General features: G+C 37.3%; 13 protein-coding genes across 13 annotated transcripts in view; 9 read left to right on the top strand and 4 right to left on the bottom strand.

Annotated features, from left to right (window-relative positions):
• Positions 1-2752: 2752 nt before the first annotated feature.
• LOC106548690 (olfactory receptor 5V1-like) lies at positions 2753-4831 on the bottom strand. Its single transcript, XM_014066117.2, has 2 exons — positions 4822-4831; positions 2753-3681 (listed from the first exon to the last, which is right to left on the bottom strand). The coding sequence occupies exon 2, from the start codon at positions 3677-3679 to the stop codon at positions 2753-2755; it is 927 nt and encodes a 308-aa protein (XP_013921592.2). The 5' UTR covers positions 3680-3681; positions 4822-4831.
• A 5387-nt stretch (positions 4832-10218) lies between these two features.
• On the top strand, positions 10219-11169 carry LOC106548691 (olfactory receptor 11L1-like). Its single transcript, XM_014066118.2, has one exon. It carries the CDS (start codon positions 10231-10233, stop codon positions 11167-11169), a length of 939 nt encoding a protein of 312 aa, XP_013921593.2. The 5' UTR covers positions 10219-10230.
• Positions 11170-26774: 15605 nt separating this feature from the next.
• LOC106548692 (olfactory receptor 6M1-like) lies at positions 26775-27728 on the top strand. The gene has a single exon (XM_014066120.2). It carries the CDS (start codon positions 26775-26777, stop codon positions 27726-27728), a length of 954 nt encoding a protein of 317 aa, XP_013921595.2.
• Positions 27729-49481: 21753 nt separating this feature from the next.
• Positions 49482-50456, top strand: LOC106548694 (olfactory receptor 6M1-like). Its single transcript, XM_014066122.2, has one exon. It carries the CDS (start codon positions 49482-49484, stop codon positions 50454-50456), a length of 975 nt encoding a protein of 324 aa, XP_013921597.2.
• Positions 50457-57588: 7132 nt separating this feature from the next.
• LOC106548695 (olfactory receptor 4D1-like) lies at positions 57589-58539 on the top strand. Its single transcript, XM_014066123.2, has one exon. It carries the CDS (start codon positions 57589-57591, stop codon positions 58537-58539), a length of 951 nt encoding a protein of 316 aa, XP_013921598.2.
• Positions 58540-64914: 6375 nt separating this feature from the next.
• Positions 64915-65841, top strand: LOC106548696 (olfactory receptor 4D1-like). The gene has a single exon (XM_014066124.2). It carries the CDS (start codon positions 64915-64917, stop codon positions 65839-65841), a length of 927 nt encoding a protein of 308 aa, XP_013921599.2.
• A 4945-nt stretch (positions 65842-70786) lies between these two features.
• LOC106553067 (olfactory receptor 6M1-like) lies at positions 70787-71767 on the top strand. Its single transcript, XM_014071494.2, has one exon. The coding sequence runs from the start codon at positions 70787-70789 to the stop codon at positions 71765-71767; it is 981 nt and encodes a 326-aa protein (XP_013926969.2).
• Positions 71768-79232: 7465 nt separating this feature from the next.
• Positions 79233-81987, top strand: LOC106553066 (olfactory receptor 14C36-like). The gene is made up of 2 exons (XM_087714536.1): positions 79233-80137; positions 81948-81987. The coding sequence occupies exons 1-2, from the start codon at positions 79233-79235 to the stop codon at positions 81985-81987; spliced, it is 945 nt and encodes a 314-aa protein (XP_087570662.1).
• Positions 81988-86259: 4272 nt separating this feature from the next.
• Positions 86260-87210, top strand: LOC148046128 (olfactory receptor 14A16-like). The gene has a single exon (XM_087714537.1). It carries the CDS (start codon positions 86272-86274, stop codon positions 87208-87210), a length of 939 nt encoding a protein of 312 aa, XP_087570663.1. The 5' UTR covers positions 86260-86271.
• Positions 87211-91712: 4502 nt separating this feature from the next.
• LOC148046129 (olfactory receptor 14A16-like) lies at positions 91713-92639 on the bottom strand. The gene has a single exon (XM_087711906.1). It carries the CDS (start codon positions 92628-92630, stop codon positions 91713-91715), a length of 918 nt encoding a protein of 305 aa, XP_087568032.1. The 5' UTR covers positions 92631-92639.
• Positions 92640-99764: 7125 nt separating this feature from the next.
• Positions 99765-100682, bottom strand: LOC148046130 (olfactory receptor 14A16-like). The gene has a single exon (XM_087711907.1). The coding sequence runs from the start codon at positions 100680-100682 to the stop codon at positions 99765-99767; it is 918 nt and encodes a 305-aa protein (XP_087568033.1).
• Positions 100683-121635: 20953 nt separating this feature from the next.
• LOC148046131 (olfactory receptor 14A16-like) lies at positions 121636-122553 on the bottom strand. The gene has a single exon (XM_087711908.1). The coding sequence runs from the start codon at positions 122551-122553 to the stop codon at positions 121636-121638; it is 918 nt and encodes a 305-aa protein (XP_087568034.1).
• Positions 122554-144113: 21560 nt separating this feature from the next.
• Positions 144114-144179, top strand: part of LOC106545706 (olfactory receptor 14A16-like) — a 1650-nt gene continuing 1584 nt past the window's right edge. Inside the window, exon 1 of the mRNA XM_014062348.2 lies at positions 144114-144179. This exon is cut by the window's right edge and continues 860 nt beyond it. Coding sequence (XP_013917823.2) covers positions 144114-144179 — 66 coding nt within the window.

Below are 144179 nucleotides of genomic sequence, written 5' to 3' on the forward strand. Positions count from 1 at the left end.
ACTACTATGAAGAAATTTCTTATGAAATATTTCCACCATTTATTTATACTCCAAATGTTAGTTTGTATCTAATATTTATTAAACAGGTTTATATAGTAATCAAATACACAAATGTGACTCTAGGCAGCTTACAATTTTTTTTTTTAAATCTACCATATAACAACCCACCCCCCCACAAAAAAAACCCTTAACATTCGCTACGGCAGTAATAACACAATCAAGTTAGCCACTTAATTGGTTCAATCTCCATTCATAGTCATCTAGTTCACTGACAAAATCACATTTTAGGACCTTCAAAAGGTGTTTTTTTTTTTTTTTTGCAAAACTGTTCAAGCCACTATATTCTGAAACTTCAAAGACAGCCCTATTCAGAACTGATTACAACAGTCTAAGTAGGAGGTACTGTAATGAGGGTATGAGTTGGTCAGGAATGCATGTAACTGGCATACAACCAACCAACCAACCAACTAATCAATCAATCAATCTTTATTATAGTCACAGAGCAGCAAGCTGGCATACAATATGAAGTTGTACATCTGCTACTTATTCCTCAAGCCTAGGAGAATTCCCATATTATGCAATGGGTAGGACTGGGGCAATGCAACCCTATCCATGACCAATGATGAAATTTTTCCAAGGTCTTACCAAGGTTTAGTTTTAGCTCATTCTTCACCATCCAGACCTCAATAGCCTTCAGACAACAAGAGAAGATGGCCACAGTATCATTTAGCTCACCATGGGCAGAGATTTATAGCCTAATATCATGAGCATATTGATGATATCTCATTCCATATTGACAGATGGCATCTCCAATGGTTTTATATAGATATTAAATGGGAGCAGAGAAAGTACCGACCCCATAAAACAGGGGCAGGGATCAGAGAGTTCCATCCAGCTGACTTATCACCATTTTCTTAAATAAAAATCATGTCTGATTTTTGGAGATTACCTGGATAAGCCCATGTAGTTTCCTGGTATTTCTGAAGTGAATTGCTATTTCCTCTGTTTTAAGTCTGAAAGAAATTGACTATCCCAAGGTGATGCAGTTGGTTTTGTGTCCAAGCCTAGACTACAAATCAGAACTCCACATTTCAAGTCTGATGCCTTAACTGCTACACCAAACTTTAAACCATTAACCATCTATTAATCTTGAATTCCTATTCAAGTGATTAAATGGATACATGAATCTCCAATTTGTAATTAGATAGTTATCAAATATCAAGAATAGATAGGATGGTAAAGAAGAAGTAAAGTTTTTGAACTTTTGATCAAGCAAGACTTTAATAATGGTAAAAATATTCCATAGCTATGAAAAGATATATGATTAAGCACTTTTCAAAAACTAATTCAGGATATGGATTTATTCCACACCTGAAAAGCATAGAATAATTAATTCAGTCAACACTATCTATTTTTACAATTCTATGTCTAAACTGTATGATAAAATTACAATATAATAAATGATTCATGCTTAAATGTTACAGATTTTCTTTCCTTTTTGTGAGTAAAAATTGTAGAATTTGCACAATTCTTTTTTTTTCCTCAGCCAAAATCATATATATATTTCTCTAAGCAGCTTTTTAAAAACATATTATGGGTCTTTATATCTTCTTCACATATTTTGGGAATTAGTATTAATTGCATTATTTCATAAAAAAAGTGTACATGGATGAAGCATGGCATTTTTATGTTAAGTTCTCCCAATGATGTCCAGTTCCAAGTAAATCATACAATTGTACAGTTTGATGACAAACACAAAATGTAAGATTCCCAACAGACACTGATCTCTTTATGGCTGAATACATTAAACAAGAGAAGATCCAAGGAAAACATTTTGTTCTCTACATTTTCTAAATATCCGTCTCTCAGTGCTATAATTCACTTTACTGCTGGTTGTCCTCTTTTTCTTTTTCCTTCCTCATTTCCATCATTATTGCCTTCTTTAAAAAGTTAGGTATTCACTCACTAGGGGACCCAATTTATAGAATTTTCTTTTTAATACATTTTGCCAGCATTAATAACTGACACATAATAGCAGTCAAATCATTGATTTACTTTTCTTTCAGAGGAGTGATAACTATCTGAGATTAATGGTTACCTTTTATTAGGTATACACCAACCTTACCTTGAAAGTTAGATACCTAATACAGTAAAGTATTAGGTAGTAAATCTATCTGACTTTGCCTGAGTCTGAAAAACTTATCAGGGGCTGTTAGCTCTTGGGTAGAAAGACAATAGAATGGAAGTTTACCAAATGTTAGAAAAAAGAAAAGGGCATGTTAATGTTGTATGTACAGGCCATTATCACGAGACAAGGTTCACTCATGGGAGTGGATATATATTTATCTCCTTGTACTCTATTTTCTCTTCCACCTTGTTTTTAATAGAAGAAATAGGTGTAAACTCTGCTTCAGCAGATTAAAACAGATTAAAATCTACCAGGCTTAATTTCAAAACAACAACAACAGCAAAGGCCAGTCTATTTAAAGCATCCTTAATTTATCTATTTCTTTTTTACCTAGTATCAGAGTACTCTGGACTATTTATTAATTTCATTAAAGATACATAAGTAAAAATACATGAGAAATTCCATGGAATTCGAATCATATCATTATAATATGATGAGCTCATATTATCACCTTTAAAATATGTATAAAGCCCTTCCTAGCTTAAGATCACATTGCCTGGAAGGGAGGGGGAAATAGGGGGAAACCTTTTTTTCCTATATGCTTCTATCTGAATGTTACAATATTTAAATCTTTCCCATTATACTTCTCCAAGCATTCTTTACATCTTTGTTACGCAAAGTATATATAACGGGGTTTAGTAATGGAGTCAAGATGCTGTACATTAGTGGGATCAATTTGGTATTAGCAGAAGACTGGGAAGGAACAGGTCTCAAGTAGGTGAAAATGCAACTGCCATAATAAAGTAGAACTACTGTAAGATGAGAGGAGCAGGTAGAAAAAGCTTTTTGTCTTCCTTCTGCAGAATGCATCTTCAGGATTGTGGAGATGATGTATGCATATGAGAGAAGGATGCAAAAAAGAGGTGTCCATGCAATGAGTAATCCAATAGATAGCAAGAGCTTTTGGTTGAGGGAGATGTCTCCACATGACAACTTTAGCAGTGGAGGAATATCACAGTAAAATGCATCTAGGTGATTGTCTCCACAAAAAGGTAACTTAAAGGCAAAATAAGTATGTATTGCAGAGTTAAGAAAACCTCCAACCCAGCAAGCTATAGCTAATTGGAAGCAGACCCATCTTCTCATAAACAATGAGTAGTGCAAAGGATTGCAAATAGCAACATAGCGATCCAAAGCCATTACTGCCAGAAGAAGGCATTCGGTCCCTACAAAGGAGAAGAAAAAGTACAATTGGAGAACACAGGCTGTATAAGAAATGCTGCTTTTGTCTTTGAGAATAAGATCCAGTATCTGTGGAATTGTGGTGCTAGTGTAGCAGATGTCAAGAAAAGACAGGTTCCCCAGAAAAAAATACATGGGGGTTCTGAGTTTCTGATCCAAAATTGCAATAGTGATAATGGAGATATTCCACAGCATTGTGAATAAATAGATAGTCAGGAATACACTGAAGAGGAAGTACTGTAGTTCCTGCAGGTTTTGAAAGCCAATGATGATGAACTCTGAAAGCATAGTTTGGTTTTGTATTTTCATGCCTTATCCCAAATAAGTTACTTCTTGTTATGGTGGTTGTAAAGCAGCTTAAAAGGGGAAAAAATCAAAGTAAATTATATGCAAATTGTGAATATTTGAATGAAGCCAAAAGATAAAGAAATCTATTCTATATAAGATCCAGCACCTATGCCTTTCAGCAATGAGATTCTTTTCCAGCCATTAATGTCCAAATATATTTATGTGGAATTCAAACAAATCAAAACAAAAACATTTCTTAAACATTTATGTAACTTTTTTGTGTTCTCTAAATTGCATAGTTTGGAAATTTGTTTTTATGGATTTAGGGTTAATTGTTGTTTAAAGAGAGTAACATTATCACCTATGTTTCAAATGTTGAATTCTGAACCTATCCATTTGATTTCAAGATGAGCTTGAATTCTTTAACTTCTCAGTCATAGCCATGACATTTCCTTGAAAGCATCATGGAATTTACCAGTGTTTCCCTTCCTTCCTTCCTTCCTTCCTTCCTTCCTTCCTTCCTTCCTTCCTTCCTTCCTCCCTCCCTCCCTCCCTCCCTCCCTCCCTCCCTCCCTCCCTCCTTCGCTCCCACTCTAGTTCATATGCAATCCTCTTTGGTTTTGAAAACATACATTTCAAACTTAGGTTTAATATTATTTATCTCTGTTTTAATATACTTAGCCAAACTGGTTTCCATGAGAACAATAGTGCTTAGAACTCAACTTGGAATACTTAAAAGATTTTAAAATTTTCACTTGTACTTGCAATTGTTATTGTAGTCCAAATTGGAGCTATAAATAACATGCCAGATGCATTTTTTGCATTAAAAATGGGTTGCTGTGGGTCTAAACATCCTTCCTTTGAATAAAAATATTAAAGTAAGATTGCATAGTTTTTTTTTATTTTGGAACTATCACCTTGTAATGCTATTGCCAGAACAGAACATGCATAAGCAAAATGCCAGATAACTAAAATTCTTGATCCTGAATTTTTCAACTATATTTTTTAAAAACACTTTTCTCAAAAATGTGAATTTTAGTTTATTTCTAATTGACTTTTAAGCCCAGTATAGTTTGTGAGAGCAAAATTTTCTGCATATAGCAAAGCACAATTTTTCCTTTAGGTGAATGATGAACAGTAATCATCAACCTGAAACAATATACTTTCCAAATCATTGATACAGATGCTGTAAACTGTAAAAGGTAAATATAAAAACAATTGTAGCTTCATTTTTCCCATTCCCAACTTTTGAAAGAAGGGGACAAAATGCAGACATAACAGACCCTTTAGAGGGCATTTACCTGTAAAGAATCATAGCAATAAATGTTTAATCTACTAAATATTTGAACTCTTTGAACTATTGCCCAAAGCCACTTTTAAAGCAAACCAAAAGAGATGAGGAAAGTATAGAATAGAAAAATTCACATTGTCTAGAAAAGACATTCTAGAAACTATAATTAATTAATGCTGAATGCATATTAATGTTAGATGAATGTTAATCTTAACTAAAAAAATCAAAAAGATTAAAGTTTAAAAACTGAGAATTTTACCATTCTCTGACTACTTCCATTTTGGGGGTAGAAGTCTTGTTGGGATGGCTGATTTCTTTTTCAAAGCAGGACACATAGGTGATGTTTGAGATTCTTCGTTTTTCTTTGTTTTGTTTTTAATTTGCAAACCAAAAAATATGCTTTGAGTGGTCCCAAATGTAGAAGGGGATACAAGGTAGGAGTATCAAATCATTTTTAAACCCCTTTGAAATGATTCAAAGGCATTTAGTTTTATTTAATAGTTGCCCTGAATTTAAATCAGCCTTGAGGAATCTCAATCAGATTTTATGTACAACAAACTCAATTATATTACATTACAAATTCATTTAAGTTTTAAATAATTCCTGGTTTATTTACATTACATTGAAGGGAGTTTTATTATGTGAACTAAACTATTCCTTCAATATAAGCTTTCAATGTGGGTATAGAAATATGCTTATCTACCCCTAAAATGATCTCTTTGTTACCTGCAAAAGAACCATTGTTGTTTCATTCTTTTCCTCTCAACTGCTTCATGCTGTTTTGCATTCAATTTTGAAGCTTCAAATTTCTATCCTAAGAGTCTCTAAGCCAGAAGTATGGAGTTATTCCCTGATGTATAGTAAAGTGTTTAGCTAATCAACAGCACCATTATAAATTGAAAGTCTCTATGTGTTTGAGTAAATTAAGACATAAATAATCTCATTTAGCAACTGTATTTTAAAAAATATGCATTATTTGATTACATCTATATCTGCCTATCCATCCATCCATCCATCCATCCATCCATCCATCCATCCATCATCTTCAAGCTAGCTAGCAAATTTATATAGCTTTAAAAAATAAAATCCATTATACTAAATTAAATTAAATTAAGCTTTGCAGGAATTTACGAAATTAATTCAGGAAGCGTGAATCAGAGAATTTATTCAAAGAATTTTTTCCCCAAATTATGTTACTTACTAATATGTCTTGCTGTACTGTTCTGGAAACATACCATGAATTGGAAATACCATAGTAGTAATGGGAAACTTTAAATACCCTAATATCAACAGGGAGACAACTCTGCAGCAAGTCTGAAATCAAATAGATTCTTAATCAACCTAGCTGACAACTTTGTCATCGAAAAGGTAGAGGAGGAAACTAGAGGAAAAGCTATACTGGACTTAATTTTTACAATTAATTCTTCTTATTAATTCTTACTACTTCTTCTAATAGAGAAGAAGTGATAGACGGAGTTAAAGTTCTTGGAACTTTGGGCTACAACATCTTATTGGAATTCAATATAATGCAAACACAAGCAATAGAACATAATCCAGCCAGTGTTTTAAACTTTAAAATAACTGATTTTAACAATTCAGACAGACCCTAAGAAAAATTCCATGGATGAAAATCCTAAAGTGGAAAACAAATCAAGAAGCATGAGAAACTTTGAGAAATATGATCATAAAATCGCAATACCACTGGGTAAAAACACTCCAAAAATTGAAGAAAAAACCGGCATGATTGCACAAAGATGTCTCTGATAAACTGAAAGACAAAAGGGACAAGTACTAAAAATGGAAAGAGGGACATATAACTAAGGCAGAGTATTAGCAGATAGCCAGAATCTGCAAAAATTAAGTCAGGAAAGTAAAAAATTATAATGAATAAAGACTTCCAATGAAAGAGAAAGGAAGTAATAGGTAGCAGAGACCAAGCAGAAGTGCTTAACCGTGCTTTCATGCAAAAAGAAACTATAGCCCAAACTGCCAAAAACCTAACTGTAAAAGACAGACTAGAAATAAAAATTAAAATAATCAAGAAAATGGTTAGAGAACACTTGTCTGATCTTGATGAATATAAATCACGGTAACCTGATAGATTATATCCAAGAGTTCTGAAGGAACTGGCAGATGTTATCACAAAGCCATTAAAAACTCTGGAACAATGGAAAATTACCTCAGGATTGGAAGAGAGCTGATGTGATTCCCATCTTCAAAAAAGGAAAAAAGAAAACAGGCCCAGGAAACTACAGATCAATCAGGGAAGATACTGGAAAAGATATTTTTAAAAATAAGTCTGTGACCATCTAGAAACAAAAAAAGTTGTATCTAGTAGCCATCATAGGTTTATTAAAAACAAACAAACACACACACCACACACACATGTATGTATGTATGTATGTATGTATGTATGTATGTATGTATGTATGTATGTATGTATGTATTGTGTCACAACCCCTGGTATGCCCAAATATGGAAGGGAGCATATTGCTTTCCTTTTCTGTCTATTGGCTCACTCTGGGAGCCATCCAAGCAAAAAGCCATTTTTTAAAAAATGTTGCCTTTGTTACATTTGTATTGCAATTGTGCTGAAAAATAAATAAAGGGAGACTAGTATAGATCTATTTCAAGCTATTTAGCTCTCATCAGCTAGCCATACCCTTATTGGCTTAGTGGCTAATATAACTGCCTAATATGTAATACAACCCAAGTTTGATTCGCAGTAAGGATATGGCTAAATAGCTTGAAATAGATCAATATAATCTCCCTTTATTTATTTATCAGAACAATTGCAATACAAATGTAACAAAATGGCTTTCTACCTGGATGGCTTCCAGAGTGAGAGGATAGAAAAAAAGGGAAGCAGTATGCTCCCTCCCATATTTGGGCATACCCGGGGTTGTGACACAATACATACCTATTTCCCTGCCTTAGCTGATAGAGGAGGAGAGCCTGTGGTTTAGTGGCTAATATAACTGCCTAATATGTAATACAGCCCAGATTCGATTCCAATAAGGGTATGGCTAGCTCATGAGAGCTATATAGCTTGAAATAGATCTATACTAGTCCCCCTTTATTTATTTATCAGCACAACTGCAGCGCACACACACACACACACACACACACACACACACACATATAAAAAGGCAAACTGATAAAAAAGACAATACATTTTAGAGTTTTAGTCTAGAAAACATTCAGATTGCTTGAAATAAGTTTCTGCCCATATTCTTAATTTGTAATATGGAAAACTCTAATTAAGTTGAATGGATTCATTCAGGCCTTCCCAAATCCTCAGAGTCTCTGCCAAAGATCTCTCCCTCCCTCCCTCCCTCCCTCTCTGTATGTTTATATGTGTGTACTTCAAGGTATATAGAGACATATCAATTGTACTTAATTTTCTTTCACAAAATAAATGGTGATTAAATTGCTTTGAGCCTAATATTCTCTATTCCCAAAAGAGTAATAACAGCTCTAATTTCTGCTATCTCTGATGTCAATATTTTTCTTCAAAGCTTTTCCTTTCTTGCATGTTTTGGGATAAGGGCACTTCTTTATTAACACCCAAAAGATGAGTCTTGATTTTTTTTTGTGGGCCCTTAAAGAATTTTCTCCCCGAGGTGATGTCCAAGGCTTGATAATCATGGTCCCTGTGTTTCTTTATCCAGAAACATAGGATCCCGAGGAAGCCCCACCTCATTTTCTTTATAGTTCCAGATGCTTAAATGAAAGGTACTGTTTCAAATAAGTTGTAATTTCTTATTGGCCTTTGAAAGAAAATGAAACAAGGTTTATCATAGGTTTATTGTTTTCTCTGGCCTTTTAGATGAGCCCTACATGTTTAATTTATCAGTTCTTAAATAATATACGAATCTATAGACTAAATGTTCAGTTTAATTTGTTGCTGATTAGCTGTTGCTAATTATTTTTCTTTGGATATTTATTTAGCTTTTATCCTGATCACAGCACATGATAAAGGGAAGTTTACTCTAAGATTTCTCAGGTATAATCATGAGCCATTCATTTAAAACTGATAAAAGAATTATTTTAATTCTATATTGAGATTCATGAAAAAAATTTAAATAACCACATCATTGATGGAAATGGAGAGAATAAAATAGCCTATCACCAAAATAACTAGTATCTCAATTGCAATTTATCAGCAACATAATTTCATACAATGTATTAAACATAAAGTGAAAGTTGCTCATAGATGTATCCATCTATTTGTGAATAACTAATATAATTTCTAATTCTTGTATTCTATTTAAATATAAAGTTTATATTTATTTGTATCAAATATCAATCTGATTTCATCAATGCTTAGATTTGTCTACTTTTTATTTTAACTTACTCAGATTATTATCCCATTTATAGAGTGAATAAGCATTGATATTCTCATCCAAGTTGAATTCCAAAGGACATGGTACAGAAATAATATTCAGTAATATATCTCAGAATAGGCAATGATTGTTAAATTAGATGATTTCAAGAAAGGTTTAAATGAATTCACAAACTATTATTACTATTATTATACTATTATAACTATTACTATTAGACTTAAATGGACCATCCTTATTTAAAGATACCCCATAACTGAAAATCAGGAAAATAAAAACCTAGAGAACAATTATAGTTCATCTGATAATTTCACTTAAAAATAAGCACAGCCAAAGGATGTATGATATTTGCTTTGGTACAAGTACATGTAAAATAACTTTATTTTTAAAACCTATAATTTTATTTACAGTTGCTATCATTATTTCTCTCTCTCTCTCTTTCAGCATATTCATGCTAGATTTCTACACTAGACTTTTGCAAACAATTTGGAATGTTTGAATTTGAGCACTGTCAGCACTTTTTGATCTCAATTGCTCAATGTACCATAGCTAAATTAACAGAGAAATTATGGTTTGATTTGTGATGCTATTGCTCCATCCTCTTATTTAAACAAGCAATTTTTTTCTTGTTCCTGAGTTTCAGGCATTTTAAAGGAAACACAATTTCTATAGCCTGGATTAAGAAGTAAGGGTGAAATTCAAGAGCATTGTGGATTTCCCCATCATCTCTCCTGGAGACTAGCCAGGAATATTTGCTCCTTGGTTTTAGTATTTTAGATCATGATAAACGTGGATCATTTTCACTATGCTTCTTAGAATTTGAGAAATAAAAAATGTAACATGGTGATGTTATTAGACATCAGTCTCCTCACACCTCATAGCAACAATATAGTACAATTGAGTTACATTTGTAGGAGAATTTAAGAACATTGAACCAAATGGAGAACCACAGTACCATATCTGAATTCCAACTTCTAGGGTTCCAGATCTTTCCAAAGTGGGAGATCATCCTTTTTGCTCTATTCTTATTTATTTACATATTAACTGTCATGGGAAATGTGATTATTGTTGCAGTGGTCAAGTTGGAGCCATTTCTTCACTCTCCTATGTATGCTTTTCTCCAAAACCTTTCTTTCCTAGAGATTTGGTATACAAGCACAATTGTGCCTAAAATGCTGATCAGTCTTCTCTGGGAAACCAACACCATCTCTTACAAAGGTTGCATCACCCAGCTTTACTTTTTTGTCTTCCTGGGGGCAACAGAATGCTTTCTTTTATCTGTGATGGCATATGACAGATTCCTGGCCATATGTGATCCATTGCATTACACAGTAACCATGAACAGTCAGTCTTGTACTCGACTAGCAATTGGGTCTTGGGTGATTGGTCTCGTCACAGGACTTTTGCCCTCTTTGCTGATCTCCAAATTATCTTTCTGCAGATCCAACCAAATCAATCATTTCTTTTGTGATATCCCACCTTTGCTGAAGCTCTCTTGTTCTGATACTTCAATCACTGAGATTACTATATTTGTGCTCTCTTTGTTGGTCCTTTTTACCTGTTTCTTGCTTACATTGGTGTCTTATGCCTTCATCATCATTACTATTCTAAAAATTCCCTCTGATTCTGGAAGGAAAAAGGCCTATTCCACCTGTGGCTCCCACTTAGCTGTGGTGATAATATATTTTGGCACAATGATCTCAATGTACGTTCGTCCCAATATTAACTTTTCCTCAGATCTGAATAAGGTGATGTCTATTTTCTACACAGTCATAACACCTCTTCTGAACCCTGTAATTTACAGTCTGAAGAACAATGATTTCAGAGGAGCCATTCAGAAATTAATTCAGAAGATGTATGCCCAACATAGCTTGTAAAGCAATGAAATGTTTTTGTAGATTTTCATTTACTGTTATTTCTACGTTGTAATTTTTCTAAAACGTCAGTAAACTGAAATATCATAACTTTACTATATGTATAATTTCTAATGTTCTGGCATATGTAATTCCTATCACAACATTTTAAAATCTCAATTCCAAACTCAAATCCGATATGTTCAAATACACAATTGTAACCTGAATCTAATGCAATTATCTTTATTATGTTCCTTTACTATGCATAAGATATTATTGTCTTCTCCTTCTCATGTAGATAATGGAGGATTATCTTTGATGTAATATGGACATGTAGTCCTCAACTTACAACTATAACACTGGAAAAAGTGACTTACAGCCCTTTTTCACACTAATGACTCTTGCAAAGTCATGTAATCAAAATTCAGAGCATGGGCAATTGATTCATATTCAAGTTGGTAGCAGTGTCCAAGGGTCATGTGATTACCTTTTGTGATCTCCTTAGAGGCAAAGTCAAGGGGGAAGTCAGATTCCCTTAACAACCATGTTACTAACTTAACAACTTCATTGATTCACTTAACATCTATGACAAGAAATGTCATAAAATGTGACAAAATTCACCTAACAACTGTTTCATGGAGCAGTAGAAATTTTGGGTTCAATTGTGGTTGTAAGTTAAGGCCTATCTTTAATTTGCTTTTCAAAGCATGAATTTCATATTATAAGCTTTGATGAACCTTTCTTATTATGAGGTATAAAATAATCTTCAGGATTATATTTGCATGAAGTAAGTATGTTGTACAGACTTTGAATTGTCTTTATTTACATTAAACTTCTTAGAAAGCTCCAGTCACAAATTTTCAAAATAAGACTAATATGAGACTAATAAGACAGTTAAATTATAGATTATGTAATAATATTTCTATGGAGATATGCTGGGAACTAAACATTTTTAGGGTTCAAATAGTGCTTATGTCAGCCTACACTAGTTTGGCATCAAGAAAAAGATATTTAAAAAATGGAAAAGAAATGCCATAATTGAACTCCAAGGGAGGGAGAGGGAGTGGATAGAGAACCCCTTCTGTGATATCAACCAGCTCTTTGCCTTCCCACCCGCTTTGGAGCAAAGGGTCTTGGGTGGAGGCAATGGGCATAAAATGAAGCAGCTCCAGACCCCTTTAGTTTCTTTTCAGAATCCCAAATCTTTTTTTAAAAAAATCTTACTTTGGGTTGAAATAATAAGATCAACTTTCAAGGAAAGAGATGGGGAAGGGGTATGTTTTTCTAATGGAGTGGCCTCAACAGAGAAGACAGGGTATTTTTTCAGGGAAGGAAGGAAGGTGAAATCAGAAGAGGGGAAGGATGGAAAAATCATAGGAATAGGGAAGGAAGGAAGGAAGGAAGGAAGGAAGGAAGGAAGGAAAGAAGGAAAGAAGGAAAGAAAGAAGGACGGGAGGGAGGGAGGATAAATCAGAAGAGAAGGGAATGAAGGAAGAAAAAAGAGGAGTGGGGAAGGAAGGAAAGAAGGAAGGGGGGATGAAGGGAGGTCAAATCAGAAGAGAGGGGAAGGAAGGAAGGAAGGATAACTCAGGAGGGAGAAAGGAAGGAAAAATCAGGAGGAAGGAAGGGAGGAAGAGGGGAGGAATGAAGGTGAAATCAGAAGAGAGGGGAAGGAATGAAGAAGAAATCAGAGGAATGGGGAAGGAAGGAAGGGAAATCAGGAAGGAGGGAGAGAGGGAGAGAGGGAGAAAGGAAGGAAGGAAGGAAGGAAGGAAGGAAGGAAGGAAGCAAGCAAGCAAGCAAGCAAGCAAGCAAGCAAGCAAGCAAGCAAGCAAGCAAGCAGAAAAGGTTGGGCATCACTTTTGTAGATAATAATTTTCTCTTTTTCATTCACAAGTTGGAAATGGATGAAAATAAAGGAGCTAGTTTCTCACAGATGTGGTCTGAGCTATCCCTTCCGCCCTATCCCCCCGCCCTACTTTTTAACAAGTTAACTATGGAATAAACATGTATTGGCAACAATTTTTCCCTTACTGTGTCCCCATGAACGGAAGCAAAGATTTCAGGACTTGAATAGGTGAAGAAGGTGAAGAAGAAGAAATGGAAATTTCATTCAAGTTTTGTTTTTTGGCTATCTTAGGATGACTGGATAGTATTGTGAATAAAATTCAATGGTGAAGGAAAGCCTGAAATCAGGAACATTATTATGTTTACTAGAGCAGCAGCAACAACAAATAATACTTTCAGAATATTTTCTCTATTTTAATAATTGTCCAAACATTTTCATAATTTCATCCAAAAATGAAATTAAATAAAATAAGAACATGAACTACATTTTCAAGAGATACATTTGTTTTGGTTTTCAGAAACAATGTCATTTTTTTGGTCAGTGTTCCTCCTGAAACCTATTAAATGTATAGTACAGTAGAGACACTTAGTTCAATGTCTCATATCAGATATTTATATGTAGAGTGGAATGCACTGGCACACAATTGTAAAAACAACAACAATATTTGCATTTAATTTTAAATGGCCCAAACTAAACTCCATAGATACCTTCTTAATATTAAAATAACAATCTTATTAATAATTGATTCTTTTAAATTTAAAATGATAGGATTCCATTAATTTTCTTGTGTAGCAGAAGGAATATTTGGTCAATTATATTGCAGAAAAACCAATCCTGCCAGCATTTTTCTTGATATTCATACATGGTTTTCTTTTAAGGTGCAGTTCTGAGGTAAATATTATATTGTAGCCAGGGAGATCAACTATTTTTTGAACTGCTAGTATGACATGCAGAAAAATTGGGTTCTTTATTTTTTTATCCATGTCTACACAAATATTTAACTTGAACTTTATCAGTGTTATACAAAAATACACAGCAAGGAAGAGATTTCTTCCAATTCCCAGAGGTTCTTCATAGGGAGAATGTGAATTATTTTCAGTAGACTGCATGCTTTATGAAAATTGTTTTTACAGCATCCTTCATTTGCTTATTTCTCAAACTGAAGATGAATGGGCTCAGCAAAGGAGTCAATACTATATTGATTAGAGAAACAATTTTATTTGTTGATGGATTATTGCTTGAAAGCTGTACATACATGAAAATGCAACTGTTATACTCAAGACTAACCACAATTAAATGGGATGAATAAGTAGAGAAAGCTCTTTGTCTTCCAGAGGAAGATGGAATCTGAACAATAACTGTGATTATATTAACATAGGATATAATGGTGCTAATTAAAGAGCCTACCACAATCACTGAGGATGAGAAAAAACCTATTAACGCCACAAGATTAGTGTCAGTACAGGCCAGTTTCATCAAGGCCAAACTATCACAGAAAAAGTGATCAATCTGATTTCTGCCACAGAAAGACAGATTTGTAACTAGGATGGTGGGGAGAATGGTTCCAAAAAAACTTACTGCATAACAGCCAATAACTACCCATAGGCAGAACTCAAATCTCATGATCACTGGGTATTGCAAAGGATTGCAAATGGCCATATAACAATCATATGACATGACTGTTAAAAGGACAAAATCACTGCTTCCCAGGAAGAAGAAAAAATAGCACTGAGAAAGACAACCTGGGTATGAAATAGATTTGTTGCCCAGCAAAGGCTCACCAGTATTTTGGGAATAATGGAAGTTGTGATTAGAATTTCTAAGACAGAAAGATTACCTAAGAAAAAATACATGGGAATATATAGGTTGGGATCATGAATAACCAGGATAATAATAATGATATTTCTAGCAAAAGTAATCATATATGATGCTAGGAGAATGAATCCGATGAAATGTTCAAGATGATGTAGTTGAGGAAAACTAGTAGCTTAAAACTGCCAATGAAAGTATGATTATCCATCATGATTTGGAAATTCCTGAGGGAAATAATAGAAATATGATTAAATTAGTAATATATCAGAAAGTAATGAAGATAGAGAAAATCAATCAAGATGACGCACAAATTCTCATTTTGTTGTCATATTAAAAAAAATATTGTGGACAGTAATGCCCTTTTATTTTAGCTATTTATTTTCATGAAGAAAATTATTAAACATTTGGAAAGAGAAGAAAAACATGTAAATACGTAGAAAATACATTAAGTTAAAAGAAGAGGATGAATGGGTGATAAATGACTTAGAACTTATGAGCCATAGAGTTAAGTAATTCACAGTTAAATCCCATCAAAATCTGTTATCTTAAATTGTATGCTACTGTTGACTCTGTAAAATTAACATAAAGACATAAGAATCAGTAAAATAGCATAAAGGTATGGTTTAGTTAGAAACCAAACCAATATAATTCAAACTTTTTATTCACCCATCCTCAAACAAACAAACAAAAAAGCACACCATGGAGCTAAGACACATTGCTCTCTGAAATGTCATCCAAACATTCATTTTCAAATAAGACAGAAATGTATGACTTGGAATCAGAGGAACAAACATCCTCCTTGGACATTTGGGTTCAACTTCCAAAATGTTTCTACTGGAATGCTGTACATTATTCAGAGTGACATAAAGCAGGAGAAAATATGGCATACCAAATATGTTCATTAATCATAATTAATGTACTTGATTTTTTTAGTATTATCTACTTCCTCATCTTGGCACATCTATATTTGGAAGTATAACTCATAGAATAATGGTCAAAGATCAAGTGTGTCTAAAAAAGTATTTCAAATTCATTTCAAATAATTTCAGATCTTTAAATATTTTTGTTGCACCACAAAGAAACCAAATCGAACTGTCCAATCTAGTCATCTTTTCCTAATGGTGTTTATAAACTCAAGTGAACATCCCATTCAGTCAAGTGAACATCCCATTCAGTGCATTTCAGTGCAATCCAGTGCAATTCAGTCTTTTTTAATTTCTTAAAAGGAAATGTTTTACTCACACATCAGTTTTTCAGTTTCTTAGCACACTTTTTACTATACAAGCAAATTTTCAAGTAATAATCATATGTATTATGGAATCTGCATTTCTTCACAAATGGGACAAATTTCTTCATTCAATTATATCAAATGTCTATTCAGCTATCTTGAATGCTTCAGGATAATCCTAAAAATTATTATTGAATGATCACTGCATTCAGAGTAGATTTTATTTATGGTCTTCAACATAATGCCTTGTTATTTCCAGTTACATGTGAAGTAAATTATTCTTCTGTTTACAGTACCCTGATGGATCATTTATTAAAATGGTTCTCTTAGGAAAATTCTTTTGGGGATACAATTTAATATGCTTTTCCACTGTTTTTAAAATCTAAAAGTCAATGAGTGTTGCATTCTATAGGCTTCTAGGCTGCAATCCTTTCTGTTGTGTATTAATTTACCTAATAATATTTATTTTTCTTTCATAAAATAACTTAAGAAAGATGGGGGTGAACAAACTTGTGCTCAATCCCGATAAGACTGAGTGGCTTTGGATGTTGCCCCTGAAGGACTGCTTGGACAGTCCATCCTTAACCCTGGGGGGGTGAAAATTTACACCCCTCAGAGAGGGCTCGCAATTTGGGAGTCCTCCTGGATTCACAGCTGAAACTGGAACATCATCTGTTGACTGTGACTAGGGGGGCCTTTGCCAAAGTTCGTCTGGTGACCAATTGTGGCCCTATTTGGATCGGGAGGCACTTCAAACGGTCACTCACACCCTTGCCACCTCAAGGCTGGATTATTGCAACGCGCTCTATATGGGGCTACCCTTGAAAAGCGTTCGGAGACTGCAGTTAGTTCAGAATGCAGCTGCGCGAGCGATATTTGGTGTGCTGAGGTACACCCATATTACACCTGTCCTCCGTGAGCTGCACTGGCTACCAATTGGTCTCCGGACTCAATTCAAGGTGTTGGTTAAAGCCCTAGGGCCAGAGTACCTTCGAGACCGCCTGCTGCCACATACCTCCCAGCGGGCAGTAAGATCCCACAGATTGGGCCTCCTTCAGATACCATCAGCCAGACTGTGTCAGATGGCGGGCCCTCAGAGGAGAGCCTTCTCTGTGGCTGCTCCAACTCTCTGGAACCAGCTACCCCTGGAGATCCGGACCATACCCACTCTCATGGCCTTCAGGAAAGCTGTAAACACTTGGCTGTTCCGGCAGGCCTGGGGCTGTTGACCTCACTGTTGAGGTCCAGACCCGATTAGAGTGAATGTATGAGGGTGTTGCTGTTTTTAAACTGTTTCTTTTCTCGTTATCTGTTTTTCTTCTTTCTTTTTTTTCTTATTTTTTGTAAGCCGCCCGGAGTCCTTCGGGATTGGGCGGCATATAAATATATTTAAATAAATAAATAAATAAATAAATAAATAAATAAATAAATAAATAAATAAATAAATAAATAAATAAATAAATAAATAAATAAATGAAATTCCCACAAATTGTAATCGAGGCATCTAACAAGGAGTAGAACATCTTTTAAATGTAAATTATGGAGAATGTAGATGAGTTTAGCTAATCTTAAAAAATAGATCAGATCTGATTAATATTAGATGGATCTATAGCTATATCAACTATCTCTACCATCAGCAAAGCTGTATCATCTCTAACTATCATCTATATATGTGAAAAGGGCAAAAAACAAATCAGTTCTCTGTCATTGCCTCCTATATTGGACGATATCATTATGATTTCCCAGGTTCGCCTGGTACGCCAGTTGCGGCCCTACCTGAATCGGGAGGCCCTCACAACAGTCACTCGAGCCCTTGTGATCTCTAGGCTGGAATACTGCAATGTGCTCTACATGGGGCTGCCCTTGAAGAGCATCCGGCGACTTCAGCTAGTCCAGAATGTGGCCGTGCGAGTGATCGTGGGTGCACCACGGTTCGCCCACATAACACTGATCCTCCGTGAGCTGCGCTGGTTACCTGTTGATCTCCAGGTGCGCTTCAAGGTGCTACTTACCATTCATAAAGCCCTCCATGGTAGTGGATCTGACTATTTGAGAGACCGCCTTCTGCCGATTACCTCCCTCTGTCCCATCAGATAGCATAGAGTAGGCCTCCTCCGAATTCCATCCGCCAGTCAGTGCCGACTGGTGACTACGCGGAGGAGAGCCTTCTCAGTAGCATCTCCGACACTTTGGAACAATCTCCCCGTGGAGATTCGTACCCTCACCACCATCCAGACCTTCCACACAGCCCTCAAGATCTGGCTATCCCATCAGGCCTGGGGATAAGACCCTAATCTCGCCCCACCCGAATGCTGAATGAATGTTGTGTTTTATTGTTTTATTTTATTATATTTCACATTTTCTTTTTGTGTTTTGTCTTGCACTCCCTTCCTACAAATTGTAAGCCGCCCTGAGTCCCCTCAGGGAAAAGGGCGGCCTATAAATGTCAAATAAATGAAATAAAAAAATGAAATGAATGATCATCAGGAAGTGAGCTCAGCTCAAGGAAGGCATTTTATTTTTCTTGTCATATCCTTCTTCACCCAAGTGCCTATAAAAGAAGCCTTGACAGCTATCCAGAACAAACACAACCCTCCTAAACACATCCTGAATCTGACCAACCACTGCCTAACCAACACATACTTCATCCATAATGTTCAAAGATAGAAACAGATAGAAGGAGCACCCATGGGATCACCCCTCTCACCCGTCATCGCAAACTTATACATGGAACATTTTGAAACTAATGCTTTAGATAAATCTGAACACAAACCCAAACTCTGGCTTAGATGACACTTTCATGATTTGGCCACGTGGGAAAGAAAAACTGGACAACTTCCTCATTCATCTCAATAGCCTACACCCCAAAATACAATTTACTATGGAAAGAGAATCAAACAACCAACTTCCCTTTCTGGACGTCCTAATCTACAAAAAAACCAATGGCTCCCTAGGACACAGCATCTACCAGAAAAAAAACACCAACCATTACTTAAACACACAAACCCCTCACCACCCTGCACAGATCAGATCTATAGCCAATACCCTCAGCTCCAGAACCAAACGCCTAGCTGACAAAGACCACCTGAAAACTGAATTACACACTTTCACAAACATATTAATCTCCAACGATTCCAAAGAAAAAAAATTACCAACCTAATCCAAAGGGAGACTTTCCCCAAAAACTGAGACACAGAACAGGATAATGGCATTGCCCTCCTCCCTTACATCAAAGGCACCACAGATAAAATCAGCAAAATTCTGTGCAAACACAATATCAAGACAGCCTTCAACACTGACCAAAAATAGCCAACATCTTAAGAAACCCCAAAGACAAGATCCAGCCAGAAAATCAAGGTGTCTATGAAATACCATGCAAAATCTGCCCTGCCACATACATTGGACAAACTAATAGGAGAATAAATACACACATCGCAGAACACAAGAACTCAGTCAGAAAAGAAGAAAAAACTTCCTCCCTCTTCCAGCACCTTAAATCAACAGGACATCAAATTGATTTTGAAAGAACCAAATTAATCTCCAAAACTGAACACTTCAACAAGAGAATAATTATGGAAGCCATCTAAATAGAGAAACACCCCCACAAGATGAATAAACGTGATGATACCTCCCGCCTACCAGACATCTGGAAACTAGCCTTAATCAACAAATGAGTCCCAGCCATGAAAACCAACATCGGACCCAGGACAACACAAGATGCAACCACCAATCACCCTCACCAGACTCAAACCCAAACCATCCCATAGACCAAATGCAACCACAATCCAGAAACCTAACCATGGCAGCATCACCAACTGTTGCACCCCCCCCTCCAACCCTCACACAAGCAAAATGACACATGACATGAACACATGGCCAGACCACAAATTTGGAGCCAAACCAAAACCTGGGATGTTACACCACAGCCATCTGCTCAGGACATTATATCACAGAACTCAGGAGGTTACAGCACAAAGACTTAGAATATTACAATGCAGCCAACCCCCCAGGAAGTTGCAGCACAGGACTCAGGATATCCCTACAATAGAGTTTAGGATGTCGTCACACAGCCCATTAACCAGGCTGTTAAAAACATAAAAGAACAATAGGCACACAGCCAGTACCTCAGCCACACAGGATGTTACAAAACAGCTGTCGAATCTGCAACCATCAACTCCATCAACTAATTAAGATGTTACAACACAGCCAATCAATCCACTTACAACAACAAAGCCAGCACTCCACACACACCCTACACCACCCAATACATGAATTTATAGAAAAACTGAAGCTCCGATCATGCTTTGCTCACACAAGCACGAAGCCAAAAGCACCAGCCTGAAGATGATGAGTGTGACTTTGTCAAAACGTCGCCAAGATACTCTCAATCTTACATGGGAAAAGACCCGAATACTTCAAGACCTGCATACCTTTACCCATGAAAATCTACGAAAACAAATACACACACACACACACACACACACACACACACACACACACACACAAACACAAGTAGGGGGAAGAAGAGCCCTCTCAATGGCTCCCTGTCAGACAAATGCTTCAATGTCTGTAAATATCTGGGCAATGCTGGGTTATCAGCTAGTGATGAATAAATGATAACTTTTCATTTGCCCACTTACAGCATTTCAAAATAGATAGCTAAGGAGTTCTTGATGGTCTCTGATCTTGGCTATTTTTCTTGCAGACATTTATTATCCAAATTAGGTAACATTATCAGTCCCTACATACTTTTTAAGAACTTTTCTTCCCTAAGCATGGACTGTCAAAGGGAAGATGCATGTTCATATAAAGGGAACCAGGTGGTTGTTCAGGCAGAAGATCCAATCATTTCTGATTATTTAGCTTCCTAATATACTTTTTCTATGAGGTCAAAAGGAAGTTAAACGTTTCAGATAAATTTTTGACCTAATTGATAAGTGAGTGTGTGTTTATGTAAGAAAGATAAAATGAAAGCTGGAGACTGATTAGAAAGAAAGGTTCTCTTTATTGATGAAGAAGAACTACCAACCACATGTGCTTCTGGGCAGCTGACAAAATGGAGTGGAGAGAGGATGGGTTTTTATACCCTATTTGGGCTTTGCATGTAAGCTTCCTGTTCCTGTCCAAGAACATGTCCTTTAATATTCTATTGGCTGTTGTCAGATTCCTTTGGAGGTCATGTATGGGTTATGTAGAGGTCATAGCTGGCTCTATAGGCAAAAGAGAAAATGCAAATCCCAGGTGTTTGTCTGAGCTAATTTTGTCAATCTTTTGTTTGTTGCATATCTGAGTTTCTGTCTTGACCAAGTCTTTCTGAATTAAATTACCAAATCTGCATTTCTAAAAGCTGACCTCCTCATTTTCTGCTTGGAGCATAGAAACTGGGACTTGTTTCTGTCTCCCTTAAGATTTTTTATTTCTCATTTAGAGGAAATATTTTATCCTGCTTTTTTAATATTTCTCAAAATATTTCATTCTTCTTGGGGGAGGGGGGGCTTCCTATATGTTGAATAAGAATCATAAAATGATTTTAATATTCACCCACATTCATGGGGTCTGATCACCACATAAAGTCATTTTGGTTTTAGCAATGTTGTGCAGACAAGTCTGCAAGAGAGGGAGTTATAGTTGTGTATAAGAAGTCCATAGTCTGGAGATCCTCTCAAATTTATGGTTTCTGTTGGTAAAAATCATTGACAGGAAGAACTCTGTACAGTTACTTCTGATGTATTAGCTGTTGCCATTCCTGGACTGGAAAACACTGCTGCTAGTTATTCATACCCTGGACTGTTGCAGTTTGTTCTATGAGACATTTATTTTAATAGTACACCATAACAGTCATGTTTAAGAGATGGATGAATGTTGAGAATAAACAAACAAATAATAAAAGAGTTACTTTGCAGACATTTTAAAAGAAGCAGTTAGTCCAAAACATTGCATTCCATATAGTAATGACCTTGTATCCCTCCCAAACAGCCAACAATGTAAATTTCATTAAAAAAAAAAAAAACATGTTTGAACATTGAACATTACATATACAATGTAACATTACTTATACAATAACTGTTAACTTGCAAATTTCTGTTTCCAATTATTGCCTTTCTTTGAGTGTACATTAAGCCTAATTAAACAAAAGTTTGTTGATTCAATTTCTCAAGATATGTGTTTCATATTTTGGATAAGATAGGTTAATTTAAATTAAGGAAAGGAAAGGGAAAAGAAACATGTTTTGTTATATTATGTTGATAATTAAAATTATGTGTGTCTTGTACAAACAAGAATGAACATTAAAATAATGTAAACTTATTGTGTTATTCTATAAATTACTTTAGAAGTAATAGATTTATCCTCAGATCATATAATTTGGGAGGGATATATGAACACATTATTAGATTTTTGAAATAATGGCCTTTTTCCTCATCATAAATTTAGACTTAAAGAATTTTATGTGACTGTACGGAATGAAAATGGAATATAAAAACACATTTAAAACAGAAAAAAAGAATTTTCAGAATGATTAATTACACTGAAATTATTTGCTTCATTTTATGACCAAAAGACTTCCCAGAGATATCTCAAAAGCATTAAAGTTCATTAGCAGCAAAATGTTTCAAAAATGTCTGTGTTCTAATTAATGGAACAATTATAGATTCTTTAATTATATTCTTTGGCATTTCACAAGTTATTTCCTAAACCTATTTTAATCTAATTTCTAATGAATGAAAAGCAAAAAAGTAGTAGTCCTTGCAATATCCCCAGTTGTGTCAAACAAACATAAAAATAAAATCTAGCAATCTTGATTCCAGAGAAAAGAAATGTACAGCATATTCTCTGATTTAGTGACTCCCAAAGGAAATATATTAATTTATCTCTTGACAATAAAGCTTTGCTAAAATTTATATAGTTTAATATATACTATTAAGAGAAAATGTGTCTCCCTATGGGATAATTCTGAGAATTCAGAAGCATGGCAGTTTTGAAATGAAGCTTATTTGTGTTCTATTATTGAAAACCTAAATAATCATTCTAGGAAAGCAGTTATAATAGAATCTTAGTCTACGCCCATGTAAATGTTGTATACATTCCCTTTTCCGATCTCTTTACATTAAATCTCCATATTTTGTATGAACATTTCCCTAATATACAAGGTTTTTTTTCCCGATATTTCTTTCTATAGTGTGTCTTCTTTCTCTGTTCAGGCTATTCCAAAATAGATTATTTTGTTCTATGTATTTTACTTGAAAGTGTCTGACCATATGAAACTGGATTATAGGAAGCTTATGAAAAGCAAATGCTAAAATAAAGATATAAATAAAAATTATGATCAAAATATATTACTAAACATTGTGAAATTAAGGTGTCATCATTTATACAGAGTAGATTTTGCAAGAGGGCAGTCTTGTATATTCAAACAAACAAACAAAGATCAATCCTCATGGAAAAGCCACATTTTTCACCAGCTTCCAGAAGGCCATGAAAGTAAGCTCTTTATCTAGAACAGGCAAGCTGTTCTAGATAAGCGGCCTGATATAGAGAAGATTCACGCTAAGTGGGGACCTTCAGCCAATCCTCCCTAATTCTTGAGAAGGAAACTTTTTGGGAAAGGCAATATCTAAGAAATCCAAGCCCTACCCACATAGGGCTTTGTACATTAAGCAGCTATCAGCATTTTGAAGTGTGCTCAGGAATGTAATGATAGATAGTGTACCTTATGCAGCATAGGTGTAACATAATAATAACAAATACAACCACTAAACATATACACTACTGTCTTTAGGGCAGTTTAATTTCAGTAAATTACAGCAATCTAATAAAAAAAGTATGAGTATGAGCATATTTAGTAAATTGTGTTTCAAATACAGTTGAAACTGGCACATCAGCTGAGAAAAAATTTCTCCTGATCATAGTTTCTGCTTGTCTTTCAGTGGATAAATGAATCCAGAAGGAGCAGAATCCTATCAAGAATCAAAGATGGCACAATTCAGGAATCAGTTAGTTTCTGAAATAACAATCAGTTTGTTTTGTTTAGATTGAATTATAAATTCTGACACAGAAAACTGTTCAAAGTTAGCGTAGCAAGAAGAAGCTAAGATCAATGTAGAGATGTTATTAACCCTTTTTTATTTCTTTTTTCTCTATATATTTTAGACTGTGTTTGTTAAAAATCTATACCGTGTATGGGCTCTGGGAAGTCGGGGGGGGGAGGGAGGTGGGATGGTGGGGGAGGGTGGGGGGAGGGAGGGATATATACTAGATCAGATACGATGTATTAGATTTCAATGTTATGCGATTTCACATGTATACTGTTTTTCTTTAATTTCTCTGTAAAAATAGGATAAGTTAAGTACATTGACATATAGTGGAAATACACCAAGGGGAGGAGGAGTGGGATAGAAGAAATATGGGTAGAGAGGGCAGGAGAGAGGATGGGAGGGAGGGTGAGAAGGAAGGGAGGGAGTGGATCGGGAGAGAGGAGTGGCAGAGGGGGAGGGGAAGTAGGGTAGAGGGGAATGATAGAGGGAAGATAGAAAGTTGGAGGGGGTGGAAGAAAGAGGTGTATGGAGAGTGGAAGAGGTATATTGGGTTTCTATTTTGGGGGGTATTGTTGACAAGAGGAATTGCTGTGATTATTGTTTAATGTTGTATGGCCCCGGCTATGCATAGTATATATGTGAGTGTATGAAAATGAAAAAATGGAAATAAAAATCTTTTTCAAAAAAAAGAAAAAGAAAAAGAAAAGTCTGAGGTAAGAACCTGCTCCAAAGAGATCCAGTTCAATCTCAACCCAAGGACATTCAAAGCACTCACTAAACTGAGATCGATCTACTGACAACCACCAGGAGCAATTGGTTCAATTCTCAGAGCATAAGGAATTTGAGTTGGAAAGACCACAAAGACCCAAAGTGTATCATGTACACTGGGGAACAGAATAATAGGCTCAGCACATCTTCTTGCACTTCAGGAGCATTCCAGCTTTGATTATCTTCACCAGCCTAAATTCTATTCAGGAACAATTGCTAATCTGGCTTCCTTCATTGGGAACAACCACTCTGTTGCCAAATCTCTGGCTATTACACCTTGGACTAGATTACTTCCAAGATCCCTTCCAACTCTGTTATTCCATGACTTACCAACAACACTATGAACACTGGATTATGCCCTGACAATGTTTCTGCCAGCTGCCAGGAGTTTATTTATTGAGACTGCCTAAAGTTATTCTAAGGGATTTGGGACTGCTTAAAACTGTCTGCATCTACATACATACCCTCCCAAACACTCAACTGCAGCCTCCCTACACATGACTTCCATTACATCCCCAATGGGCTGCTGGTAGAAATGAATAACTTGGTATCATAACCATATTGATTATATTTTTACCCTGAACTGATAGATAGCTTCTCCCAGCAGTTTCATATAAATGTTGAGCAATTTAGAGGAAAGAATAGTGGGAAGAACTGAAGTCTAAGACACTCCATAATGAAGCCTCCAGAGGACTGACCTCTCTCCTACCACAGCCATTCTCTATAGAGTCACATTTCAAAAAAAGGAGTGGAACAATCTCCCAATTATTTATTAAGCTGAGTGCTGTATTCTTTTATTGTGAATAAGATTAATGAAAGCATTGTCTTAATGATCTTTTAGTTCTATTTACTCTAGAGTTAAAATTCTTTGGAAACTGAAGCTTCCTATGGAAGGATGGAGATGTATAATTTATGAACAAAATAATTTGTCATACAATATTGCATCCAACTCTATGAAAGGTCTTGTTGGCTGTACATCAGGTAATACTAAGCATGCATTATTTTTTAGAAGTTTGCTATTCTCTTCATTCCTTAAATTACATAGCTAAAGTATTAATTATTAACTTCTATTAGCTTGGTTCTCTTTAGGTATGGAAGATAATTAAATATTTGGAAACAAAATTAGTTCTTTAGGAAGTTATCCTTTTGGTAGACAATAAAACCTCAGCTGTTTTCTCAGATGTTTTGGACAGGAAGTTAAAGCATTTTGTTTTAATACAGTTTATAATGTTGGAACAATTTGCCACTACCTAAGATTGAACTCTCAACTTTCCAAGGGTCTGTCATCTCAAAAAGAGGTCCTTTATAATAAAGGTAAATCTGTTGGGGTTTTTTTTCTGGTGGACCATTAAATTGTCAATAAAACTTATGGAAATTATTTTAATCAGATTTTGTCAGATTTCCAGATTTAATTGGATTTTGTCAGATTTCCAGATTGTCATTTAGGAAATATGACAGAAGTTAAAAGCTTAATTGAAATAATATTTTGAACTGATTTCCTGGCTATATAATCTTCTAGAAAATACTTACTGCCAATTTCTGATAAGGAACTAATACAACATTACTTCAAATCATTGCATGAATAATTCATATTCACATTATTATAATCCATTTATTCTCCAAATATTTTAATTCAAGTGACTTTGGAATCAAATTGTTTTAATACTGATAAATTTCTGAAATTTATAAATGAATTTTATTTGAAACTCTATTACAAATATAAACCAATCGAGAATGTAAATCTTTTTAAAGAAAAAGATGTAACATTTATTAATAATGCATTAAAAATCCACCTTTATCACATTTCACATTGTGATCAATTCATGGTGACAGGATGACCATAATCAAACAATTAATATTTTATCTGACATCCTGATAGATTTTCTGAATGCTTTCTTTTTCAAAATGTTCATTCTTTGTTTCCTTTAGGAACTGTACCATGGGAGTACAGAATGTGACCATTGTCAGAGAAATCTTTTTGCTTGGATTTATCTTTGAACCAAATTTGGAAATCATCCTCTTCATGATTTTCCTCCTTATTTATCTAGCGACAGTGCTCGGGAATACACTCATAATTGCACTGATTTGCATTGATCACCGTCTACAAACCCCAATGTATTTCTTCCTCAGCAATCTATCTGCCATTGAGATATTCATGACGACATCTGTGATGCCTAAAATGTTGGCTAATCTTCTGTCTGAAAGAAAAACTATTTCCTTTGCTGGCTGTTTCACTCAATCATATTTCTATTTTTTCATGGGTTCTACAGAGTTCATCCTTTTTGCTGCCATGTCCTTTGACCGCTACATGGCCATCTGCTATCCCCTTAGATATTCCATTCTGGTGACTGGGAAAGTTTGTGTTAATATAGTGATTGGATCTTGGATTGGTGGATTCTTCTCAGTATTCTTGTCTACTGTGTTAAAAGCCAGGCTAACATATTGTAGACATGTTATAAATCACTTTTTCTGTGACAGTGTCCCCTTGTTGCACCTTGCCTGTCAGGATATAACCATGATTGAGCTGGTGGACTTCCTGGTATCTTTGATTCTACTGCTTGGTTCTCTTTCATTCACTGCTACATCTTACTTCTACATAATTAGCACCATTGTCAAGATTCCATCTGCAGAGGGCAGGAAGAAGGCATTTTGTACCTGTGCCTCCCACTTCACTGTTGTGTCCATGGGCTATGGAATCTCCATTTTTGTTTATGTGAGACCATCTCAAAGTGACAGTATGAGCCTAAACAAAGCCTTAGCCATTTTCTCTGGCATCCTGACACCTTTCTTGAACCCTTTCATTTTCAGTCTAAGGAATGAGCAGATGAAAGAAGTGTTGAGAGATGTTCTAAAGAATGTGTCTTTCAAAATAAAGTCAATTTGTTCCTCTTAAATTCATGGTTTAAATGACAATTTTAATATTATGAGGGGATCTCATCCCATTGCACATGTGGCAAAGGAGGGACTGTTATCAATTATAGCACTTGGCAGTAGAATATACCCCATGGAAGTCTTCCTCCTTTATATCATATGTTTTCAGAAAGATGAAAAGTCATTTTCTTTTCCTAAACTTTTTGATTCAAGAGTAGAATTGGGACTAATTCTAACCTGTCTAGAAAACTGAATTCACCAACACTGCTCCTCAGTGTTCCTCAACACTGCTGATAAAAGCATCAGTGATGGCTGAGTTGGTTTAGCTTTCTACTTCAAAATTTTATTAAAGTAAGGTACTATTATGAAACTTTGCACAGCCCTTTCACAAATGTAATCCTAAGTGCCTAAAGTCTTTAATTCAAGTGAAATAAGGTAATCTATTTTGACCCCTTACATCAGAGTGTTAGAGGGGTTGACTCAAATATTGTTTGCTGTTTTGTCTGAAAATGGGATGTTATAATTGCACAGAAGTTTCTTTTAAAATATGTAATCAAGGAGAGAAGTTTTTTGGATTTATAAACTCAGTGTGTGGTATTCCTATACCAGTTTCTTTGAAGAATCAAATTTATCAAAACTTCATTGTTTCAAAGCATCTATTTGAAACACCATTTAGTCCTTTCACAAATTCTGTCCATTTCTACAATTTCTGAAATTTTTACTTTCATCTAATCTCATGGAAATTAATAGAGATGACACTTATTCATATTAACTAACTTTCTGAAATAAAAATGAGTTTAAGTAATACAACAAAGCTTGCACAGTACATTTTACAATATATAATATATACAGTACATTTTACAAATATCAAAAATAACATTGACATTTTACTAATTTTGTAATGTAATAATTGATTAAAAATCAACTAATTAACATGTAAAATATATAGACTTGTAGTTGTGAAAACATATTTATCTTTCCTTGATTTTATACTACACAGATAATAACATACTATACCATCTACATACATACATACATACATACATACATACATGTATGTATGTATGTATGTATGTATATATATATATATATATATATATATATATGTGTGTGTGTGTGTGTGTGTGTGTGTGTGTGTGTGTGTGTGTGTGTGTGTCTGTGTCTCTGTGTGTGTGTGTGTGTATTGTATTTGTGCTGATAAATAGATAAAGGGAGACTAGTATAGATCTATTTCAAGTTATTTAGCTCTCATCAGCTAGCCATACCCTTAATGGGATTAGAACCTGTAATGTATTACATCTTAGGCAGTTGTGGCATTTGGGCATACCAGGGGTTGTGACACTACCTACCTACCTACCTACCTACCTACCTACCTACCTACCTACCTACCTACCTACCTACCTACCTACATACATACATACATACATACATACATACATACATACAGTATATATTCAATGTAACATTGTTGATCTATTTTATTAAAATGTATTTCTTTTAAATAAATTAATCCTGTATGTATAATATGTGGCTCTATATTGCACTTTTAAAATACTTTGATTCTGACAGAAAGACATTTCATTTCTGAGATTTTTAAAAAAACATACAGATTTATTTTATGCTCCCTTTTCTACAACCTTGTAATCTTTTAATTTGGGATAGAGTGTAGATGACTGGACGGACCTGAGCATTTACTGGCCAGATGCACTTTCTGATGCCATGCAGAGTTCATAATAGATTATTTTTCTCCGCACCTTATGAGAAAAACATCTGCTGCTTTCTAGGACTGAACTCTTAACCTTCTAAGCAGGAAGTGAGCATCTCCACCTCTACCGTGTTTCCCAGAAAATACAACCTGTCCTGAAACTAAAGCCTTGCCACATTTTTCACGTGGGCAAAAATATAAGCCCATCCCCCAAAATAACCCCCCTGGACAACCCCCTGCCTCCGGCCAGGCAGAACACTGCTCACCTACATAGCGGTATCCTGAAGGTGCCAAGCTGCAGGGGGAAGAACACGCTCATACCGCTAGGTTGGGCAGTAGCATTCTGCCTGGCCAGAGGGGGGAGTTGCCCAGCTCTCCCTGCAGCAGCTGCCACTGTCGCACTCCAAGCATAACATTTTCTCTGGTTCCAAATTCCCAAACTCAGCTGCCAAGTCTTCCAACAGTGGCCGCTCGAAGACTCTGTAAGAGAGTCTTCCAGCAGCCAGCCCACAACAATAGAGTGCACTTCTAGAGAGGCCGATGCTGGAAGTTTGGCCAAGTTTGGAACCACAGAAGATGTTATGCTTAGAGTGCGGCAATGGTTCTTCAGGAAGAGCTGGGCCCAGACATGTTGAGGCTAGGAGGCATGCCTTCTGGAGCAGAACAGGTGCTTGCACAACCCCCTTCTCCAGCCCAGTAAAGCTCTATGCACTGACCTAGGGGGTACCCTTAATGTGCCAAGCCATGGGAGTTGGGGAGCTGGCAGAACACCACATGGCTTGGCGCCTTAGGGGTATCCCCCTAAGTCAGTGAATGGGGCTCTACCTGGCTGGAGAGGGTGTTTGCTGGGTGGTTACTCGTGAGCTTGGTCACCTCATGGCTGCTTCACCCCTGAGGCTGTGCTTGGCTTTTCGGGAGCCAGTTCGCAAGGGAGAAGCCGCCCGGCAACCCCAAAACAATAAACCGTCCCCTATAATAATCCCAAGGCCATATTTTGTAAGTAAGAAGAAAATAAGATCCTGTCATATTTTCGGGGAAACACGGTACACCATTATGCTCCTCTGTACATTATTCCTCTTTATAATTAGTCAATATTACACATTAATAATTTCTGCTTATTTTTGTAGTACTTATTGTACAAAATAATGCTTTTCTTTGATAAATTTATATTTGGGAGATCTTTGAGAAGTTACTGTCGGGTTCAAGAAGTCAGGAATCAGGACACAGTGTTGTTGCAGCCTCGTAAGTCCTCAGACTTACGAATGACAGCTCGGCAGCAGCCAGGCGTGTCTTAGCCAATCAGACGCGCCTGCCGGTTGCCGGGCTGTCATACGCGAGGCTATTGGTTAAACCGTTTGACAGCCGGGTATAAAAGGCTGTCAAACATTGGAGACTTGCCGGTCTACTTACTGTTGTTGTTGTTACACGTTCTTGCTTGAATAAAAGGTTACAGTTACCTCAGACGCTTCCGTTACTTCCTACTGCCAATCTAACACTGACGACGAGTGGTGGGGAACCGGCTCTGAGCACAACCTGCAACCGAGAGCAAGCAACGACTTAATAGGCGCTTAGACCGGACGTTTACCATGCCTAATTCTCCTCAGCTGCTTCCATTAATTCGCCTCCGACAATTCCTGATGGCCGGCATGCCAGCTTTTGCTCCTTTCAGAGTCGGCGGAGAATCTTGGGAAGCCTTTTTAGAAAGGTTTGAGTGCTTCCTAATTGCAAATAACAGACAGGGCTATTCTCAAGCCAGAAAATGCGTTTTTTTCCTCACCGCTTGTGGCTCTGAGATGTTTGCTACTGCCAGATCATTTGCTGCCCCTAGGGCTGTTTACGATTTGACCTGGCAAGAACTGACAGATTGGCTACAAGCCTATTATGCTCCAACGCCGTCACAAATTGCTCGTCGCTTCGCATACCGCAGGCGGGTGCAGAAGCCTTCAGAAACTGTCAACCAATTTCTACAGGCTCTGCGAGTCGCCGCGGCTCAGTGCGATTTTCCAGACCTTGAAGACAACCTCGCAGAACAATTTGTGTGTGGCCTTAAAGACATTTTTCTGAGGCGCTGGCTATTAGGCAAACCAAAAGTTACCCTAGTCTATGCTATAGATGAAGCTCGAGCCGCTGAGCTAGCAGACCTTTCTTCATCTGAAATTGACCGTTACCTAGCTCAAATGGCCGTTACTGTCGGTTTACCTGCCTCGCCGGTCTCACCTGCCTTGCCTACACTACCAGCTCCTGAGCCACCACCGCCTCAACAATCAACCTATATCACTAATTTGATAGACGAATTAGCTCCACTACCCGAGCACCTCCGACACGCTCAAGTGGACTGCCTGAGGGCTACCCCTCGTCGTCAGCCACCTCAGCAAGTCCAAGCACTTATCCAATCTCCTGCCGCTTCTTCCGTTTGCCTAGGCTGTGGAGGCGCGCATCCCCAGTCTACTTGCCCTTTCAAAGCAGTGGTCTGCCGCCGTTGCGGTAAAAAGGGCCATCTAGCTCAAGTCTACCGAGCCTCCCTGCCGCCTCTGTCTTCTAATGAACCTGCTGCTACTTTCGGACCACCTTCACCGCCTAAGAACCCGCAATCCCGCAGACCAACGCAACGCCAGGACGAGTGCTACAATCTCTCGGAGGCCATTCCTACGCTCCCCGAAGTAGCTGTCAACCTGGCTTCTGAGGGTACGACGAAGATCAACATAACTATCTCCATTGAGGGGCAACCTTGCCTAATGGAGATTGATTCCGGTTCCTCCCGATCCCTCCTTTCTTGGGCCATTTTCTCTAAGCTTTGCCCTAAAGTCAAACAGTCCCAACTGTCACCACCGGACGCTATTCTAAGAGACTATCAAGGGTCTCAAATCCCCACCCTGGGGTGTTATGCATTACGAGTCTCTTATGGGACTCACACTGCTGTCCTGTCAGCACTAATTGTCCTTAAACAGAACTTTTTTATTTTTATTTTTTTAAAAAAAACACACAAATATGTCATCATTTGTCAATCATTAAGACATTGAAGTACAATTTTTTTTGTTGTGTGTGCCCCTCCCTCCCTCCACCCCCCATCCCCCCTCCTCCTTCCCCCCCCCGACTTCCCAGAACCCGTACACGGTATGGATTTTTAACTAACACAGTCTAAAATCTATTGAGAAAAAAGAAATAAAGAAATTAATGACATTCTAGATTGACCTTAGCTTCTTCTTACTGAACTGACTTTTAACAGTTTAAATCATTTCTGATCTTAAGCATAGGCTAACTGGAATTTCTTAGTCCCGTATTTATTTTGTATATAGTCAATCCATTTATTCCAGTCTCGTTTATATATCTCATTTGAATGATCTTTGAGATATGCCGATATTTTAGCCATCTCGGCTAAGTTTGTTACTTTCAATGTCCATTCTTGGATTGTAGGCAAGTCTTCCTTCTTCCAATATTGCGCCACCAACAGTCTTGCTGCAGTTATCAGGTGCAGAATCAAATTGGTCTCTACCACTGTAAAGTCAGTACATATACCTAGTAAAAATAACTGAGGAATAAACTTTATCCTTCTTTTAAAAACATTTTGCATGACCCACCATATTTTTATCCAAAATGCCTTAACCTTTTGGCAGGTCCACCATATATGATAATATGTAGCATCGAGAGAACCACACCTCCAACATTTAGGCTGTACATTCGGATACATAGAAGCCAACTTTTGAGGATCTAAATGCCATCTATAGAACATCTTGTAAAAATTTTCTCTCAGATTTTGAGCTTGTGTAAATTTCACATTTCTTACCCAAATTCTTTCCCATGTATCCAACATTATTGGTTCCTCAATATTTTGAGCCCATTTTATCATACAATCTTTAACTAATTCTGTTTCCGAATCCATCTGTATTAATACATTATATATCCTCTTTATATGCATTAAGCTTTGATCTCTTATTTGTTTAAACAGATTATCCTCAACTTGGATAAAACCAATTTTTTTATCTATTTTCCACCTAGCCTGTAATTGCCCATACTGGAACCATGTTTGAACTACCTTCTCCTCTTTTAATACCTCTAAAGATTTTAATTGTAATACCCCCCTTTCCGAGGTAAGAAGCTGTCTGTAAGTAATTCTGTCCTGTTTTTGTGCTGTATTCATATTTTCAATTGCGTGTCTAGGAATTGCCCACATGGGTATCTTGTCATTTAATTTATATTGGTATTTCTTCCAAACCCGCAATAAAGCATTTCTTAAAATATGACTTTTAAAATTCTTATCCAATTTTTTGTTGAATAACAGGTAAGCATGCCAACCAAATACCAGATCGTATCCCTCAATATTCAATATTCTATCATTGGTTAAATGAGTCCAATCACTAATTACAGATAATGCCACTGCATCATAATATAGTTTTAAATTAGGTAGTTTCAATCCTCCTCTCTCACGTACATCTTGCATTATTTTCATCTTTACCCTCGGCTTCTTTCCTGCCCACACAAATTTGTTGATACCCTTCTGCCATTCTAAAAGGTTCGCATCTTTTTTAAGTATAGGTAACATTTGGAAAAGAAATAAAAATTTTGGTAAAATGTTCATTTTCACTGCCGCTATCCTACCCAGCAAAGATAAGTGCAATTTCTCCCATTTTTTCATCTCTGTCTGTATGCTATGCCAAAGTGGTTCATAATTATGCTTATATAATTTCCCATTTGAAGTTAAAATGTTAACTCCAAGATATTTGACTTTTTTAACTACCTCACATCCTAGCATCACTCCTAATTCTTCCTTTTGTTTAATATTCATATTTATAGCTAATATTTTGGTTTTTCCTAAGTTTATTTTAAAGCCCGACACTTGACCATATTGATTAATCGTATTCATTAAAACCATACTGGATTCCTGCGGTTGTTCTAATATTATGACCAAATCATCCGCAAAAGCGCGGACTCTATATTCTTGCTGCCTAATCTTGATCCCTTTTAAACCATCCAAGCCCCGTATTTTATTCAACAATACTTCCAAAGTTATAATAAACAATAATGGGGACAAAGGACAGCCCTGTCTTGTACCTTTTCCAATTTGAAAAGAGTCTGTTAAACTTCCATTGACTATGATTTGTGCTGTTTGCTGTTGGTATATTGCTTTAATTGACTGTAAAAAATTATCTCCTATCTGCATTTTTTGCAGTATCTTCAACAGAAATTTCCAGTTAACTCGATCAAAGGCCTTCTCAGCGTCCAAAAATATAAACGCAGCAGGGATCTGGTTGTTCTTTCCCAAATATTCTAATGCATTAATAATTAATCTAACATTACTTTTCATCTGTCTCCCTTGTATAAAACCTGTTTGGTCCGTATGTATCAATTGTTGAATGACCAACATTAACCTATTTGCTAATATTTTAGTAAAAATTTTATAATCTACATTCAGTAATGAAATAGGTCTATAATTTTTGGGTTGAGTAGTATCTTGATCTTCTTTGGGTATCAAAGATATAAACGCTGTCTTCCAAGATGGAGGGACTTTACCTTCCGTTTGAATCATATTAAATAATTCTCTAAGAGGTTCTACCATTTCTAACTGTAAGTTTTTATAGTAAACTGCTGTCAAGCCATCTGTACCTGGTGCTTTCCCTGACTTTAATTGCTTAATTACCTGCAGGATTTCCCCCGAGGTTATTGGTTGATTCAATTTTTGCCTGTGTTCTTCTCTAACTGAAGGTATTTTCTCTTTGTCTAAATATTTGTCTATGTCTAAACCATTAATTTTATCCCCTTTATACAGTTCTGTAAAAAATTCCCAGAAAGCCTTTTGAATCTCTTCCTGTTGAAACACCTCCTTCCCTCTGTAAATCAGTTTAGATATATTTCGAGTTTTCCTTTTTTTCCTAATCTGATAAGCTAACCATCTGCCAGGTTTGTTTGCATTACAAAAAGTATTGTGTTTTGCATATAATAAATTAGTAGCTACCTGGTCAGAGATCAACATGTCAAATTGAGATTTTAATATGTTAATAGCTTCCTTAACCTTTGTATCGTCTGGGTTCATTGTTAACTCCAGCTCTTTTCTCTTAATTTCCTCTTCCAGTTCTGTTCGTTTTAACCCTTGCTTATTTCTATGTGTTTTATTTATATTCATCAAAACTCCTCTCATATACGCTTTGCTTGCATCCCATACAAATTCCATAGATGTACCCTTATTCATATTCAAAACAAAATATTCAGATAGTAATTTTTTACAATCATTAATATACTTTTCATATCTAAATAAGTTTTCATTCAATCTCCAAGACCTTCTTGCCTGCACTACCCTTCCCAACTCCATCCAAACTGGGTTATGGTCCGAAAGGACCCTAGCTGCAATCTTTGTTTTCTTGACCCTAGAAAGCAAATCATTAGTGGTTAGGATAAAATCAATCCTTGAAAGGGATTGATGCCTGTCCGAGAAGAAAGTGAAGTCATATTCCTCTGCATTTCTTTCTCGCCAAATATCTCTCAATTCAAAATCATCCATAATGTCAAAGAAAGATTTGGGTAACTTTGCTCGCATCTTGGTATTTAGGTGGGAAATCTTCTTATCCCTCTTAGTGTCTATCACTCCATTCCAGTCACCCAATAGTATACAGGAACTATAGTCCCACTGTACTAATTTAGCATGAAGATTTCTATAGAATCTATCTTGCTGTTGATTGGGAGCATAAATTCCCAAAAGTAATGTCTTTTTCCCTTCTAAGATTAAGTCTAAAGCAATATATCTTCCGAAGGGATCTGCTTCTATTAATTCAGCTTTCATATCTTTTCTTAAGTATACAACTATACCATTCTTCTTTTCCATAGCAGAAGCTGCAAAATGTTGACCAAGTTTTGAGTTGATCAAATATTTTTGATCAGTTGACTTGATATGAGTTTCTTGCAAACAAATTACATCGTTCTTAAACTGTTTGAGATAATGAAATATTTTCTTCCTCTTCTGTGGAGAATTCAGTCCGTTGACATTCCATGTTAAAATCTTAGTTGTCATCTTTGGTTGGTTGAAGCATTTTTAGAGCTTCCTGCACGGCCTGTTTAACCTTAGGTCTAGCTCCTCCCACTGCTTCCAGATTTGTTATTGTAGTTCCTTGATCGATGGCCGATGATTGTTGATGCTGATGCTTTTTAGCTTGTTTCTCCATACGTCTAGTAGTCATGCGGCTAGGTCTTGGTTCCATAGCACCTTGCACTTCTAGAGAAGAGAGATGCTCCATCTTGTCTGGTGGTTGTGTAGTTTGCTGTCTATCCTGTCCTTCTTGTGGTCTTTCTCTAGGTCCAGATGGTGCAGGGTGTCCGGCCTTCAATATATTATAATAAAAATCTCGGGCTTTCCATACAGAGTTGAGGCGGTACCTTTGCTTATCAAATGTAAATATGATGCCAAATGGTGCATCCCATCTATACTGTATCTGACGATTTCTGAGTTCTTCGACCAAAAAAGCATAGTCTCTCCTGGCTCTTAACATTTGAGGTGGTATCTCTTTCAAAACAGCCAGGTCTTGACCGCCAATTTGAAGCTTAGTGTTATAAGACGCTTGCAGTGCCATATTTCTAAGCTCTCTTGTAGTAAAATATATAACGATGTCTCGAGGAAGCTGCTTCTGCTTTGCCAGCCAGGAGTTAACGCGGTAAGCTTTGTCAATTTGCCAGTCTTGGTTGGTCCCTGGTCTTCCCATCAGGCGGTCAAAAGCTTCCGATAGGATCTGTTTCAGGTTCTCCTGTTTCTCCTCACGCAGCCCCCTTACTCTTAATGCGAACTCCATTTGTCGGTACTGTATCATAATAATTTCTTTTTCAGCATTTTCCACTTTTTGTTCCACCACCTCTGTTTTCAATGTCAAGTTAGCATTGGCATCATTAAGAACCTCTAGAGTATCTTCCATTCCAGAAATATGTTCTGTTAATACAGTTACAAGACTCAGCATGTCGTCTCTAATTTTATCAACCTTAGCGTCAAATTTCTCATACAGCTCCTGTTTAAGTCCTTTTATTTCACTTTTAATTTCTTCTTTCATTTCTTTTATTTCCTCTTTTCTCTCCTCTCTATTATCTCTAAACTTATCTTCCATTTTAATTGTCTGTGCATTAAGAGCCTCGCTTAGATTACTCAGGAAAAATTCTTTCGTTAACACATCCCCAGCAGGGGGCGTAGGAAGCGGAGGCTGCAGCTTTGTGCCAGGCACTGAGGATGTGCCCCTGGAAGTAGAGGGTGACGACTTCAAGTTAATATTTGGTTTTGAGGCCATTTCAAAATTTATCTGCCTGCAGTTAATAAAACTCTATTGCCTGAATATGCAGCTTTAAGTAAAGAGGCTTTTATTTTGAAGTTTAAGGCTTGGCAAAACTTTCAATGAGTAAACATTGTAACAAGACCGTTCAGCAGATTCATCACCATTTAACTTCCAGATAAGCAAGGTTAATGAAGGAGTAAAATTCTTCTATTGTGAAACCAAAACATATGATAAGCAATCTCTTTTGTTTTGAATTCTTGTGAGGATTAGCAAAAAGTGTTCGTTATTACCGGAGAAACCAGCCTGCTCGGCGCCATTTTAAAAGCCTCTAAGTAAATAATTTTTCAGAGGAGAAAAAGAAAAGAAGCTAAAATGTTGATAAACAATTATTGTCCATGCAGTAAACAGATTCAGCTCGTGATAAGATTAAATCAAACAAAACTTTGAGCAGAGTGGGGGAGACTTACTTTGTCCTGCACAAGGCAGTTTGAAGTTCCCAGCACGGACAGCCGTTCTGCCTTGGGCTAGCCCCCCTTTCCTTGCAAGCACAAAAGCTGCAAAAATCGAAGAGCATTTGCCAGCAAAACAGTTTCTTCTTTCCTTCTTGCCTGAAGGATAAGAAAACCTGATAAGACGTCAGATGGAAGATCCTCTAAACAGGTACGTAGCCAGGAATTCGGAGGCAGCTGATTTTTTGCTGCCCCCACCAGCAAGCTCCTCCCAGGAAGCCCTCAGCACTAATTGTCCTTAAGCCCCTGCCCTCCATCTTAGGGTTAGATTGGTTCTCTCCCCTAGGGCTATCCCTTAATGGAGTCCATAGTACAGCGGACACGCCCCCTTCTGATGTAGCAGCAGTCCTATCGGACTATGCTGACATCTTTGATGGACAACTAGGCCAGTACAAGGGCAATCCCATCTCCCTTAACTTGGATCCCCAGGTTGCTCCAATCAGGCTGAAGGCCCGCAGGGTGCCTTTTGCCTTGAGGCCAAAGGTGGACGCCGAACTTGATAAGCTTGTGGCGCAGGGCATACTGGAGCCAGTCGACCATTCATGCTGGGAAACCCCCATAGTAATTCCTGTGAAGGCCGACGGTTCCATTAGGATCTGCGCCGACTACAAGTCAACGATCAACCTTGGCCTCCAGGCAAACCCCTATCCAGTCCCTGTAGTGCAGCACCTGCTCCACTCCTTGGGGCAGGGCTGCATTTTCTCCAAACTGGATATGGCGCAGGCCTACCAGCAGCTTCCTGTGGATGATGATGCGGTGGCTGCCCAAACCATCGTCACCCACCGGGGGGCTTTCCGTTGTCGCCGCCTCCAATTCGGCGTATCCGTTGCCTCGGGGATCTTCCAGAGCCTCATGGAACGCTTGCTCCATGGGCTCCCCGATGTGGTTCCCTACTTTGATGATGTCCTGATCGCTGCAAGCAGCTGCTCAGACCTCATCAAAGTTCTTCGGAAGGTCCTCGACCGTTTCAGGGGCGCGGCCTTAAAATTGAAGCGCAGCAAATGTTCCTTTGCTGTGCCACAGGTGGAATTCCTGGGCTTCTTAATAGATGCCCAGGGAATTCACCCCACCCCTTCTAAAATAGCTGCCATCAGGAACGCTCCCCCCCAACCTCAAAGGCGCAACTGCAAGCGTTCCTTGGTCTTTTAAATTTCTACACGCCATTTATTCCCCACAAGGCATCACTAGCCGAGCCACTTCATCGGTTGCTCGACCGATCCGCGGCCTGGCACTGGGGCAGCCGTGAAGCACATGTGTTCGTGGCTGTCAAATCCCTGCTGACGTCAGAGGCAGTCTTAGTCCAATATAGTGACAAGATGCCCCTGACTTTGGCTTGTGATGCCTCCCCCATGGGTTTGGGGGCAGTTCTGAGCCATGTCCTTCCCAACGGCTCAGAAGCTCCCATAGCTTTTTACTCCCGAACACTTTCCTCCGCCGAGAGGAACTACAGCCAGATTGACAAGGAGGCTCTGGCTGCAGTGTCTGGGGTTAAAAAGTTCCACAATTATCTATATGGGTGGCATTTTACCCTCTACACTGACCGCAATCCACTCCTTGGGCTTCTGGCCGGTGATAGGCCGACCCCACCCATTCTTTCCCCTTGGAAAGAGTTCTTGGTGGCATACTCCTACGCCCTATGCTACCGTCCAGGCAAGCACCTAGGGCATGCAGATGCCCTCAGTCACTGCCCACTTCCTGGCGAGGACATCCAGTCGGTTCCTTGCCGTTCTGTCCTATCTATTGCTCAATTGGACTTACCTCTTACATCTACCGATGTGGCCTCCCACTCGCGGTCTGACCCAGTCCTATCCCAAATAATGACTTGGGTCCTGAGAGGGTGGCCTACAGCATCCGCACCACCAGACTGCAGGCCCTTTAAGTCCCGCCAACTAGAATTATCCCTACATTCTGGTTGTCTTCTTTGGGGCGACCGCATGGTCATCCCATCGGTCCTCCGGCACCAAGTGCTACAGCGGCTTCATGCCGATCATCCGGGAATAGCACGCATGAAGGCACTAGCCCGAAGTTACGTTTGGTGGCCAGGCCTAGATTCCGAAATTGAGGCCTGGGTCTCCAAATGCGTAACTTGTCAACAGTCCCGGCCATCTCCCCCCTCCTCCCCCTCCCGGGAGTGGGAGATGCCCCGAGGACCGTGGTCCCGTATTCACATTGATTTTGTGGGCCCCTTCCACGGCCAGGTATTCTTGGTGGTTGTAGATGCGTACTCTCGCTGGGTGGAACTGTTGCTTATGCACTCCACCACAGCTGAGAGTACTGTGTGGGCCTTGCGACGGTTGTTAGCAACCCATGGGTTGCCGGACACAGTAGTGTCCGACAACGGCCCACAATTTTCATTGACGACCTTCCAAATATTCCTGGCCGCCCAAGGAGTCCGCCATGCGCCGGTTGCCCCTTACCATCCGGCCAGCAATGGCCGGGCGGAGAGGGCGGTTCGATCGGCCAAGGAGGCTTTGGGACGATTGAACCGTGGTGACTGGCAGGCAAGGGTGGATGCGTACTTAATGGCACAACACTCCACTCCTTGCCCCCTGACTCGGAAAAGCCCCGCGGAGCTGCTGATGGGCAGGCGCCTGCGGACCACCCTGGATAGACTGCACCCCCTCTATTCAGGGGTTCAGCCTGGCAACCTGGGGTCTCCCTCCCGATCTTTCCTTCCTGGGGACTTGGTCTGGGCTAGGAACTATGGGGGGGATACTCGATGGGTGCCTGCCACCATCATCGAAGTAACAGGACCCGTCTCCTACAGGGCAAGAATTCCTGACAGCACCATCTGGCGGCGGCACCTGGATCAATTGAGGGGCCGCCACAACACCGAAACGCCAACTCAAGCTGACCCGCAGAGGCCAGCCATAGACGCCTTACAGCCAGCCCCAGTTCCGCAACTTCGGTCTAAGATTACAAACCATCCAGCCTTTCCTGATGCAGGCCAGCCTAACCAATCCACCGGGCATACACCCTCTGCTGTCAGTCCAGCACACTCTCAAGCCAAGCCCGCAATACACCAGCCATCATTATTAGGCCACTCTGGGCCTAGCCCTCCCTTCTCACAGGCCACCTACCGGCCCAATTTAAATCCACCGCCATCCTCGGCCGTGCCCCCATCGCCCAGCCTACCTTATCCATTCCATTCTCCAGTACCAGCAGGAGGGTCTTCTGACGTCACCTGGAGCTCCACTCCCCGAAGGGAGGAGCTCTTACAGGGACATCTCTTGTCAGCTCTGCCTGCAGTCCAACTGCGGCGGTCGGGGCGTGTTCGCCGCTTGCCTGCGTATCTCAACAACTATGCATGGGCAGTTTCTCCTGCATGTGCATCGCTGGGGGGGAAGGAGTGTTGCAGCCTCGTAAGTCCTCAGACTTACGAATGACAGCTCAGCAGCAGCCAGGCGCATCTTAGCCAATCAGACGCGCCTGCCGGTTGCCGGGCTGTCATACGCGAGGCTATTGGTTAAACCATTTGACAGCCGGTATAAAAGGCTGTCAAACATCGGAGACTTGCCGGTCTACTTACTGTTGTTGTTGTTACACGTTCTTGCTTGAATAAAAGGTTACAGTTACCTCAGACACCTCCGTTACTTCCTACTGCCGATCTAACATGTGTAAAATTATTACAAGTTTATTTCATGCTACCTATACACAAGAATCTGAACTATTAGCAGTCAAAGTGAATTGGTCCCAGATAAGAGTCAATGGACTTCAAAGTTTGTGTTTGTCAATTTAGGTCTCTTATGAGGACTTAGAGATTCCAAACTGATGATGTATTTGATTCAACCCTTGGCCTCAGCTGGGTCATCTCTTGCACTAAAAAAAATGCAATAAAAACATGATATTTTCTGTTGCATTGACCATGACATATTCTCTGTTTGTACTTCTGATAACCTTCAATATTCAAAGAAGCATTATGAGGTTTCATGAGCAATGTTGCTTTTCAAAAAATATAGTCTTAAAGTGATTTGTTTCAAAATGCAGCTCTTCATTTGGGTATTTTTCATACTATATTTTCTGCTCTTCTCTTCCACCTACTCAGAAAGGATCTTTGATAGACATAGAATTTATTTTGAATAGTGAAACCTTGAAACAATTTAAAAAGAGAAGCAGTCTAGAATTCATTTGTATTCTTAATCCCTATTTTCTTAGTCCTATGAAATCAGGCAGAGGTGGGGAACGGAGCATCAGAGAGAGTTTTGCTGGATCTCCTTTGAGTTTGAATAAAATTAATTGGACACTTGAGAGTTTCTTACTTTAATAATAAAGTTGACATATGCAAGAGTTTTTAGTAACATCTTCTGAATCCATATATTACTGATATGGATAGTATATGTGTAAATTGCATTATTGAATCCAGTTAATTTTTTTTCTCCTTAGTTACTTAAATAAATAGAATGCTAGAAGTCAGTCACATCCAAGGATTCTTAGAAGATTGTTTAAGGTTTATTTATTTTTAGGAGATCTTAAGTATGTTAAGAATGCTAGTCTCTCTTTTTTCTTTGTCTTTGCTTTCCTGTTTTCTCTCAGTTTCTATTAAATATATATAACTAACTTTTCATCTTAAAATTATGAAATTAACTTATTAGTGAAATTGTCCCATAGTCTATTGTATCCATAAGTATAATACTGTATGTGTGTCATTTATTATAAATAACTAATATATTTAATGCCTTGATGTACATATGCTACGCTATGAATAAATACACATAAAGGTGCAAAGAGGAAAAGATTGAAAGGAAGAAATTAAATCCTGATATAATTTGTTTTTGAAAGCTGACATACAGCTAATTTTTGCAATGTGTCTAATTTTAAATATCATAGCAATAACCCTAACTGCACAGCAATAACTCTGATAATGTGAAGTTCCAAATACCTGTAGTAAGGAATTTAACTATCAGTAGCCACAATCATCATATTTGTTCATTTGTCATCTACCTTCAACTAATAGTATTGACAAAGATAAATAAAAATAATGAAAATATCCTGTAACTTTAATCCAGCAACAATTGAAGCAGGGTTGGTTTCTCATCCTCACTACATAAACTATTTGAAGCATCTCTTTTCTCACCTAACAATAATACTAAAGTTGGAGTAATGTTTAATCATAAGTTGTTTATGCTTTAGATTTATGCCATGGCATACAGTATATTTTTAATAGTTTAACCATCAGAGACAAATACATATGAACATTTTTTCAATCAAAGTATATAAAATATGTGATATAAAAATATAATTATAAACATGTATAAAATGAGTAAATGAAGAAAAAATAAAGGAATATTAATCTCTTACTCTAATTTTACCAAAGGTGTGGTCCATGAATAGGAAAAGAAGTAACAATTTAATAATATTAAGCAACAAGAGGACCAAAAGAAATTGCCACTTGCAATTTGTACAGGGAAGGTGAAAAATGAAAAATGCCTAAGTTTATTCTGTTTTAATTACCAATGAAAATATTGCAATTTTATTGTTCATGCTGTTTTTTATTGTATATGATTGTTTAAAACTGCTGTTCATGAACAAATTTAGAAAAAAATAGTTTTATTCTTACAGGGAAAGAAGACTGTAATCCTACATGCAGTTTCTTTGGGGGAAAGCTTCTAAATATAATTAGACTTATTTCCATGTAAAGATGCCAAGAAAAAAATGAAAATAGAATGCAGGATCAGACTGTAGGTAAGTAAATACATTAAGGTAACAAAGCCCTTGATTCTGATTCTTTCTGAATAAACAAAGTTGCTGTTTCAGATCTAGTCTGTAGCCCTTACTGAAAATTCATGGAATGTGTCAAGTTATGAATTAATGACGTAGTGGGAAACATGTACAAATGAAATGAAAACTCAGCTTCTTTTCTTCTCTGCATTTTTGCCTCTTTCTCCCTTTCCTGTTTCTCTGCTATTATGACATTCTGTGCTATGCTTTGCAGAATAGAACTTCTATAAATTAGAATGCAAACAATCAGGATATCGAATGACTCTACAATGTTCAAAGGCACATTCAATTTGTATAACCATGTACTGAAGAAAACATTTCCATTAATTAAATGCTTTGGTTTTACGTTTGGGATCCATAATGGTAGTTCCCTCCCCAATCATACCAAATTCTTTATTTTTCATGCTGACTTTTTTTATTATTATTTTCCAAGTTTCCTCAATAACTGCAGTCAATGGAATACAATGAACCAAATGAATCAAACTGAAGTCTGGGAATTTGTTCTTTTGGGGTTTTCGGATCACCCCAAATTGGAGCCAGTGCTTTTTGCCATCTTCCTCTTCATCTACCTCCTTATCCTGCTTGGAAATATTGGTATCATTATCCTCACTGCTACAGATCCACATTTGCAGACTCCCATGTACTTTTTCCTTCAAAACCTGGCATTTCTTAATCTTTGCTATACCACTGCTGTGGTCCCCAAAATGTTGTCCAACATGATATTGAGCAAGAAAATAATATCCTATCACATGTGCATGGCACAAACATATATCTCTCTCTTCATGGGAGCAGCGGAATGTATTCTCCTGGCTGTGATGGCTTTGGACCGCTTTTTAGCAGTGTGTCACCCACTCCGTTACACCATAATAATGAATTCCCAAACCTGCATTCGAATTTTAGCTGCTTCTTGGATTGTTAGTTTTCTAGTTTCTGTTGTCCCGCTCTATCTTTCTTTGCCCCCACTTTGTGCCCCATATGTCATTAACCATGTTTTCTGTGAGGCTCCTGTTTTACTGCACATGATTTGCACTGATACCTCATTAAATGAATTATTAATGTTAGTTGGGGGCCTAGGCACACTAATGCTGCCCTTTATCTTGATTCTGATTTCATATGGTTATATAATTGGTGCAATAATGAGGATCCACAGCACTAGTGGCAGATGGAAAACCTTTTCAACATGCTCTTCACATTTGACAGTAGTGATAATCTATTATGGGACAGGGATGTTCATATATATGAAGCCAAAATCCAGTTACTCAGAAGAGCATGATAAGCTAATTTCTATATTTTATTCTGTTATTAATCCACTGCTGAACCCTATAATATATAGCTTTAGAAATAAGGAAGTCATAGAATCATTAAGAAGAGCCTTTGGAATAAATGTATTGGACAAGTCATACTAAAGACAAAATTAAGGAAAAAATATAAATCATATTATGTTTTCAAAATTATACAAAATCATATAAATTAAAATAAAAAATATTAGCAATTGTTAGCAAAATAAATAAATATGAATATCAGATTGGTACAGTACTAGAAAAAGATCAAAAAGAGACAAAACAAAATCATTATTCATGCACCAAATAATTAACCAGACAAAATCATTGACACAAGATATACTGGAATAGAATAGAATAGAATAGAATAGAATAGAATAGAATAACGGAGCTGGAGTGGACCTTGCAGGTCCACTGCTGCTTAGGCAGGAAACCTATACTATATCTGCAACTCAACAAGACAGACTTCAGAGGATAATCAGAACTTCAGAAAAAACAATTACTGTCAACCTGCCTTCCATTGAGGACCTGTACATGGCATGAGTCAAAAAGAGGCTCATGAAAATATTTACAGACCCCTCACATCCTGGATATAAATTGTTTCAATTTTTACCCTCAAAACGACACTATAGAGCACTGCACACATAGACACAAGAACAAGTTTTTTCCTGAACGCCATCACTCTGCTAAACAAATAATTCCCTCACCAATGTCAAACCATTCACTAAGACTGCATTACTATTACTATTAGTCTTCTCATCACTCCTCTCACCCATCTCCTCCCACTTATGAGAGCCAAGGTGGCGCAGTGGTTAAATGCAGCACTGCAGGCTACTGCTAGATCAGCAGGTCAGCGGTTCAAATCTCACCGGCTCAGGGTTGACTCAGCCTTCCATCCTTCCGAGGTGGGTAAAATGAGGACCCAGATTGTTGGGGGCAATATGCTGACTCTCTGTAAACCGCTTAGAGAGGCCTGAAAGGCCTATGAAGCGGTATATAAGTCTACTACTGCTATTATGACTGCAGGACTGTACCTTTGCTGTTTGTATGCTTACAATTTATATTGATATTGTTTCTTGATTGTTTATTTGTACTCTATGGCTATTATTAAGTGCTATACTGTATGATTCTTGATAAATATATCTTGTCTTTTTATGTACACTGAGAGCATATGAACCAAAGACAAATTGCTTGTGCGTCCAATCACATTTGACCAATAAAGAATTCTTTTCTATTATATTCCTTTCTATTTCAGACAAATGATTGTCCAATCTCTTAAAACTGAGGTGTCTTTAAGAAAGGGTGGGCTAATAGCAAATTGATTAATTATTATGACTCTCATATAATAATTCTAAATGACTACAATTCTAAATTGTTTTAATAAGTCCAACTTTTCCAAAGTTTCATTCAATTGTTTGCATTGTTCATTTTGGATTTTTGGAAGAATTGTGTACATTAAGATTATATTAAAGGAAGATGTGATGGCAAAAAGTTTAGGAATTGTTGTTCTAAATTAATAACAAAATATATTGTGTGCATTACAAAAAATGATTATTTTTAAAATGTTATTATTGTCTTCTATTGATTCTTAGAATTGTTATAAGTGTCTCAACAGCTAAAGATGTATTTGATCCATTATCCATATTTCTTTTAAGATTAAAACTGCCATCAGATGTTCTGACTTAGTTTGACTGTTGATTATCACAGTTGGCAAGAGAATGCTAAAATTAAAGAAGCTCCTGAATGTTTATCCTGCATGTGAACATAATGATGATTTTTTAAAATGTATTTTGCATCAGTATAAAAAACAAGTCATTTAATCATCAAATGATTTATGCAATGCACTGCAAAAAAAACCCTTAGAAGTGAAATTATATTGCATTCATACAGTTTAGGGCAAAAGTGACCAATACCTAAATATAAATGAATGGATTAAGTTGTCTAAATATTCATTCTGAGTGATCACAAAACACATATTGTACTGGAAGTCTGAAAAACATTGACATTCCATATTGTACTGGAAGTCTGAAAAACATTGACATCTACTGGAATAAATTATCTTATTTACTTATTATTTTATTCATTCATTCATTTATAAAATTTGTTTTGCTGCTTACTAATACATAGTGACAGAAGGCAGTTTACAAAGAAATAAAAGTACAATATAAAAATAAATAGAAATAATTAAAATAATAATAGTAGTAAAATAATAATTGTTTGCAGTGTATAGTATTTATGCAATACAAGCAGTATTTCCATACTTTTAGTCTCTTAAATTCCTGGCAGCAGTGTCCTAATTAATACTCAAAGGATAGTTTGATATTTTCGGCAAATGCACATGAGGCATATAAGAAAGAAACAATAATTTTATTGTTTGCTGTCAGCAATACTTTAAAAAACTGCAGAAACTTATTTTTGAAAAAATGTTTTAGATGGTAAGAATATCACTTGTAAATATTCCTACGCATATGTTACTGCAGAATGGTATTAAATTGTTCCTTAATTACACTCAGCACTTGGCAAGAATGTTTAAAGTGCAACTATTTTTCTAAGAAGTTTCAATACATATTTGTTTATATTAATAGTAAGCATTTTCTTTAAAAAGCTTTAACATAAAGATAATGAGAATCAGTGGATTTCTTATTTGTTCCATATCTTTAGAATTAAGATCCATTAATATGTCATTTTATTTAGATCTGTTAAAGATTTTGAAGATGCAAAATAAGATTTTCAGTGCTGATCCTATTATTTTTCCTTGCTATATTACTGAAGGTTAGTATGAATAATTGCCACTATGCTGATACAAATACATTCTGTATTAATTTTACAATTTTAATTCATCTTTTTATACCTTAATGTTTCTTTACAGACAGCTAATACTTAATTTTAATCTTTTCAGTTTGAATTGTTGTTTAGAATCATTTAGGATTTAATGCAGCAGTCACTGTTCTGAATAGTTTCACAGGTTCTTGGTCCACATAGGGTTAGGATTAGCCTACATAGACAGAATTAAAAAGGGGGGGAAAGTGGGGTGTGTGTTCAGGTTTAGTGTGTATTAAATGTATATATTACATGAATAATATTTCTTCATTCAATATCACAATTTGGATAAAGCAGTCAATCAGCTTATTAACTTACTTGTCATTTAGAATTTCATATCCATAATCAATTATTATACATACAAACACCATAATATGTCAAATAGATTATATATCTGATATACATATAAATATATGAGTCAGTTATACAAACTTTTGTCATTTCCTAGAATTTATTTTTAATACATAGTAATTTAATTTTGAACAAAAGCAAATAATGAAGCATGCTCATTGGTCTCCCATTAAATACAAAGTGAGTGTTTTCAGTAAAATCTAAATTGTAGAGTTATGAATCCATGAGCCAACATTTACTTATTTTATCCAACATAAATTTATGGATTTCTGTCTGAAAAGCAAACTATCTATCTTCTCTATTTCATTTTTCACATCTAAAATCTGTGGCATTTATGAATGTGCGTATATTTAAAATAGGAGCAATCTGGCTAGAATGTAAATTTTATATGAATTATCTTATTTAGGTTTCAATAAATACAGATGTAAAAAAAATAACTAGACATAAAGTTAACACAGAGCCGGGATCTATATATATATATATATTAATACAGTGGTGTAATTTGTCAGGGACCTGTAGAAAGAAGAGAAAAACAGAGATTGTATTATTTGCCAGGCAAAAGAGTAAATATTTCAGTTAGTGACAGTTGACTGCAGCAACATTCCAAGGAGTGACAGTTGACTTCAGCCTATATAAGAGACTTGGTCATCTCTGTTCTCATTGCTGAAAACAATGGCTAGCTCAGATGTGATCCCTGTTTATGCATTTCACTCTTGAATCTTAGACACTTGGACCTACTGACAACCTTGACCTGGCTCTTGAACGCTGGACCAACTTTAGATGGCTTCTTTTCATACTCCTCTTTAAAAAAACACATTTGCAGGCAAGTCTTTGCTTTGTTTAACAGATAAGACGAATGAATTTATTGCTATACCTTTACTTGAAAATAAAATTGATAATTTCTCAAGCAATGTCTTGAGTGTATGATATTGAAACCACATGATTAATCTGAATGTGTAATCTTATAAATAATGTTGTTTGATGCATCTATTGGTTACTAATATACTAAATTCTTCATTTTTACAGATGTGTCAATTGAGGATCTGACTTAATAGTTCAATTTTTCCCTCCTCCATCACTTCTTCTTTTCATCACTTTGTCTCTTATTTTACTGAACTATTTGTTAATGAATAGCATAAGATTAATCAAAGTATGAATTTGGTCAATAAAACTGTTGTATCTGAATTCATTCTCCTGGGATTTCACACCATTCGTTCAGTTGACATTGTCATCTTCATTGTTTTCTTTTTTGCATATGCATTAACCATTTCAGGAAATGTCATGTTAATTGTATTAGTGGTGGCCAATCATGGTCTTCAGTTGCCCATGTATTTTTTATTGGGTAACCTCTCATTTCTTGAACTCATGATCACATCAACTGTAGTGCCTAAAATGCTAATAAATATGATCACAGGAAAGAAGACAATCTCCTTTGTGGGCTGTCTTACCCAATCGTTCTTCTATTTTCTGATGGGATCTACTGAATTTTTCATATTGGCTGTCATGTCCATAGACCGCTATCTTGCAATTTGTTACCCACTACGCTATACTTTGATTATGAACAATAAGACTTGTTTCCAGTTTTTATTGGGGTCGTGGATTGGTGGTTTCATGATTATTTTAATTCCCAGCATTGTGACAGCTGGGTTACCATTCTGTGGCCCAAATATTGTTAATCACTTCTTCTGTGACAGTGCACCTTTACTCAAACTGGTCTGTAGTGACACATTGCTAGCTGAAAATATTGATTTTGGGACTTCTTGTATATTACTTTTGGGATCACTTTTTGTAACCACTATATCTTACATGTATATTATTATTGCTGTATTGAGAATACCTTCAGCACAAGGTCGTCAGAAAGCCTTCTCAACCTGTGTATCTCACATCACTGTGGTCACTCTATATTATGGGAGTTCTATCTTTATTTATGTCCGCCCAACCAAAGGAAATGTGCTTGATTTTAACAAAATGGGCACTGTGCTGAACACAATAGTGACTCCCATGTTGAATCCTTTCATTTATGGTCTTAGGAATGAGAAAGTGAAGATTGGACTAAGAAATGTCCTAAAATCATTCTTCAACAATGAAATGAAGAACTTAAAAAATATAGACAGAATCAAGAAATAGCAATTTAAAAAATCCAGCAGAGTACAGTAGCATAATGGACAGTCTATTTCACATTAACAATGACACCTATTGGGTGGTCTAGCTTTTATTTACTTATTAATTCAATTTAATCTGTTTTGTTTTGTTACATGCCATTAGATCATATAGAGCTGATATAAATCAGGAGGAATTGATATCATTTGACTCAGTTTTCTGTCAAGCAGTGGCTGTCACTGCCATCTACATACTAGAAGTTCTGAGGTCAACTGCAATATTGTGCGTGAGGAACAGATGAGGAGCCAGATTCAGCAATGCTGCTTATTTAAAATAAGAGTAGACTGTAAAGCAACATGCAGCTTCTGGCTGACAGCCCCTTTTATGGAAAGCTGTCAGCCATTAACCAATAATTTTAAAATATGTCCCACACTTGAACAGCAGAAGCTTCTGCTCATGCTTGTGTGGACCTAACACCCCTTCCTACCCATGGGATATTCCATTAATTTTGTATTACACAAATATAATCATCCATATACATTGATCTTCAATGGCTTTATATCAACTTGTAGCACACCTGTATTTCTATCAGGCCCCCACCCATCAACTGCATCCTTGAACTACATCAGATAGATTACTAATGCTTCCGGGGCCTCCAACTAGGCATATCTCTCAGCTGGAGACAAAGAAGAACAAGATGGACTCCGCAGCAGTGGACCCTCAATAACAGATGTTTCATTCGGCATTGGACTCGGCTCTTCTGATACCATTTCACTGTGTTGTCATCCCTCGCCCTTCTGGATCCCCACTCCAGTTCACTTTTTCCAGCTCTCTAGCAGCTGTCCCCATTGCACAGCTCCAAAGCTGGTCAACATGTCGGAGCCACTGTTGTCCATCCTTGAGCTCCACCCAATATGAATGGGAACCCATGACTTCTGTATTATGTGCTGGCACCTATAGAGGTTGACTGGTATAATTTTGGACATATACTCGATCACCTTGCTTAAATGTTTTGATTGCATTTTCCCAGTTTGAAAGGATTTCTGTCAAATAATCTGGATGTATTCTGTCTAAATTTGTTCTCAAGCAGTGAGAACAAATTTAGACTCATAAATAATTTGGCTGGCCTTCTGCCAGTGTATCTCACATTACTGTGGTCACTCTATATTATGGATAAGGAGTATATTATACAAGGAGTGACATGTTGGTTGAACAAATACTTATTAAGTTTCTCCTGATGGTCCCCAGGGCCCATTTGAGTCAACCTCTCTTTTGACATACGCACCATTTGTTCCACCTGCCCATTACTTGCAAGGTGAAATGACAAGGGTGTGACATATTCTTTCTCTTGCTAGGAATACCTCAAATGCAGTTGCCATAAATTGAGGCCATTTTCCTATACCAACAAGTATGGCAACCCATGTGTTTCAAACATTTTGTTTAGTACCCTGGTAATGGTGTCCAACATAGTTGACCTCATCATGGCCATCTCCAGCCATTTGGAATATGCATCAAAGACAATTAGAAAAGATATTCCAATAGATTCCAAGAATATGTTATGTTTTTGTTTATTTTTAATTATTTTACTAAACAGCCCTGAGATCCCTTGTTCTGAAGGGTGCCACTCAATTACATAAAAAAGAAATGAAATTAAAGGATGCATATGTGGGGATATTATCATTATCATTATCTTTAGAAGGTATATGAAATACTTGAAATCCAATTTTAGCCATGTTCTTGAGTGTAGAAAGACTATTGTATGCTCAGTGATGAAGGGAACAATGAAATTCCCAAAGTGGAGGAATGGATTGTGAAAATGAGAGAAGTTGCTAAGATAGCAAAGCTGATTTGCCTAATCAAAGCAAAAAGACCAGAATTCTTATCTTGATGAAAAAAGAAAAATGATATGATGATTTATGAATTTGCTGATTAAAAAAAAGATCCAGATCTAGTGAAGGATTAAAGAGATTTATAAAACATCCAAGAGGAAGTATGAATTATACGAGTGCAATTATCAGTTGAATAAATGTTTGGAAGTATTCCCATTTGATAAGTTTCTTTTCTTTTCTCATATTTATCTTTATGTAAAATTCTCCATAAATGTAAATAAAAAAGATATATTGCACTAGTCTATCCAAAATGTGAGGCTACTCCAGGAAGGGCAACAACTAGAAAATGAACCAAAATTGACCGAGGCTCCCTTGCCTATCCATCTAGTAGAACCAATCAGTTGGAAGAATCCTTCAAATGCTAACCCAACCAAAGTAACTACCAGAGCTAATAGGAAAACACATGGTTTCCAAATAAGCAGCAATTTCAATATGCAAGGATTCCATTTCAGCTGCTTTCTTCCTATACAGCAACTCACAGCTTCCAGATACCAGATCAGGAATTCTACAGCATATCTGGTCCAGTACAGAATAGAGGTATGTCTCTGAATAACATCAAACTACTGAAGAAATTCAATTCCTAACTTATGACCACTCCCAATGATTTTATGCAAATGAAGAAAAGAGAAAACAGAGAAAGAAAGAGACAAAACTGAAGGGTCATATCTCATAAGGAAATAATTTATCCTTCTATACGAGAGATGTCAAACTGGTAGTCCACAGGCTGGATGCATCATGTGAAGGCCACACCCACCCCTGGTTCATGAAGGGAAAAACATTACAAAACATCACATGATGGCAACATAACCGCAGGAGTCTGACACCAATACTCTACACCACAAAATTGTAGTTCTACCCAATGAGAGACTACTCAGTAAGGAGTTAAAATCAGTGGTGGGATTCAAAACATTTTACTACTGGCTCTGTGGGCATGACTTGTTGGGCATGGCATGGCTTGGTGGGAATGGCTTGGTTGGCGTGGCAAGGAAAGGATACTGTAAAATCTCCATTCCCTCCCCTCTCCAGAGGAAGGTTACTGCAAAATTCCCATTTCATCCTGATCAGCTGGGATTTGGGAGGCAGCAAATAGATGGGGTGGGAACAGCCAGTGGCAGTATTTACTGGTTCTCCGAACTACTCAAAATTTCCACTACTGGTTCTCCAGAACTGGTCAGAACCTGCTGAATTTCATCCCTGGTTAAAATGCTGTAAAATAATGTTCTCTATCCTAACCTTCTCAAGAGCCCTTTTACACTGATTTTACACTGATTTTAAGTGTATTTACACTGATTTTGGGCCTGAAGTCTGAGTGAAAGGGACCTAGATAATATATTTCCACTAATCCTCTCCACACTAAAGTACTGCTACTATTTTCTCAATGGAATGGTAATTAAACAGTCTCCCTTGTGACAAGTTAAATCACTACCAAAATCCAATGGTACATTATTTAACCAATGCAGCTATGCAGAATATAAATATTTAGAAGGTTAATGAGGTCAGCCAAGATGGTAATCAGCAGTTTGTAGACTTCAGGCAAACATTTTAGAAAATGGCTTCCAGATTTTTCCAATCTATGTATTAAACTGAGATCAGTTGATGTAGATACCTTAGCAGTTGCTTACTACTATTTTCAGGCCTAATTTAAACATGCTTTTAAAGAATCTTTTGTCCTACTATGACAAAATTAAGACATTAAGTTCTTAGGAACAGCCCTTCCAAAGAGCTCCATATTGTCAGACGCTGGTCATCATGTCTGAATCACAGTAACAATTGTGGAACACAGTCTGTTGAATCCACCAACTAATTAGGTTGTCTACACTTACAAATAGATACATGACTGTATGACAACTTGCAAATGACTTTTGAATACAATATTTCTCTAATGAGACTGATATAGGAATATTAAGTATATTTCTATCTACATACTTATCTAGCATTTTAATGATATCTCTTGTGCTTTGAGTTCCTAATTATTGAATTAACATTTTCATCTTTTACTTATAACACCCTGATGATTGGTGATTCAGGTTATTCTGGGTAAGATTTAAGTTCTCTCCTCGGATGTGGGTCCTTTGTGATTTTTTTAAAAAAAGGTTTTATACATCAAGTCCTTATTTTTATGCTAATTATCATGGAATTATTTTCTATCCTTTTAAAACAAAAATAATAGCTTTAATCAGTAATTGTTCAATTACACAGTCACCATAATAACATCCATATCTTTTTGAATGCAAATTGTACATTTTTTCTGTTAACATTACTAAGTTTGAGGCAAAATGTCATAAAAGTGAGTTCATTCAAAGAAATAAAGAATGCATCAATAAATCTCAGAATTTCCAACTTCAGCAATAGATCTGGTTCTTAAAGTGAGAATTGAAAAGAATAAGAATTGTTAATGTTCAGTTCTACTTATTTGTGAGGTTAATAGATGATCAATGCAATTTAATACATTTTAGTTCGGCTGGCATTGTTTCTTATTTTTCATAAAATAAATTATTTTTTCGATGAAAGGAATATTTTTGTATGAAATTGTGTTTTTGAATTAAAATAGAATTCTGCTTTCATGGAACATTTTCTGTAATGATTTAAATAAATTCAGAACTGAATTCAAATTAAGTAGCTTAAGGTTTTATTTATTTAATACCAGTGTAAGTCTACCTGACAGTTGAGAAATATAGGACTGACAAATTTAAATGCAATCTTCAGGCTGACTTATCTAAACTCTGGAAACATGTAAGTAATACAAATCATTTTACAATTGATACAAGTACTGTATGTATTGGTAAGTATAGTTGGATCAAAGATGCATTTTACAAATATGTATCAATTCATACTTAGCCATTTTGAAACAATTTAATTATTCATTCCCATATAATGGTCATTTACAATTATTTATTAGATTTGTTTGCCACCCATCTTACATTGAGAGAACTCTGAATGGCTTACAAATATCTCCTTTCTTAAATAATGAGAGAAGGAAAAAGTAATTGCATATAATGAATATAATGAGAACAAGTGTGGTATTGTGGTTAAGTTGGCTAAATTAGATGTACAACATGCTGTCCTCCTTTTGAGATAGAAGCCAGTGTATTTTAAAGTGAGGTGGGGTATCACTCTCTCAACTCTAGACTGGGAACTCAAAAAATAACTATAAAATAACTTTCACTGGATCTTTATGGTAAATATTAATAGTTCATAAACTTCAATAAAGATGCCTTCACCCTACAAAATGACCAATTTAGGATTTTCACAATTTCTTACATTATAATTCAATGTCTTAATGATAGTTTAGAAATAATAATAATAATAAAATTGATTGTCATAGCAGTAATAGTCTTAGCTCTGTTTGGATGTCCAGCTATTTTCTTACATTCAGAAAATATGTAAAGACTTCAAGACTTATTTGATCATTATGACAAAAAAAGGACAGTTTGATTATGTCTCTGAACAAATTCGCTTTCTTGTATATATAAATTGCTAACTTTTATATGGATCTACGTGATGTATGGTTTTTGATTGCTCTTGATTGTGTTTTGATTATGTTATTTTAATTTTGTCTATTTTTCTTTTCTGTTCTTAAGCCAAGGCATGAATCTGAAGAATTTTATACCATTGAGAGTGCTTGATTGGGATGGCTCACAACTGTAAAAAAAATGCATGTTGAAATTAGAGCTGCTTCAGTCATTCAATATCTGTTGAATAAGACATCTTCTGGTATGAAAAAAATCTCTCTTACACAGCCCCTTTTATTATTTTATAAATGTAGTAAATTCAAAACTGAATTTGGAATAAGCAATATATGGCCAACGAGTTTGTGTATGACTATTGGTATGTTTGATCATTTTGAGTACTGACTACTTATAGTCAGTTACAGCAACATTTCTCTATGACAACAGAGAAATAGAAATATAATATTAGGAAAGTGACTATCAAATCTGAGTCAACCTATTTAAATAATATATGAAACATATAAATAAGAGGTTTATTCTTCATTGAATAGGGTATATACAAGTGAGTGCCGCTTAATGGGTTTATTTCATATATTCAGACAAAACAAGTATGGCACAATATACTACATATTTATACATTACATTTTAATTAACTGAAAAATTCTAATACTTCATTTGCTACTAGTATCTTCTACAATGTTTTTGTCTGCACAGTGCATAATACAATTAATTCAATAAGTTCAAACTAAATTAACCTTTTCATGAAACCTTTGAATTACTACATTTGGAAGAGTGGCAGCTATCAGAATGTTACTTCTCCCACAATTTGTTCCTGTTTCAGATGTTGCTAATTCCCCCTAAGAGATGTCACCTTTAAGAAATGTCAAAAACTGTTCTATGGCTTTTTTAATGTTAAAAAACCTGAAATATTCTAAAGCTAGCTAGGATATCTGGTTATCTAAGAACATACCTGAACTTGTATTGTGATATGACACTGCATATATTCATATTTCAAGAAAGGGGAATTCTATTCTACTTTATCACATATCAAAATCTATTAGTGGTAATGCATAAGAATGATTATCACAGCAACAAAAGTTGTAGATACTAAATATATAGAACATTTAGAAAATGTAATAATGCAGTATATCTCATAGATAATTGACTAGTTTTTCTCCTCTTGATATTATAAAAGTTTGTAAAGATTTGTTTTATTAAGACTTAAAAGTAGGATTGTTGTGACTCTTCTTCCGCACTATGTTCCTAATTAGGTTTTATTATTATTATTAAAATTGTTATTATTCCAAATTTTGGTACAATTCTCCTTCAATTTATGATTTTTTTATTTTTTATTTAATAACTTTTATTATATATACCTTGTCCCTTTATCATGTTTGTTTCCCACTCAAGGTACAGATTTGTGAAATGCTTTACTAAGATTGATTGATTAAAATGTAATATAAGTCCTGGAAACACATTAAAATAGATAAATATCTAAATGTAATTTATATTAGATTATTAGCTCCTATATCCCATAATTATACCCCTTGTCTATGATTTCTTTGATTAAAAAAAGATTCAAATCAAATACACTTATATAATTTAAAAGTATGGGTCTGCACCCTTGAAATGTGCAAGGTAAATACATTTGATATTATTTGGCTTAATTGCAAAAAAACAACAAAAACATATTTAACATGTAATATGCATTGTAATTGACATTGTTGGTAAATTGTTCTAGGAAAAAATCAGTGACATAACTTACAATGTTTCTCAATTATTTCAGGAGGAAAACACTTAAAATCAGTAACAGGATTTTAAATGGAGAACAATCTGACAACTGTAGTAGATTTTATTCTTCTAGGTTTCTCCCAAAATCATAAAGTGCAGACATTTCTCTTTCTCCTTTTCCTTGCCATTTATACCACAACTTGGCTTGGAAATCTCACCATTATAATCACAGTGTTTTTCACACCTGTTCTGCATACACCAATGTATTTTCTGCTTGCTAACTTGGCTGTTGTAGACATCAGTGAATCATCTGTCACATCACTCAAAATGTTGTGGGATCTCTTCTCTCATACTCACACCATTTCTTATAATTGGTGCATTGCACAGATTTTTTTCATTCATTTAACAGGGGGCACAGTGGTCTTCTTACTAATTACAATGGCTGTTGACAGATATATTGCTATTTACAAGCCTCTGCAATATTTAATTATCATGAAGAAAGAAATTTGCATAGGATTGGTAGCAGGAGCATGGTTAGGTGGCTTTGCTCACTCCATTATCCAGGTTGGAATTCTCCTTCAGCTGCCTTTCTGCAAATCCAACGTTTTGGACAATTTCTACTGTGACATTCCTCAACTTATCAAGCTGGCATGTGCTGATACATACACAACTGAGCTTCTGATGGTTTGTAATAGTGGACTTCTCCTCACATTAATTTTCTTCACTTTGCTTATGTCATATACGGCCATCTTAGTAAAGATTAGGAGGCATATAACAGAAGGAAAACACAAGGCCCTTTCCACCTGTGCTTCCCAGATCATAGTTATAAGTTTGAATTTTGTTCCAGGGATGTTCATTTATGATCGTCCTTTCAAGGTATTTCCAGCAGACAAGGTTGTTTCGGTCCTCTACACTCTTTTGACCCCAATGCTGAATTCCATGATCTTCACTCTTCGGAATAAAGAAATAAAAGTCACCATAAAGAAGCTTATGAAAAAAATCTGTCTGTCTGAAAAAACAGAAGTGCCACGTTCTACGTGAGGGTAATATGCAGAATAACTTAAAGTTCAGTCTTCCACTCAGTAGCACAACTCTTGAATTAGTAAAATATAAAAATGTGAAAACTTGCTGAGCTCAGTAAATAAATGACTAACTTTTTAGGCAGGTTTAATAACTCAGAACACACGTGTGGTATACTTCAATAAATATTGGTAGTTGAACATATTGGTTCTGTGTGTCTTTTCCCTACAAGACATTGTTGCTCTTCACTTTCTATTTATTTTCAAATTTTATTGATAAAGTGTATGTGTGTTTATGTGTATGTGTAAAGTGTATGTGTGTTTATGTGTATGTGTTTATTATTTTGTCACCATTCTGGCATAAATATTGCATTTATTACATATGGTTTACTCAGTACCCCTGGATTTTAACTAGCATAAAGTGCTTGTAGGCTATTATTGTATATGAATTACTGTATTAACTAGTTAAATACTTCTAATTAAACACAGTATCTCCTCCTATAGTGACCACAATGCATTCAGTGAAATTGTTCCTAAAAAAGTGACAGGGGTGGATTTCAGGAGGTTCTAACCGGTACGTGAAATTCAGCGTATGTTTTAGAACCGGTTTGTCTGATGGAACAGTACCTGAATGCTGCCTCCCAGCCACCCCCCTCACTCACTCCCCCCACCCGACGTGATCGCCTTTCATTCTTCATCAGCCTCATTCATTCGTTCAGATAGCAGAGAACGAAAGGAGATCACATAGCCAAGGGCCAAGGAGCCTGCAGCCTTCTTCATTCAAATGGCATTCTCGCATGCCTTCTTTCTTTCTCTGAAGGCATGCGAGAAAGCCCCCCCCCCCACATTGCCCAAACATTATCTCCTTTCATTCTCCGTCTGCCTCATTCACTCATCCCTGTATGTGATAGCTTTCTACTGGATTCCTCTCTGTCCTGCCTCCTCCGATCTCCCAAAGTTCTTTCCACAGTGTGTGATAGCTTTCTCCTGGATTTCTCTCTGTCTTGCCTTCTCCAATCTCCATAATTTCAGCCCTTAATCCTCCCATTGTCTATTTTTGGGAGTTTCCCCCACTCTCTTTCCCCCCTTCATTGGAGTCCCCAAAATGTTTGCCACCGTGGGCGGGCATGGCTTGGGGGAGGTATATGACTGAGTGTGCATTAGTGATGTCAAGTTGGCCATACTCACCTGGTCACATGACTTCCAAGCCATGCCCACAAAATAGGTCACACCCACAGAATAGGTTCTAAAAAAATTGAAACTCTCCACTGCTAAATGAATATACAGTGTATATTCATTTAGTGAAGAGAGAGAAAGACAGAGACAGAGAGAGAGACAGAGACAGAGAGACAGAGAGACAGAGACAGAGACAGAAAAACAGACAGACAGACAGATAAGCTACATATTGGAAAAAGATGAAGTAAGTTCTCAGTGGCCTTGTATACTGCCCAGAAAGCGTAGATTGTTAGTTCTATTGTCCTTCTTTGAAACTGAATTTGAAGATGGTGGTTGTGATGACGTGCATTTGAATATTACAATTATTGTAATGTGACCGTTAAGACTCTAAATGTGCAAATCTACTCTCCATGGAAGAGCACTAACTCTTCAGAACCAACTAATCAGTAGCCTAATGAAAAAGCACATGGAAATAATTTATTGAATAGGTGAAGTCATCGTTATTGTTGCCAGAATTTTCTACTCCAGGAAGTGGCACAAGTGAAGTATCAACCAAAAGTAAGCAAAGACTATCCTAGACACCATCTTTACTTGTTGTGTAAAAGGAGGTTTGTGATTTCAAGGCAGAAATCAGTACCATACATCTAGGAGAGTTCTCAAATAACATACCTATTCCTTCGGGAGGCTACAATCTCATCACCACCAGAGCTAAGGAAAAAAAAAAGATGATTCTAATAGCAATTCCAACTTTCAGGAACTGAATTTCAGCTTGTTTCTTCCCATTCAATTCCTCACAAACTCTTAACATCAAATCAAAACTTACATAACATATTTGGTCAAGTATAGGATGCAGTGACGTGCAGTGAGGTTTATGACTGGTGAAGCAGTCTTTTCCCCTGACATCCCACTGTCTAAAGCGCTTTCTTTCTTTCACCCACCTGAGCTCTGACAGGTGGGAGAAAGAAAGCATCAGCCCACCAGCTCACTTTCTTTGCCCGTCTCTATGTCCGTGGTGAACATAGAGGTGGGCAAAAGAAAGTGAGCTGGTGGCCTGACGTTTTCTTTTTTTTGCCCAGAGGCAGGCAGCTCAGGCGGGCAGAAAGCGGCAGCCCGCCAGCTCACCTGAACTGCCCGCCTCTGGGCAAAAGAAAGTGGCAGCCTGCCTGCCAAAGAAAGCAGGCAGGTTGCCCTCCCTGCCTCTCCTACCCCCTTCCCTCTCTTCCCTCTCAAACAAACTCTATCTGAAATTGAGAGTTTGTTTGAGTGAAGAAACAAACACATGCACACACACACACACACACACTACTTACAATTACAATTAATTACATTAATTTTGAACTCCTCCTCCTCCCTCCAACCCACATACCTTTTCTAGCTGTTTCACAGAGGATTTCAACTCTGCTCTTGCCTGCCATCATGAAAATGTAAAAGGAAAAAGGCAAGAGCTGCTGAGGTCAGGCTGGGTTAGCTGCTGCCAGCGTCCCCAATGGATGACTCTGCTTAACTGTTTAAAAAAGCCTCTAAAAAAACGCCTCCTACAGGAGGAGGCAAGTGAACTATGTGCCTCATCTACATAAGGAATTTTTCGGCTTTTAACCCTTGCTTAACTCTGCTTGAGTGATCATAAAGTTAGACTAAATGAGGCATGTAGTTCTCCTGCCTCCTCCTGTAGAGGGCACATTTTTAGAGGCTTTTTTAAATAGTTAAGCACTAAGCAGAGTCATCCACTGTGACTCTGGCAGCAACTAGCTCAGCCTTTTTCCTTTTACATTTTTTTTTCTTTTCAGGGTGACAGTGCTCTGCCTCCCCTGACTGCACGTTACTGATAGGATGGAGGTATATTGTTGAGTCTCATAAAAAAATATTGAAGAAAGATCAGATGTCCACACATATAATGCAATATTCAAAGCTAAACAGGGGAAAAAAGAAGCCAAGTCATATGACCAGTTCATCTCTACTATGCCACTTACCAAAGCATGATGAGTACTCGAAGAAGTGACCAGTGATATGTGCTGGAGAATTTACACAATCCACAAGGGCTCTGCTTCCACTACATAGTTGACCACTCCTAATTCTGTTTGAAGTTGATCCATCTTATCAGAAAACGAAGAGAAAAGAAGCAGGGGTACTACTACTACTCTCCAATTCTTTCTCTTCTATTCTGATATATCCAAGTACTGTAATATTCATTATCCAGACCTTTTAATTTTTCTTATCAACAATTAAGTCTGGGAAGTCTGCAGATATTTGTATGTTTGAATTCTAAAGTTCCAGAGCAGTTTAGCATTTCATTTTCAATTGAATTTTGTGGTACTATCATTTCTTGCTTGCAGGGAAAGAGTATTTTGTGCAGATATTCCAGTGCTCTTTGTTGCTACTTTGTCATGCTATTGTTTGTAGTCAATCTGTGTTATCTTCTTGCAGCAGTTACGTAGATGATGTACTATGTCCAAAGCACCTGAGGATAGAAAAAGAAGCAATGGGTGGAAACGAATCAAGGAGAGAAGCAACTTAGAACTGAGGAGAAATTTCCTGACAGTTAGAACAATTAATCTGTGGAACAGTTTGCCTCCAGAAGTTGTGAATGCTTCAACACTGGAAGTTTTTAAGAAGATGTTGGATAACCATTTGTCTGAAATGGTATAGGGCAGCAATGGCAAACCTTTTTTGGCTTGTGTGCCATAAGGGGAGAGCGCAGGAGAGTTGTGCATGGGTGTACCACACCTATAATGCAATGTGCGACAACCCCCAGTGCGCATGTGCGCATGAAAGTCACTCCTCTCATTTTTTGCATGCTTTTTTCACCCTCCCCAGGCTCCAGAGGCTTAAAAAAGACCCTTAAAAAGGACCCTTTGAGCAAACCGGAAGTCACTTCTGGTTTCTTTCATAGGGCCGGTCCCTGAAGCCTCTGGAGGACTTAAACTAACCCTACAAGCAAACTGGAAGTCTGTTACCAAACTTCAGGTTTGCCCATAGGGCTGGGGTTTTTTTTGCGCTCCAGAGACTCCAGAAGCTCCTGAAGCCTCCATAGGGCCTCCAGGGGAGAGGCTCTTTTCGCCCTCCCCAGGCTCCTAAAAAACCTCTTGATCCTGGGAGAGAGAAAAATGCCTTTAAAAAAGGAGGAACTCAGCTGGCTAGCATGCGCATGCGCGCTGGCCAGCTGACAGGGCAACGCCTCACGGTCCCTGATAAATGGCTCCGCGTGCCACCTGTGCCACCTTTACATATTAAATTCATGGGTACAGCTCTTTTAAAGAGATCCCTACTGACAGAAATCTGGTTATCAGATCTGCATCATGCCAAAATTGTGGAACACAACCTCTTAAAATCAATCAACTAATGTGGTTGATATATCTTTTATGAACATGTATGATATGTGATTGTATGTGGACTTTCATATATCAACTATGAAGTTTCTAAATACAGGTGGTCTTTGAGTTACAAGCATTCATTTAGCAACTGTTCAAAGTTCTGTTAGTGCTGAAAAGGTGACTTATAATGGCTTCTAATACTTATAACTGTTTCAGCATCCCTATGGTCATCAGGGGTGGGTTCTGGTAGCTGCTACTGCCAGTTCACTTGGGTGTGCTGCGCACGCGCACTCAGTGCACACTGCATGTGCATGCACAGTACCACTCAAATTGCTCTGTGCATGCACATAAGCAAAAAGCACAATGGCGGCACCTACAGTGCTGCCTGGAGAACCAGTTTGGAGGTTTAGCAGGCCTGGTCACTGCTAGTTCCAATGACCTAGGACACCAAGTTACTACTGGTTCTGCTTAACCGGTCTGAACCAGTAGGAACCCACCTCTGATGGTCATGTAATCAAAATTTGGGCATTTGGAATGTACTCTTAATGATTATTGCAAATCGCCTAACAACCAAGTAAAAAAAGATTCTAAAATTGGTTTTGACTCACTTAACAACTGCCTCACTTAGTGACTGACATTTTGGGCCAAATGTAGTCATAGGTCAGGCTATTTCTTTAACGGATCCATATAAGAATAACAAATGTATTTCTATCTGTCTACTTCTGCAGCATTTTAGTAACCTCTCTTGTGTTTTTAGTCCCTAGAGTTAACATGTTCATACTTTACACATAACCTCATGATGATTAGTAAATATAGGAATACATCTACCAATACAAATTAATCTGAGGCTGAATCCAGAGTCCGTTTGGATATGACTCCTTTGCCACTTTTTTTTTAAAAAAATGTTATGATACAACTAATTCTGAATAGATTGTGCATTTTGTCGCTTAACATTTCTAAGGTTTGCGAGGAAGCATCAATAGATATCTATTTATTAAAAGAAAATAATGTATTAGTAAATTCCAGAATTGCACATTCAGAACTTTAGTAATAGATACACTTATTAAAGTTGGAACAATAATGAGAATTGTAAAGAGGCTGAGGTGGTGGGCTTTGGTTTGTTTGTGGTATTTATTTATTTTTTGCCAGTTTTCAATATTTATTTTTACCTATTTGAGAAGGTAAGAAATGTTGAATGAAATTTGGTGGAAAGGTTTTGCTTCATTCTTCATGACAATAATTTCCTGCAAAATGAAGTTGCATCTTCTCCTTTTAGATAAATAGAATACTTTCATGATAACATGTATTTTATTGTTGATTAGGCTTTAATATTGCTAACATATTTCTCAATATTTGTTTTTCAATGAATTTATAGATTTGGAATGTAGTATAGTAAGCATAAACAATCAGATTAGAATGGCCTGTAAATCCTATAAATAACTAGATTTTTTATTTAAAAACCTAAATATACAGTCATGTGAAAAAGTAATGACACCCTCTTTGAGTTCTATTGTTTTATGTGTAAAGACATAGTAAAAACAATCTGGTCCTTAGCTGTTCTTAAAAGTAGGTAAACATGATCTCAGATGAACAATAATACATGACAAATTATACCATGTCATGATTTATTTTATGAAAAAAGCTAAAAATGAAGTCAAATAAATATATAATGTAAATTATATTAAAGGTAGATTATTAACTTTTATAAGCTAAAATAATATGTCTTGTTTATGTTTCCTCCTTTGAAATATGCACAGCAAAGAAAATTTAATAGCATTTGACGATATCATTTTTTAACATATAATATTTTTCATAAAATGTTTTAAATATAATGTGTGTTCACAAATAATTCACAATGTTGCTTAACTATTTCAGGGGGAAAATACTTAAAATCATTAAGAGGATTTTAAATGGAGAACAACAAATCAGCTGTAGTGGAGTTTATTCTCCTAGGCTTCTCCCAGAATCCTAGGGTGCAGTTGCTTCTCTTTCCGCTTTTTCTTTTCATCTATATCACAACTTGGCTTGGAAATTTCACCATTATAATCACAGTGTTCCTCACACCTGTTATGCATACCCCCATGTATTTCCTGCTTGCTAACTTGGCTGTTGTAGACATCAGCGAATCTTCTGTCACATCACTTAAAATGTTGTGGAATCTCTTCCACCACACTCATAGTATCTCCTACAATTGGTGCATTGCACAGATTTTCTTCTTTCACTTAACAGGGGGAACAGTGGTCTTCTTACTAATTGCAATGGCTGTTGACAGATATATTGCTATTTACAAGCCTCTGCAATATTTAATTATCATGAAGAAAGAAATTTGCATAGGATTGGTAGCAGGAGCATGGTTAAGTGGCTTTGCTCACTCCATTATCCAGGTTGGAATTCTCCTTCAGCTGCCTTTCTGCAAATCCAACGTTTTGGACAATTTCTACTGTGACATTCCTCAACTTATCAAGCTGGCATGTGCTGATACATACACAACTGAGCTTCTGATGGTTTGTAATAGTGGACTTCTCCTCACAATAATTTTCTTCACTTTGCTTATGTCATATACGGCCATCTTAGTAAAGATTAGGAGGCATATAACAGAAGGAAAACACAAGGCCCTTTCCACCTGTGCTTCCCAGATCATAGTTATGAGTTTGAATTTTGTTCCAGGGATGTTCATTTATGATCGTCCTTTCAAGGTATTTCCAGCAGACAAGGTTGTTTCAATCCTTTACACTCTTTTGACTCCAATGCTGAATTCCATGATCTTCACTCTTCGGAATAAGGATATGAAAGTCACCATTAAGAAGCTCATGAGAAAATTATATCTGTTTAAATAGACAGAAACAGCACATTGTGCATGCAGGATAATTTGAAGTTCAATCCCCCACTTTGTGGCACATCTCTTTTAATTTAGTAACATATATGAAGAAGAAGATGAAAACATTGAGACGCATTTTGCTATATTCCTGGACAAATGCTTGAATTGGATGTTTGTAATACTGCATTCGATTTTTACCACCACAATATAAAATGATGTTGGGACACTGGAAGGAATGTAATATGTCAAATATAATTTATTTTCTGAGTCCAAATTTATCCATGTGAGTTTACTATCACCTACTATTAGGATTGCATAAGAACCGTGAATCCATTCTTAGTTTCATGAACTTTTGACATTATAAAATATAGTGCAAGATTGAAATAAAGTTAATTACTTACCCTCCCCATCTCTCTTTTCCCTGGCATTGAAAATTTCTTTGCTTTTGCCCTACCTCTGTGTCTTCATTTATCATATAACCTTTAGACCTTCTCTAACTCATTAAATTTGATATCTAGATTTCTTTATTCCTACTTTACCCCCTAGAAGAATCTTACCATTTCAGTGTGTGTGTGGGGGGGGGGGGGGGTGACCTACATATTTTTTCTAAAGTAGCTAGACATGAAAAAGAGAAACTCCATTCCAACTTGAGAAGGGTACCAGAAAACCCTCTCCATTATCAATACTCAGACAAATGTGTCCTAAGTAGATACAAGTTGCCAGTTTTATATTTTTTTTCTGAAAATATAGTAGCTTAAATCTTGAGATACTGGCATAATCATTATTTTCAGTATTCAAATGTATTATACCCTGCTGTAATGTTATTTTGATATACCAGAGGTGTCGTTGATAAAGAATGACAAGATTCTGACACCAAGTGAAGTATGTTCTGAATAGGACCATACTCTTTCAGAAAGATCAGGATGTAAATGTGTTGAGGGCAACTGGGTTTAAATATGGTGTCTGTAGTGGGGAATATATTTGTGAAATTATGAAAAGTATGCCAACTGTGACCCTTTCCAAGCTGGCTACAACTAATGAGATATTGTGTTACAACACAAGGGGGTGTACTTGTAACCTTTGGATAGTGCTTTGAAGTTGTTATTTAAATAAAAGCTGTGACTAGGCTACTGGCTGGTTCAAAATACACAGCTTATTAGAGCATGACTTTACTTAAAGAGCTGCATGGCTACCTAAATATCAGTTGTTCAAATATCAGCTGTTAAAAATGTAGATGCTAAGGTTGATTCTTAAAGCCTAGATCTGTGGAACCTCCTTTCCATCTACAAACCAGTGAGAGAGGCCCTCCTGAAGATACTATTAGACAAATAAACTTCTAATATATGATCTCCTGTTGGATCCCAGGCTTTGAAATGTGTTCCCTAGAAAGGGATTGTTTGGCTTCCATTCTCCCACTATTTATGAAGATTGTAGACACACATCTCTTTTGACAAGTATTCAATGGTTAATTATTTAATGGTTTTAATGATTTTATTTCAATGTTGTAAGTTGCCCTGAATATTAGAACAGAAAATTGGAGTTAATGGTAAGTTCCAGACTATATAACCAAATAAAATAGGAATAATAATATTAACAATAGCTCATGTAGTTTTCCATTTTTCCTGAAACAAACTATTGATAAGGGGTTCTACATTGTGCTACAATTTTAAACTATTCCACATTTTTTTCACAAACTAATGGAGAAGAGAGACTATGCTTTTCAAATGTGACCAGATTTGCTTAGCCTATGCGGCAATACATTGTTTTTTTTTCTTTGTCATAAATCACACAAAATAAATAATTTAAAACTGAATTTAACTAGTGGTTATTGCTACAACTTGCTGCAGTTTTAGTGGCTTTGACAATTTTCTTCAGATTTTAAGTAACTATGATGCATGTAAAAACAAACTTTCACATGCAATAACAGTCAAAGGTGCTGTGGCCACTTAGTATATTTAATATTTGCACAACCCCAGATAATCTGGTGTGAAATAAAATAGAGTAGCACATCAGAACATGCCGGAAGGTTGGGATTTTATTGGAGGGTAATTCTAAATGTATTATTATTATGTATTTACACTGGCAAAAACTCAATTCTCAACTCTTAAAGTGAAAAAATATCATGTTCTCTTTGTTACTGTGTGCATGGTGATTTTGATTCAACTTGGTATAAATAATTGCAGAGGTGATCTAATTTATTCTTGGGGGAATCATTCAGTTAAGAACTTTTCCAATATATTTTTAACTAATAGCTATGAGTTCAATGTCCATCTTTTTTTTTTTTTAAAAAAAAAGTATAGTCGCATTAGGATAGCAGTTTTGTATTTGTTCCAATCAATAATTCAAAATGCTCCATGATATTCCAAATTCTCTCTTATACAAAAATATACACATGGACAGATAAACATTTCTATCTGTTCTGTTCATAGTGGAAACATGCAGGGAAGTACAATGAAAGAAGCTTGAAAAGAAGTAGTAATTTATGACATACTATGATGAAGTTATTTGAAACTAATAAAGGGATGTTTGTATCTCCATTTCCAATTCCTGCAATCCTCATAAAGGAGACAACAATGATGGAGAGTGGGAAATCATCATATTAACAATAATATTGCAAGTTCTTTATTAGTTCAACTAACTTTTTTTAAATGACTTTTTTGAAATATTATTTCAATTGCTTGATAAAAAGGGGATTTTTTTGCTTTAAAAATATTTTTCTTCCCTCTTTCTTTACATTATCTGTTTGATCTATTGATACCTAATTGATCTTCTGTAAGTTTTTAGTTATTCTTGTTTTGGTTTTTAGATATTGTTTAGCATTTTTACTATGATTATAGAAATAAATTAGGACTGAAGATTTATTTTCATCAACTCACAGGTAAATATTGAACTTCAATATTTTTCCAATAAGAAGTCTAACACAGCACAATTTCAAAAGTATTAATTCCTCTACAAATTGTCATTAAAATGTTATACACCATATCTTCTTTGTGAAGTATTGAAAATGTTCTACTTCTGAACATTAAGAAATAATTATATATATATTTAAATTGTATTTAAGCTTTATTACAGAAAAACAATGTTTGCTGATATGTAAGATTTGGACTACTGGAAAGAAAGTTGATTTAGCAAATGACAATAAATATATGTATATGGAGGCATGCATGTGTAAGGGAAAAAAAGGAAAAACTGTGATGCTGTAGATTTTTAGAAAAATCATTTTGTGCCTCAGTTTATTGTAATTTAAACTTTTCCATTAAAAATCACTTTGTCACAGACCAGCAAACCACTTTTTAGACTAATCTATTAAATTATTCCGGGCAATGATTGGTTATTTCATAGTTTACTAAATTATAGAAAGAAAGAAAATGGATTTATTGACCAACTGCTATTATTTAAACAGATTTATTTAACAAAAAAATTGTTTAAACAAAGGATAAGTTTATTTAGTGACAACAGCCATTAGGCTTCCCACAAATGACTCAGTACTTTAGAAGAGGTCAATTTAATTAAAGATGTCAGATTTGAATTTGAATATAAGATTAATATGGAATGCATATGCATCTATGACAAATATATGTATAAAAATCTATACAATACATTATGTTAAGTTTTTCTGCTAATGTGAATGCAGTACAATTGTATATAATTTATGCATAGCAGAGTGAAATAAAGAGGAAAATGAAATTAACACAATTATTTTTCTTTAGTTTCTCTCCATGCACACCCCTATCTTAATTTTGTTCTGTCTGTGTGTCTGCATCAGTTGTCATTTTAATAACATAGATAAAGGATATACACATTTTTATGCACAATGTTTATATAATTTTGGATCCTAGACTTGTTTTTCCTAAAGCAGGTTGGTGTAGAAAACTTTTGTTACTAATATTCATTCTTTTCTGCACACACTACTTTATATACAGATTTTTGTCAATTTATAAGATAGATTTAGCTAGTTAGCTAGTTTGTTCTGTGTTCAAGTCATAATTGACCTTTGACAACTTTCAGTTTTTCTGGCAAGATTTTCAGAAGTGGCTTGTCATTGCTTTCTTCCAAGGGCTGAAAGAGATTGCCTGAACCAAGGTCACTCAGCTGACTTTAAGGTTAAGGGTCTAAAACTGACAGTCTTCTGAGTTCTAACTTGATGTCTTAAATATTACAGTTAACTGACTTTATTTATATTTGTCAAATAAATATGAATATTTATATTTAATAAACATTCCATATTTATACAGCAAATATAGATTAATTGACATTTTATCAAATTTATATAAAAGTGGTTTTTTCCTTATAAATGCACTAATAAGACCATTTTTTTTCTGAAACACCTCTTAGGTAACATAGTGGGTTATAAGAAACATCACATTTTCTATTTTTTAATATTTGCATTGAAAACAGAATTTCAGCTGATACTGTACAACATCTTTAATCACAGTATAATCAATGTAGTAGGAGGACCAGAAACAAAAAAGAGAGCATAATTTTTTTTTGAATGGATGGAATCTATAATAAATGAAATCTGATTTTTTTTACATTTTCTTTTTGATCTCACAATATTTAATAGTTATGATAATTAGCAAAGACTCATACCTATGTGCTAACACAATTCCTTCTACGTGATATTTAAAATATGCAGGCTTTGAAATATTATGTATATGTATGTATAATTAATATGAAATAAAGTTCTGGATGGATTGAATGTTGGCTTTGTGAAAACAGAAATGTAAACACAAATATGGCTTCTATGTATTGTTAAATGGTATAATAAGATATATAATACATGAGAAAACATATATTTATGGAAGTCTAAGGTGTTTGTATCTTAGAAATTTAATCCTTGGTTTTTTTTTAATTATATACATCTATGGTTCTTTTGAACATAATGAATATATCTTCTTGATTTTATCTAGAAGTTTCACAGCTGAAGGAGCCATTCATAGTTGATCCTATCAGCTGACAATATAATGAAGAACCAGACAACTATGACAGAATTCATTCTACTTGGATTCTCTGCAACTAAGAGATTGGAACCTCTGATCTTCGCTTCTTTTTGCATTACATATACTATTGCTTTGCTGAGCAACCTTGTGATCATTACATTGGTATGGTGTGATCACAGCTTCCATAGCCCAATGTACATCTTTATTGCCAATTTATCTTTTTTAGAGACTCTTTACACTACTACAGTTATTCCCAAAATGCTGGTCAACTTCATGAATCAAAGAAAATCAATTTCCTTTCAAAATTGCATTTTGCAAGCTTACTTCTACTTTTCAGCAGGTTCCTCAGAGTTTTTCCTCTTGGCAGTCATGTCATTTGATCGTTACATTGCCATTTGCAATCCACTGAGGTATACAGCTATCATGAACACATCATTTTGTATCAAACTCTTAGCTGCTTCTTGGATGTGGGGCTATTTTGTTGTGATCACACCAACTACCTTGTTAGGTCAGCTGCAATTCTGTGGTCCTAACACCATCAACCATTTCTTTTGTGATGTTGATCCTCTTCTAAAGTTGGCCTGCTCTGATACAAGAACTATTGAGATTATTAATTTTGTAAATTCAGCCTTGCTCCTTTTAGGATCATTACTGGTAACAGGGATCTCCTATAGTTTTATTATTGCAACAGTAATTCGCATCCCCTCAGCCAAAGGCCGCCAGAAAGCATTTTCAACATGTGCATCACACCTAATTGTAGTGATTCTCTTCTATGGAAGTTCAATTTTCATTTATGTTCAGCCACAAAACACCCATTCATTAGATCTCAACAAAGTAGCCAGCATTCTGAATACAGTAATAACCCCACTATTGAATCCTTTCATTTATAGCCTGAGAAACAAGCAAGTTAAGGAAGCCTTGACACACTTTACTAGGAAGAAAATATCCCCACTGATTAACCTAAAAGTTCTAAAAAAGGAAAATGGGTCTTTACACTGCATGTGAGGAGAGACCAAATGAAGGAATATGTCCACAGAAGAGAGTTGGTGTCAAAGATCACCTACAATGTCCTCATGCATTGAGGTTACAATTCTACAAAGGTTATGTAGAAGCTTACTCCATTTAATTCAGAAAAGTGCCTATTCCTATGCAACTATTCACTGTTCAGGAGTAAAGTTTGACTTTCATGTTTACCTCTAACAATGATGATTGGAGGAAAACAATGACACTACAACTCCTTCCCATTCTCAATGTCATTGTACAAGTTCTGATGACTCTAAGTTCTGACATGGGGGGGGGAGTTTCCAAAGAAAGGAATGGCAAGGGAAGGGTGTTCAATATTTCCAGCTGAATTATGCTTTGTGTATGGGAAGAAATATCATTTTATATTTTATTCATTTAATATCATTCCTGGAGTAGGTTAAAAAACTTAAAATAATATGAATTGGAAAAAATACTTTTTTCTGTTAATCCTCAATTAAATGAGTTACTTTACTTCATATGAGTTACTCATTACTTCATATGAGTTAGTCTTCATTAAGCCCATTGTCCTCAATGACTATTCCATATAATTACATATTTATCCATTTTTATGTGATCAAAAAGTTATACTTCAAATAAATTATACAAATTTAGGCCATTTACCACTGTACACAGAGTATTTGATTTCTACATTTACATATTTAAACCCAGATTTTTGGAGAAAATAATATTTTCATCAAAATGACAATATGTCTATTACAGTAAGAGAAATTCATAAAATTCTTATCTTTCTATATGGCACAAATACAAATATGATGACTGATAGCAACATTGTGGTACATAGATAATATTTAACAGATATGATAAAAGTGTTGAAGACTTTATCCCTTTCCTACAATCAGATTAGTACTCTGAGAACACTAGAAGACTATTTTGTTCCAAAATAATAATAATAATAATAATAATAATAATAATAATAATAATAATAATAATAATAATAACAACAACAACAACAACAACTCCGCCGTTGCCAGTTCCAAACTCCGCCGTTGACGGTCCCAAACTCCGCCGTTGACGGTCCCAAGCCCGGATGAGAAAGGAGGAAGGTTGGGATCAGGTTGGCATCTGGTCCCGTAAAAAAACCCCCGCCAACCCATACAATATGGTGAAAAAAACGAATAAGAATTCCATACCGCATCGGTCGTCGCGCGGGTTAACAAGGGCCGCGGCGGATGTTGGGGTCCCTGGACATCCGTCGACAAGTGGGCTACAAGTGGACCAGCCAACAAAATGACAAAAATATAGTGCAGATGAAAACCGTGCCATAATGGCCTGTTACTACAACTCAGAGCCAGAAAAAAGAGGATATTTAAAGCGAATGTATGAATTATGGAAACAACAATATCCAGATTCAAATGTTAGTGAACAACGACTAGCAGATCAAAGGCGATTTATTATACAGAATAAAGTGTTTAGTGAAGTTGAACATGAGGAAATTCAGGCAAATTGCAAAACCCCAAAAACAATATCACAAGCGGAAACAACTGATATTCAAGACACAACTAAAGACACTATAGTAGAACTCCCAGAAGAAGCTCTCAGGGAGGAAATAACATCACCACCACTAGAACCAGTTATCACTGAACCAACTGATGAACTAACTCAAAAACAAAAAGAATTGAAGGATAAGATCATGGAGCATTTTCTGCTTAATGAGGAAAGGCAACGTTTACCATCACTAAAAACTGTGCCTAAGAAAATTTTGGCCCCTATCATGAAAATGGTTAATGCAGTGTTTTCAACAATTGAACCGGGATCCATCTTGGAAACAAACCAGTTAATGTACAGCGCAGCTGTAATAGTCACTAATGAACTAGGCATTAAAATTAAAGTACCTAGTCACACAACAGAAAAAGCATCAAAGCCAAAGTGGAAAATCCGTTTAGAACAAAAAATCAAAAAATTAAGGGCAGATGCTAGTAACTTAAAGAACATGCATGAGCAACGGCTTAAAAACAACAAAATCATAGATCGGCTAATCAGACGATATAGATTGGATACAAGAAACATCAATGAAGCTGTAGAGATTGTAAAACAGCAGATAACAGCAACAGCTAGAAAAATTGAAAGATATGAGGCACGAATCATCCAATATAAACAAAATCAGCAATTTCGATCAGACCAACGGCGTTTTTATCAAAGTCTTAATGTAAATGGTGACACCAAAAGTGAAAAACCAGAAAAACAGGCCACAGTTGAATTCTGGAAAGAATTGTGGGAAAATGCAAAGGACTACAACAAGGAAGCAAAGTGGATACATGACTTTGAGAAAAGCATTGGCAACAAACAAATGCAAGTATTAGAAATAACAACTGAGATGGTCAAAAATCGAGTTAAAAAGGTAAAGAATTGGACATCACCTGGAAAGGACCAGTTACATGGTTTCTGGCTCAAATATCTGGACCAATTACATGGTTTCTGGCTCAAATATCTGACCAGTTTACATGCAATATTGGCCAAGCAACTGAATAAAATTTTACAAAAGGGCCAAATTGATGAATGGTTGACAACTGGAAAAACATACTTGATTCAGAAAGATGCAACTAAAGGAACAACACCTGAAAACCAATAACATGCTTGCCAACAACCTTCAAATTACTCACAGGCATTATTGCAGATAACATGATGGATTATTTGGAAACAAACAACATCTTGCCAGTAGAGCAAAAAGGCAACAAAAGAAGGAGCAGGGGCACAAAAGATCAGCTTCTAATTGATAAAATGATATTAGAAAATTGTAAGAACAGAAAAACGAACTTGAATATGGTCTGGATTGATTACAAAAAGGCATTTGACTCACTGCCACATAGTCGGATCATAAAATGCTTAGAAACAACTGGCATTAGCAAAAATATTACATCCTTTACTGAAAAGGCGATGAAACAATGGAGAATTGAGTTGGCAGTAGGGAATGAGATCTACGGAATGGTTAATATCAAGCGAGGAATTTTCCAGGGTGATTCACTTTCACCTCTTCTCTTCATCATCGCAATGATCCCACTATCTGTAGTCTTAAAAAAAATGAAATTAGGCTACCAAACAGCCAAAGAAGCTGAAAAAATTTCGCATTTACTATATATGGATGATTTGAAACTCTATGGAAAGTCAGAAATAGAAATCCAATCATTGACAAACACAGTCCGAGTATTCAGCACCGATATTTCAATGCAGTTTGGCATGGAAAAATGCACCACTGAATCCATAAAAAGGGCCAAAATCACTGCATGTGAGGGAATTGAAATGCCCAATGGCCAACTAATTAAATGCAACGAAAATGGAGCCTACAAATATTTAGGCATTCTGCAGTTGGATAACATCAAGCACGGAGAAGTAAAAAATGGACAAAATCACCATCAGTCAAATGCAAAAAGAAGTACTGCTTGGATCTGCATGCATATTATGAAAATACATTATGACGTCCTATGCCCCTGGGTGGGGCCCGACTAGTAATCAATGCCAAATCCAGTGAAACAACTGGATGCTGTGATACAATTCCGTTGTGGTGATGATGATAATAATAATAATACTTGATAGGTTGTACCTGCCAAGAAAAATATGGGGGCAGAAGGCTATTGCAAATCCATCAAACTGTTGAAGAAAAAAAATGAAGTTTGAATGATTATGTGAACCAAAGACCAGAAAAATTGCTGCAGGCTGTGAAAACAGAGAACAACATAAAAACAACAGAAACAAAGGCAGAATATAAGGAAAAACAGATGAATGACAGATTAAATAGATGGAAAACCAAATATTTGCATGGACAGCACTTGAAAAACATTGAAGGAAAATGTGATGACAACTTGACATAGACATGGGAACTATCAAGAAAGAAATGGAAGGTTTAATACTGGCTGCTCAAGAACATGCACTACAAACTAACGCCATGAAAGCGAAGAAATCCATTCCTACTCCCACACCATTCAAGGAGTGTTCATCCCAAATTGTATAGCTAAAAGTATGTAGAGATTCTCAGTCATGCAGGTCATGGTTGTCCCAAAGATGCTTTTTCAGAAGGCAAGTGGACTTTTTTTTTTCTTATTTGTGGAAAATAATCAGATCATCTCAAAAACCACCATACTGATATTCCAGTAGGTCTCAGAATGTTCTGACCCAACATGGTACCTACACATAATACTTTTATCTTCTGGGTTATTATTTATAATTATCTATATTTCTGGATTATTTATTCATCTGAATATATTAACACAATTTATTTGGATTACAGTCACAAAACTATTACAGTCACACAACTAGTCCAATCTGAAACTCTATTTGAAAGTGCTATTAAAATGTTTTAATGCCCCAATTTGCATAGGTGCATCCATCCATCAATCAATGAATTGTTTCTAACAATTTCATCCTTTTCTTCTGAAATAATTTTTAAAACAAATTTGAGCCACTTATGTTTTTCAAGGTTGGGCAGCTGAAGACATGAGAATCAGGTTTAACTATATACAGAATTTAACAGATTAACAGAGTTGGAAGGGACCTTATAGGTCATCTTGTTCAACCCCCCACTTAAGCAGGAGATCCTACACCATTTTTGACAATAATGAATGCAGATTGTTTTCTGAAGAGTTGGAGCCGATACTAATTTATTACTGCATATTGCTAGTATAGAATCTCATGTGTTCAGTACTTTGCATTTTATTCAATAGCATTCTATTCCTAGCAAATAGGTAGGAAAAGAAATACTTACTTCCAGTCAAAGTAATTGGTAAATGGAGATTTACAAACCTAGAACTCATGTTTCCTTTTTATATCTGAGGATGAGAGATATGGAGAGCCCTATTGCTTTAGTGCCTATGGTACCAGGCTAGATATTAGGACACCATCCTAATATCCTTAGCCTTAGCAATGAAAGTTGGCTGGATGGCCTTGGACCATTTGTGCTCTTTCTCAGCCCAACTCATCTCATGAAGTTGTTGTTCTGGAGAAAATAGGAAAAGGAAGGTGTGTTGAATATGTTCATTGCCTTGAATTATTTGTAAAAGTAATGAAGCAGGAAAGAAATAAAAAAATAAACATTGCCATTACACCCTGAATACTGGATAAGTCACTTAGGCAAGATGGGTCGCATAGAAATATGACAGACAGACAGACAGACAGACAGACAGACAGACAGACAGACAATGCTTGATTACTAATCTATTAGGGTAACAGATCTTCAATTATTCATGCAAAAGAAAAATAGATCTTTTAATTGTTTCCTCTGAGTATGCACTCTGTAATGGAACACTCTAGAGAATAGAAGGTTTCCATATAAGAAGAAAAGTTATTCTCATCTATTCTTTCATTTCCTTTTATTAGATAATAACTGGTGAATTGTTCTCTTCACTGTTTTCTGTATTAATAATATAATGAAAGTACAGTCAAAAACAAAATCCTAATATCCTAGTGCTATGGATAAATATTCTTCAGTAAAGAAGAAATTGTTAATGTAAGTAATATATTCTGCAGTTTTTTTATATTTCTGATAAATGATATGTATTCAATTGTTCAACTTCTAATAATTTTGATTACTCTGTATCTTCACATGAGTATATAAAATAAATACTTGAACTTCTTAACACGACAACCAATCAAACAATAAATTTATTATTTAATTCAATTTATTTTATTTCCAAGTATTAATGGTTAATGCTGCAAATAAACTTTTTGTACATAATGTGGGCGAGTAGTTTATTAAAGAAAGAAATGAGGAAAGGTTTTGTTTTGTTTTGTTTTTTTCCTTAACACATTCAGATAATTTTTTTTTGTAAAAAACAGAGATAGGAAAATACACTTGTATGATACTTGAACAAGTATTGAAAATTTAACTGTATAATAATATATAGGTTTTACAGAGAAAGAAATTATGTTCATATTATGTGATCGAAACTGAAGTGTTTCAATTTCTAATCTCAAATTATTTGGGGTGTGTTTTTGTTCTCTTCTCTACATACTTTCCAAGGTCTCAACATTTTATTATGCCAACCAGAATTGCATTCAGAATTCCAAGTATACTCTCACAAAACTTCTGTAATTTAGAATGCACATTTACGGATTTAAGATTTTACTTTGAATTATTTACATTTACAATTGAAAATTGTGTGATAATTATATTAATAGTTAACTTCATTTTCTCTATTTTTGCCATACCAGTGGGAAAAGAATGGTGTGTTTCAAATATATTTGCCAAATCAAAAATGTACATGAGAAGTATATTTGACAAAAAAGACCACAGCCTACATCTTGATAAGATAGAAAAAAATGTGAAGTAGTCAGTATCACCACCAAAGTGATTTGTAATTGGCTGACCAGCCACGTTCAGTTTGGGGAGAGAAGCATGCAATAGGGTGACACAAAGTTTTGTCTTAGGTCCAGTACTCTTCAACATCTTTATAAATAGTTTAGATAAAGATATAGAAGGGGAATTCATCAAATTTTCAGATGACACAAGCTGGTGGCAATAGCCAACACTTTAGAAGACAGATTCAAGTTCCAAAAAGATCTTAACAGTTTTGAACACTTGGCCCTATTCAATAAAATGCAATTCAGTTGTTTGAAAAGTAAAGTCTTACAGTTAGAGGGTGAAAAACCCTGAATGCACAAATGTAGAATGGGTGGTACATGGGTAAACATCAATAACTGTGAAAAGGATCTATGGTTTTCGTATAAATATGAGCCAGCAATGTTTGGCAGCTGGCAAAAAGGCCAATACATTCTTAAGCTGCATAAAAGAGGATAGTGTCAAGATGAGAATAGATACTACACTTTAATTGTATGTGTGAGAGTATACTTGGAATTCTGAATGCAATTCTGGTTGGCATAATAAAATGTTGAGACCTTGGAAAGTATGTAGAGAAGAGAAACAAATAGGATAAAGGGCATGGATCTTTCAATCAGTAAAATCATTAAAATCAATGTATTTTAATTGTATTTTATTTTTTGATAACAATAAAATAAAATAGTCTACTTTAAAAAATGGGGAAAATGTATATGATCACAAAAATAAACAGATACAAACATAGATGCTGGAGTGGTACAGATTTTCTTTAGACATATGTTTTTGATCAAATGCTAGATTCTGCCTTACAAAAATTCCAGGTAGGCTCAATCACTTTATACTAAATAATCAGTATTAATTATTCATTTATTACAAAAAATATATATTTGATTTTGTTCAAATAAAAATATTTTAATAAAAAATATAATCTCATAAATGTAATTCAGGTTGAATTAAAGATTGTAAGGATGACTGAAATATTCCATGTTTGAATTCATGTCATTGAGTTGAATTTTAAACTATTCAATTTATTAGCTATTAGTCTTAACAACTAGGTTTAAGGGTCACAAAACTGATTATAAATTGGGAGGAGAAAGAATTAAAATATTATTTTCCTAATAAAACATTTTTTCCTTTCAGAATTTTTCATTAAGAAAGAAAATGATCAATCAAACAACTGTAACAGAATTCTTACTTAGTGGATTTTCTGATGTCCGAGAACTACAAGTTTTACACTTCATAGCGTTTTTTCTCGTTTACCTTGTAACCATAACGGGGAACATTCTGCTCATTGTAATTGTTGCCCAGCACCCAAAGTTTCATAGCCCCATGTATTTCTTTCTGGTCAATTTATCCTTTCTGGATGTCAGTTATATTTCCACAACTGTTCCCAAATCCATTTTTTATTCTTTCTTAAACAAGAGACAGGTTTCATTTTCTGAATGTATCACCCAAGCTTTCTGGGTTCTCACATTTGCAGGTACTGAACTGTCTATTCTCACTGTCATGGCATATGACCGCTATGTAGCAATTTGCCACCCATTGCAATACAGGCTCATTATGAACTGGAATGCCTGTTTTCAGATGGCAGCTGCTTCTTGGATTTGCAGTGCAATAAATAGCCTGGTACACACTGCAAATACCTGGGACCTGCATTTTTGTTCCTCAAATGTGCTTGAAAAATTTTTCTGTGATATTCCACAATTATTGGCGTTGTCCTGCACTGACACAACAGCAAATCAAGGGCTCCTTCTTGCTGTTGCTGTCCTTGTAGGTTCCTTTTGCTTTTTCTTTGTTTTTATTTCCTATGCTTACATTTTTTCTGCAGTGTTCAAGATTCAGTCTACTCAGGCCAGGTACAAGGTCTTCTCCACTTGCACTCCACACTTGACAGTTTTTTCATTCTTTGTTAGCACTGCCTCATTTTCTTACTTGAGACCAAAAGCCTGGTCCTCTCTTCCTATGGACATGATAGCTGCCATTTTATATACAGTTTTACCACCCTTAATGAATCCCATCATTTATAGTCTGAGAAATAAAGATATACAAAAATGTCTGATGAAAATGTTAAATTGGTAAAGTTTGGATAATCATCTCAAGAGCTTTTCTAGAGAAGTACATGAAGTTGGTAGAGAAAATAACTGCAACGATCAATATAAATAATACAAATATAAATATTTTCCACATAAATGTAGGGTTAACAAAAAATAGGGGAAAAAAACTTTGATTTTGATTTTTAAAACTGACTGTATATGGAAAGCTGGATAGATGATAGTCATCTAATTTTGTTCTTCTTAGAAGAAATTACAGAATAATACAAACTCAATAAATTACAGTGTTTTTCCTTTCTGCAGGATACACATTTGAAGTGTACAAATATTAACTCTCATAGTCTAGTCTTGCATTATTTAAAGGTGAAAATTCACAATCTTTAATTATAAAATATAGAAAATAGTCAGCTTCTATATGTCAGGCACCTGAAATGAGTCAAGGCATCCAAATTATTCATTATAATGTATAGGGTAAGTTGAGTCTATATGCCATTAGAATAGTAGAAGGATGTCTATGGAGATTTTCAGTCATCTAAATCATGATTGCTGCATATTGCTGTAGCTTGATGAAATTTTGAAGCATCTTTAAGAGCTGTTATCAGCCACAAAGAGCACACCAGATCCAAGGACATGATCCCAATACACTTACAATGCCACCAGTAATATCAGTTGTGAAGCAGTCCAAACTGACTTGCAGCTATTTTTTTTTTCTATATCTCTGTACTGGGAGAAATGTGCACTCAAATTCCCGTGTTTCGCTTCCACCTTCACCCCTACCCAAAATTGGAAAGGAAAGACTGACTTTTTTATTTTGTGTTCCGTCTCTCAATTTCAATCAAAATAAATGAAGATGAATGAAATTAATCTTCCAGAATCCCCTTTCATATATGGGAAGATGGGCTACGGAAATTATTGAGGAGGGATGAACCACACACAAAAAAGGAACTCCTCCTTACTGAGGATATAGGTCTATAAATTATAAGATGAAGGAAGGAAGGAAGTGTTTCTATTTCCTTTTTCATTTTAGAAGTCTCTGGATGGGGCATCAAGCTAGAAAATCCAGAAATGGTGAGAAGCAAGGAACTTCCTTACAATTTAGACTTAAATTTTAAACTTCCAGGCCAGCTAATATAAGCAAGGGCAATCAATTTTAGGGACAGTAATTGTGGTGAAGGAAGGAATATTCCAGCTTCCTAGTATATAAGCTATAGATTCTGAATGTAAGTGGTTGCAGATTAAGGCCTGGATAAGTTTAAAGGCTGCTCTTTCAAAAGATCAAGTGTGGGGTTGAAAAAGAAAGTGGAGAATTATGGCAAATATCAGAAGGTGATGAGAGATGTCTAGAATATTGCTTAAGCTCTAGGATCTTTAGTAATATGAGCATATAAATGAGTTGAAATTGATAACAAGAACCAGAAAGTTCTATTTGGACTAAAAGAAAAAGAAGAAAAAAATCCTTTCAAGGGCAAGTTATAGCATGGTCAGAAAAAGATTGTGTGAATAATTCTTCAGATAAAGGTAACTGTTGTTGAATTCATTCTTTCAGCAGCTTGGTCTCCAATTTTAAGAAACTGAAAAAAAATCATAACTGGAACAAAAAATCTATCCATCTAAAATTCTAACCTGAAATGATGAAGTTCCATTTAGAAACACACACAAACACACACAGGCACAGGCACAGGCACAGGCACAGGCACAGGCACAGGCACAGGCACAGGCACAGGCACAGGCACAGGCACAGGCACAGGCACAGACACAGGCACAGACACAGGCACAGATACAGATATAGATATATACAGCCAGGCATTGCTGTGGCTGGGTACAGCAAGAGAAAGCACAAGTTTCTATTATTTTTAATTTCATAAGCTTGTAGGTATGTAATATTTTTTGTTGCTCCCTTGTCTGTGCAGATATAGAGATTGTCTGATTTGCCGACTCTAGAATGCACAACATATAATTGTCCATGTGAGAAACAATTGTCAATTGCTGGAAAGATGTTGGACTGGGCACATTTACCAAAAGAAATATTCCCAGGGTGGGTGCCTGGGGCAGGGTCATGCCATTGTCAGAGCGGCAAGGCTCCTGATGGTCTTGCCCGCCTGGCAGGCCCTGCCACTTGCTACACTGGCCACAGCTCTCCAGGCAGAGGTGGCCCTCACATGGAAGTGAGCCACGGTGGCCCCTGCAAGAGCTCCCATGGAGAATGCTCCTGCAGGCCCCGGCCTGGAGTCCTCCAAGCTCCCCGTGATGGAAAGTCTCCGGAATGACGGGCTGGATGGGCCCCTCTGCACATGGTGGGGGGACCCTGGCATGCGAGGGAGGCTAGGGGTGTCCCCCATGGGCGTAGTGGGGCAGCGGGTGGGTGCTGCCATTGGTCAGGACTCGGGGCTGCTGGGCTGGGCGAGGCAGGTTGAGGGAGATAGTGCTGGGGCTGTCAGCCTCATGGAAGTTGTTTAGTGTCTCCTCGAAGGAGCTGTGCTTGGGCTCCCCCAAGTTGGTGGCCTGGGAGAGCGAGAGATCCAGGATCTTGGAGGAGGAGAAGTCCTCAGTGTGTGACTTGTCCAGGTCATCGTAGCTCTCTGTCCCCTGAGGAGGAGGAGGAGGAGGAGGAGGAGGAGGAGGAGGAGGAGGAGGAGGAGGAGAAGGAATGAGCTGCCCCTGGTGATGCGGACACAGAGATGATGCCACTGCTGCAGCTGCTGCCTCACGGGGCACCCAGCAGCCACCCCAGCCCTGCTGCTGCTACCCCATCATAGCCACCTTGGCGAGGCTGTAGCTGGCTTGCTATGAGGGGGTGGAGAGTGCGTGCAGGCTGAGGAGATCCTCTGCCTCCACCTCCCCTGAAGCTCCACCGGGCTGGGAGGGTTGAGGCCGCTTTAAGGGGGGGAGGCGGCTGAGGGATGGCACAGGCACTGCCCTGCCACAGACAGCAAAGGCCCAGAAGGAGGGGAGAGAGGTGAGGGGAAGGCCAAAGGGCTTTAGCTCTCTGTGGCAGAAATGGCCAAAGCTCATCGAAGGAGGGGTGATGGGTGTGCCTGCAGCCCAGCCACACATATAAAGGAACCATTGAGCTGAAATTAGAGAGAGGCCGAACTGTTCCAAATTCAATATAATAATGCAATCGGAAACATTGAAATGGAATTGTGAAATATTTAGTATAGCGTGTGTTGTTTTTACATCCAACAGATGGTGCTGGTTTTCAAAAAAGCATGTTTTACCTGTCACAGGTGTTACATCTATGTAATATAAGTATATAAAAACACGTGCGCATTCAAATGCAACGTTGTGTAAAAATTTCAAAGCAATCGATGAAGAACTTTCAGAGATTTAAGATTTTGAACAAACGAAAAATATATTTCAGATAACAAAGAATTCACAATTAACTCTAGGGATGGAAACTAACATATGTAGTATGTATGTATATATGTATGTATGTATGTATGTATGTATGTACGTACGTACGTACGTACGTACGTACATATGTTAGTTTCCATCCCTGGAGTTAATTGTGAATTCTTTGTTATCTGAAATATATTTTTCCTACTTGTATTTTAGAAACTGACCCATTCTTCAGGAAAAACAAGGTGACATGCAATCATAGTTACCATTTGGCTATTTTGGCCCATCCTTTAAGTAAATAATTTTCTCAGAATTGAACTAAAATTTCATTGGTTATGGTATACCAATGGTGTACTATAGAAATCAAAGACCACATTTATGGTATAGATAATCAGTGAAGGTCTAGTTCAAGTCTGAGAAAATTATTTACTTAAAGGATGGACCAAAATTTACAACAGGGTTTTGAAATTAGATTGAAAACATTTAATTTGCAGAAAACATGAACAGTGTTGTTGCCTGGTAATTTACAACCCAGACATCATTATGCAATGTGAAATATTTTCAAAGGACTGACTCCCAGAGGTATGGAAAATAGGATTATTTCTACTTCTACTAGTTCCCCTTAGCATAGATTTCCTATATTACAGATGATACATGATCAAACTTATTGACATTACCAAAATTTCAAGGAAAAAAATGGAGATAATATTCTTCTATAGCACCAACATATAAAATGTAAGGTTAATCTTAATTGAAACTTAAGTTTCAATTAATAGAAAAGGCTGTGGTATAGGAAAAGAATGAATACAGAAAATACATTTATGTTATGTTGTTGTTTTTCTTTTGAAGAATCCCCAACAAATGTTACTGTTTTAGAATCAATACAAGCTTCATTCAAAAGCCCAAGAATTTTCCAAATTCTGTCATAATATTCATGTGTTTCCAAGGAAATATAGTAAGATAAAATAATTCTAATTTTGTCAATGGTTTTGTAACTTAGTAGCTATAAATCTTGATAGTTCCAAGAGTTATGGAAAAAACACTTCATTATTCCATAATTTCTTCTTTGCTTTTTAAAAATATTGATACTTTATAAGTTTTTCCAGTTTCTTTTGAGCTACTCTAATCTTAGCATCTATAGCTACATTTATAAATAATATTTGTTTTTCTTCATTTGCTAGAATTATCTTTCTCTGCATAATCTCCATTTGGGGGTGTTTTTTTTAAAAAAAATTGACATTTTTGTAGCATTTGTTGGTAAATGTCCTTGTGATGTAAATGTTAAGCTTTCTGTTTTCTACTTGGTGTATCTAATCTGAAGCCACTGCAAGTCATTTTTGTATTCTTCTTTCCTTTCCTTTCTTTTCAGATAGTATTCATATAGAGGTTCATCTGTTTATGTAACACTTAATTTGCCATTGTAACCATTCCATTTTACATGCCACCTTTGATTCTGTAACATTCAAAATATTTTCTTTTCAGGTATTTTTTAGCCATGTCTCTTTCTTGCTTTTATGGAATCACGTAGATCTCTGATTACATCCTCTACAGCCTGCTTCAGTTGCAACAAACCACATCCACCAATTTTACTTGGTAAATACAAACAATCTTTATTGCTTTTGGAGTTTAGTTCATGATCTATTATCATAGGTATTGGATCTTACATTGTAAAGCATCTAGTTCCATCTTTTTCCAGTGAACAATATCTGCCATGCAATGTATTAGAATAGTTCAAGTATTGACTTTCATTATATAAACCATTACCTATTATTTTATTTTTAAAAAATCTAATGCATATTATTTATTTACTGATTGTTTCTCTTTCACATGGTTATACAAATATTGTTTGTTTCTAAAATACCCAAACACTAAAAACGTGGGTCTATTTTCAGTGCTTTGTTTTTATAGCCATCCCATGATTCAATTTATTCAGTTATAAGATGAAGGACACTTTATTAATTATTAAATTAATTATTTCCAAAATTACAAATGAATATGCACTAAATTCTTCCCTGAATTATCAGTTGTATTTTTTTTAAAAAAGGGTTTATGAAATAAGATCTAGGAAGAAATTACCCCATTCTTTTAAAAGTATATCCACTCACTTGAAATAGGCACAAAGCTTAGTTACTCTCATTTTTTAAGGCAGATACATTCAAATTATGCATGAATGTATGCATAGTTAATGGTATGATTTTTGTACGTTAGTGAGAAACAAAAATGTGGACAAATGAAAAATGATAGAAAAGACTGAAAGAGACTGAAAAAAATGTTTCCTTTTTATTCAATCTATTCTGTACATCCTCAGTTTTAGTTACTGTTCACTTTCAATAGAGGGAGGAGAACTTACAAAAGCAATAAGAACACTAACAATAATATCAATAGAGCAATTTGTAAAAAATCAAAATCAATATAGTATGCTACACCATAGCTCTTAATTTTTTAAACTGTTTGTCATTCCATTAATGATCATTATTATTCTGAAACTTACTTTATTTTGCTATTCTGTTTTCATACCCTGATGTTCCAAAGTAATAGTTTGGCTTTTCCACGTGGAATCAGAAAAACTTTTCCTTTATTCTGTACTGTGCATCAAATATTTCTATTTTGCTTTTGTGAAAATAACACAATCCAAAAGATATAATAGTTTACTTCTACCATTGCAAAGGCAATCTGTTATTCTAAATTCCCATTACTATCTCTTTCATAGGGAGTATACTGAAATTTAGTAATCTAGATGATTTGATATTATCTACTAACTATATTCCTTTCTTTTTCTCAGAATTTCTCATATAAATGAAAAACATGAAATGGCCAATGAATCTACTCTGATAGAATTCCTTCTGATGGGATTTTCTGATAACTATGATGTACAAATTATGTATTTTGTGATGTTTCTCTTCATGTACTTAATAGCCATAATGGGGAATGTCCTCCTAGTTATTACTGTGGCCCTGAACTGCTCCCTTCATACTCCAATGTACTTCTTTCTAGTTAACCTGTCATTTTCAGACATTTGCTTCATCTCAACCACCATTCCGAAATCCATGCTCACTTTCTTGACAGATAACAGAGTGATCACCTTTACTGGATGTGCCACCCAAGTCTTCTCGATTTTCACCTTTGCAGGTTCTGAAATTGCTTTGCTCACTATCATGGCTTATGATCGTTATGTGGCCATTTGCCATCCTCTGCAATATAACCTTATCCTGAACTGGGATGCTTGTATGCAAATAGCAGCTTCATCCTGGATCACCTGTCTGATTCATGCTTTGCTAGAAACTGTAATTGTATTTCAGTGGGAATACTGCAGGTCACGTAGGATTGAACAATTGTTCTGTGATATCCCTCAGTTACAGAAGATTTCTTGCTCTGATACAAGACCTAGTCAAACGCTGATTTTTGTGACAGCAATCATCGTTAGTTTAGTGTGTTGTGGTATTATTTTTGTTTCTTATGGTTACATCTTCTCAGCTGTGCTAAAGATTCAGTCAATACAAGGCAGACACAAAGCCTTTTCTACCTGCACTCCCCATCTGATTGTCTTCTTTTTGTTTCTCAGCACTGCTTTATTTTCTTACATGACACCAAAAAGCCATTCATCCCATAGTGTAGAATTGCTTTCTGCTGTTTTTTACACAGTTTTGCCACCATTACTTAATCCTATCATTTATAGCTTCAGGAATAAGAACATGAAAAAAGCCATGTTAAAAACAGCAATGAAATTATTTTCACTTTTTAAAAAATAGAATTAATGTACTTATTTAAAATACATTTTGCAATATATCTACCAATTCAAATGTCTTGTGAAAAGTTTCCAATGGTTTAAATTCTTCAATTGCAAGTTATTTCTTTCTCACTAATATTTGAGAATGTTCTTTGAGCTCTTTATGCAGATAAATTTGTGTATTGATTATAGTTACAGGAGGCTTTTTCCACTTTGGAAAATTTGCTTCTGATCACATAATTGACATTTATATTCTCAATTGTTATGGATATTTGTATGTAACTTACTGTTTTCATTTCTTTGTGCTCACTTTTGTTTAATAAGTGAATAGCCAAATATATTTGGTTATGAATGACAAACTTTACATAAACTTTCTGGTTGTCTGTTGACTTGAACAATCAGTGCATGGTCTATGGATTATTAAAGATATATCCATTATATAAGTGATATTTGACAATATTACTATTTTTATTTATACACTCATTTTTAATTGGAAACATTTCACTTTATTACTCAAACAACTTGTTTTTGCTAAGAAAATTAAAAACTCAGAACTGCAATAAATTGAGAAAAAATTACTAATGAATTTGTTGTTTGTGAGGGGATAAACAGTAGGTACTTAAACCTGTTCTTCTCTAGCCTTACACTTTACCTATAAACATGCTTCCAAAAAAGAGGAGGGAGGAGCATTGCTACAAACTATAATCATATTTCAATCATATTGGGCAATATTTCAATGGTCACACAAGATTGAGCAATTTTCCTGTGAAGTTCTTCAGTTACAGAAGATTTCCTGCAACAGTACAAAACTGAGTAAAATATTATTTTTTGTGATAGGAAATACAATTAGCTCAATTTATTGTGGGATAATTGTTATATTTTATGGCTACATCTTCTAACTGTGCTAAACATCCAATCCATTCAAGGCAGACATGGAAATTTATCTACCTGCATCCCCCATTTGATTGTCTTTTCTTTATTTAACACTACTATAATATTTACTTATATGGAACCAAAAGGTTTTTCATCACATAAATCCAGATTTGCTTTCTGTGTTTTTTATACACTTTTGCCACCACTAATGAATCCCATCATAGTTTCAGGAATAAGGACATTCAGAAAGTGATATGAAATATAAGAAAAAAAATGGGTTTCTTTCCTTTCCTTAAAAATAAGATGATTGATTACCTAAGCTGCATTTTACAAATATAATTTGTTGGCTAAAGAGACCAGATGTAGATCGAATCAATCAAGGAACTCCAGCTGGAGGAATTCAGGAAAAGAACTTTCTCTACTGTAATGCTGGTCTTATGGAACATTCTGTCCCCCACCACAGGGTGATGTCTGCCCTCACCCTTCTATCCTTTGCACGGGCCTGAGGACATGGCTATGCTGATTGACCTGAAGATCAAAGGGCGGAAGGCCGTATCAGAGATGTCTTCTGGATTAATTAACTCCCTCTTGTACTTTCTTCCGACCTTCTGTTTATTTGTACTATTATAATTTCATTGTTTATTTTTATCACTTCATTGCTTTACTATTGCTATGTATTTTTTTTTCCATTTTAGTGCTATAAGCACTAAACGCAGAGTGAGGTGGGCAACAAATAAATATAGCAAATAACAAATAAATAAATGAATTTATAACCTCTAGGTATGAAAAATGCTTGTGTTTCTTGTGACTTACTTAGAATGATTTCACATGTTCCACTGTATCTTCCTCTCATGTCCTCAATAATATTTTCAGTAATATTCCAGGCCTTTACATTACTGTGTAAGTGTGCTGGTGTTCAGGAAGTTGTGAACTTGCTTTTTAAAGTGGCAACTAGGCTTTGTTTGTTTTTTCTTAAAGAAATTTCACTTCTCATCCAAGCAGCTTCTTCAGTTCAGAACTGAAAACACTTCTATGATAAGAAGTGAAATGTCTTCAAGGAAAAACAAGGAAAGTCCAGTTGCCTTTTGAAAAAGCACTTTTGGAACAACTATCACTTGGATGATTGAAAAATTCCATAGGCAGGAAAAAAAATTCTAGGTGACCAGTTTCTATCCTTCCCCCTCCCCCATCTCTTTGAACTATTTGTGCTTTAAATTTTACTAGTCACAGTATTAAAATTGTTGCCTAATGCTTTTAGTGTCCTAAAGTGATCGTTACTTTCTTTATTTGCCCTTCATATAAATTTGCATATTATATAGCCTAATTATTTGCTTAATCTTTTCATATTCCAGAAACTTTTGAAGACTATGTCCATTGTGCTGATTATATTTGAATTTATTTTTATTGATATATGTATATTTATCTTGTCTGTACCATAAATAGTTCAATACAATATATTTCAATATCACTACCTTTTTTAGCAACACAAAGAAATCTCTTCAATTTATTTATGTTCTGGAGCCTACTACTCAGGTTTCTGCATTTGAATCTGCTTATCAATGATCTCTGGAAATCTGATAATGTGTTAATACTAATTGCATTTATCATTTGTTAATTTTCAATGCTATTGATCATGGTTTCCTTCTGGACTGTTTGGGGGGATTGGAACTGAGGGGCAAAGTGCTATGGTAGTTCCACCAGTTTCAATTGAGGTCAATAGCGAATGGAGAAATGTAACCCAAGGACTCTTCTTTATGAAGTTATTCAGACACTTTTTCTTCTCTGTTTAATACCTATACAAAACCTGGTTAGCAAAATCATCTAACATTAACCCGATAATATTCAGCTATATATCTCCACTATGAGTTGACCAAATGATGCCACTGAAGTGCTTTCTCAGTGAATGAAAATTGGAAGGGTTTGAATTGGGATGGCATCAACTGAATTGCATTACTTTTTAATGTTTCCTGAATCCAATGGTTTGCTATTTGTGTTCTTTTTGTGGTGGCGCCTCACCAAAAACAATGTGTTCTAGAAAGACAAAAGAGCAAGCAGCTTCTAGATTTCCAGATAATTAGTCCTCAAATACTTCAGCATTAAACAATCCAATTAAAGTCAAAGAATTGTAGTGGCTATTATTCTAACCAACTGTAGAATACAAAGTTGCTTCTAACATATAAGAAATACATGATATGACTTATTCTAGAAAGTTTAGAAGTACTATTTGGATTCCATTTCCATTATCTGTTTCCCAGTGTTTAATCATAACATAAGATTCAGTACTAATTGAAAAAAATCAAAATAATCAGAGCAATTTATTTCCTGTCTCCTAGAACTCTTTATTATCTTTGAAATAAAAAAGAATCTAGTTTTATTTCAATTCTCTAAGATCTTAGCCACCACTTTAAAAACATATTCATATTGTGATCTGTCTTCATCAAGTGTACTCTGTGATAAATACATTAGTTTCTTTAACAGCCACATATGCAAGAGATTACAAATTGAAGATGAGGTTTCACTCATTTACACAACTTTTAATAACCACATGACTGACTTCTAAAAAATTAGATACAATTTGTCAAAAAAGAAGAGAAAGAGTGTTATTATTGGACACAATAAAAATAAAAGTGAATTTTCAATTGTGTTAATTCAATTTGGATCCGGATTTCTGTCACTTGCAATCTAAAAAAATCACCCAATTCTTCAACTGCTATAATTCCTCCTAGTAACAAGAATCTCTCACATAATATAGAGCCATGTTGTTTAAACTGTTATTTACATAGCCCAGATAATTTCCAAGACCATCATTTAAAATTGCATAACATTTTCTTAAAGGGAGATTTTGAACAATGAGTGAACCCTTCCTATGTGAGACAAACCAGACTCTGTTGTTTCAGACTTATAGAAGAATATACAACATGGAAATTTTCTTAAAATCTGGAATGCAGACAAAAAGGTCTGTCTGATAAGAATCTTTGTATCATCTTCAAGTTGAAGGAACTGGGAAAAATATTATTATAACTGGAATAAATCATAACATTTTTCAAATTATGATTCAATAATTTTGACTTCATTTAGACATAGATGTCTGGTGAATTGATCAAAAGGACAGTCTGTTACTTTTTCACCTAGGATCATGCAAATATAGAATTAAGTTAAGCAGGTTCTTACCACCTGAAATATTTTTTTCTAAATGACATAGAATATAAAAACATCCATAAAGGTAATTTCAGTACTTTTTATTACATTTATTTTGCTCATGAACCATCTTGATTTTCCCTTCCCTCCTGAAATGCAGAAACCTGATTCAGGATCAAAATCTATTTGGAGCTCAACACAACAGTTGTTTTATTACTTTATGCTGGGTTACTTTCATGTTTGTAGGGTAATACCTAGGAAGCTGGCTTCCAAACATCTTTTCTACCTCCTCTTTCATTTCAAGAGAAAACTGGTATAGACTGTTCCATCCTGTATAAATTCCAAGAGTTAGTGGTTAAAAAATAACATGAAGAGACCTTTAAAATGAAAAATTCAAAATCCTTCACAGATGAAAAAATGTCAATATTTTCTATATTTTATTTACATCTAATATGGCAAATTTAAATCAAATTTCTGCAACCAAAAGTATTTGAAGAAAATACAAGTTCTAATTTATTTTTTAAGCATTTTCCACACAGCCTTTTGGATATCCTTGTTCCTGAAGCTATAAATGAGAGGATTGAGGAGTGGAGGCAAAATTGTGTAGAGAACAGCAGAGAGTAAGTCCAAAGTACGGGAGGAAAGACTTTGGGGCCGCATATAAGCAAACACAGCAGATATCAAAAATAAAGAAAAGACAGTCAGGTGGGGAGTACATGTAGAGAAAGCTTTATATCTGCCTTGAACTGAAGGAATTTTCAAAACAGCAGAAAAGATGTAGCCATAGGAAATAAAAATGAACCCACTACATAATGAGTCTACGGTAATCCCTACAACCAAAATCAGAATTTGGCTAATTCTTGTATCAGTACAAGAAATCATTAATAAGTGAGGAACATCACAGAAAAATTGCTCAATTTTACTGAATTTGCAGAAATTTAACCTGAATGTGAGAATGGTGTGGAGCAAAGCATGGATCAAAGTGCTTATCCAGGAAGCAGCTGCCATTTGTAAACAGGCACTCCAGTTCATCATTAGCATATATTGCAGAGGGTGGCAGATGGCCACATAACGGTCATAAGCCATGACAGTCAGCAAGGCGAGTTCAAAACCTGCAAAGGTGAAAACTGAAAAGACCTGAGCAGCACATCCAGCATAGGAGATCTGCTTGTTATTTGTCAAAGAAGCAGCCATGGCTTTAGGAATTATAGTTGAGATGAAGCAAACATCAGAGAATGACAAATTGACCAAAAAGAAATACATGGGAGCATGAAGATGGTGATTCAAAATCACAGCAAGACCAAGAAATAAATTCTCAATTAAAGCTAGTAAGTAAATCACAAGGAACATCACAAAATACATAATTTGCATATCATGATCATCAGTAAATCCCATCAGAAGAAATTCTGTCACAAGGGATTGGTTGGCCATTTATTTTCTCTGATTCCTTCTAGAGAGAAAGAGGGTATCCTAGGAAATTTGTCAATCTAGGAAATAAATATAGGCATGGAATTATTCATTGCAATAGTAACATGAAAACGAATATATTATAATTATACCATTAAAATAAAATATATTACCTTTTTGCAATATGTAAAATGGAGTTCATACATTTAAAAATGCAAAATAAAAATGATATTATTTTCCTTCTGCCAATTTATAAAAAATCAATTTTGTGATTTTGCTACCTAAAAGACATTTTTAAAAATGACAATCTATTACTGAATAATGTAAACATGGATATAGAAATCTGGCATATACTGTATATTTGATTCTTTATAGATAACTTGTAAGAAGACTTTATGGTGCAGTCAATGATGAAGGGATCCAATGATGTTTACATGTTCCATGAAGCTGCATTATTTTGTAGATACAGTTAAAGATGCTAATTATCTACTAATTAGTAGTAAAAAAGTTTACTACTAAAAGTACTAATATAGTTTTATGTCTAATATTTTGTTATTTATCACAAGTTATAATCCCAAGTTTGGGATTCACAAGTTATCAGAAAAAGAAACCAATTAAGATTATTATATGTGCCATAAAACAATATGATATCCAACATACAGTATGGGTAATTCCAAGAATAGAATATAAGCAGGATATGTTATATTCGAGAATCAATGTAGATTCTATCTTATACCTGGTACTCTTCAATATTTTCCTCAATAATTTAGAAGAGGGGATAGATGAGGAACTCACAAAAATTTGCAGATAATACCAAGCTGGCAGAAATAGCCAACACTTAGCCTTAAAATACAGAAGGGACTTGACAGACTTGAACATTGGGCTTGTAAACAAGTAAACCTCTACATTTAGGCAAGAAAAACAAAATACATAGGTATAATACAGGTGATACCTAGTTCAATAGTAGTAACTGAGAGGGATCTTGGAGTCCTAGTTGACAATAATTTAAATATGAGTCAGCAATGTGCTGCAACTGCCAAAAAAGCCAACACAGTTTTAGGCTGCATTAACAGAGAGATACAACCAAGATTACATGAAATATTAATACCACTTTATAATGTCCACACTTATAATTTTGCATCCAATTTTGGTCACAATAATGTAAAAAATAGGTTGAGACTCTATAAAAAGTACAGAGAAGAGCAACAAAGATGATTAGGGGACTGGGGGCTATAACATATAAAGAAGAGTTGCTGGGATTGGATATGTCTAGTTTCATGAAAAGAAGGACTATGTGATAGCAGTGTTCCAATATCTCAGGGGTTGCCACAAAGAACAGGGAGTCAACCTATTCCCCAAAGCATCTGAGGACAGGACAAGAAGCAATGGGTGGAAACTAATCAAGGAGAGAACCATTCTAGAACTGAGGAAAAATTAATTAGAGGAATGAATCAGTGGAACAACTTGCCACCAAAATTCGTGAATGTTCCAACACTTCAAGATTTTTAAGAAGAGATTTGACAACTATTTGTTTGGAATGGTATAGGATTTCCTGCCTAAACAAGATGTTGCCCCTTCCAAATCTGTCATTCTGTTATGTTCTGTTAAGGACATAACACAATACATATATAAAATATATTATCCATTCTCAAAATGCAAAAGGCACTTTACACATTTAAGACATGTATACAAACTGTTTTTCTTTCTATATTATATTGGGCAACTTATATTGCAGTGGATTCCATTGACAAAAATTCATTTTGGAGAATGATGTCATAGTGTTGAAAAATTGGAAAAGAAGGTCCTAACTTCATAGGGAATCAAATACAAATCCGAGTCATAAATAGCAATACATTTTTCTAATCATTTCTGTTTTCCTAAAATAATTATTTGACTACCATAATAAATATATGCAACCATACTTAAAGATAGGAGAGATGAGATGGAAATGAAAATGGAAATTGGGGTAGGGACAGGCAGAGATAGAGGCAGAGACAGAGAGAAACTGTACAATGTTAAACATTCTGTTCGACAATAACATATTTTGATTTAAACTGGATATAAAATTATCGACCAATGCTTATATGTAAATGGGAGTGTAATTGTAAATTAACCATAATGACTTTATGTCTATTTAAGATCTGTGTTAAATTAAATAAATATTAAACAATATAATCAAATCATTACTTATGATTATAAAATTAGATTCCCTTTATGCTAAGTTTTAAATAAATAAATAATACCGCTGAATGTTTAAAAGCATTCTTTTCTCTAATTGTGAAATCATTAAGCATCAACATACCTGACATTTCTTCTGATAATCTGATTTATGAAACCTGCTTACATGGTATACTATTGGTGTAAAATTCAGTTATTTTCCCTATATGAATATTTCAAAACAAATACATACATGTCAAGTGATATATTTCCAACAGGCTGAAGCATTAGCTTACTTTTGCCATATTTCAGACCTTAAGACTAATAATAAGAACTTGGGAAAAAACAGTATTATACACTTATCTAAAAATCAGTGATACAGAGTAATGACTTATTTCTATCATGCTATTATTCCTATAAGCAGTATTTCTCAATTATTTCAAAACTGAAATCTTGAGTACATAGTCATGATTGTCTTTACTTACCACAGTTTTTGTGGTCTTAATTTATGTGTGGAAGACAACCTGTTATATGTTACCTATTCTCATGTGCTACAAAGAATGAAAAAAATAAAACAGTAATTATGTCACCCTCTGTTTTCTATTGCGTTTCAATATAATTCCTTGGAGACTATGTCCAATTTTCATGTTGATTTAAAACAAACAAGAAAAGGGGCAGTTATCTTATACCCATTTCTTTTATTATTGTTTTGCATTAGGAGACAGAGATATTACATCAAAATATCTAGGAATTGTTTGTGAGTGTTCATTACCAATGAAGCTCTGCAATATGACTTATTAATTTGATCTTCTAAGTTATTTTCTGATACTACATGTGTAGAGGTGGCTGAGATTTATTCCTTTTGTGTTCCATATGCCTGCACTATTTCAAAAAGAAACATATTGACATTTATTTCTATATTTAGAGACAAGCTATTAGTAACAAGATATTGTACTTTAAAGGATGGTTACTTGACACATGCAGGGTTTGGTCTTGTTTCTTGTATATACCTCCAACTTAAATAATATTTATTCCATGTAGTCACATAGTGATCCTTAATGTGGTATGCATCAGACACCCCTAATTAAGGAACATATCAATCCTTTATACTGGATTAAGATCCTGTGCCTTAGATAATACTTATTTATTTATTTATTTATTTATTTATTTATTTATTTATTTATTTATTTATTTATTTATTTATTTAATCTCTAACTTAAATACTATTTATTCCTACTGGTTCATTTAATAAGCAAATTTATATAGCCACCCAAGAAATACATAGCTATTCTGGGTAATGCACAGCATAGAAAACCCACTGTTTAACCTCACCCCATCCTCTGGCAGTAACAACAGAATCAGAGAAGCTACTTAATTGGCTCCAAATGGAGGTCCCCAAACCCACTGACAAAATCATGTCTACAAGGCCTTGCAAAAAAGCAACAAGGAGTGGGGCAGTGTTGGGTTTCAAAAATTTTTGGAACCTCTTCTGTAGGTGTGGCCTGCTTTGTGGCAGTGGTTTGCAGGCCATGTGACTGGGTGGGAGTGCCTTGCCAGTGATGTGACCGGGTGGTAGTGGCTTGTCAGTGATGTGACTGGGTGGGAGTGGCTTGGTATTCATGTGACCGTATAGGAGTGGCTTGGCAGTCATTTGACCAGATGGGAGTGGCTTGGCAGTCAGGTGACTGGATGGGAGTGACCAAGACAATGTCACTAAATTCTTTGTACCAATGGATGATCTACAAAAAGTTATAAAGAAGGTATTTTATTATTTTGTGTACTTACTACTTAAATAAGATTAAAATAAGTACACAAAACAATAAAAGAGCTACTTATAGAAGGAAGATGACTGTCTTTGTCAGTCTTCAATATCACTGACTCCAATGAATGGCCTGCACAAAGTAGAGATACAGAAATGAACTCTTTCATTGCATGCACTGCATTAGGATGAAACCAGCAGACAAATTAATAGAAAAGGAAGATTACTGTCCTTTTGTGTGTTGAAGTCACCCATTCACCATCTTGCTCCAATGAATGGCCTGCACAAAGAGATACAGAAAAGTATGGTTCATTTAATAAGCAAATTTATATAGAAGCAGAAGGAGGAATTGGCAAAGGGAATAAATATTCAGATTGAGAAAAAAATGAAATATTTAGGAATCGATATAGCAGCAAGGTGGACATCAATCAAAGAGAATAACTATGTTAAGTTAATAATCATAACATTTGGAGAGGTGGAAACATTTGAGACTCTCTTTCATGGGAAGAATAGCAGTGATCAAAATGAATATTCTATCAAAATTATCATTTTTGTTCCAAAATATTCCCATAAAATTAAAGAGTATTTTGGAAAATTGAATAAAATGACATCAGAATACATTTGGCAAGGAAAGAAACAATGGATTAAATTTAAACTTCTGCAAGATGTAAAAGAAAGAGAATTTAGTGTACTAGAGTGGGAATTATATCACCAAACAACAATGCTTACCTGACTAAAAGAATGGATAGAATTAAAAAATAATAGACTGCTAACCCTAGAGAGCCACAACTTACATTTAGGATGGCACACATTCTTATAGAAATAGGTAGCATATCAATATTTTCAGAGACATTTTATAAGATAGGTGTTATTAGAAATAGAGAATAAATTCTAGAGGAAAATTTACAGCAAGGTTCCAATTTGGCTATTAACATTCGAAGCATTAGTGCACCCAAATATTATTAACCAGGGAAAACAGGTCATCTATTGAGATATAATAGGCAAAAAAATGGAGATTAAGATTGAGGCAGGAGCTAAAAGAGCAAGGGATAGAATTGGAATGGTAGTCTTCTCTTCAAATCCAATCACGTTACTCAAAAGATATGAAAGAGTGGGGAGTTAATGGCAATAGATAAGATCCTTTTGGGGACAAATGATAAATTGATCAAGAAGATTTTCAATTTTTTATTGGAATATAAGATGGAAGAAGAGCAGGTTAAGGAGACAATAGTAGCATGGGTGATAAACTTTGGCTATAATATACATCTGGAAAAAATGGCAAGAACTATGGAAAAGGAATAGGAGAATAACATTGGCAACAAAGTATAAAGAAAATTTATACAAAATGTTTTATAGGTGGCATCTCCCACCAGAGAGAATAGCTAAAGTGTTTAGAAATTTAGCGCCAAATTGTTGGAAATGTAATTATGAATCAGGCATGTACTACCATATGTGGTGGTTGTGCTAGAAAACAAAAGAATAGTGGTGGAAAATTCAAAGGAAGCTAATAGAGATAACCGAAGAGGAAATAGAATTCAAACCAGAACTATTTCTTTTCGGAATCATAAATGATATATATAGCAAGGGGTTAATCTACTTATTAATGCATTTTATTACAGCAGCAAGTATGGTCTTTGCCCAAAACTGGAAAAACAGGGAAAATCCATAGAAGAGGAAGTAATTAGGAAAATTCTGATTTGTGCTGAAATGGATAAATTGACGTGGGAATTGAAGAAAAAAGACGAATCAGAATATTATAAGATCTGGGATAAATTGCATTGATGGTTGGAACAAAAGAGGAAGAACCCAAAATAAGTAATGACTAGGATTTATAGAATGGAGATTAGAATTATGTATGAAATCATAACAGTGAAAATGTGTAAGACAAGAACAAAGCAACATGGATGGAAATACAATATTCTTATATTTGTAAATACTGAATAGACCAATAAATAAGCATGGTGGTTATAATATTTAACTTTATCTCCTCGTATATATGGCAAAGATATTGCCAGGATGGTTACACCTGGCAGAGCCAAGAGCCAAGGTGGCGCAGTGGTTAAATGCAGCACTGCAGGCTACTGCTAGATCAGCAGTTCAGCGGTTCAAATCTCACCGGCTTAGGGTTGACTCAGCCTTCCATCCTTCCGAGGTGGGTAAAATGAGGACCCAGATTGTTGGGGGCAATATGCTGACTCTCTGTAAACCGCTTAGAGAGGCCTGAAAGGCCTATGAAGCGGTATATAAGTCTACTGCTATTGCTATTGCTATTGCTATTGCTATTGCTATTGCTATTGCTATTGCTATTGCTACACTGTGTCCAATATTTTAAGGTACGTTTAATTAAAAAAACTATTTAAAAATGAAATATATAATAGGACTTGTACTAGAAAGTTCAGAAGTACTATTTGGGTTCCATTCCACTATATGTTTTCCAGTTTAATCATAGAACAGGACTCAGTAGTAAATGAAACAAATCAAAATAACCAGAACAATTTATTTCTTGCCTCCTAGAACTCTTTATTATCTTTGAATATAAAAAAGAATCTAGTTTTATTTCAATTTTCTAAGATCATAGCCACCACTAAAAAATACGTTCAAATTTTGATCTTTCAAGTGTACTCTGTGATAAATACATTAATTTCTATAGCAGCCACATTAGCAAGAGATTGCAGATAGAAAATGAGTTAATAATATATATACAACTTTGAATAATCTGTGGTCATGTAAACACAGAATTAGGTTAAGCAGTTTCTTAGCACTTAGAAATATTTTTTTCCCCCTAAATGACACAGAATATAAAAAAAATATATCCAGAAAGGTGGTCTTCAGAACTTTTTGTTACATTTATTTGCCCATGGTCCATCCAGATTTTCTCTCCTTTTCACAAATATAAAAACCTGATTCAGGCTCAAAATATTCTTGGAGCTGACAGCAACAGTTGTTTTATTGTTTTATGCTTTATTTCCATATGTGTAGTGTACTGTATGTGAAGCTACTTTTCTAAATATCTTTTCTACCTCCTCTTCCGGTCCAATAGACTGTATAAATTCTAACAATAACCACCAAGAGGTGATTAAAAAAATAGCATGAAGAACAGACTTTTAAAGTGAAAAATCAAAGTCTTTCACAGATTGATAGATGGGAAAGTGTCAATATTTTTTATTATTTATTTCTAATGTGACAAAATTAAACCCAAATCCTGTAACCAAAAACATTTAAAGAAAATGCAAATTCTGATTTTATTTTTTAAGCATTTTCCACACAGCCATTTGGATGTTCTTGTTCCTGAAGCTATAAATGATGGGATTGAGGAGTGGGGGAAAAACTGTGTAGAGAACAGCAGAGAGTAAGTCCAAAGTATGGGAGGAAAGACTTTGGGGCCGCATATAAGCAAGCACAGTAGATATCAAAAATAAAGAAAGGACAGTCAGGTGGGGAGTACATGTAGAGAAAGCTTTATATCTGCCTTGAACTGAAGGAATTTTCAGAACAGCAGAGAAGATGTAGCCATAGGACATAAAAATGAACCCACTACAAAATAAGTCTACAGTAATCCCTACAACCAAAAGCAGAATTTGGCTAACTCTTGTATCAGAACAAGAAATCATTAATAGGTGAGGAACATCACAGAAAAATTGCTCAATTCTACTGAATTTGCAGAAATTTAACTTGAATGTAAGAATGGTGTGTAGCAAAGCATGGATCAAAGTGCTTATCCAGGAAGCAGCCACCATTTGTAAACAGGCACCCCAGTTCATCATTAGCATATATTGCAGAGGGTGGCAGATGGCCACATAACGGTCATAAGCCATGACAGTCAGCACGGCGAGTTCAAAACCTGCAAAGGTGAAAACTGAAAAGACCTGAGCAGCACATCCACCATAGGAGATCTGCTTGTTATTTGTCAAAGAAGCAGCCATGGCTTTAGGAATTATAGTTGAGATGAAGCAAACATCACAGAATGACAAATTGACCAAAAAGAAATACATGGGAGCATGAAGATGGTGATTCAAAATCACAGCAACACTAAGAAGTAAATTCCCAATTAAAGCTAGTAAGTAAATCACAAGGAACATCACAAAATACATAATTTGCATATCATGATCATCAGTAAATCCCATCAGAAGGAATTCTGTCACAAGGGATTGGTTGGCCATTTATTTCTCTGATTCCTTCTGGAGAGAAAGAGGGTATCCTAGGAAATTTATCTGTCTAGGAAATAAATATAGGTATGGAATTACTCATTGCAATAGTAACATATGAAAACTAATATGTTATAATAATCATGTTTAAAATAAAATATATTACCTGTTTGCAATATGTAAAATGGAGTTCTTACATTTAGAAATGCAAAATAAAAATATTATTTTCCTTCTTTGTTATACGTGCCAATTTATAACAACGATTTTGTGATTTTGCTATCTAAAAGACATTTTTAAAAATGACAAGGTAAACATGGCTATAGAAATCTGGCATATACTGTAGATTTGATTCTTTATAGATAACTTGTAAGAAGACTTAGACACCAAACTTTGTGGTGCAGTCATTGATGAAGGGATCCAATTATGTTTACATGTTCCATGAAGCTGCACTGTTTAGCAAATACAGTTAAAGATTCGCATTATCATCCAGAAAGCTCTTCATGGGAAGCACTTGACATTAACTTTTATAAGATTAATTTTTTTTTACTACTAAATGTACTAACATAGCTTTATGTCTAATATTTTGTTATTTATCATTTACCTTTGGGATTCACAAGTTATCAGAAAAAGAAACCAATTAAGATTATTATATGTGCAATAAAACAATATGATATCCAACATACAGTATGGATAATTCCAAGAATAGAATGTAAGCAGGATATGTTATCTTCGAGAATCAATGTAGGTTCTGTCTTATACCTGGTACTCTTCAATATTTTCCTCAATAATTTAGAAGAGGGGATAGATGGGGAATTCACCAAATTTGCAGATGATACCAGGCTGGCAGGAATAACCAACACTTAGCCTTAAGATACAGAAGGGACTTGACTAAGGTGACCAGACATCCCGATTTCAGCGGGAGAGTCATGATTTCTAACAATTTGTCCCGTTTCCCGGGGCGTTTTTAAAAAGTCCAGATTTTCTGGCTTCATGGTGAAAGCCCAGTGGATTTGCTTAAGAAATCCTAACCGGGGCAAGACAAAAGACACCCTGTCTAATCCCTCTCTCTGTCTCAGTACTTTCATTGAAGATATTAAAACATTAAAGCAAGAAAATGCGCCCCTTTTACCTCATTTTATAAGAAAAAAATGACCTAGTACCATAGAGCTCCAGGAAATACTTGGCTAGAGAGGTAGCGAATGTTACTTCCTGGATTTTCCAGAGGGGAGGGGCACAGAGGTTGGTAGTCTGCTCATGTGGAAAAAAGGGTGGCAAAGTTTCTTTGAAAAATATTTCCCTGACTAATTTCACCATTTGAATTTGCTCAGTTCTTTGTATTAACATCTACATCATTCTGGGTTGACTTGGAGTTCAAGCCTGCTGGTAAGTGAGCTGGGTTCTTTTATTTTATTTTTTAATGTATTTTAAAATAATATTTTATTTATTGTGCATAGGATTTTTTAAAATTCTGTGTGGATTCTTTTTTTAAATTGTCTTAGACTATTAAAAAAAAGATTCTATCCAAAATAAATTGAAGTGAAACCATTTTTAAAAATTCTATGGACAATACTTTGAAATATATTGTGCATAGAAAGAATAGTTTGAAATGTTTTACTTCAATTTATTCTGTGTGGATTCTTTTTTTAAATTGTCTTAGGCTATTTAAAAAATGATTCTATCCAAAATACAAAATACCAGCTGCAGTTATTCAATTAAGAATTGTGGCAAGAAAGGTGGTATAACGGGCTTAGTGACCAAAGTTACAATGGCATTGAAAAAAGTGACTGATGACCCTTTTCACACTTACCGACCATTTTCACACTTAGCGACCGTTGCAGCATCCTCATGATCACGCGATCAAAATTTTGATGTTTGGCAACAGATTCATATTTATGATGGTTTCAGTGTCCAGGGGTCATATAATCACCTTTTGACAAAGTCAAATGGGGAAACCAGATTCACTTATGTTACTAACTTATCAGCTGCAGTTATTCACTTAAGAACTGTGGCAAGAAAGGTGGTATAATGGGCTTAGTGACCAAAGTTACAATGGCATTGAAAAAAGTGACTGATTACATTTTTCACACTTAGCGACCATTTTCACACTTAGCGACCGTTGCAGCATCCTCATTGTCACATGATCAAAAATTTGATGTTTGGCAACAGTTACAATTTATATTTGTAAATTTTAGTTATGTTGAAATAAAAAAAATATTACAATACTATCTTTGCGTTATATGAAAAATTTTCTGGTTCAGTATAAAATTTTTAATCAAACCCCCCCCCCCCCCAGTCAAAGGTGTCCCTCTTTACCAATCTGAAAATCTGGTCACCTTAGACTTGACGGACTTGAACATTGGGCTTGTAAACAAGTGAAGTTATACATTTAGGCAAGAAAAACAAAATACATAGGTATAATACAGGTGATACCTGGTTCAACAGTAGTAGCTGAGAGGTATCTTGGAGTCCTAGTTGACAATCATTTAAATATGAGTCGGCAATGTGCTGCAAATGCCAAAAAAGCCAACACAATTCTATGCTGCATTAACAGAGAGATACAATCAAGATCACGTGAAATGTTAATACCACTTTATAATGTCCACACTTAGAACTTTGCATCCAGTTTTGGTCACAATAATGTAAAAAATATGTTGAGACTCTAGAAAGAGTGCAGAGAAGAGCAACAAAGATGATTAGGGGACTGGAGGTTATAACATATAAAGAAGAGTTGCTGGAATTGGGTATGTCTAGTTTAATGAAAAGAAAGACTACATGATAGTAGTGTTCTAATATCTAAGGGTTGCCACAAAGAACAGGGAGTCAACCTATTCTCCAAAGCATCTGAGGACAGGACAAGAAGCAATGGGTGGAAACAAATCAAGGAGAGAACCAACAAAAAACTAAGGAAAAATTAATTAGAGAAATTAATCAGTGAAACAACTTGCCACCAAAATTTGTGAATGTTCCAACAGTTCAAGATATTTAAGAAGAGATTGGACACCTATTTGTTTGAAATGGTATAGGATTTCCTGCCTAAACAAGATGTTGACTAAGAAAACCTCAGAGGTCCCTTCCAACTCTCATTTTGTTATGTTCTGTTAAGGACATAACAGAATACATATATAAAATATATTATCCATTCTCAAAATGCAAAAGGCACTTCACACATTTAAGACATGTATACAAACTGTTTTTCTTTCTATATTACATTGGGCAACTTATATTGCAGTGGATTCCATTGACAAAAATTCATTTTGGAGAATGATGTCATAGTGTTGAAAAATTGGAAAAAAAGGTCCTAACTTCGTAGGGAATCAAATACAAATCCGAGTCATAAATAGCAATACATTTTTCTAATCATTTCTGTTTTCCTAAAATAATTATTTGACTACCATAATAAATATATGCAACCATACTTAAAGATAGGAGAGATGAGATGGAAATGAAAATGGAAATTGGGGTAGGGACAGGCAGAGATAGAGGCAGAGACAGAGAGAAACTGTACAATGTTAAACATTCTGTTCGACAATAACATATTTTGATTTAAACTGGATATAAAATTATCGACCAATGCTTATATGTAAATGGGAGTGTAATTGTAAATTAACCATAATGACTATATCTATTTAAGATCTGTGTTAAATTAAATAAATATTAAACAATATAATCAAATCATTATTTATGATTATAAAATTAGATTCCCTTTATGCTAAGTTTTAAATGAATACATAATACCGCTGAATGTTTAAAAGCATTCTTCTCTCTAATTGTGAAATCATTAAGCATCGACATACCTGACATTTCTTCTGATAATCTGATTTATGAAACCTGCTTACATGATATACTATTGGTGTAAAATTCAATTATTTTCCCTATATGAATATTTCAAAACAAATACATACATGTCAAGTGATATATTTCCAAGCTTACTTTTGCCATATTTCAGCCTTAAGACTAATAATAAGATCTTGAAAAAAACAAACAGTATTATACACTTACCTAAAAATCAGTGATACAGAGCAAAGATTTATTTCTATCATCCTATGCATTACGTTATTCCTGTAAGCAGTATTTCTCAATTATTTCAAAACTGAAATCTTGAGTACATAGCCATGATTGTCTTTACTTACCACTGTTTTTGTGCTCTTCATTTATATCTGGAAGACAACCTGTTATATGTTGCCTATTCTCATGTGCTACAAAGAATGAAAAAAATAAAACAGTAATTATGTCACCCTTTGTTTTCTATTCTGTTTCAAAAAATTCCTTGGAGACTAAGTCTAATTTTCATGTTGATTTAAAACAAACAAGAAAAGGTGCAGTTATCTTATACCCATTTCTTTTATTATTGTTTTGCATTAGGAGACAGAGATATTACATCAAAATATCTAGGAATTGTTTGTGAGTGTTCATTACCAATGAAGCTCTGCAATATGACTTATTAATTTGATCTTCTAAGTTATTTTCTGATACTACATGTGTAGAGGTGGATTATTCCTTGTGTGTTCCATATACCTGCAGTATTTCAAAAAAGAAACATAGTGAGATTTATTTCTGTATTTAGAGACAAGCTATTAGTAACAAGATATTGTACCTTAAAGGATGGTTACTTGACACATGCAGGGTTTGGTCTTGTTTCTTGTATATACCTCCAACTTAAATAATATTTATTCCATGTAGTCACATAGTGATCCTTAATGTGGTATGCATCAGACACCCCTAATTAAGGAACATATCAATCCTTTATATTGGATTAAGATCCTGTGCCTTAGATAATACTTATTTATTTATTTATTAAATATCTAATTTTAATACTATTTATTCTGTGTAGCTATATAATGATTCAATTGGCACCCACTCGTTCATTTAATAAGCAAATTTATATAGCCACCCAAGACATACATAGCTATTCTGGGCAATGCACAGCATAGAAAAGCCACTGTTTAACCTTACCCCAGCCTGTGGCAGTAATAACTGAATCAGAGAAATCACTTAATTGGCTCCAAATGGGGGTGTCCAAACCCTCTGCCAAAACTATGTCTTCAAGGCTTTGCAAAAAAGCAACAAGGTGGGGGGGTCAATCTTAAATCTAGGGGAATGGTGTTCAAAGGGTGAGAACCACCAAAGAGAAGCCTCTTTTCCTAGGTTCCACCAGAACTAATTTTTTTGCTAGTTTAAACCTAAAAAATGCCTTGCCTTCCTGCTTTGGTGGACCAGTAGATGTATTTGGGAAGAAACAGTCTGTCAAATGTCCTGATCTCAATCCAAGTAGGTTTTTAATATAATAATCAGCACCTGAATTGCAACCATAAGGAAATCAGTAACCAGTACTGCTCCTGCAAAATATATGCAAAAATGGACTTACACAAAATCATGTGGGCTGCTTCTAGATACTGTTCAAGGGTAGCCACATGTAGAGCACATGAATCCAAATGAGAGATGATCAGGGTGAGTGTAAATGTGAAAGGCTTATGGGCACATAATATTTGTGTAAAAGCCCTTCTGACCATGACTGCCACTTGCTTCTCAATCGAGTCCAAGACAACCCCCAGATTACACCCCAGGTATGTCTGGGTAGCACATTACTATTCACAATAAAAAAATAGCAGTTAGCAGTTAGACTTATATACCGCTTCATAGGGCTTTCAGCCCTCTCTAAGCGGTTTACAGAGTCAGCATATCGCCCCCACAGTCTGGGTCCTCATTTTACCTACCTCGGAAGGATGGAAGGCTGAGTCAACCCTAAGCCGGTGAGATTTGAACCGCCGAACTGCAGATAACAGTCAGCTGAAATGGCTGCAGTACAGCACTTTAACCACTGCGCCACCTTGGCTCTAACAGTAATACTCCAAGTACCAAGGAGCCCTTGGCATAAATTGTGGCGATCTCAAAGGAATGAACAGTAAGTAAGATGACAATTTTTTTCTGCACAACAAAAAAGGCTACAAAACAGTTATATTTGTACAGATTAGAAGAGTCATATTTTCAGAAAATAAGCTTCAAGGTAACAGAATTTCTTGATTAAAGGGCTTAGAAAATCATTTATGAAATGATAAATATGAAAATATTGTTTAATGTTGTATATTTATAATTTGTACAAAAATATATTTGGTTACATAATTTTATCTCTAATGGAGCATTTCTGGCAGTTACAAATTTGTAATAAAAATAAATAAATTATATTTTAATTCTATATAAAATAAAATTTAATGAAAGTATACCAAAAGCATTAGGCAAAAACTTTAATAGGGTGGATAGTACAATTCTAAACCACAAATAGTTCAGATAGGTGAAAAAAAGGATAAAAACTGATCATTTCATAGAAATTGTTCCTGAACACCAATGCCTATGGAACCTGTCAATCACAGTTGTTCCAAAAGTGCTTTTTCAAGAGGGAACTGTACTTTCCTTGTTTTTCCTTGAAGACATTTCACTTCTTATCATAGAAGCCTTTTCAGTTCTGAACTGAGGAAGGTGCTTGGATGACAAGTGAAGAAAAAACAAAGAAAGCCCATTTATCTACATGCAAGCAAGTTCGCATGTTCCTGAACACCATCACACATAGTATGTTCCTTATAAAAGCCTGGAATATTACTGAAAATATTATTGGGGACATGAGAGGAAGATACAGTGGGATATGTAAAATCATTCTAAGTAAGTTACAAGAAACACAAGCATTTCTCATACCTAGGGGTTATTACTTATTTATTCATTCATTTATTTGCTAAATTTATTTGTTGCCCACCAGATTCTGGGTTGCTTATAGCACTAAAATGAGGAAAAAAGTAAGCATAACAATAGTAAAGCAATGAAATGATAAAAATAAACAATGAAATTACAACACTATAAACAAACAGAAGTTTGGCAGGAGCAGAAAGTACAAGAGGGAGTTAATTAGTCCAGTAGTAATTTCTTATATGGCCTTCTCCCCCTTGGATCCTCAGGTCAACCAGCACAGCCAGATACTCAGGCCCTTGCAAAGGATAAAAGAGTGGCGACAGACCTCAGTCTGGGGTGGGGGAACAGAATGTTTCAGAAGGGCAGAATTATAGCAGAGAAAGCTCTTTTCCCGGATTCCACCAATTCCTTGATTGATTTGATCTACATCTGATCTCTTTTGTCAACAAATTATATTAGTAAAATATATGTATTCATAAAATCCTAACAAGAGGTTGCATCTAGCTCCTAAAGTGCTGCATTTTATCATTATTTTCTTCATTTGTTCCTCATATGGGGTTGTATATCATACAGACTAATTATTTGCTCAATCTCTTCATATTCCTGAAACTATTGAACTTGAGACTATGTCTATTGTGCTGATCACATTTGAATTTATTTTTTACTGACATATTCATATTTATTTTGTCTGCACCATAAATACACCAATACACTACATTTCAATACCCTTGCCTTTTTTTAGCGAGACAAAAATATACCTTCAATTTACTAGATGTTGAGGAATATAGAACACTGCATTTCTTGACTGAATATTGGTTTATACTTAGATTTATTCATTTCCAGTACAAACCTCTACATATTTTCTCTCAAATGATAATAATGCTACAATGATCATGCTTGTTAGTTCAATTGCATATACTCATTTATTAGCATAGTTTGATCAATTTTAAATAATGAATTTTGAGTTGATTAGTGATTGTTATACCACTACTTCAAGTAACCATTTTAGGACTCAACCATAATAGACAACCTTCATCCTGATTTTAGTAGATTTTTTTTTAGTTTCCTTTATTGTCATTGCACCTCGTACAATGAAATTAAATGCCCTCTTCAGTGTACATCATACATAAGAAAACTGTAAAAATAAAACAAAAACACACATCCTTTGCATTCTATCCAACTGAATTGAAACCCCTGATACTGTATTAATATTAACTATACAGTAGAATTACAGTTACTGCTCTGGAATAGAAGCAGTTTTTCAGCCTCCTTGTCCTTGTTTTTATTGTCCTATACCACCTGCCAGTTGGTAATAGTTCAAAAAAAGGGGTCCGGGATTAAATTGATTTTTAAAAATGTTTTGATTAATGACTTTCTGTAGTGATGTCATTATGCTTGAAGCTGAGGAACAGGAGTTCTCGTAACCTCTAACTCTAACTTCTTCATTTGAGCTCATTTCTGAGAGCTGCGGATACTGAAGGGATCGGCAGATTAAGGGGGAAACTCTGAAGATGCTGGGGTGATAAGGCAAATCCCTCAGCAGATAGGAGAAACCCACTAAATGGATGGGGGTCCATCATGCCACTTGGTCAGGACCGGAGCAATAGTGACCACATAAGAAGAAAACAGAGAGAGAAAACATTTGTTATTATTATTGACAACCCAAAGAAAAGGAGGACAACATGAAATTGGCAGAGAGGGTGAGCTGGAAAGAAAGAAGCTCTGGATGGATACTTTTTTTGCAATCCAGATTTTTGCCACGGGCCGGTGGACGGAGAGGGGAGGCAGTGGGCCTTCTCCCGTGTTTGGGTGTGCCAGGGGTTGTGACACTAAATATATACCTTCTTCCCTGGCTTCAGCTGATAAGGAGGAGACCTGTGGCATAATGGCTAAGACGTTTGCCTAAGATGCAATACAGCACAGGTTCGAATCCCAGTAAGGGTATGGCTAGCTGATGAGCTAAATAGCTTGAAATAGATCTATACTAGTCTCCCTTTATTTATTTATCAACACAAATAAAACACAAATATAACAAAGGCAACAGTAAAAATATTGGGTTTCTGTCGTGATGGACTCTTGTGACGAGCCGATTGACAGATGATGGAAGCAGTTAGCTTCCTCCCATAATTGGGGCTTACCAGGGGTTGTAAAAATCTAATAGATACCTTTCACCCTGGCTTCGCTGATAATGGATAAGAGCCTGTGGCCTAATGGCTAAGATGTCTGCCTAGTATGTAATTTCTAATATATCCAAGTGGTTTAGATTTACTAGAGGTAATAAGTCAATATAGCAGACAGATGACTAAAATAAGAGGGTTAAGAATGGTGAAATGCAAATGAAATATAATAGAAGGGGAAACAATATAAGATGAGCGATATTGATTGGCAATTGCTATTAGATAGAAAAGGAAGCTCCTGTTCGTATTGTAGTGTGTAAATGTGGTGTACGTCTAAGTTTTGTGTGTGTGTGTATTTTACATGTTTGTAAATAAAATTTAATTTACATTAAAAAAAGAATGTTTTGAACTTTCTTAAGGCAGAAGGAGCTATAAAATTCTTCCAAGGAGGGCAGAGGGCAACCAATGATCCTCTGTGCAATTAGCAAACCATACACAGGTACAGTAAGTTAAAATACTCTCTATAGTGCAGCAGTAGAAGGTCAAAAGCAATTTTTCTTTCATTTGCTGTTTCCTCACAAGTCTCAGGTAGTATAATCTCTGCTGGGCCCTTTTGACTAGTGCTGCTGGTCAGGTCCTCTTCTATGATAATACCCAAAAACTTAAAAATGGCCACTTGTTCCACTTGGTCTCCATTGATCAGCAAGGGCTGGATATCTGATCTATTACTTCTGTGATCCACTATAAGCTTCCTGGTCTTATTGGTGTTAAGGAACAAGTTATTGTCACCATGCTACAAAAGCAGCTGGTCCACCTCATCTCAAGAAGTAGATTCATCCACCCAAAGATACGCCCCACGACTGTTGTCATCATCTGCAAATTTAATAAAAATAATATTGGTGTGGGTGGGAATGCAGTCATGTACATAAAGAATATAGAATAAGGGACAACACACAACCTTGTGGTGTACCAGTGTTGGGAATAAGGGAAGAGGAGGTATGATTATTTAATCTGACCCTCTTTAAGGGAACATTGTGAGGGACACAGTAGTTCAGTGGCTGAGCTTGTTGATCAGAAATGTCAGCAGTTCGGTGGTTTGAATCCCTAGCACCATGAAAGCTCTTGCTACTGGTCCCAGCTTCTGCCACCTAGCAGTCTGAAATCATGTAAAAATGCAAGTAGAAGAATAGGGACCGCCTTTGGTAGGAAGGTAACAATGTTCCGTGCACCTTTGGCATTTAGTTATGCCAGCCACATGACTATGGAGATGTCTTTAGGCAGCTCTGGCTCTTCAGCTTTGAAATGGAGATGAGCACCACCCTCTAGAGTCGGGAATGACCAGTACCAATGTTCAAGGGGAATCTTTATCTTTACTTTTTAAGAGAACATTGTTAATAGGATTGTTTATACTGCATCTTCAGAGAATCCTGGAAGAAGCAAATTATCTAGAGCCTTCCAGTCAAGTTTCAAGTCCAGATTTCTCAATTATGGATATCTTCTGGAATGCTGATAATGTGCTAATACTAATGTCAATTTTGAATATGATCTGGAGCTTGGAGCTTCAGTGTTGCCACACTGGAGCTGAACGTAGGGAGGGTGATTAGAGATATCTGGGTTTGTGTAGTCAAAATAAAATACTTTATCTTAGAAACCAAGGACATTCTCACATACATTCAGAAGGAGGAGGTGTGACCAGTGGGTGCTGCCTTGATTGAGCCATGTAACTGATAGTTTGGGACAGAGGAAAAAAACTTTTACTTTTAATTAGGTGAAAACCAAGGGGCCCCTCAGAGTTGGTATTCACTAGATATCTGTCAATACGATATTTCCAATAAAGTCCTCTGAGAAATCCACCTGCCTTGGCGTTCTTGCTTGTAATGGATCTATTACTTGGAACCCTGACTGGTAATTACTTTAAATATTTGGAAATTGTCAATGCTATTGATCATGGTTTCCTTCTGGACTGTCTCATGGGATTGGAACTGAGGGACAATGTGCTATTGCAGTTCCACCAGTTCCAATTGGTTGTTAACAGCAGGGAGGTGACACGGGGCTGGATCCAGGCGGTTGTTCCCGCCTTCCTTTGGGAGGGGGTCTTTCCCCCCGCTTTAAAGGCGGCGGTGGTGAGACCCCTCCTGAAGAAACCATCTCTGGATCCAGCCGTTCTAAACAACTATTGTCCAGTCTCCAACCTCCCCTTTATGGGGAAGGTTGTTGAGAAGGTGGTAGCCTTTCAGCTCCAGCAGTCCTTGGAGGAAGCCAGTTATCTTGATCCATTCCAGTCTGGCTTCAGGCCTGGCTACAGCACAGAAACCACTTTGGTCGCATTGACCGATGATCTCTGGAGAGCCAGGGATGGAGGCCATGCCACCATCCTGGTACTCCTTGACCTCTCTGCGGCTTTCGATACCATCGACCATGGTATCCTGTGACGACTGCGGGAGGTGGGGATGGGAGGCACTGTCTTACGGTGGTTCTCCTCTTACCTCTCGGACAGGTCGCAGTTGGTGTTAGTCAGAGGGCAGAGATCGACCCCTAGGCCCCTAACATATGGGGTGCCGCAGGGTTCGGTCCTGTCCCCCCTACTTTTTAATATCTACATGAAACCGCTGGGCGAGATCATTCGACAGCACGGGATAAAATACCACCAGTATGCAGACGATACACAGTTGTATCTATCCGCCCCGTGCCAACTCAATGAAGCGATGGACGTGATGAGCCAGGGCCTTGAGGCTGTTAGAGACTGGATGGGGGTTAACAAGCTTGTACTCAATCCAGATAAGACCGAGTGGCTGTTGTGCTTCCCTCCCACTAATTGGCCAAGTGTTCCATCTCTCAGGCTGGGGGGTCAAATACTACGCCCCTCAGATAGGGTCCGCAACAAATACTATGCCCCTCAGATAGGGTCCGCAGCCAAGGTGGCGCAGTGGTTAAATGCAGCACTGCAGGCTACTGCTAGATCAGCAGTTCAGCGGTTCAAATCTCACCGGCTCAGGGTTGACTCAGCCTTCCATCCTTCCGAGGTGGGTAAAATGAGGACCCAGATTGTTGGGGGCAATATGCTGACTCTCTGTAAACCGCTTAGAGAGGGCTGAAAGCCCTATGAAGCGGTATATAAGTCTACTGCTATTGCTATTGCTATTAGAACTTGGGAGTCCTCCTGGGCCCACAGCTGACCTTCGAACATCATTTGTCAGCTGTGACCAGGGGGGCATTTGCCCAGGTTCACCTGGTGCACCAGTTGCGTCCCTACCTGAACCGGGAGGCTCTCACAACAGTCACTCGTGCCCTTGTGACCTCTAGGCTGGAGTACTGCAATGTGCTCTACATGGAGCTGCCCTTGAAGAGTATTCGGCGACTTCAGCTGGTCCAGAATGCAGCCGCGCGAGCGATCGTGGGTGCACCTCGTTTCACCCACGTAACACCTATCCTCCGCAAGCTGCACTGGCTGCCTGTTGATCTCCGGGTGCGCTTCAAGGTGCTAGTTGTCACCTACAAAGCCCTTCATGGTATTGGATCTGGGTACTTGAGAGACCGCCTACTGCCAATTACCTCCACTAGGCCAATAAGATCCCATAGATTAGGCCTCCTCCGAATTCCATCAGCTGGTCAATGTTGACTGGCAACTACCCGGAGGAGAGCCTTCTCGGTGGCTGCTCCGACCCTCTGGAACGAACTCCCCATGGAGATTCGTACCCTCACCACCCTCCAGCCCTTCTGCATAGCCCTTAAAACCTGGCTGTCCCGACAGGCCTGGGGCTAAAGACTTCAACCCCACCCGAATAGTATGACTGTTGCACTTTTTAACGATGTATTGTCTTCATGTATGAAACTTGTTTTGTCCTTCCCTCCCCCTGAATTGTGAGCCGCCCTGAGTCCCCTCAGGGAAAAGGGCGGCATACAAATAAAGTAAATCCACAATCCAATCCACAATTGTGGTTGATACAGTGGTGGGTTTCATTTTTTAAGAATCTATTCTGTAGGCGTGGCCTGTTTGGTGGGAGTGGCTCAGCAGTCATGTGACTGGGTGGGTGTCACTAGGTGGGTGTGGTCATTTGATTGGGTGGGCATGGCTAACTCTATGTCACTCAAATGGAGGGGCATCTTGCCTAGCTTCTCCTTGTCCCTCCCCTCCCAGCTAGTCCTCGCTTCGTCTTGCATGTTATGGTGGGAGTGGAAGCATTTTCAAAATCATCTTCCCCTTGATGGTAGCCAATAAGATGGGAATTTGCTGTCAGAAGACCATCTGTTGTACATTTCCAAATATCACCATTCTCTTGGTAAGACTGAGTGGAGAGATTTATAAAGAATAACAGAGTTGGAAGGGGCCTTGGAGGTTTTCTAGTCCAACCCCTGCTGAAGCATGAGATGAGATCCTATATTATTATGGACAAATTTCTTCCTAAAAACATCCAATAATGTAACCTCCCACAATTTCTGAAGGCGTCCAATTTCTCTAATTATTCTGTCAAGAAATTTCTAATTTCTAGGTTGGATCTGTTTGATAAGTTTCCATCTCATAGATCTCTCTCACACTTACTTCCAGTTGAGCCAGGCACCACCTATTCTTTTCTGGTCTGTGTAAAATCTTACTTTACTCTCCATTAAATTGCATTTTGGGCGAGAAATGATGTTTTATTAAAGCATACAGACAATCAAATATTTCCAATCCTACAATTGAAAACACATTAAAAAGGCCTTTATTGCCTTTAGTGGATGTTTTACCATTCTTTTTCTTCTCCTTTAATTAAATCTTTTTGCTTTATTTTTTTGGGGGAGGGGGGGGCTTTATTGCAATATTTCAAAATTCTCTCAGATCCTTCTTAAAGAACCAGTTCTAATTTAACTGGATTACAAAGCAATCTTTCCAATATGGAATTCCCTGACTCACACACACCCCTCAGCTCCTCAATACTTCTCAGTGTTTTCCTTTCTGTTATGTAATGTGCTTCTGAAATGTGCTTCTCTTTTATTGCTCAATTTCAAATTAACAGGCCAGCCATTTGGGAAAGAGAAATGGCTTCTCCTTCATCATGCACAAGCCTGATAGAGGACAACTGGCCCTTCCACTTTCTCCCCCCCCCTCTCTCTCATTCCACTTCAGCATCTGGAAAAACATGTGGGCTGGGATAGCACCCCCATGGCCTTTTGGGGAAAACACACACACACTAACACTGCCACTTCGAAGGTCTGCTGGTGGGTGCCTTAAAGAAAACAGATCCAGAAGTTGCTCCCCAGATGGATCTTCCTTTCCCATCTTGCAAACTGCTTTTTTTTCTTTTTCCTGGCAATCTATTGTGGACGGCAAGCAGAGCTCAAAGAAGATTGTGTGCCCAACTTCAACTATTTTTTAAAAAAAGAGGGTGAGCCCTGAGACAACGCAGCCCACTCCCCTGCCCCAAAAAGATCCTCCTGTTGGTCTTCCCTCCAGGGAGTGGAGCAAAGGAAGACAATTGAGGGAATCCCCTCTGGTTCTCCTCCACTTCTCCTCTTTGTCTATCACCCCATCCATCCAGACTTCTTCGGGGTGCTGAGTTTCTTACACACATTTCCTCCTTGCCCCCACTAACATCTGCTCTGATGGCAATTATGGCTAAAAGCAAAAGGCCTTTGGAAGCTGCAGTTACCCCCTCCCTCTCCCTTTTGCAGAAACTCCTCTTGCTGCAGAATTGGTATTGCTCCACCATTCCTGGCTCTTAGCTTCTCTTGTCCAATTATCTTCTCCTGCCCCCCTCTACCCCACTGCACAGTCTCAGTTGCTGCTTGGAGGGGGGGAGATTTCTGATTTTGCAGCGCATAGAGGAAAAGGGAAAGGAGGAACCAGGCCCACCAAATCTGCCCACCCCTTGGGGTTTTTGCAACCAAATTATCCCCTCCCTCAAACAGAGGACCCCTCTACCTGAATACTGCAGGGCAGAGCAGACTGAGCCCATAACTGGGCAGCATGTGGTGGGAGAGGTTGCAGCAGCTCCGCTCAGAACAGAGGGAAAGGAAAAAAAAACTGTGGTTTTCTCTGCTGCAGCACTTAAAACCTTAAATGCTTGAATGGCAGAGAGAAGCTGAACATTTCCCCCTCCATTCACAGAGGAGATGCTGCTCTCTTGCCCTCCTGCCCCCTCTCTCCTGGGGATTGAAGTACCTGAAAGGGACAGTCAGGCTGCCACAGCTTCCTTCTGATAGCAGCAGTAGGAGATAAGAAAATGCTCTCGTCCTACTTGTCCCAGCTTCTGCCAACCTATCAGTTAGAAAGCATGTAAAATATAATTTGAAGAAAAAGAGAAGAAAAAGAATGTTGTCATTGGACACAATAAGCATAAAAGTAAATTGTCAGTTGGGTTAATATTTGATTGATTTTTTTTTTTGATTTTATTGAGATTTGTAGGCCGCCCTTTTCCCTGAGGGGACTCAGGGCGGCTCACACAAAATCGGGGAAGGGGAGATACAGACAATAACAAAGACACATATAATAAAAACAGTAACCAACATGCATTCATCATTCGGGAGGGGCAACTATCTTCATCCCCAGGCCTGACGGGCTAGCCAGTTCTTCAAGGCTGCGCGGAAGGCCTGGACGGTGGTGAGGGTACGAATCTCCACGGGGAGTTCGTTCCAAAGGGTCGGGGCGACTACTGAGAAGGCCCTCCTCCTTGTAGTTGCCAGCCGACACTGGCTGGCCGATGGAATACGGAGGAGGCCCAATCTGTGTGATCTTATTGGTCGCAGGGAGGTAATTGGCAGAAGGCGGTCTCTCAAGTATCCAGATCCACTACCATGTAGGGCTTTATGGGTGATTAACAGCACCTTGAAGCGCACCCGGAAGTCGACAGGCAGCCAGCGCAGCTCGCGGAGGATAGGTGTAATGTGGGTGAACCGCGGTGCACCCACTATCGCTCGCGCGGCTGCGTTCTGCACTAGCTGAAGACGCCGGATGCTCTTCAAGGGCAGCCCCATGTAGAGCACATTGCAGTATTCCAGCCTAGAGGTCACGAGGGCCCGAGTGACTGTTGTGAGTGCCTCCCGATTCAGGTAGGGTCGCAACTGGCGCACCAGGCGTACCTGGGCGAATGCCCCCCTAGCCACAGCCGTCAAATGGTGGTCGAATGATAGCTGTGGATCTAGGAGGACTCCCAAGTTGCGGACCCTCTCTGAGGGGTATAAAGTTTGACCCCCCAGCCTGAGAGATGGAATATTGGTGGAATCCTTGGGAGGGAAACACAACAGCCACTCGGTCTTTTCTGGGTTGAGCACAAGCTTGTTAGCCCTCATCCAGTCCATAACCGCCTCCAGACCCCGGCTCATCACGTCTGCCGCTTCATTGAGTTGGCACGGGGCGGACAGATACAGTTGAGTATCGTCCGCATATTGATGGTATCTAATCCCGTGCCTGCGGATGATCTCTCCCAGCGGTTTCATGTAGATGTTGAATAGTAGGGGGGATAAGACCGAGCCCTGAGGCACCCCATATGTTAGGGGCCTAGGGGACGATCTCTGCCCCCCCACTAACACCGACTGCGACCTGTCCGAGAGGTAGGAAGAGAACCACCGCAACACGGTGCCTCCCACCCCCACCTCCCGCAGTCGTCGCAGAAGGATACCATGGTCGATGGTATCGAAAGCCGCTGAGAGGTCAAGGAGAACCAGGATGGAGGAATGTCCTCCATCTCTGGCTCTCCATAGATCATCAGTCAATGCGACCAAAGCGGTTTCAGTGCTGTAACCGGGTCTGAAGCCTGACTGGAAGGGGTCGAGATAGTTTGCTTCCTCCAAGGACCGCTGGAGCTGAAAGGCCACCACCTTCTCAACAACCTTCCCAAGAAAGGGAAGGTTGGAGACTGGACGATAGTTATTAAGGACAGCTGGATCCAAAGATGGCTTCTTTAGGAGGGGTCTCACCACCGCCGCTTTCAGTGCGGCGGGGAAGTTCCCCTCCCGAAGAGAGGCGGTCACGACCGCCTGGATCCAGCCTCGTGTCACCTCACTGCTGCTGGTAACCAGCCATGAGGGACACGGGTCCAGTACGCAGGTGGAGGCACTCACAGCCCTCATGGCCTTGTCCACATCCCCGGGGGTAACATCCTGAAACTCAACCCAGGGGTGTTCCATCTGATCCTCTTGTGCCTCGGCTGGAACTGCAGGGGTGGAGTCCAAGTCCGACCGAAACCGAGCAATTTTGTCCGCTAAGAATTGGGCATAATCCTCAGCTCTGCCCTGTAAGGGTTCCCCCGCCTCCCTTTTATTTAATAGGGAGCGGGTTATCTTAAACAGGGCGGCTGGGCGGGACTCAGCGGACGCAACCAAGGTGGCTATATGGGATCTTTTCGCTGCCCTAAGCGCTCTGGTGTATTCCTTGGTGCAGGTGGTTACCATTGCTCGGTTCGATTCGGACTTATTGGACCTCCATCGGTGCTCTAGGCATCTCCTCCGGCGCTTCATCTCCCGGAGTTCCTCGGTGAACCAAGGAGGTCTCCGGGATCCGCCGCCTCGGAGGGGCCGTAGTGGCGCAATCCGGTCGAGGGCCTCTGATGCTGCCGAATGCCAGGCAGCAGCCAAAGTCTCTACCGGATTGTGGGCGAAAGAATCAGGAATGACCCCAAGTTCCGTCTGGAACCTTAATGGTTCCATGAGTCGCCTGGGGCGGAACCACCTGGTCGGTTCCTCCTCCCTACAGTGGGGGTTTGGCCTCCGGAAGTCGAGCCTCAGTAGGCAGTGGTCTGTCCACGACAGGGGTATGATGTCATTACCCCTCAGACCAAGATCACAAATCCACTGCTCCGAGAGGAATACGAGGTCGAGCGTGTGCCCCGCCGAATGGGTCGGGCCCCGAATTACTTGGGTCAAGCCCATGGCCGTCATGGAAGCCATGAACTCCTGCGCCCCGTCAGAGTTTTCACCGAGCGACGGCAAATTAAAGTCCCCCAGGACCATCAACCTAGGGAACTCAATTGCCAGCTCGGCTACCGACTCGAGGAGCGAGGGGAGGGCTGCTGCAACGCTGTTGGGAGGCAGGTACGTTAACAGCAGACCCACTTGACCCTTGAGGTCCAACTTTATCAGCAGAGACTCACACCCGACAAGCTCCGGAGCAGGGACCCTACGAGGAACTAACGACTCCCGGATAACAACGGCCACACCCCCACCCCTTCCCTGGGCTCTCGGCTGGTGCAGCACCTGAAATCCTTCTGGGCACAGCTCTACAAGGGGGACTCCTCCCTCTGGGCCCAGCCAGGTCTCAGTAATACATGCCAGGTCTGCCCTCTCGTCTAAAATTAAGTCCCGGACGAGAGGAGCTTTGTGTACTACAGACCTGGCATTTAGCGACAGCAGCCTGAGTCCAGGGTCCTGATCACTTGCGCCATCTGGTCTCGGAGTGGGACTCATAGGGCCGGAAGGAGGGATCTCTGTAATGTAGGGAACCCTCCTTCCCCGGTAATGGCCTGCCCTAAAGTCCCCGCCGTATCTGCCCCTCCCTGTTACGACCGTAATACCCCGACCCTCTCCCGTGTCTCTGGTCCCCTCAACCATCCCCATGGCCCCCGCGTCTCCCGGCAGGTCCTCCGAATCATACATACCCATGCACTCCCCCAACCAGTCCCCACGTAGAAGTTAAAAAACACAAAATTTTTTACAGCAATATGATAATAAAAGTGGGCCATTCATTCAATCACAACCAGTCCCATACACTCATCATACTATTTAAAAAAATTGCGCAATTAGATGTATAACAATATGAAAAAAAAGGGGGGGGGAGAGATATTCCGTTTCTCTCTCCTCCTATGTCCTGGGAAAGCGTCCTTGGCCGTCCAATCAAAAATGGATAGTATACAAGGCGGCCGTATGCAGGCAGGGCAGGATGTAAAAAATAGGAAGTCCAGCAATTCATAAATGGCAGTCTTGACGGTGAATAAGTGTCCCAATCCAGGGGGCCAAGGTTTGAAACTAGCCTGAGCCACTTTAGCAGAGGAGGCGGGAAGTGCTGGTGTTTTTGGAGCCCAGTCTCTGCCACCATGGTCGCCATCTCCCATTACTCTCACACCAACTCAGCCACAATCCCTAGTGGCTGGAGCGGGATGCAAAGGGCAATGTCCGGAGAGGCCGCAGTGACACAGAGCTCAGTTCAGGGAGTTTAGAGGGCCGTCTTCTTCCCCACCCTAGTAAGCACATCAGTCAATCAAAGGGCAGACAGCAAATAGCCGGGTGAGCAAGATAGAACCGAGGGGGGGGGGAAGCGTCTGAGGGAGTAACAAACACAGTCAGAGCTTAAGGTCTCAATAAGCTTCCAGCGCTTCCTTCTTTAAAGAGCCAAAGGGGGGGGAGCGTCTGAGGCAGTAACAAACACAGTCAAAGCTTAAGGTCTCAATAAGCTTCCAGCGCTTCCTTCTTTAAAGAGCCAAAAGGGGGGGGGAGCGTCTAAGGCAGTAACAAACACAGTCAGAGCTTAAGGTCTCAATAAGCTTCCAGCGCTTCCTTCTTTAAAGAGTCAAAGGGGGGGGAGCGTCTGAGGCAGTAACAAACACAGTCAAAGCTTAAGGTCTCAATAAGCTTCCAGCGCTTCCTTCTTTAAAGAGCCAAAAGGGGGGGGGAGCGTCTGAGGCAGTAACAAACACAGTCAGAGCTTAAGGTCTCAATAAGCTTCCAGCGCTTCCTTCTTTAAAGAGCCAAAGGGGGGGGGGAGCGTCTGAGGCAGTAACAAACACAGTCAAAGCTTAAGGTCTCAATAAGCTTCCAGCGCTTCCTTCTTTAAAGAGATGCTGATTAAAACTAAAACCCTCCAGGCTCACCAGTCACTAGGGCTCATCAGGGATCGTTAATCCTTCAACGCGAACAAGTTCAAACAGGCTGGCTAGGGAAGAGGCGTCCGAGATGTAAAAGTGCTGCGACTCAGCTGCTTGAAGTCTGAGTCGCCATCTTCCCTCCACGTTTTCCTTCCAGCCTCCGCGTTTTCCTTCTAGCCTCGACCGCTGCCGCTCTGCTGCTCAGGAAACGGCTGCCAGGATAACAACGAAGCCTTCTCTCATCAGGGGGCCCCACTAGGTCGGACGGGCAACGCCAGGTGTGCAGGATGGTAAAGGAGAAAAACGCTGACCGTCAGCGTCAGCGTCGCCGTCCTTGCGCAGCCAGGTGGTCGAAGGCTGCAAAGCGTTGCGGGGCTAAAACAAACCTCCGGAGTGTTAGCCCCCAGCTATCTATAATGTTGGATTGGGAATTTTGTCACTTGAAATCTAAAAAAATGGCTCTAACTGCTTTAATTCATTTTAGTAACAAGAATTTCTCACAGGATATAAAGCCAGGTTGTTTAAACCGATATTTTATATAGCCCAGTTATTTTCCAAGACCATTATTTAAAATTGCATGACATTTTCTTAAAGGGAGATTTTGAACAATGAGTGCACCAATCTTATGTGAGATATACCACACTCAGTTGTTTCAAACTTATAGAAGAATATACCACATGAAATTGTTCTTAAAATCAGGAATGCAGACAAAAAGCTCAGTTTGATAAGAATCTTTCTATCATCCTCAAGTTCAAGATACTGGGGAAAATAATATAATTTGAATAAATAACCTTTTTCAACTTCTGATACAATAATTTTGGTTCCATTTACACATGGATGTCTGGTGAATTGATCAAAAGGAGAGTCTGCTGCTTTTTCACCTTGGTCATGCAAACACAGAATTAAGTTAAGAAGGTTCTTACCACTTAGAAATATTTTTGTTCGAAATGACACAGACTATTAAAAAAACATCCATAAAGGCGGTTTTCAATAATTTTTGTTACATTTATTTGCCCATGAACCATACAGATTTTCCCTGTGCTTCAGAAATGTAAAAACCTGGTTCAGGCTCAAAATATATTTGGAGCTGACAGCAACAGTTGTTTTATTGTTTTATGCTGTTATTTTCATGTGTGTAGTGTACTGTATGTGAGGCTGTTTTCCAAACATCTTTTCTACCTCCTTTTACAGTCCAATAGACTGTATAAATTCCAAGAATAACCACCAAGAGGTGGTTTAAAAAATAATACAAAGAACAGACGTTTAAAGTGAAAAATCAAAGTCTTTCACAGATTGATAGATGGAAAAATGTCAATATTTTTTATTATTTATTTCTAATGTGACAAAATTAAACCCAAATCCTGTAACCAAAAACATTTAAAGAAAATGCAAATTCTGATTTTATTTTTTAAGCATTTTCCACACAGCCTTTTGGATGTCCTTGTTCCTGAAACTATAAATAAGGGGATTGAGGAATGGGGGGAAAACTGTGTAGAGAACAGCAGAGAGTAAGTCCAAAGTATGGGAGGAAAGACTTTGGGGCCGCATATAAGCAAATGCAGCAGATATCAAAAATAAAGAAAAGACAGTCAGGTGGGGAGTACATGTAGAGAAAGCTTTATATCTGCCTTGAACTGAAGGAATTTTCAGAACAACAGAGAAGATGTAGCCATAGGAAATAAAAATGAACCCACTACATAATGAATCTACGGTAATCCCTACAACCAAAAGCAGAATTTGGCTGACTCTTGTATCAGTACAAGAAATCATTAATAGGTGAGGAACATCACAGAAAAATTGCTCAATTCTACTGAATTTGCAGAAATTTAAATTGAATGTGAGAATGGTGTGGAGCAAAGCATGGATCAAATTGATTATCCAGGAAGCAGCTGCCATTTGCAAACAGGCGTCCCAGTTCATCATTAGGGTATATTGCAGAGGGTGGCAGATGGCCACATAACGGTCATAAGCCATGACAGTCAGCAAAAAAAGTTCAAAACCTGCAAAGGTAAAAACTGAAAAGACCTGAGCAGCACATCCACCATAGGAGATCTGCTTGTTATTTGTCAAAGAAGCAGCCATGGCTTTAGGAATTATAGTTGAGATGAAGCAAACATCAGAGAATGACAAATTGACCAAAAAGAAATACATGGGAGCATGAAGATGGTGATTCAAAATCACAGCAACACTAAGAAGTAAATTCCCAATTAAAGCTAGTAAGTAAATCACAAGGAACATCACAAAATACATAAGTTGCATATCACGATCATCAGTAAATCCCATCAGAAGGAATTCTGTCACAAAGGATTGGTTGGCCATTTATTTATCTGATTCCTTCTAGAGAGAAAGAGGGTATCCTAGGAAATTTGTCTGTCTAGGAAATAAATATAGGTATGGAATTATTCATTGCAATAGTAACATATGAAAACTAATATGTTATAATAATCATGTTTAAAATAAAATATATTACCTGTTTGCAAAATGTAAAATGGAGTTGATACATTTAAAAATGCAAAATAAAAATGATACTATTTTCCTTCTGTGTTATACATGCCAATTTATAACAAACCAATTTTGCTATCTAAAAGACATTTTTAAAAATGACAATATAGTACTGAATAAGGTAAACATGGCTATAGAAATCTGGCATATACTGTAGATTTGATTCTTTATAGATAACTTGTAAGACGACTTAGACACCAAACTTTGTGGTGCAGTCAATGATGAATGCATCCAACACAGGTCTGTGACTAAAAAGCTGCTTGATTATTTTCATATAATTTCCATGTATTTTGGTGTGCTGAAAACAAATAAAATATTCAAAAAACTCCTAGACGTCATGATTGCCACAACATGCAAAATTGTCTTCAAATTTATCATTTTAAAAAAAAATTGGTATTTTTTTATATTATGGTTTTTATCCAAATTTAAAGTCCAAATTACTATTAATTAATTCACATAAGTGCATTTAAGATATAAAATGCAAAAAAAACACAACCCCAAACCTTAAAGGGTTTGTCCGAGTTATGTAAAAAAAATATAGCATTGTAAATCTGATAGTTAGCAATATATACATAAGCTAAGCAAGTTTTAAAACTGTGCTTCTAATGGTAGAAGGGGTTAATCTTTCCTGAAGAATCCAGTGGGAGGGAGATACAGGGCAGATAGCAGCATCTCCGGTCAGTGCAGGGGGGGTGGGCAGCACTGTGACATCTTGTGTACAGACACAGAGCTGCTGTCTAATTCACCAGACAGTTTATGTTTCATCTGTGGTGAATATACAGTGTTGAAGCAACAGCAGAATATTACAGACTTTGTGAAAAAAGTATACTTTGCATACTTTGGACTAAAAATTGGAGATCAAGATAAAGTTTGGACACCTCATAAAGTGTGCAAAAGGTGTTTTTTTTTTTTTTTTAAATATATTTTATTCAATTTTCACATTCCATTTGCAATCATTTATATACAGGGTATTCACTATAAGAAAAGAGAAAAAAAAAAGAAAAAGGGAATAAAACGAACAGATAAAAAGGAAACACAACTCATCATTCACAACCCCACCTAACCCTTCCATCCTCCATACACCCCATCTACCCCCTCCAACTTTCCTTTCTCCCTCTAACACTCCCCTCCTACTTCCCTTTCCCCTCAAACCTTCCTTCTCCCCTTACTCCCCAGACACCCTCCTTACATTCCCCTTACTCCTTACATTCCCCCTACTCCTTCCTTACTCCTCCCTCTTCCTTCCCTCTACCTCCCTCCTTGGTGTATGCCTTTATTCGAGTGTTGTTTGATCTGATAAAGGTAAAATGAACCAAGGAAAAAAAAAGAAATAAAAAAAACAAAAAAAAAAACAAAAAAAAAAAAACCACCGTATATAAATACATTCTTGTTCTTTTTAAGGCTATGTTAACACCCCCCCACCCCACCCCCCACAAATCCCCATCCCTAATCCTCCCGACTTCCCAGGGCCCACACCTGGCGCTACCTTCTGTCTAAAATATCTTGTGTACATATGGATTAAAAAATAAAAGTAATATATCAAAAGAAAAAAAAACAGAGAAAAAACAGAGAAAGAAAAAAAAAGGGGAAAAAAGAAAAAAGAAAAGGAAAAAAAAAAAAGGAAACCACTCTTTGTGTTGATCTCAGCCCCCCATCTTTATCTATGTTTAAATAGTATAAATCCTTCTATCTATATTTTATTCTCGTCTCTTACTTCTTTGCTATTTACCCCAACCTTCTGTAGGTTCTCCCGTTCCTCTTCCTTAACCTCATGATCCCTTCCGATAAAATTTAAGCAGCGTGGTTCATACCATATATTCAAATATAACTTTACAGACAAGTAATCAAACTTTCCCTTCTAGTAAAATTTACACAGCATGAATCATCTTTCTTTAAAGCAGCGTAAATCAAATATTACTTTACACAGAAATCAATTTCTATCTTAAGATAATTCCAACCAACTTCCTCTTCAAATAGGATTTAAATAACGTAATTCATTCCACATGCATTTTACCCTTTTCCCTTACTTGTCTGATATTTTTCCCTTCAAGTAAAAGTTAAATAGCATGGGTCATTCCACATATTCGAATAATACTTTCAGCAAAAGTCAGTTAACCTTCTATTTTAAAATAGTCCCTTCTAACAAGGTTTAAACAACATAAATCATTCAGCATTCTTTTTACACATTATCTTAAAATAATCCCAACCGACTTTCTGTTCTAATAAGCTTTAAACAACATAAGTTTTACCCTCATCCCTTGCTTGTCTGATGTTTACCACAAATAACGTAGTTCATTCCACATGCATTTTACCCTCATCCCTTACTTGTCTGATATTTACCACTATCAAATTTATACTAGCATTTGTTTAAAATGTAATTCAGAGCAATTTATAAAATAATACTTTCAGCAAGAATCAGTTATCCTTCTATTTTAAAGTAGTCCCTTCTAACAAAATTTAAACACCCTAAATCATTCTGCATTCTTTTTACACTTATCTTAAGATGATCCCAACCGGCTTTCTGTTCTGATAAGCTTTAAACAACGTCAATTTTACCCTCATCCCTTGCTTATCTGATGTTTACCACTATCAAATTTATGCTAACGTTAATTTAAAATCTAGCTCAAAGTAGTTTCACCCAGCTTTCCCTTCTGATAAAAATTAGTCTGCTTTTTCTACCGGGGAGAGGTCTCAAGCCCCCATTCAGTCCTCAAGCATTTTGAAATGTCTAAATTCTCGATCTCCGTTTTTCTACTTCTCCGAGGGAGGAGGGGCTACCCCCTCCATCTTGCAACCACATGGCCAACCGCTCGGCTTCTCCTTCCGCTTGTCTCTCCACTCTTCCAAACGCGTCAGGAAGTCCCGCCTTCAGAATCCTACAATAGAAATCTTGAGCCTCCGAAACAGAGTTAAGACGAAATCTTTGATTCTCAAATGTAACTGTGATACCGGCAGGGGCCTCCCATCTGTATCGAATCTGTTGGCTCCTAAGCTCCTTAGTTAAAAAGGCGTAATCCCTTCTTGCTTTCAGCATCTGAGAAGGAATATCTTTAAAAACAATCAGGTTTTTAAAAAGGTGTGTTGAAGACCTCTGAAACTGGTTCAAGGGTAAGGAAAAATCTCTCCGTTATGGGATTCCAAATGGAAGCATTCCATTTCATACCCAAAATTCACTCAGCAATTCGTCCCATCCCCCATATAGATATACCAGTACCCAAGCCCCCTGCTACCTTGGAAGAGATACCTAACTCTGATGAAGGTGAAGTCATACCTGAACCAGGTGACGAATCAAGTTCTGACTTTGAAGATGATACAAGACCAAAATTGTTTTCTCAGGAGGAGATGAATGATTTGGTAAGAAACTTGAAGCTTCCCAAAGATGCCACTGAATAACTTGGATCAAGGCTGAAAAGCAGGAATTTATTGTTGCCAGGAGTGTCATCTTCATGGTTCAGACATCGTGAAAAGGAGTTCGTTCCTTACTTCACCCAGGAAGACAAGTTGGTTATTGCATCGATGTTGAAGGTCTGATGGGTCAATTTAAAATCCAATATGATTCAGAGCAATGGCATCTTTTTATAGATTCTTCAAAAAGAAGTCTCAAAGCAGTTTTACTCCATAACGTGGAGTAAAACATGTAGGTCACTCCATACACTTGAAGGAAACCTACGAGAACTTGGAATTGGTTCTTCGTAAACTTGAATATGAAGACTATGGGTGACAAGTGTGTGGGAACTTGAAGGTCTTGTGCATGCTGCTCGGGCAACAAGCTGGTATACCAAATACCCTTGTTTTCTATGTCTATGGGACATTTGAGACTGACAAAATCATTGGACCAAGAAGAGTTGGCAGCCGAGGGTGCTAACAGTCAGTGAAAAAAAAGTCCTTTGAGAAACTTTGGTATCTTCCCATAAAGTTCTTCTACCACCTCTCCACATAAAATTGGGATTGATGAAGCAATTCGTAAAATCACTTCCAAGAGATAGAGAATGCTTCAAATACTTGGTCACCAAGTTTCCATGCCTGTCGGAGGCAAAATTGAAGGAAGGTGTGTTCGTCGGCCAGACATTAGAATAGCAATAGCAATAGCAGTAGACTTATATACCGCTTCATAGGGCTTTCAGCCCTCTCTAAGCGGTTTACAGAGAGTCAGCATATTGCCCCCAACAATCTGGGTCCTCATTTTACCCACCTCGGAAGGATGGAAGGCTGAGTCAACCCTGAGCCGGTGAGATTTGAACAGCTGAACTGCTGATCTAGCAGTAGCCTGCAGTGCTGCATTTAACCACTGCGCCACCTTGGCTCTATAAGAAGGCTTATATTTGATCAAGAGTTTGACAATATCATGACGGATCCTCAAAAAGAAGGGTGAATTGCATTTAAAGAAGTCGTACAGAATTTTTTAGGCAATAACAAAGATCCTCATTACAAAAAGATCATCGGAAGAATGCTGAAAGCATTTCAAGCTTTAGGTTGCCTGATGAGTTTGAAAGTGCATTTCCTCCAGTCCCACCTTGACTACTTTCCTGAAAATTTGGGAGCTGTGAGTGAGGAACAAGGTGAATGATTCCACCAAGTCATTAAAGAGATGGAAAGGAGATACCAGGGAAAATGGAGCATTACAATGATGTCAGACTACTGTTGGATGCTTCAGAGAGACATTCCAGATGCTACTCACAAGCATAAGTGCACCAAGAGGAGCCTCACAAGGAAGAAGAATCGAGTTTAGTGTGTGTAGGTGGGCTCATTTCAGTTCAAAAAAGGATTTTCATGAAAATATTGTAATAAAACTTTAATTTTATAAGTCTATTTCCATTTATTTTGAGGTATTACCTTATTTAACATAGTTACCTAAGTTGTCAGGAAACGTGATGTCCTATGACAAAATGAAGGTCATTTTCAGATTCAGCACACCAAAAAACATAAAGATTACGTGGAATAACCAAAACAGCTCTCGATTTTTTTTTGCAGACCTGTGTTATATTTACATGTTCCATGAAGCTGCACTGTTTAGCAGATACAGTTAAAGATTCGAATTATCATCCAGAAAGCTCTTCATGGGAAGCACTTGACATTAACTTTTATAAGATTAAAAAAGTTTACTACTAAATGTACTAACATAATTTATGTCTAATATTTTGTTATTTACCAGTTTACCTTTGGGATTCACAAGTTATGAGATAAAGAAACCAATTAAGATTATTATATGTGCCATAAAACAATATGATATCCAACATACAGTATGGATAATTCCAAGAATATAATGTAAGCAAGATATGTTATCTTGGAGAATCAATGAAGGATCTGTCTTAGACCTTTTACTCTTCAATATTTTCATCAATGATTTAGATGAGGAGGAACTCACCAAATTTGCAGATGATACCAAACTGAATAGCCAACATTTAGGCTTAAGTTACAGAAGGGTCTTGACAAATTTGAATATTAAATGCAAAATGTACTTCATACATTTAAGACATTTATATAATACTTTTTTCTTTCTAGATTATATTGGGTAACTTACATTGCAATGGATTCCATTGGCAAAAAATCATTTTGGAGAATGAGACCATAGTGCTGAGAAATTAAAAAAAAGGGGGTACTAACTTGGCAGTAAATCAAATACATATCTGAGTCATAAGGAGCAATATATTTTTCAAATAATTTCAATTTTCCTAAAATAATTATTTGACTACCACAATATATATCCAACCAAACTTAAAGATGGGAGAGATGAGATGGAGATGGAAATGGGGGTAGGGACAGGTAGAGATAGAGGGAGGGGGAGGGGAGAGAGAGAGAGATAGGGAGGGCGGGAGAGAGAGAGGGAGGGAGGGGGGAGGGAGTATAATGTTATATATCCCTGTTTGACAATAACCTCTTTTGATTTAATTTGGATATAAAATTGTCATCTAATGCTTTACATATGTAGATGGACATATAATTGCAATTTAACCATAATGACTTTATGTCTATTTAAGATCTGTGTTAATTTAAATAATTATTTAAACAATATAAACAAATTATTATATATTATGTGAGGAAAGCAAAATTAGATTCCTTTCATGCTAACTTGTAAATAAATAAATAATACCTTTGAATGTTTAAAAGGGTTCTTCTCTCTAATTGTGATCATTAAGCATCAACATATGTGACATTTCTTCTGATAATCTGATTTATGAAACCTGCTTACATGATATACTATTGGTGTAAAATTCAGTTAGTTTCCTTATATGAATATTTCAAAACAATACATACATGTCAAGTCATATATTTTCACCAGGCTGAAGCATTAGCTTACTTTTGCCATAATTCAGACATTAAGGCTAATAACCAGATCTTGAGGGAAAAACAGAATTATACACTTATAATAATCCTGAAGATTTAGTCATGATTGTCTTCACTTACCAATGTTTTTGTGGTCTTAATTTTTTTCCTGGAAGACAACCTGCTATATGTTGCCTCTTCTCATATGCTATGAAGAATGAAAAAGAACAGCAGTTATGTCACCCTTTGTTTTCTATTGTGTTTCACTATAATTCCTTAGAGACCAAGTCCAATTATCATATTGCTTTGAAAATCTAAATTACTAAATAAGAAAAAGTGTAGTTATCTTATACTCATTTCTTTTATTATTGTTTTGCATTTGGAGAAATAGATATTACATCAAAATATCTAGGCCTTGTTTGTGAGTGTTCATTACCAATACAATATGACTTATTCATTTGACCATTGAAGTTATTATCTGAAAGTATTTGTGTAGAGGTGGCTGAGTTTGATTCCTTGTATGTTTCATATGCCTGCACTATTTAAAAATTAAATGTATTGACATTTATTTCTGTATTTAGAGACAAGCTACTAGTAACAAGATATTGTACCTTGAAGGACCTTGACACTTGCAGTCTTTGGTCTTGTTTCTTGTATATACCTCTAGCTTAAATAATATTTATTCCATGTAGTCACATAGTGATCCTTAATGTGGTATGCATCAGACACCCCTAATTAAGGAACATATCAATCCTTTATACTGGATTAAGATCCTGTGCCTTAGATAATACTAATTTATTTATTTATTAAATCTCTAATTTAAATATTATTTATTCTGCGTAGCTATATAATGATCCAATTGGCACCCACTGGTTCATTTAATAAGCACATTTATATAACCACTCAAGACATACATAGCTATTCTGGGTAATGCACAGCATAGAAAACCCACTGTTTAACCTCACCCCATCCTATGGCAGTAACAACAGAATCAGAGAAGCTACTTAATTGGCTCCAAATGGAGGTCCCCAAACCCACTGACAAAACCATGTCTACAAGGCCTTGCAAAAAAGCAACAAGGTGGGGGTCAGTGGTGGGTTTCAAAAATTTTTGGAACCTCTTCTGTAGGTGTGGCCTGCTTTGTGGCAGTGGTTTGCAGGCCATGTGACTGGGTGGGAGTGCCTTGCCAGTCATGTGACCGGGTGGTAGTGGCTTGCCAGTGATGTGACTGGGTGGGAGTGGCTTGGCATTCATGTGACCGTATAGGAGTGGCTTGGCAGTCATTTGACCGGATGGGAGTGGCTTGGCAGTCAGGTGACTGGATGGGAGTGGCTAAGACAATGTCACTGAATTCTTTGTCCCAATGGATGATCTACAAAAAGTTATAAAGAAGGTATTTTATTATTTTGTGTACTTACTACTTAAATAAGATTAAAATAAGTACACAAGACAATAAAAAAGCTACTTATAGAAGGAAGATGACTGTCTTTGTCAGTGTTCAATATCACTGACTCCAATGAATGCCCTGCACAAAGAAGAGACACAGAAATGAACTCTTTCATTGCATGCACTGCATTAGGATGAAACCAGCAGACAAATTAATTGAAAAGGAAGATTACTGTCTTTTTGTGTGTTGAAGTCACCCATTCACCATCTTGCTCCAATGAATGGCCTGTACAAAGAGATACAGAAAAGAAGGCTTTAATTGCTTGCACTACTATGTTAAGGATGAAACAAGCACACAAAGCAATAAAACAGCTATTTACAGAGGAAGGATGGCTATCCTAGCAGTCATACTCTGTTGCCTCTTCATCCTATTAAATAATATGAACTGCAGAAGAAATAAAACAATATTGAACTCAGTTGTGGTTGTAATCTGAGGACTACACTACAGGTAACAAAAGGGACCTATGTTGTCACCCAACAATGAACAGTCTTTTCAAGAAGGATGTCCCCCAACAAACAGGAAATATATAGTTTTTCATCTAAGAAGTTAGATCAAGAATGAATGTCATAGGTAGATTCAAAGAGGAACACAGATTTCTTTTTCTGAAATTTATTCCTCAGTTCAAAAAATAGGAATATATGAATTCATATGAATATGAATTACTTAGAACAGACCAAGTAGCTATTCAAGAGTTAGTGGTGTCATGGTTAGAAGCAATGGTAAAGCAAGATATGGATTTAAAACCAGTAATATTTTGTTGGGCATTTCAAAGGGAATACAATACATATTTAATTTTACACATGTTAACAGCTGCTGGAATTGTGTGTGCACAACAGTGGAAAAAACAGAGATATGAAAATGAATAAATATTAGAATGAATAAATTGACAATTAAAATCAAGGAGGCTTCGAATACTTTTTCACATGGGATTTGTTTTATCAATTGCTAACTAACAGAAACAGAAATTAGAAATCCAAAAGCATGAAAAAAAACACCAATTATGTAAGGAAAGGTCACTTAAAATGTATAAGGAAATATTATTAGTACTTGATCATTATTAATGTGGAGATAACTGTGGGATATTATGTACCCAAACACCCCAAACACCAAAAAATAACAACTTCCCTCCCAAAGATTGCAGATGGAACCATTTTTTTCCCTAACCCTAAGGACAGGAAAGATAAAGCCACTGAAATAAAAACCATCAAGGCATTGTTAGAAATTATAAAGGACAGTGCCAGGAAGCTCACAGAACCAGCAACCACTTCACAAATACCTAAACAACCAGGTATCACACAAAACACCCAAAATCTGGCAAAGCTGCCTTGCACCAACATGGCCTGCCCATAGAAAAGCAGCCACTTTGAGACACATAAACCATGCTCCAGCCTGCGCACTTAAAAGCAACAAATTGCACCACAAATAAAACATTTGCAAAAAGGAATAATATTTCTTGTAATAAACATATTCTATAAACAATAAATAAATAAAAATGATCTTATGAAAATTGACGATTTTCCTTTAAGTAATCTCATCAGCTTCTCATAGGATGTGTTCTAAATTAAAAATAAAAATACTACACAGTCACTATATTCTAAATATTATAAGTTGATTACAAGTATTTCAATAAACTTTGCATATCGATGTGGGGATTGTGGGGATCCCAAAGGAATAAACAGCAAGCAAGTTGACAAAATTTCTCTCTGCACAACAAAAACACCTATATTTAAACAGATTGGAAGAATCATCTTTTTCAGCAAATAAGCTTCAAGGTAAGAGAATTTCTTTATTAAAGTGCTTATAAAGTCATTTATGAAAATATTGTTTAATGTTAGATATTTATAATTTGTACAGATATTACATCTGTTTACATCATTTTATATGAAATAGAACATTTCTGTTCAGTTACAAATTTATAAAAAAGTACATTAATTATATTTTCATTTTAAATCATATAATGCTTAATGAAAGTGCTTGATGCAACCTCTTGGTAGGAATTTATATTTTGTTTGTAGTGATACTGTGAGAAAAATATCCCAGATATATCTTCTACATCTAAAAAAAACAGTCAAGGAGACAATGGGCAACAAAAAGCACCTATTTTATTTTATGTTACTTGCACAAGTGGATTCCCAAGGAAATGAGAATAGCTACAAGGTACATAGGCACACCTTAAATACACAAAATGACATATCATATGTGTCATAATTGGGATACGAAAATACAGTTGTGTGCAAAAAAGAACAATGTGAAAAGTACATGGAAATTCTCCATACATGTTCAGAAGCACCAAAGGACCTCGTTTTCCCAGAAATAAACAACAAGATCATTACCGGCTTCCTGCAAAACATGTCCTGTTACTCCCTGTTACAAAGGGAGGGATCAGTCTATTTTCTGGATCAGGTCACTATAACTTTCTGGTTATGCTCCAACCTGTGATTTTCCGGAAAAGCTTACTTGCTGGTCAGATATTCACGAGGGAGTCTATCAGGTTCCTCAAATAACCTTATCTAATTTACCCAAATAATTCAAGGTTCTAGCATTCTCTCAATTTGATACAGCATGGGTTGCACAGGTAAACCCACCAGTGGCTGGCCAGGTTAGGTGGTCTTAATAGAATTGACCTTATAAATTCATTTTAGTTTGGCTTTTATTCCAGTGCCCTGGAGTCCCAAAGTTGACTTTTAGCTGCAGTGAATTATCTCCCCAACTTCCTCATAAGTATTACAAATAGGGCTGAACAGTGTGGCAAGACTCTGTAAAGGAGGGGCACAGGAAGCCAGACATGGGGGAGAGATAGAACAGAGAAGTTGCAGAAAATTGTTGGTACAAAATCAGCTTTCCTGTTCTTGATACTTTTGTATGAATATCTGCTTTTGTATTTTTCCAAGATGTACTTCCCTGTGCTGAACAGGGGTTTTTACGTTTTGTATGAATACGCCTCTTTAAATGCCCTCTGATTGACGAAGTTTGATTAAAGGTATAAAATCACTGCCCTGGGCGTAGCCCGGACAGTTCAGATGTTGGTGTGTGAACACGCTGAACTCGATGCATCCAATAAACCTGTTTCTCTTCCTTTGTGGTCTCAAGTCCTGATCTTTCGTAAGTAGATTAAAAACCACAATCTGCTACAACATTTTTGGCGAGCCAGCCAGGAGTTGAGGGGTCTTTGGGACCCTCTGGAACGTCCACCCCGGTGTCAGAGCTCATCTTGTCAGGAGGAACCTCCCTGGCGCCAACGGACCCGTTTGATCCGAGGGACTTCCCAGCGACAGAGGGCTCTGGCAGCAGCGTTTGGCGATTCCAAGAACCACCAGAGAAGGACCAGAGACCAGGCATCTAAAGGCATCTAAAGGCTGGCCAGCATCGCAGGAGGGAAGCCAAGTACATGAGGCAAGTGATTGAGGGGGGGCTACTGCATTTCCCTACGATAGCCATGTCCATCCGGTATCCTGGGTCAGAAGCCTGTGTGGAGTGATTGCTAAATTTTTGTTGTCTGGTACCCTGGGAGGAGTTGGGGGGGCAGAAGTGTTCCCTTGACCCCTTACAATGTATGTTAAATCATTTTAAAGAAGGATATGTGACTCAGGATTATGGCATTGAGTGGAGCAGGCATGAGCTTAAAAAGTTTTGTGAATCTGAATGGCCCACTTTTGGTTTTGGGTGGCCCAACAAAGGCATTTTTGATCCCAACATAGCTTTGAATGTCCATAGGTTAGTGTTTGATCCTTATCAAACAGGATCCGTATATTGACGTGCAGTACAATTTGTTGAGGAGACAGCTTGGCTAAAAAAACAAATGCCAAAGACCAACAGTGTATTCTTATGGCTGTTCGGGTTGCACACCCCAAATGTCCCAAGCAGAGACCACCAATCCTAGCTAGTGCCCCAGAAGACTTGCCAGAACAGGAAGAGGATCACCACGACCCTCACCACGACCATGCCAAAGGGGGGCTACACCTAGTAGCTCAGGAGACTTGAGGGCATCAACAAGCCGAGCATCTGTGGAGTGGATAGAGTGAGGGCTGGACGTTGTGACCTCTATGATGTCAGAAGAAAGTCCTGTCAGAGGGACAGGGGATGGGGACCCTCTGAGCTCACCAGAATTTTGGGAGAAGAAGGAAGAGGAGATAGAGCAGTCTGAAGAGAGGGAGAAGATTAGAATTGCAGTGTCTAACATTCTAAAACCTGATGTCCCTGCTCACACCAATCTGGCTGACTTTATTGAGCAACAATTCCCTTCAAGGGACCTGAGATGGAGCCCCTATAACCCCCACCAGTTGACTCTGCTATGTAATCATCAACAGTTAATTGTAAGAGCTGTCCGGCTGGGAGGAAAGCCAGCCACTAAAATGTCTAAACTCTGCCGAAAGCCCCGAGGTTTTTATTTATGATAACCACTAACCTTCCTGAAAATGCTCGGATGCTAGCTATGGCCTTTATTTCTCAGTCATCCAACACAAGCTGTAGAAGCTGGAAGGGGCACTGGGGAAGCCCCTCAATGAGCTTATGGAAGTAGCTAGAAAACCTCTCGTCAATAAGGACTTGTTGGAGGAGAAGAAAAAAAATCTAAAGATGCAGGAAAAAAGCAGAAGTGCTTGCGGCAGCAATTAGGGAGGGAAACAGGGCCCCACCCTTGGGACGGAACCGATGTGCCATCTGTTACGAACATGGCCACTGGGGAGGGGAGTGCCTCAACCAGGACTGGGCTCCATCCCCTGAGGAAAGGGAAGATGACCGCCCTAGGATCCCCCCCCCTACCGAGCTGCCCCAGGAGACATGAATCTCACAGGAGGCCCTTCAATGGCATGCAGAGGAAAATGGTTTTCAGTCATTGATTCAAAGGATGCTTTCTTTGCAATCCCCATCAATCAGAAAAGTCAGCATTTGTTTGCCTTCAAATGCCCAGTCACAGGCAGAAAGCAGCAATATGCTTGGACATGCTTGCGTCGAGGTTTTGAAAAAACTCCCCCACCTTATTTGGAGCTGCATTAGCCATGGATTTGGAACTTTTAGACATTGCCCCATCTGTTGTGGTTTTGCAAGATGTAGCTGACTTGTTGGTCACAGGCCAGACGGAGGAAGCCTGTCATGCCAATGCAGCAGCCCTACTGCTCCTTCGACAGGTGAAAGGCTACGAGGCCTCTCGGACCAAAGCCCAATTAGTGCAATTGGAGGCTAGATATTTGGGTTACGACATCCAATAGGGACAGAGGACTCTGGGCCATAAAAGGAAGGAGGCCCCACGAAATAGGAAGGAATTAAGGGACTTTTGGGAAGCAGCTGGGTTTTGCCGCATTTGGATTCTCAACTTCGCATTGTTAGCAAAGCCACTCTATGGAGCTACCAAGGGGAATGGAAAAGGAACCCTTGAGTTGGGAGGAAGAGGAACAGAACAGCTTTTTGGAATTGAAGCATGCTGTGACTCAGACTCCTAGTTTTCTGACTTGACAGCCTTTTCAGTTGTTTGTGGACGCTAAGCAGAATATGGCCATTGGGGTACTGACCCAAAAATTGGGAACATGGTATTGTCCGGTTGCATATTTGTCCAACCAGCTGGATCAGGTGGCCAAAGGGTGGCCAGCCTGTCTCAAGGCTGTGACAGGAACTGCCCTACTTACCCAGGAAGCCAATAAGCTCACCTTTGGACAGCAATTAAATATCTACACCCCCCATGCTCTTTGGGCTGTCCTAGACCAGAAAGGTCATTTGTGGCTTACCAATCCACGAATGTTGAAATACCAGGGGCTTATTACACATAACCCCCTCATCAAGTTTGTTCAGTCATATGCTTTGAATCCAGCAACCTGTTGCCTGAACCAGACTCTGAAATTACTCATGATTGTTTGCAAACCATTGAAGAAACCTATGCCAGTCGCCCAGATTTGAAGGACGAACCCCTTTCCAACCCGGATGCAACCCTTTTTACAGATGGAACCAGTTTTTTCCATGAGGGCATAAGAAAAGCAGCTTATGCTGTAGTCACCCTTGATAATGTGTGGGAAGCCATGCCCCTACCACCGGAAACCAGTGCCCGCTTGGCAGAGCTACATGCATACATACAAGGCTTTGGAATTGGCATGAGATCTACGAGTCAACATTTACACAGAGTTCAAATAGGCCTTCCTAACCGTCCAAGTCCATGGAGCTTTAAAGAAAAAGCTCTTCACAGGAAAAATGCCTCATCACAGCTGGAGGAAAGGACATCAGATATGACCCCAAATTATGTGTTTGTTGGACAGTGTGTGGGCCCCCAAACAAGTTGCCATTATGCATGTATGGTGTCATCAAAAAGGGGTTTCGACAGCTGAAAGAGGAAACAACAAAGTTGATCGAGTTGCCGGAGCAGTGGCCTTGGATCCCCTTCTTTACAGGCCACCTGCCTTACTCTGTGGACCCCGGCCCAGGAAGAACAACCCCCACCGTATAGTCACTCAGAACCCAGCAAGCTGAAGCAATAGGGGCAGAACTACTAGATGGGTGGTGGGTTCTGCCGGACAAAGGTGTTTGTTTCCCAGCAGTTGGCATGGGATGCTGTCTCCTCCCTGCATAGGCATTTGCACTTAGGAAAAATGGTTTTACGTCAAGGTCCAGTTCAGGTGGGAGGGTCAAGAGGGCAGATCGCACCGTAGAGGATAGGTTGGCCAAAATTTGTCAGGAAACCCATCTCAAATGGCCGGATGCACACAGCATGGCGTTGCTAGCAAAGAGGTGCGCTCCCATCAAGGAGTTGGGTGTCTCGCCATTTGAGTTGTTGTATGGGAGGGTTCTGAATTTGCTTGGCCCACAGGTGTTGCCCAACCCCAAGTTACAGACATGGTGAAGCTCAAACAGTTGCAAGCCCTGAATGCCATAGTCCACCAATTGCAAAAATATGTTCTGTCTTGTCGTTTTCATGTAATTGTAACTCCAGTCCACAACTTCCACCCAGGACAAGAAGTCTGGGTGAAGGACTGGTAGAAGGAACTATTGGGCCCCAAATGGTGGGGGGCCGTATACTGTTGTTGTTTTTTCCCCCCCTTGTGGTTAAGGTAGCTGAAATTAGGCCTTGGATTTACTGGACCCATTTTACATTAGCTGCGAAAGCTTACTGGAAGGCCTCCAGTGACCCTGCCAAGCCTCTATACCTCACATTTCGGAAACACCAGGAGGAACGCCACTTCTTCTGCGGACACACAGGAAGCTGTCGCTTTATGAACAGGTGGTGAAGAACCAACGCCCTCTGCAGGTGTCGCTCCAGGTGCCGTCGACACCCATCGCACAGGCAACGTACCGCGTCTACCATGGAAACTCCACCCCGTCCAATGCCCAGGCACAGCCATGGAGACTGACTTGCGCCTACGCCGATCTGCGTGCATTTGGAGAGGCCTGATGCCGGCAGTTCTGATCGTGGTTTTTCTCCTATTCATTTCTATTCTCATTGACTCTCTTTATCTCTATCAGGCAATCCTGGCCAGAGCAAAGGGTGAGGCCCCACTGGGGGTGTGGGAGGTTCCGACTGATTACAAGGACCCAACCCCCTCTCCTGCTCCATCCTTTCCTATAGGGGGGAACGTGGATAATGAGAGTATTCCCCAACAAATGGAAGCTAGGTCCCTCACCTCTACAAATGACTCCCCTGCACTGGTAACTTCTGAGCCAATGCTAGAGGAAATGGGTTCAGGGCCTTTCCCCCTTTGCAAAAACTGCTTTTATCAGGGTGAACAGGGACTGCATTTTGTGTATAATGAACGCTGGTTATTAAATTGCCATCCGGAGGAGGGGCCATCCCCATGTTCAGAGGAGACAGGGAACTATTGTCAGTGTCGCATGAACCCCAATGTCACAACTTGGGCACCAAACAAATGATACAATTTGACCATTAGGTGCCATCGCAAAAAGCCCATTCAGAGACCCTTCCCAGACCCCCTTTCCAGAAAGGACAAGGGCTCAGGTGAAGCGGGCACCCCTTGATTTCAGTCTGAAAATGGAATATGACATAACTTATGACCAGATTCCCATAATAGTGGAGATAACTTGTCAGCTTATTGGGGATATAGGGAATCAGTGGTTTCTACAATGGTGATCAGAGGATGAAAATCTGTCAAGCATGGATGCACAAGACCTGAGTAAGTACTGGTACATAGGTGTAACGTGCAACACTAGTGCTAAAGCCAGTCGCCTGGAGGTCTGGATAACTGAATCCAACTACTTGGAAACATATCAATGCCATGCGGGGACACTTGACAAGAACCTCAGCAGAACAGCTATAGCCACCCTAAACACACAGGGAAAGGGAATGGTGGTTCTGGAGCCACTCCTACAACAGGGTAGGAATCCCCATCCCACACGCACCCCTCAGGAGGGTGGGAGGGGCGGCCCACAAGGGAAGGAAAAGGGAGCCCCAAGGGAAACCAGGGCCACAAGGGAGGCCATTACCCCCTCTCCATTGGAATGCACTCAATGCCTGCAGGATCCACAGAAGGACAAAATGGAAAAAAAGCCACAAACCCCATATGGCACTTGGGAAGCCCCGGAGAACATGTATTGTGTTCGTGGCACATTGGCCTACGAAGTCCTCCCTGTGTTCTTGGATGGATAAAACTTTCGTTCTTTCTGTTGCCCATCCAATCACGACAGGTGCTAGGGGTCCTGGTGTATGACTCAGTAGGCCCCATCCATCAGAAGAGGAAGGTAGACACAGCCTTCTCTAACTTTCCTTGTAAGGAACTGGCTGAATACGAGAAATTTGACATGCGGAACTCAGAGAGAATCATATGCACCTATGGGAGGGACACTTGGGCAGAGGATGGGTCTTGGGGTTACCGCACCCCCATTTACATGATCAACTCAATCATGCATTTGCAGGCAGTATTGGACTTGGCTGGGGAAAGGATTGATAAATCTTTAAATATCCTCTCCACTGCCACTGACAAACTCCGTACTTCAGTGTACCAAAATCGATTGGCTCTTGATTACCTCCACGCAAGGGAAGGAGGGTCTGTGGGAAGTTCAACTTGTTTAATTGCTGCCTTCACATTGATGAGACTGGACGTGTCATTAAGCAGCTCACCACAGAAATGAGGCAACTCACTCATGTCCTAGGGCAGGAATGGAAAGGATTTAATTTAACCTCCACTTCTAACTCCTGGTTCCCGAAATTGCCAGGGTTTCACCCCTCTTGATGGAGAAATGGGCCACTGCAAAGGTCCTGGCCCTGGTGGGATGCTCAGAAGAAGGACGCTTGAGCAAATATGTTGGGCTCATGCTTCATGGAGAGGAACCTGCCATTTATGAAACTACACAGTAATCTTAGGATTGGGTGAAGTTTCAATAGGGGGGAATGATACAGCATGGGTTGCACAGGTAAACCCACCAGTGGCTGGCCAGGTTAGGTGGTCTTAATAGAATGGACCTTATAAATTCATTTTAGTTTGGCTTTTATTCCAGTGCCCTGGAGTCCCAAAGTTGACTTTTAGCTGCAGTGAATTATCTCCCCAACTTCCTCATAAGTATTACAAATAGGGCTGAACAGTGTGGCAAGACTCTGTAAAGGAGGGGCACAGGAAGCCAGACATGGGGGAGAGATAGAACAGAGAAGTTTCAGAAAACTGTTGGTACAAAATCAGCTTTCCTGTTCTTGATACTTTTGTATGAATATCTGCTTTTGTATTTTTCCAAGATGTACTTCCCTGTGCTGAACAGGGGTTTTTACATTTTGTATGAATACGCCTCTTTAAACGCCCTCTGATTGACGAAGTTTGATTAAAGGTATAAAATCACTGCCCTGGGCATAGCCCGGACAGTTCAGATGTTGGTGTGTGAACACGCTGAACTCGATGCATCCAATAAACCTGTTTCTCTTCCTTCGTGGTCTCAAGTCCTGATCTTTTGTAAGTAGATTAAAAACCACAATCTGCTACAACAAATTCACCCTCTCCAATAAGGACAGTTATTTGGATAACTTCAGGTGAATTAATTCTCAATCTCTTGCATCATAATTCTGGGCTCCCTTCTGCTTAATTCCTTCTTCTTTAAGCACTTAGATCCTCTGAAGCAAATCAAACAGCACTGGCTACATTTGATACACTTTAAGCACATCTTATGCAGACACAAGTAACTAAGCATAACACAATGATTATATGATTCCCACAAATGCTTCCTTCAGCGAAGAGAAGTCTGGCAACCAGGAAGTCAAATGATTCCAAACATTCCCAAAAGCAGAGCTTTCAGTGACATGTGTTCTATGTGTAATTATGATGTGCAAAGCATCTGGCTTAGCTGAATTTAGCTGTTTCAAGGAATTGAAACAACCTCCAATTTTGACACAACAAAGTTTCTCGAAGTCCTAATCAATTGTCACTCCGGTCTGGTCACACACACACACATCTCATCAGCTAAAGCAGCTATCACTAATTAAGGTTCATTGATGCACTCTCAGCCAAGGCACAAGCATGATGGCCAAGCATAAGCACGCATCTCTTCCCCCTATACCACATTTCTGGTAATATTCACTGGTGTTGTAAACCATCTTGCAGGATATGCACCTGGTTATATAACAACATGTGGCTCTTGTCCCCTTACAGGTGGTTCCACATGGTCATGTTCCACCATCATGTGCATGAACTAGATGTTCATGTTCATGAGTTCCATCTACAGGTTCTGTACCTGCTCTGATATCATCCATATCATGTGCATGATGTGTATGATGTGTATGACGTATAGGTGGAGGCATTACCTTCTTAGGTGATACTCTATTCTTATGATAAAGACTTTGATTCATCATCTCATAAAAAGAAGCAGTTTATCATTGAAATGAGTTACTACCATATGAGTAGTCAAGCATCCAATAGTGTATGGACCTCCTATGGCATGCGAAGATAAGCATGCATAAGCATGCAAGCCACAGAATAAAAATCATCCCTAGGTAACTATAACCCTAGCCCTGCATCCTCTAGTCCTACCTCTTCAGTGCAAGCAAAAACATGATCAGTGGGCACTTGCACGTAGATGATTTTTCCTGTCTTTTTGTCAGGAGCCTTGTAATGTACACAATAATTAGCAGGCAATACTGTTTTCAACTCTATCACCAGATTTTTCTGATGAGTGCACTTATTGGGCTTTTGTGGACTCCCAAAGAGGCTGATAATATGTGAAAGATTAGAATTATTAAGTTCTATGGTGTTTTCCAGACACGGATTCTTCCACAAACATGTTGCCATTCTATCAGAGACTGTAGTCTCTTCTTTTTACACAAAAAGATGAGCTACTCAAAGTCATTTGCATTAAATCCAAAAAGACATTTCCCTCTCTCTTGTTCGGTTCAAGCACTATTGGTGTAAGACTTCCAGGCTTTAGAGGTCCAGCCACATTTCTCTTTTGCCTCATTTGTAGCAGTCTCATATGGGGAGGAATTTTAACATATCCAATTGCACATCTCCCCTTCCACACATAAGGCAAACCTGTTAGAAACATAAGCTTCAATTCCATCATAAGGGAAAAATAAGGCTTCCTCAATTATTTTAAATCTTCTATAGGAATGGGTATAATTTCCATACAGCTCCCTGCATTGCTCATATATGATTTCCATCTTATAGGATAGCTCAGCATGTCTTGTAACGATGTTATAGGTTTGGTTGCCTATAGGTTTGGTTGGCACGCCATCCTCAAAGGTTGATCTGATGCAAATGGCAGCATCACCAGTGACTTCAATGAGTGATAGCTGTGTCTGCACTTGTGAATATTCATTATTAGGCTCAGAATGGAAGCATAACTGCAGCCATGTAAGGGGAAAACTAAGTAACACCCATAAAGGCTCCATCCCTACCTGATAAACATCCAACAAGGCAATAACTGTGAATTTCATTGTCCTAATGAACTAGGCCTCTTCCTTGTTTAAGGTATGTGTGTGTAAAACAAAAAGGCTTATCCTTAAACTTCCAGGGTCTGTACTGGACACAACATAGATATCAACCACTCTGCCAATTCTTTTCTGAGCAAAAGCAAAAGCATGATAAAGAAATTTATTACCCCCAGCCAAATAAACAATTCCCACACCCAATGTTCCATAAGCTAAGCTAACGCTATGATGATCCCAAAGGAATGAACAGCAAGCAAGATGACAAAATTTCTCTCTGCACAACAAAAATACTTATATTTAAACAGATCAGAAGAGTCGTCTTTTCAGCAAATAAGCTTCAAGGTAAGAGAATTTCTTTATTAAAGTGCTTATAAAGTCATTTATGAAAATATTTTTTAATGTTGGATATGTATAATTTGTACACATATTACATTTGCTTACAAAATTTTATGTGAAATAGAGTATTTCTGGCTCAGTTACAAATTTGTAAAAAAGTACATTAATTATATTTTCATTTTAAATCATATAATACTTAATGAAAGTGCTTGATGCAAACTCTTGGTAGGAATTTATATTTTGTTTGTAGTGATACAATATATAATCAGCTGGTTTTTCTTATTGCTTGAATAAGTATATTAAAAATATTGCCTAATATAGTAAATTTGATCCAGTCTGAGCTAATTCATCAGTAATACTCTGCTTACATGTTCAGTAGCTGTTATACTGAAGACAATGAACCTGGTAAGTTGGACAAAGTTTTAGAGCTTATATATATCTAAAAGCTATGACTATCTGTAACCCTACATCTCTGTGCAAAATATGTAACCATGGAATTCTGTAACTATTAAATCAAATCAAATCTCTATTATGTTAGTGTAGAACATAGAAAAAGATATTAATTTCTATTACCCAAAAATAAAATAAAGGAATGAGGCAGTCTCTGAATTATTTTTTGGATTTGATGAACTACTATAAAATATTATTTGAAAGATCAGTTCACTATGAGAAACTTTGGCTTTTTTTTGAATCCTAGATGAAGCAGAGATTTTCAGTATTTTCTATCTATCTATTTATATTATATTAAAAAGTAACATATATGTTGTTGAATAAACATACATTACTCTGTTTTGAATATAAAGTATTTAATTATAGATGAGTACTAAATAGATATTAGCAATGATTTATAGCTATAAACCCTCTCTACATATGTTTCTTTCATAATCATTTTTTAAGAATCTATATTATCTTTTGTACACAATGATTCAAAGATACATAATAGGCAACCAACAGAATTTTGGATATTCTGATTAATGTGATTTAATTTGCATTTTCTATTTTTTTCTCCAGTTACTTAATAAACACACACACACACACACACACACACACACACACACACAAACACACTTCACTTCACTTCACTTTTTATACAGGCATAAAAATATTTTAAAAATATTTTAAGGTAATTTTAAAAATGTATTCTTTTAAATCCTGTACATAGATGCTTGTTTCCCTACTTACCTTCAGCCCATTGTTTTCTTTCATTAACATCCTGGCCTTGTGGTATGCATTTTATTTTCTTCAGAATTCTTAGACATAAACTGTGAGTTTTTGCAAATTTATGCACCAGTAAATCTTGCATTATAGTAAAAAAAATAAATAAATACAGGGAATGAGTATGTATGTTATTGCCCAAATGCACTAATTGTGTCCATTTAACTTTTGGAAAAAACATTTTGACAATGAATTTTAACTATGCTCTGGCAATAAATTGATATGAGTAATTATATTTGTTTTGTTTTGTCCAATCAAAATCTGGTTTTGTACAGAATGATTGAAAGAACTGGAATGGCCAACCAATCCACTGTGGTGAAATTCCTTCTGATGGGATTTTCT

Source organism: Thamnophis sirtalis, unplaced genomic scaffold (genome assembly GCF_051295495.1).
Source record: "Thamnophis sirtalis isolate CommonGarterSnake01/CBP01778 unplaced genomic scaffold, rThaSir2_p1.2 scaffold_4, whole genome shotgun sequence".
Classification (NCBI taxonomy): Eukaryota; Metazoa; Chordata; class Lepidosauria; order Squamata; family Natricidae; genus Thamnophis; species Thamnophis sirtalis.

Excerpts from the sequence above, each read along its gene's own strand:
- LOC106548690 (XM_014066117.2), bottom strand. The coding sequence starts at position 3,679 with ATGAAAATACAAAACCAAACTATGCTTTCAGAGTTCATCATCATTGGC.
- LOC106548691 (XM_014066118.2), top strand. The coding sequence starts at position 10,231 with ATGGAGAACCACAGTACCATATCTGAATTCCAACTTCTAGGGTTCCAG.
- LOC106548692 (XM_014066120.2), top strand. The coding sequence starts at position 26,775 with ATGGGAGTACAGAATGTGACCATTGTCAGAGAAATCTTTTTGCTTGGA.
- LOC106548694 (XM_014066122.2), top strand. The coding sequence starts at position 49,482 with ATGAATTTGGTCAATAAAACTGTTGTATCTGAATTCATTCTCCTGGGA.
- LOC106548695 (XM_014066123.2), top strand. The coding sequence starts at position 57,589 with ATGGAGAACAATCTGACAACTGTAGTAGATTTTATTCTTCTAGGTTTC.
- LOC106548696 (XM_014066124.2), top strand. The coding sequence starts at position 64,915 with ATGGAGAACAACAAATCAGCTGTAGTGGAGTTTATTCTCCTAGGCTTC.
- LOC106553067 (XM_014071494.2), top strand. The coding sequence starts at position 70,787 with ATGAAGAACCAGACAACTATGACAGAATTCATTCTACTTGGATTCTCT.
- LOC106553066 (XM_087714536.1), top strand. The coding sequence starts at position 79,233 with ATGATCAATCAAACAACTGTAACAGAATTCTTACTTAGTGGATTTTCT. Across the intron at positions 80,138-81,947 it reads CAAAAATGTCTGATGAAAAT|CAAGAGAAAGCACAAGTTTC; the intron begins GTTAAATTGGTA and ends GGCTGGGTACAG.
- LOC148046128 (XM_087714537.1), top strand. The coding sequence starts at position 86,272 with ATGGCCAATGAATCTACTCTGATAGAATTCCTTCTGATGGGATTTTCT.
- LOC148046129 (XM_087711906.1), bottom strand. The coding sequence starts at position 92,630 with ATGGCCAACCAATCCCTTGTGACAGAATTTCTTCTGATGGGATTTACT.
- LOC148046130 (XM_087711907.1), bottom strand. The coding sequence starts at position 100,682 with ATGGCCAACCAATCCCTTGTGACAGAATTCCTTCTGATGGGATTTACT.
- LOC148046131 (XM_087711908.1), bottom strand. The coding sequence starts at position 122,553 with ATGGCCAACCAATCCTTTGTGACAGAATTCCTTCTGATGGGATTTACT.